This window comes from Schistocerca americana, chromosome 3, assembly GCF_021461395.2.
Source record: "Schistocerca americana isolate TAMUIC-IGC-003095 chromosome 3, iqSchAmer2.1, whole genome shotgun sequence".
Taxonomy (NCBI): domain Eukaryota; kingdom Metazoa; phylum Arthropoda; class Insecta; order Orthoptera; family Acrididae; genus Schistocerca; species Schistocerca americana.
In genome coordinates, this window is record NC_060121.1 from 100,588,658 (window position 1) to 100,732,836 (window position 144,179).

Genomic DNA, 144,179 nt, shown 5'->3' on the forward strand with positions numbered 1-144,179 from the left:
AAATTAGGTTTATGAGTTGGATGGTTAGCTAAGAGCTGCGCCCCGGTAAAGTTCGCTGCGTGAACTGTGAATTATTACACTTTTATTCCTACCATTGCCAAGCAATAGAGACCAGCCATGCCGATGTGATAAAATAAAGCACTGAACGTTGCTGTTGACGTTACGATAAAACACTTCGGGAAGAGGGGGTACCAGTCAACGGACGAGTGCAGGGAACAGCTAACTCGGTGTCCTCAAGAGTGAAGCAACCACCGACATGTTTCACTATTGGGAAACTAAACTCGGTCAGAAATGGGAAACAGCGTGAAACAAGATTTATACGACCAAATGACGTTTTTCCGTTGCTCTGTTGTCCACGTTTCATAGCTTCGGTATCACGTTTCCCTGTGACAGCCATTCGCATAATTAAAGCGTGGTTTTGGAATTCCAGATCATTCTGTAATTCAGTGCTTATGCAGGTCCCTTCGTGTTGTTTTGGCGCTGGCATTGTTCCCAAGTGCAACATTCAACTCTTCAGTGATTTCAGAAGCTGTCGTCTTCCTATTTTTCGTCACGTTTCCCTTCGATGCCTGTCTGTCACCATTGCTCAACAGACACTTTTGTCCACGTTGTGACTTTGCTGATGTTGCTTCTCTGCTTTCCCTATATGCGGTATAAATCGTCTACACGATGCCCCTTGAGACACCAAACATTTCGGCTCCCTTGGTTAGGGGAGAACACACCATAGAAGAACCAACCATTTTCCACACTCCGAATCACATAGCTCCGACTTAAAAAGCACTCACTACTCCACAGAACGCTATGCTGACCAAGACCGACACAACTTTTTGAGGACGATGGACAGGTGCCATTCGCGGTCAATTGCATCAGCCCAAATTATGTTCAAGCTTACATTTCTCGCAGTGTTTAAATATTTTTCTCAAAAAAAAAATGGTTCAAATGGCTCTGAGCACTATGGGACTCAACTGCTGAGGTCATTAGTCCCCTAGAACTTAGAACTAGTTAAACCTAACTAACCTAAGGACATCACAAACATCCATGCCCGAGGCAGGACTCGAACCTGCGACCGTAGCGGTCCTGCGGTTCCAGACTGCAGCGCCTTTAACCGCACGGCCACTTCGGCCGGCAAATATTTTTCTCCAACCCCCGTATGTTCCTTCAAGTCAGCTGCAATGCTCACTGGCACAGGCAGGCCAGTCGGGAACGACAGGGAAGAGAAGGCTGTGAGAACAAGTCAGCCAATCGCACGCTGAGTGGACCTCCCTCCAGGCCGACAACACGACAGTAGCGGCCCCTGTGTGAAGAGGACATAACCGCCGCGACCGACTGCTGACGGCTCACTTCAATAGCAGCTTCAAGATTAGCGACTTCGATAGCAATGTCAACGCTAGTCACTTCGCTTGCACTCTCTCTATGTGGCACAGATTAGGGATTGTTTATACTGAAGAAGATCGATTATTTTGTGTCGCCCTTTGCTTGCGACACATCTGTATAATTGCCAAAGTGAGGTATTGTAATTTTCTTATTTTAATGAAACTCATTAACAAAAGACGGTTCAAATGGCTCTGAGCACTATGGGACTTAACGTCTCAGGTCATCAGTCCCCCATAAATTAGAACTACTTAAACCTAACTAACGTAAGGAGATCACATACATTGCCCGAGGCAAGATTCGCATCTGCGACTGTAGCGGTCGTGCGGTTCCAGACTTAAGCGCCTAGAACCGCTAGGCCACACCAGCTGGTAAACTAATTAATACGACTTGTTTGACTGTTTGTGTAACGAACCGAGTATGCAGGTTTCCTAAACACTACAAGAACAAGAGGAGACAAGTGCAGGACGAAATATTACCGCACCCAAGGAACCTCCAAGGTATCATACATGTACAGATAGTAACTCAACAACTTTTCTAAACATTTCATTTATATCTTCCAGCGGGAAGCACAGTAATAGCCATTGCTGCGTGTTGTTGTTGTGAATATGACAATTAACGTATAAGCGCTTCTGTCACATATAAAAACCTATCATTGTCTACTACTAATCATGCAGAAACGATATAAGTTACTTTTATTACTATGTTATTTTCAGTAATTTTGTGTTGTAGTGTTACAATGCCCTGCTATCTTCGAACTGCCTGTGCCTTTAGTCACACATCCTGTGGAGTCCCCATACCCACGATTAACCAGAACGACTGGTGAACGATATACAGAAAGAGGATAAATGAATGAATTTGTGTTTAATAGATCATGAAACCTTCTTGGACCGAATGAAAAGGAATAAGGTGATGAGAATTCTAAAATTGAAGAATTAGGATTTGAAGGACTGAAGACTAACTAACTAGTAATGCACAAGACATGAAACAATCACAACCCTAAGAAATGGTGCGACAGACTGAAATCACAGGAGGTGTGAGACAGGGTTGTTGTATTTAACGAACTCTGTTTTCTCTGTATTTCGAAGACATAATAATGTGGAGGTAGCAGCGGGGAAGGAAGTGGTAAGCGCAAGAGTCTGGAAGTCAACTGAGTCATACTCGCTGATTATACCGTACTGCTTGTCAATACGACAATATCTCTTCAAAGGCATTGTCAAGTACTGAAGAAAGATTGGAAAAGTACGAAATGGAATCAACTTAGAGAAAACTGAAGAGATGAGAGTATACGATGAAAAAGATTTGATTGTGAAAACAACAGAAAGCCAGTTTTATCAATTTGAACTCTACAGACATTTGGGGGAGGTTGTTAACTGGTAACTGGACGAATGGGCAAGAATTAACATCAAAAAATGCAATCGCATACCAATACCTTCAGAAAAAATGGCTTATTATACAGGAAAATGGGTCTGGAATTGACGAAAAGGTCGGTTAAATGCTTCGTGGGGAGTGTTTTTCCTTACGGTTGTGTAATCTGCTCTTTAAGCAAGAGAGAGGGAGAGAGAGACAGAGACAGAGAGACAAATAGAACCATTAAAGATATGGGTCGGGAGAAGAATGGAGTAAAGATCTGTGAACTATTTGAAAACGTAAATGAACAAAGAACTCTTGTAAACCTGGTTAAGAAAGGGAAAGCAGACAGGGTGGGACATATGCTGCAAGGAAAACGTATTCTGACAACATCTGTCTGAGGCACAGTGGATGGACAGAAGAACGAATTAATTTAAGAATAAAAATGGTAGATAAGGTGGAAAAAGGAAAATACGAGACTACGAAGCCGTTGGTCGGGAAAAGGATAACATGAAGATAGCAGTAGTATCAGGGACCTGCCAATAGGCTTAACACATGGTGATGATGACGATAAAGGAAATAAGCATTAAGATAATACTGTAGAACGGAAAAAAGAGTAAGCCAATGTAGGATAGGATGTGTGATAATGCGAGAAGAATTTGACGGAGTGCAGAAAGACCTAAGTTACCACAAGGCTCCAGCAGCAGACGGAAATCGCTCAGAATTATGAAGATCCTTGGAGAGACTAATATGAAACTATTCCACCTAGTACGCGAGATGTATGAGACATGTAAAATACCCTCATACTTCAAAAAGAATGTAATAATTCCAAATTCAAGGAAAGCAGGTGCTGACAAACGTGAATACGACTGCACCATGCCGGTGCCGACATGTATGAATACTACTGCCTAAGTCATTCTTGGTTTCAAACTACTAACCCGAATTAGTTTAGAAGAAAGGAAAAACAGATAGAAGATACTTCGTGGGAAATGTAGGAACACTCGAGGCAATATTTAAGCTATGACTTTTCTTAGAAGATATGTTACACAAAGATAAAGTTGCATACATGCATTTGTAGATTGAGGGACAGCATTGACCATGTTGACTAGACTAAAATATCAGAAATTGAGAAGGTATCAGGGCAAAATATATGGACTGAAAGGCTGTACAGAATTTGGAATGCAGTTACAGGAGTCAAATGAAGTAAAAGGGGAGCAGTGGTGGATAAGGGGTTGAGATACAGTTGTAACCTATCTCCAGTGTTGTCTAGTCGCTACACTGAGGAGGCAATAAAGGAAATCAAGGATAAACATGCAGAAGAAATTACTATTCAGAGAGAAAAATTTAAAATTTCGAGGTTAGCCAGTGATATTGTACAAGGGGCTTTCAACAAGTAATGCAACACATTTTTATCTCCACCAATTTCGGTTTAAAAAATGCTGAATTTGTTGTGGGACATCGTGGAATACCCCTGATTCAGTCTTTACAGTATCATGAAATTCTGATACCTGGCGGCGCTATACACAGCCTTCAAAATGGCGTTTGTAACGAAGGTTCGTTCCAAGCACACATGGACGTTTGTGTTATCAGTGCTGACGCACTGGTCTTCCAGTTGGGTTGTGTGTGTGTGCTGAACCACGGACCTAGAAACGACGGAGAGGCTTAGTCCTGCCGTAGCCATCAGTGGTTCACAATTCCACAACAGGCCACAGCAGTCCACCCACCCCACCGCCGCCACACACCGAACCTACAGTTATTGTGTGCGGTTCGGCGCCCAGTGGACAGCTTCCCCCCCCCCCCCCCCCCCTGCCCTCTCGGGAACGTCTCATACCAGACGAGTTTACCCCAAATGTTTGCGTATTAGAGTAATTATGTTGTACGTGTACATGGAGATAGCGTTTGCGCAACAAATGACAACATAGTGTAATTGAGGCTGAATAACGAGAACTAGCCTGCATTCGCGGAGGCAGATGGAAATCCGCCTTGAAAACCATCCACAGGCTGGCCAGCTCATCGGACTTCGACACAAATCCACTGGGCGAATTCGTGCGGGGGACCGGCACACCTCTCCGCTTGGGAAGCACCAAGTTAGACAGTGCGGATAGCCGCGTGGGCATCAGTTGGGATACCTAGAGGTGTATGCCACTCGATTCGTAGATGCCTAACAGATCACAAACAACAGCAATGGACCATCTTTCAAAATTGCCTGCGCGTTACGAGGTTGGTTGTGACAATTTTTTTGTCCAACATCGTCACAGGCCAACATGAAGCCATCACATCGAGCCGGAAATAAAACGGCAATCCATCAAATGGCGCCACAGATGTCATGGCGACGGTCTTCTGAGACAGCGACGGTGTTCTTCTGTTTGATTTCGTCCACCATGTTGCAACTATCACCTCTGAAGTGTATTGTGCTGCCCCAGGAAACTGAAGAAACGAATCCAGCGTTTTCGTGGCCACAAAAATTGCACACGAACTTCTCCTTCTCCATGACAATGCAGGGCTTCACACAAATCTGCGCACCCGAGAGGAGATCACAAAACTGGACTTTTCTTCCTCATCCACCCTACAGTTTGGATCTCGCTCCATCCGACTTCCATCTTTTGAGCCAGTGAATAATACACTCAGCGTGAACTGGTGCTTCGATGATGGGGAGGTTACTGATGCAACAAGCCGTTGGTACCGACACCGACCAGTATGGTGGTACCCTGTGGGCATAAAGAGCCTCCCAGAAAGGTGGTGCAGGGCCGTGGCAATGGACGGAGATTATGTTGAAAAGTGGGTTTTTGTAGTCAAACATGTAGAGAATAGTACAGCGTAGTGGAATCTGGTAGGAAACCAATTTCTTTTTAGAAAAAAAGTGTTGAAATACCGGTACTTATCTGTGCTGATTAAATGGTATGCTTTGTTTCTTGACCAGTGCTACTACTCCTCCAACATTTTTTCAAACTTACATGAGGAAAACGCAGATGTTACCAAAACAGTACTCTGCAGTAGGCAGATTATGCCAAAAAATAGTCACAAACAAACTTTAAATAAATCAGAATGATAAAGAGGAGTTGTGTTAACATATTCCTTCTGACGAAGTCACACCTCAAGAGCAGTGTAATTTCTAGTAATGTAATGTGTATGTGTGTGTGTGTGTGTGTGTGTGTTTGTGTGTGTGTGTGTGTGTGAGTGAGAGGTGCAAGTGTATGTGTAAAAGGAACAAGAATTATTGTTGACGTCCATATAAGGGAGATCGCGTGAAACAAATAAGTGTATAACTACAGAACACGTATCCGAATGTCGGCTTGTATTAGAATCGCCACCCGCATCTCTCTGACCCGTTTGACAACCGTCGTCTCTAAACACTTAGGCACGGATTCGCCTAAATCAACAGTACGACAAGGCGTTAAGGACACTGCAACCTTTTTCCTACATCTGGCACCAGGAACAATTTACTATCCCCTATAGTAATTCTTGCAAGGTGGGGTGTCACCGCCAGACACCACACTTGCTAGGTGGTAGCTTTAAATCGGCCGTGGTCCATTAGTACATGTCGGACCCGCGTGTCGCCACTTTCAGTGATAGCAGACCGAGCGCCACCACACGGCAGGTCTAGAGAGACGTACTAGCACTCGCCCCCAGTTGTACGGACGACGTAGCTAGCGATGCACACTGTCGAAGCCTCGCTCATTTGCAGAGCAGATAGCTAGAATAGCCGTCAGCTAAGTCAATGGCTACGACCCAGCAAGTCGCCATTAGCCTTACATAGCTTGTATCTAAAGAGTCTCACTTGTCTCGTCAAGAGCGATGTACCACAAGGATGGATTAAAGTTAAGTATTCCAGCAGCTACGTACTTTTCTTTATAGCATTCACTACGTATCCTGTTACAGACCTATCTCTTGCCTGCGTGAGCTAAACGCGTGCCTTTTGGCTACTTCCGTGGCGTGGCTGTCTTGCTACGCCACAACAGTTGACGACGAGCCAATAGAGTTTGTATTAATTTGCTTGTGTCATGGCTTCGCCACAATCTCCAGATGTACTGTCCGAATTTTATCGCTTGCAGAATCAGCAGATGCAGGCGTTATTGGATGCCCTTGGACAGCTCGTTCAGGGTCAATGTGCACTGCAAAACGATGCAGCAGCCGCCGCTTCACCGTTACCGCAGCCACAACATGCAGTTGCACCCCCATTTCGACCGTATGATGCGGCGATGGAAACATGGGCGGAGTGGTCACGCCAATTTGGATTTCATCTCGCCGCCTACAGAATTCAAGGTAACGAGCGGCAGCCTCATGTATTGGCGTGTGTAGGGGTGCAAACGTACCGTGTGATAGTGAAATTGTTTCCCCGATGCGACGTAGCAACTCTATCCTACGAAGAAATTTTGTCAGCATTAGATGCTTATTTCAAAGAAACAGTCAATGTCGTTGCAAGAAGGTATACGTTCTTTCGTACAAAACGTACGGCCGGTCAGACTAATAGGGAGTGGGCAGTAACATTGCAAGGCCTTACTAGGGATTGTGCGTTTGAGTGTGAATGTGGACTTCCTTATTCAGATACAATGGCACGTGATGCAATTGCACAGAACGTTTCTGATGTTCGTATACGGGAACAGATTTTGAAACTAGTTAAACCCTCCCTTCAACAAGTGATAGACATATTAGATAGGCAAGACACACTTGACTTTGAACAGGAATCATTTGAAACTTCGCCAGCCGTGTGTCACATTAACCGGCCCGCCGGGCGCGCTGCACAGAACGATAAACAGTCCTCGCGCTCGTCCGCGCAGCTGCCGCCTAGCTCTCCACGTGTGCCGCGCAAGCGAGCAAATGCAGTGACATCATGCCCGCGGTGTGCGACTAGACATTCGCGTGAACATTGCCTGTCACGCCAAGCTATTTGCTTTTACTGTCATAAGAAAGGACATGTTCAAAGTGTTTGCCAGAAAAAGCTTCGAACAGACAATCACAACCATTTCAGGCCCTTTGCTTCGCGCCGGAATCGAACCATGGACAATCAGGCTCGTGAACCTCCGCCCATGGACATTCATGTAGTTAATTCCTCTCCGTCCAGTGCCCCTTTCTCTAACAGTGACTGTGTTCGTCCCACAAAACGTGTGCGTCGACGTCGACGGAAATCCCGTCAGGTCGCAAGTGCTTCTGTACCTGTATCAGTTCATATTGCACGAGAAAGTCGCTCTTGTCGTCGGCAGGACAATAAACTTTTTGTAGACTTGGCCATTGAAGGCAAAGTGATCCCATTCCAGCTCGATACCGGAGCTGCAGTTTCGTTGATCAATCACGACACGTACAAACAACTGGGCAAACCTCCGTTGCGTGCTGCAACTGTTCAGCTCACTAGTTATTCAGGGCAGCAGATCCCTGTATTAGGACAGTGCACTCTTCTTGCAACATACAAGGGACAAACAAAACTTGTGTCATTTTACGATCTTCGCTCTTCTACTGCAGTGAACTTGTTTGGTTTAGATTTATTTCAGTTGTTTAACTTGTCTATAGTAAATCAGGTCCTATCAGTGAACCAGACTGTGCCTTCAGACAGTGTTTCTCGACCATGTGAAGAATTTGCAGACATTTTTGCACTGGGCCTTGGTTGCGCTCAGAACTATGAAGCACATTTGGAACTGAAAGTAAACGCGCAACCGAAATTTTTCAGAGCGCGCAATGTTCCCCACGCATTGCGTGATGAGGTCACAAGAACATTAAACGAATTAGAATCACAAGGTGTAATTGAACGTGTGCAGGCTTCACTCTGGGCCTCACCCTTAGTCATTTTGCCAAAACCTTCCAGAAAACTGAGACTTTGTGTGGACTTCAAGGCCACTGTGAATCCACAACTAGTGATTGCAACTTTTCCCTTACCCCACCCGGAAGACCTTTTTGATAAACTGTGCCCGGGTAAATACTTTTCGAAGTTGGACCTCGCAGATGCGTACTTGCAAATACCAGTCGACGAAGAATCCCAGCGCGTCTTGGTGGTTAACACGCATCTTGGTTTTTACCCATTCAAAAGACTGCCATTCGGGTGTGCCTCCGCCCCTGCATTGTTTCAGCAATATTTACAGACTGTTTGTGTGTCGGTCCCTACTGCAGCAAACTATCTGGACGATATTGTGATCTCCGGAAAGACAGCAGACGAACATTTAGCAAACCTCCGGACATTATTTCAGGTCTTGCGACAAAATGGTCTTCGCTTGCGGAAGGACAAATGTGTGTTTTTTTCTCGGAACTTGCCATATTTGGGACATGTCATCAATGCCCAATGCATACATCCGAGTCCAGAGCACCTCCGTGCCATACAAGACTTGGCTTCGCCGCAGAATTTGAAGCAGCTACAGAATGTGCTGAGAAAAATCAACTATTATCATCGCTTTCTGCGCAATGCCTCTTCCATTTCAGCTCCGCTTCATCGCTTACGCCGTAAAGGTGTTCCGTTCGTCTGGACGACGGAATGCGAACGCGCCTTTCGCCAGTTGCAATCGGCGTTGCTTTCTAATACTTGCCTTACGCCATTTGATCCCCAGAAACCCCTTTTGTTGATGGTCGATGCATCCGATTTCGGGATCGGTGCTGTGCTTGCGGACAAAGATGGATCGCATGATCGCCCTATTGCATTTGCGTCAAAATTGCTCTCGTCAGCGCAAAGAAATTATTCACAGATAGAGAAAGAAGCTTTGGCTCTCGTGTTTGATGTTACTAAGTTCCATGATTTCTTGTATGGTCGTCACTTTACCATCATCACGGACCACATACCTTTGACATCGCATTTTCATCCGAACAAGCCTGTACCTCCACGTACAGCGCAGAAATTCATTCGCTGGTCTCTTTTCCTCTCGCAGTACCGCTACGATATCTTGTATCGGTCCACTGCTAAGCACGGCAAGGCTGATGCGCTGTCCCGTTTGCCTGTTGCTGAGGATAAAGCATTCGATTCTTCCGAACTTGCTTGCATGTTCCTTGATGCGGAAACCGATGACGTGGTCGAATCGTTTCCGATTGATTTTCGTCGTGTAGCTGCAGCCAAAGCTGCTGACCCTGTCCTTGCTACCGTTGTGCGTTTTGTTGCTACGCAATGGCCCTTGTCAAAGTCATGGATCGAGGATCCGTTGGTTCGCCGATTTTTTGCTCACAAGGAGAGACTTTTTGTACGACGTGGTGTTATGTTGTTGCGTTCTGATAATGATCAGTCCAGAGTCGTGGTCCCACGTTGGTTACAGTCCTCTGTTTTACGGCTTCTTCACCACGGACATTGGGGTATAGTGCGAACGAAACAACTTGCTCGTCAGCACTGTACTTGGTTCGGAATCGATACTGCGATTGCGAATATGTGCTCTTCTTGCATGGCGTGTGCCGAACAACAATCCGCACCACCGCGGAAATTCTTTGCATGGCCGAAAGCCACTACCCCTTGGCAACGTTTACACATCGATTTTGCTGGTCCATTCTGGAATGCTCTGTGGTTGGTTGTGGTCGATTCTTTCAGTAATTTTCCTTTTGTTGTCCGGATGTCTTCCACGACGTCATATGCCACCATCCAAGCCTTATCCGCTGTTTCTTGCATTGAAGGTCTTCCACAGACTATTGTTTCCGACAATGGCCCACAATTCATGTCCGCAGAATTTCAATCATTCTGCAAGGCCAATGGTATTCAACATCTGACATCCGCGCCGTTTTCGCCTCAGTCAAACGGTGCTGCTGAACGTTTGGTCCGGACTTTGAAGTCACAGATGTTGAAGTTGAAAGAGTCGCATTCTCGGGAGGACGCATTGTTGCTGTTTTTGTCTTCGTATCGCTCTCAGCCCCGAGATGGTCGCTCGCCGGCTGAGTTGCTCCACGGTCGTCCTCATCGAACCTTGATGTCTTTGCTGCATCCGCCGCATCAGGTTCTTGTGCAGCGGCAGACTCCTGCTTTTGCTCCAGGCGACGTTGTATTCTATCGCACCTATCGCGGTTCACAGCGTTGGCTCGCAGGGCGCATTCTTCGCTGCCTCGGCCGCGCTATGTATTTGGTTTTGGGGGCCTCTGGTGAGGTGCGTCGGCATCTCAATCAGCTGCGCCTCTGCCGTCGCGGTTCACAGCGTTGGCTCGCAGGGCGCATTCTTCGCTGCCTCGGCCGCGCTATGTATTTGGTTTTGGGGGCCTCTGGTGAGGTGCGTCGGCATCTCAATCAGCTGCGCCTCTGCCGTCGCACGGGTTCTGCCGCTCCCCGTCTGCTTTCAGCGACGGTGCCGTCTGGTCAGCGCCCTGGGGACCCATCTACTGGCTCGCCTCATCACCAGGTGTTACCGACGCTGCCTTCCATTTTGTCCCATGGCGACGCGCCGCCGCCGCCGCCTGTTCTCCCGCCCGCAGTGGACGCGCCGCCGATCGCTTCCCGTGACCAGCTGTCCTCCGCCATGGAACTCTTGCCCGCTCCGGACCAGATGTCGTCTTCGCCCGTCGGGTGCCCGGACGCAATGGAGGTCGACCCTTCGGCTCCTCCTATATCTGTAAGGGCGCATACACCTCATGTTGACGTGCACCCTGGACTAGGTTTTCAGGCGTTTCCTAGCTCCCCTCGGACCGAATGGCAGGGTGCGGGTGGCACAGCTTCGCCTGTTGTTTGGCTCCCCACCTCATCGCATATGTCAACATGGGGTCCTCCCCACGGCGGGCGGAAGCCTTATAACACGACCGTCCGCCGATTTGCGGGGGAGGAATGGGGTGTCACCGCCAGACACCACACTTGCTAGGTGGCAGCTTGAAATCGGCCGCGGTCCATTAGTACATGTCGGACCCGCGTGTCGCCACTTTCAGTGATAGCAGACCGAGCACCACCACACGGCAGGTCTAGAGAGACGTACTGGCACTCGCCCCAGTTGTACGGACGACGTAGCTAGAGATGCACACTGTCGAAGCCTCTCTCATTTGCAGAGCAGATAGAATAGCCTTCAGCTAAGTCAATGGCTACGATCTAGCAAGGCGCCATTAGCCTTACATAGCTTGTATCTAAAGAGTCTCACTTGTCTCGTCAAGAGCGATGTACCACAAGGATGGATTGAAGTTAAGTATTCCAGCAGCTACGTACTTTTCTTTATAGCATTCATTACGTATCCTGTTACAGACCTATCTCTTGCCTGCGCGAGCTAAACGCGTGCCTTTCGGCTACTTCCGTGGCGTGGCTGTCTTGCTACGCCACAACACAAGGGACGTGATTTCGTGCAAGAGTCCTTTACGATTCGACGGTAGTACGAGCACATTCTCAGAAAATTTCTCACATCATGAATGGGAAAGCATGGTCGTATGTAATACACCAAGCACTGAAATCACGTTTATTACGAATACCAACGAACAGACAGAACAGAACAGCAGTGCTGGTATTTATACCGACATCGAAAATTCCAGAATAAACAAACATGTAATAAATTTCATTCTAGAAATTTCACGTGCCTTCCGGAAACTGTAGACACCAAACAACAAATAACTGCTGGTATGCAGCACGACACACACCGCCTGTCACTGTGTGTCCTGCCTGTCTTGCATGTACATGTGCGTGAAATGTTTTCGTGACCAGTAACATTCTACTCACCCTGTATTTACTAGCGTGTGCTGACAAGTAATGCCGCGCGAATATTTTATGTTGAAACTCGGAAACCTTTTAAATAAAGCAAACTATATTAACGTTCTAAATCTTCATTCTTCATGTCCACTTCTTTATTTCTAGTCACCCTGACATGAAAAACAGTTCCCCAATGAGAGAACTGTTTGTGGATACTGTCGCTTTAGAAAGTTTGACTTTGTTGACGCAGCCATAATCTCACCCTTGTTGCACTGCTACATCACTATCAAATCAAAGTCCTTTACGTTTTGGCAACAGATGAAAATTGTAAGGGACCACGTGGGGATTGTGTGGAAGATGACTGATGACAATAAATCCAAGCCACGTTATTTACGTCGATATTAGGATCACCGTACACAGCTTCCATTCTTCTATTACTCTCAGTTTTAGGCACGTTTTCGATTACAGCATGTTGTCATAGTTACTCCATGTTATATGTCGCAATTTGAAGCGCTCTATCGGCAAAGAGTTGCAACTTACGTCAGCGAAGAGGGGAAGTTGACCAAGTAATGTGCATCACATCTGAGAACAGCATAAAAAATGTATGCCCTTGTAGATATATTTACACAAACAAGAGGACTCGACTTTCAAGTTGCTACCTTACGTCACAGTTTAAGAATTTAAAACTTGAAACTTGTTCGAAAACATAAGCATTTAATAAGATTCTGGCAAGTACAGGATCTTTTCCTCTGGAGGTGGAGATCTCAGAATATTTGTGAGACATATTAAAACTGTCGTAATTTATACTTCTTAAACTTATGATCCCCGCACCCCATGAACCATGGACCTTGACGTTGGTGTGGAGGGTTGCGTGCCTCAGGGATGAGATAGCCGCACCGCAGGGGCAACCACAACGTAGGAGTATCTGTCGAGAGGCCAGACAGACGTGTGATTCCTGAAGAGGGGCAGCAGCCTTTCAAGTTGTTGCAGGGGCAACAGTACGGATTATTGATTGAATTGGCCTTGCTGTGATAGTTCTGTAAACGGCCGAAAGCGAGGGGGGGACTACGGCCTTAATTTTTCCCGGCGGCATGCAGCTTTATTGATGGCGTCCTCTTCGGTTATATATTCCGGAAGTAAAATTGTCCCCCATTCAGATATCCGGGCGGGAACTACTTATATGATGATGATGATGAGTTTGTGGGACGCTCAACTGCGTGGTCATAAGCGCCCGTACAAACGCCCAGTTGTTAGACAGTCCATTTTTTTTTCACCATCCAACCTAACCACTGTCACAAATGATGATGATATAGATGAAATGATGAGATACCACAAACACCCAGTCCCTGGGCAGAGAGAATCCCCAGTCAGCCTGGGAATCGAACCCGGGAAGCCATGATACAGAGGCAGCAACACTAGCCACTAGACCACGAGCTGCGGACAGGGGACTACTCAGGAGGACGTCATTATCAGCAAAAACAAAACTGGCGTTCTACGGATCGCAGTGTGGAATGTCAGAATCCTTTATCAGGCAGGCAGGTTAGAAAATTTACATAGGGTAATGAATAGATTAAAGTTAGATATAGTGGAAATTAGTGAAGTTCGGCGGCAGGAGGAACAGGACTTTTGATCAGGTGAATACAGGGTTATAAATACAACATCAGATAGGAGTAATGCAGGGGTAGGTTTAATAACGAGTAAAAAAAAAAAAAAAAAAAAAAAACGAGGGCGTGTAAGCTACTATGAACAACATAGCGAACGCATTATTGTAGCCAAGATAGACATGAAGCCCACGCCTATCACAGTAGTAAAAGTTCATATGCCAACTAGCTCTGCAGATGACGAAGAGATTGAACAAATGTATCATGACGTGAGGTAAAAGATCATTCAGATAGTAAAAAAAAATGTAAATGTCTTGTGATTAGGGATTCCCGTCGGGTAGACCGTTCGCCGAGTGCACGTCTATTGATTTGACGCCACTTCGGCGACTTGAGCGTCGATGGGGATAAAATGATTATGATTAGAACTACAGAACACCCAGTCCCTGAGCGGAGAAAATGTCCGACCCAGCCGAGAATCTATCCCGGGCCCTTAGGATTAACCTTCTGTCGCGCTGACCACTTCACTATCGGGGGCGGACGTTTAGGTAGTGATGGGAGACGAAAATTTAATAGTCATGGGGGACTGGAATTCGATAGTTAAGAAATGGAAGAGAAGGAAATGTAGTAGGTGAATGTGGAATGGGGGTAAGGAGTGAAAGAGAAAGCCGCCTGGTAGAATTTTGCACATAGGTAACACTTGCTTTATGAATCGTCAGAGAAAGTTGTATACGTGGAAGAGACCTGGAGACACTGGAAGGTTTCAGATAGATTGTAAATTGTAAGACATTTCCAGGGGCAGATGTGGACTCTGGCCACAATTTATTGGTTCTGAATTGTAGACTAAAACTGAATAAATTACAGAAAGGCAGGAATTTAAGGAGATAAGACCAGGATAAACTGAAAGAACCAGAGGTTGTACAGAGTTTCAGAGAGGGCATTAAGTAACGATTGACAAGAACGGGTTAAAGAAATACAGTAGAAGAAGAATAGGTAGCTTTAAGAGATGAAACAGTGAAGGTAGCAGAGGATCAAGTAGGTAAAAAGACTAGGGCTAGTAGAAATCCTTGGGTAACAGACAGATATTGAATTTAGTTGATGAAAGGAAAAAAATATAAAAATTCAGTGAATGAAGCAGGCAAAAAGGAATACAAACGTCTCAAAAATGAGATCGACAGGAAGTGCAAAATGGCTGAGCAGGGATGTGTAGAGGACGTATGTAAGGATTTAGAGGCATATATCACTGAGGGTAACATCGATCATGCCTACAGTAAAATTAAAGAGGCTTTTGAAGAAAAGAGGACCACTTGTATGAATATCAAGAGCTTAGATCGCAAACCAGTTCCAAGCAAACAAGGGAAACCAGAAAGGAGGAAGGAGTATATTGAGGGTCTATACAAGGGCGATGTACTGGAGAGCACGATTATGAAAATAGAAGAGGACGTAGATGAAGATTAAATGGGAGATATGATGCTGCTGATCAGTTTGACAGCGTACTGAAAGACCTGAGTCCAAACAAGGCCCCGGGAGTAGAAACATTTCAATAGGACTACTCAAGGCCTTCCGAAAGCCAGCCCTGGCAGAATTCTACCGTCTTGTGAGCAAGATGTATGAGAAAGGCGAAGTACCTTCAGACTTCAAAAAGACGAACACTTCCAATCCCAAAGAAAGCAGGGGTTGGGAGGTGTGAACATTACTGAACTATCAGTTTAATAAGTCACGGTGGCAAAATACTAACACGAATTCTTTACAGACCAATGGAAAAACTGGTAGAAGCAGTACTTACCCTACGACTTATCTTAGCAGATAGATTAAGGAAATTCAAAAGTACGTTTCTAGCATTTGTAAACATAGAGATAGCCTTTGACAATGTTGACTGGAATATTCTCTTTCAAATTCTGAAGGTGGCAGGGGGGTTGAAAACAGGGGACGAAAGGCTATTTACAATTTGTACAGAAACCAGATGGCAGTTACAAAAGTCGAGGGTCATGAAAGAGAAGCAGTGGTTGAGAAGGGAGTGCGACAGGGTTGTAGTCTATCTCCGATGGTTTTCAGTAAAGGAAACAAAATTGATGGAGAAGGAATAAAAACTTTGAGGTTCGCCGATGACATTGTAATTCTGTCAGAGGCAGCAAAGGACTTGGAAGAGCAGTTGAACGGAATGGACAGTGTCTTGAAAGGAGGATATAAGATGAACTTTAACAAAAGCAAAACGAGGATAATGGAATGTAATCGAATTAAATCAGGTGACGCGTGGGAATTAGATTAGGAAATGAGACATTTAAAGTAATAGACGAGTTCTCCTATTTGGAGAGCAAAATAACTGATGACGGTCGAAGTAGAGAGGATATAAAATGTACACTGGCAGTGGCAAGGAAAGCTATTCTGAAGAAGAGAAATTTGTTAACACCGAGTATAAATTTAACTGTCAGGAAGTCTTTTCTGAAAGTATTTTTATGAAGTGTAGCCATATATGGAAGTGAAGCAAGGACGATAACTAGTTTCGACAAGAAGAGAGTAGACGCTTTCGAAATGTCGTGATACAGAAGAATGCTGAATATTTGATGGATAAATGACGCAACTAATGAGGACGTACTGAATGGAATTGGGAAGAAGAGGAATTTTTGGCACAACTTGCCTAGAATATGGGATCGGTTGGCAGGACCTGCTCTCAGGCATCAAGGAATCACCAATGTAGTGTTGGAGAGCAGCTTGGAGGGTAAAAATCATAGAGGGAGACCAAGAGATGAATATGCTAAACAGATTCATAAGGATGTGTGTTGCAGTAGGTACTTCGAGATGAAGAAGCTTGCACAGGATAGGGCAGCATGGAAAGCTGCGTTCAGCCAGTCTCTGGACTGAAGACCACAACAAGAACCAACTTACGATGCATGTCTAATCCTTTCTTACAACTTATTCGACCGATACGTCCTCCACGTTTAGATCTCTTCTGGTTCTAAGTCATTTATCTTTGCTGAGGCCACATCATTACTTTAATGGACTTCATGAGCGGGTGTTTCCAGCAGGTGTTCAGCTTATTCCGTATGGAGAGGAGACGTACCGTTCAAACTAGCACAGGAGTGTAGGACACTCCCTCCGTAAACTCTTACGTCCTGTAAGAAATAGCGTGAAATTTTGACTGAGAACAATGCAGTTTATTATCTATGTAGCCCATGAATATTTGTGAAAGGTATTCATATGAAGAAGTTTCTGTCAGTTTCATGCCATTGTAAAGTGGGATCTTATTCAACCAGTTTGCATTACCGTCTATGAAGTTTTCTCAAACCTTCCATATTATACATCGGAATGCTAAGTTTATGTCTTCATTAATAATTAGTTAGTCACGTTAACTGTTTTGTTTACTTATCCTTGTAAATCGTTGTGGAACGTGACATACTTTTCTTTTTCCATTTTCTGGAGTTCACGCTCCTATTAAGAGTACTTTAGGACACCCTAGGTAATTGTTATTATCCGTGTGCTTTGACGTGTGTCAAACTTTGCATTTTGTTTTACTATTTACCAATTACGAGGACTGCAACACTGCAAGGAACCGAAAGGAACAGAGTATGCCACTACGTATCATTACATAATGATACATCTCCTTCCTGCCTTTCAGTTTCTATTTCGTCCCTGTAGCATATGCTGTGTTAGTAACTCTTTCATTCGATAGTCCTTTAAGTTGGTGTTTATTTTTATTTGTTAAATATGAACGTCTCCAACATTTCCGAAATTCCAGATTGTTAATCTTTTCCGCGCGGTGAGAGTCGTAGTTGAGGACAGTCCAATTTTGATTCAGTAGTCAGAGGACTGAGATTTTTTTCATTAATGGTTGTTACGGCCACCTTAAACCTTACGATCCGCCGTTTCCTCTAGGAGTTGTCTCCCTCTACGAGACCACCATCCTTTTAAGACGTAGGAATTCCGTTTTCGCCCTTCTTTCTCCTAGCACCACACATGGAGGGCATTGTCTACACGAGGAGCTGGAGTAGGATTTGCTGACAGATTAGCCTAGGGGTCCCAGAGGCTTTTATGAAAGTTTAATTGTTCAGTCCCACTTTTTATGAGTTGGAACGTTTGAGACTTAATTGACATTTGGTCCTTTTTATGAAATACTAATGATAATAACTAATTCCCTGAAGCTAGAATGAAACGTAACGTGAAATTGGTGGCAGCAGCGAAAATGCTGACGCTAATATTCGGTCAGTGGAGGCGTACCATTCTTTGCTGACGACGTTTCAGAGGTTGATCGTTCTCGACACACGAATGTTCAGAATCAAGCAGTATAGCATTGGACGATAGCTGCCCATAGTATCTGTTTTTACGCTACTTGAGTGACCATGCGACATACTCAATCGTTACGGCTGCGGCCAAGATTATCCTCTTGAAATGAGCACATTTACTTAGCCTCAGCAATGAATACATTGATTTGCCAAACTTTCCGGTTCCTTGACGCTGTAAGTGGCTGCAGTCGTCATTTATTAACTGGTGCACTTGGCACTAAATATAAACATCCTACTCAAGTAGGTAAAACATTCTCGGTTTCCTTGCCTCATCACTTTGGAATAAAATCTCAAGCTTTCGACGATAGCCTCCATCGTCATCGTCAGGATCAACTTGAGATTTTATCCCGAATTGATGCGGCATGAACAACGGAGAATGTTTTACATATCTGTGCCGTTGCGACAGATTTCGATCTTATCCTGCTCAAGCTTCACTCAACATGGCACGCTAACGTGACGCTCATACAAATATTGGGCAATGAAACAATCACTTCCGCATCTACATCTCTATCTACAGCAATCCTCTGAAATTCCCACTGATGTCTTTGGCAGAGTGCTCAAGGAACCACATTTACACTACCCCTCGACCATTACATTCATGTGTAGAAAGTGCCAAAAATGAAGTAAATTTTTTGTATGAGGCCTATTTTTTCTTATTGTATCGCAATGGACTTTTCTCCCTTTATAGACGAGGGACAACAAAATATTTTTGCATTCGGAGGAGAAAACTAATGACCGAAGTGTTGTGAAAAGTTCTCGCCCCAAGGAAAACGGCATATTCTTCAGTGATTGCCACCCCCGAACACTGATCTTAAGTAGTAATACACTTTCGGTTCAGGCCGAGTTAACAATCTTATCAAACCCGATGTCATGTTACATTTTTGGTGTCAGGTTACCTATTTGGGCTACTTGGTGCTCCCTCTCCCTGTTCCCCATGGAACAACTGGGAACTGATTAATCTCGCCCAGGGAAATCATACAGGCAACTGTGTCATGTGACACAAAAATGGCGGCCAACTCCCTCTCCCCCTTCTCCTCCCCCCCTCTCACTGGTCCAATGATGATGAACACCCATTACCATATTCATCTTTTATAACTGGGACACGAATGGGAAAGGTTATTATGCACCTGGACAGCCTGGGAGCTGGAACAGGCTGTGTCTGTTTGTTAATAAAATATTGCGTTAAGTTACGTCGGTCGAGTTCTGTTTCTTAGTACCAACATTACATCAGCAGAGGCTAGACTCAACCAGATATGTAAGTACTCTCATTTTTTCATATTTTGTACCCAATTTCCTGTTTTATAACTGGACGAAGTGTGGAGCTTAGGGAGAGGTTGAATCTATATGTTTTACAACAAATACGTCACTTTAGGTCTATTTGCTAATAACAGTATTACGTGACACGCTCGGAGACGACACCCAGGCACCTGTACATACAGTCATTTCTACATATTTTTTTCATATATTTCCTGTTTTATAACTGGAGACACTCTATTTATAAAAAAATAGCCACTTGTTTTTTATTTATTAATAAAAATAATACGTGGCATCAGAGTAAATTTCACCTAGGTAGATACACAAAATTTCTCATTTTTACGTATTTTTCGTATTTTTCTCAATTCTATGTACTTTTACAGGCTTTTCCACAGTTTTATGTATTTGGTCCAATAAAGACAGTGTTTCCGACGTCGTGTCGACATCATGATGCTCTCAGACAATTACAATGCAGCATCAGATATCACTGATACTGAGGCACATCTCCCCAATTCCATCTTTTACAACTGGGGCACTCTGGAGCTGGAGAAGACACGGATAAGCTACGTCTGTTTGCTGATAACAAATTACATCACCTGAAGTCTTTTTGTTTAATATTTCGACGCATCAACAGACGGTACACCCAGAGAGGTATGCAATTACTCCGTTTTCCGTATTTTCCGCCATTCTGCGCATTTATGCGAGTTACATGTCAACATCACGTGACACACACACACACACACACACATACACACACACACACACACACACACACACACACACACACACACACATATATATATATATATATATATATATATATATATATATATATATGCTATTTTAATTGCATTTTTATCTTGTTGATTTTTAAGATTTCTTGTTTGGAGAACTGCATTTTGAAACTCGTGCATGTAAAGGTTTGGCTGTGTGCAGTTTTGGTTTAAAGGTGTTATTGAATTACAATAAATTATAATTTTGAGTGAAAGTGAGCGACACCTTAATTGGCCCTTTCCACAATCCTAATCACCCTGCCCAGTGGGTTTAGTGGGCGTCTCAAACTCCCTAGTTTTAAGTATAAATTTAATGGGGAAATTAATGAGAAATTACATCAATGAGTACATTGCACGAAAGAGAATTCCTTAAAGTTTTGTTTAATGTTATTAGATTTCAACGTGGGATCCATATGTTGCCCTGCACACTTCGAGACTATATTCCACTTCTCGCCACGTATTCACCGTTTCAGGTCTAAATGTTCCAACCGCAAAGACGATTCTTTCCCGTAAATGATTGATATCTCCGATCTTTTCACTCTACACAACGTTTCTTTATCTGGCCCCAAAAGAAAAAGTTCAGTGGGACTAAGTGCGGGCTTCGTGGTGGCCAAGGTATTGGGCCAGCCCTGCCTGTCCACCTTCCTGTAAACCGAGAGTCAAGAGCCGCACACACATGGTTACTGTAATGATGTGGGGCACCATCTTGTTGGAAAAACACAAGCCCCTTTTCCGCCTCAATATCGTCCACTTAGGGAAAGACGTACTCTGTCACCCTGTCACAGTAAACGTCGCCAATTTAAAACACTACCGGTTTCCTTGACGCATTCGGGAGGACGACGCTTCAATCCCGCGTCCGGCTATCCTGATTTAGGTTTTCCGTGATTTCCCTAAATCGCTCCAGGCAAATGCCGGGGTGGTTCCTTTGAAAGGGCACGGCCGACTTCCTTTCCCATCCTTCCCTAATCCGCAGAGACCGATGACCTCGCTGTCTGGTCTCCTTCCCCAAACAACCCCAACCCAACGGTTTCCTTGAAAGACTTTAGTCAATGACGGATAGTTTTTGCTGTAGGTAGTTCACCACTATACAGACGTCTAAAATTACGTTGCACTGTTATAACTGGCTCAGTTTTCTCAAGCCAAATAACACACAGCGCTTTCTGTTGCGGAGTAGACATTGTTGCTGAGTTGCTCTGGACTGTACAGCACGCACGCTTCGACTGAAATGACGGAACAGAGTGAAAAATGAAAAAAAAACAGCACTGGTGCCATTCTAAGATTAAGAAGACCTGCCAACTGCGGGGTGAGCCAAAACTGGAGAGTTGGTGAATCAAACACCACAAATTAGAATAGTGTATGTTACTTTGTACAGATTCTAGGACACATTAAAACTAGGGAGTTCTTTTTCAAACAGACTGTATATCATGATGGTGAACTCCCAGTCACATGATCTTATAAATGTGATAGAACTTACAGTACATTATATGGGCTGTGTCTCGGATACTCCAGAGGTGGAAGCCAGCAACTTTGGTCAACATGAATACTGCTACTCAGCACACCAAAAACACATACTTACCGATGTATATTTAGTCAAATATCAACCCAGACGACTAAAAAAATGATACGTTCAACTGTCAAGTATGACCGTAATATTGAAGAACACGGTAATGCCTCCCTAAGATCACTGTAGTATATGGATGACGTTTGAGATCGTTTTTAGTGGAACTAAGAGCTGTATTCTGATAAAATCATAGACATAAAGTATCCTTAAGTCCTCAACCCAGTGCTTACGCATCATCTGTATTAGTAGTGAAAGTCTCAGAATACTTTTTTATACAAGTACACACCAGCAGCACGATTTTGATAACTGATTTCCACGTTAAAGAATTGAAAATTATAGAGAGAGAGATACTTTTCTGCTCACATCAAACACAGTTAGTAGAGGATTCATATAATACCTCCAGGTAAGGGCTTAAAATCCTTTCAAATATACTTTCTAAATGCAGTTGTAATACACTAATTTACGTGCATACCAGGGAACCAAAGTGTAGGATATGACATTATTTTCTGTATTCCTAACGGCTTGTTAATGGAGGAATTCAACTTTATAGGCATAAAGGCCACTTCATGGCAACAGACCGTAGCCGAGGGCAGGTATGCAGTCGCAAGTGACAACATCGTAGGACACCTCTGTCTCTCTCCAGTGACCATTAATTCTCGTCCAAAGCAATTGTGTACATGTTGAAAGCAGTGAAACCCACACAACTAATATCACCGGAGACAACAATTCGAAAAATTGTGAAATGTAGGTTTAAGAATTAGACAAACGTCAAGCAGTCGGACAACCACTTCCTCAGACACACGAACACACACACACACACACACACACACACACACACACACACACACACTAGCGGGAGGATGGCAATTTCGTTATGTCTCTCTTTAGAATGCGTCATCATTCCAATAGTGAGGCAAATGCGCTTTCAATCCCTCTTCTACGAATTCTCTCGAGTTAAGGAGGAGGATGCAATGATTATTATACACTGAAGATCCGAAGAAATTAGTACATATTCACAATATCACCTAAGGCTTCTGAGAGCACGCAAAAGTGCCACAGCACAATGTGCCATGGACTCAACTAATGTCTGAAGTAGTGCTGAAGGGAACTAACACCATGAATCTCGCAGGGCTGTGCATAAATCCGTAAGAGTACGAGGGGGTGTATATCTCTTCCTAACAGCACTTTCCAAGGCATCCCAGATATTATGCTCATCGGATATTTCAGAACCGTGACTGTATATTGAATGTAAATATGTTATACAAAACTGCAACCGGTCACTTTATTGAATAATTATGCTTTATTCTGTGAACCGGTTTTCGAACCTTTTCAGGTTCATCTTCAGATGGTTTCAGAAAGTTAATTGCTAGCATAATGCTGGGTGCTGGCTCTATGACAAAAAGATGGAACACACTTTCAAAAAATGGTTCAAATGGCTCTGAGCACTATGGGACTTAACACCTATGGTCATCAGTCCCCTAGAACTTAGAACTACTTAAACCTAACTAACCTAAGGACATCACACAACACCCAGCCATCACGAGGCAGAGAAAATCCCTGACCCCGCCGGGAATCGAACACGGGAACCCGGGCGTGGGAAGCGAGAACGCTACCGCACGACCACGAGATGCGGGCGAACACACTTTAATGTATCGCCATGACTATAGCTTATCTATCGATATGCATGTAAATTTATTTTTTACTTACTGCGACAGTATAGGCGGCTTTTTTCGGTTAGTGTCCATCTGTCTGCCTCCAGTTTGATGTCCAGTAGTTGTATCACTACACACACTTCCACACAAACTATATTAATTACAATCTGACAGCGAGACTTTTCCAGCATCCGGCATGCGCTTTACAACTGTTGCTTGTAACACACATCTTGACAGAAAGGTATAGCATAGGCCTACTTTGCACAGAGATGTAATTTTTTCTTCTTTACATGTATTAAGGTCGATATAAGGGCAACTATTTTAATCAGGCTGGCTATAACATGAGAGTACAAAATAAAACTGGTACATTTTGAAACGAGACTCGTCCGACCAGGCAACATGTTTCCAGTCACCGACAATTTCGGTGTTACGTGCCCAGGCGAGGTGTAAAGCTTTGTGTCGTGTAGTCATCAAGGGTACACGAATAGGACTTCGGCTCCGAAATGCGATATCGATGATGTTTCGTTGAATGGTTCGGTCACTGACGCTTGTTGATGGCCCATCACTGAAATCTGCAGCAATCTAAGGAACGGTTACACTTCTGTCACGTTGAACGAGTCTCTTCAGACGTTGTTGGCCCCGTTCTTCCAGGATCCTTTTCCGGCCGGAGCGATGATTTACAGAATTCCTCTTATTCATGGTACACTTGTAAAATGGTCGTATCTATGAGATGCTGTATTCTATCGCTCGTGCGCCGACTGTAAAATCACGTTCAAACTCACTTAAATCTTGGAAACCTGCCAGTGTAGCAACAGTAACCGATCTAACAACTGCGCCAGACACTTGTCTTATGTAGGCATTTCCGACCTCATCGCGTTATTCTGTCTGTTTACATATCTCTGTATTGGAATACACATGCCTATACCTGTCTCTTTGGCACTTCAGTTAGACCACTCATAGCTTTCTGCGGGAATTGTCCAAAAGTTCTGGATATATATCCAGATACATATCACAAAAAATGGTTCAAATGGCTCTGAGCACTATGGGACTCAACTGCTGAGGTCATTAGTCCCCTAGAACTTAGAACTAGTTAAACCTAACTAACCTAAGGACATCACACACATCCATGCGCGAGGCAGGATTCGAACCTGCGACCGTAGCGGTCTCGCGGTTCCAGACTGCAGCGCCAGAACCGCGCGGCCACTTCGGCCGGCTACATATCACATGTGAGCATAGAGTATCCTGATTTTTCAATTTTTTTTTTGATGTTTCCAATATTTTTCAATATTTATCAGTTTCTTCCATATGTAAATGTACAAGTATAAATATGCTCTTTTCGCTTATATGGCCAGATGTGACTTACTAGTTTGTTTTATGACATCCAAATTTGATACTGAGCCCCACCCGAGCCAGGGTATATACTTGTTCCTCCAAACAGCAGCCCTAGTGCTAAAACAGATAGACTGCTGTTGTGTTGAAGTTATTCAGTTGTAAAGAGTTACTCTGTTCGCTTGTAGACTTCGCACTCCACATCTTCACCGGCGCTAGAGGCGTAATCAGAAGTGGTCGCGGGGCGGTGGTTGAGGGGTGATCCGGCGGTGGTGGCGAAGACGGCAGAAGTGGCTTTGTTGGCGGCGTTGGAGAAGCGTTAGGTGTTGGATATTGCTAAAGCTGGACCCACGACGCAGAATACCGGGATATCATTATGTGTGGCTACAGCATGTGCTATTCCCAGGTCGAATCCATCTGTTCAAATAGTTGGGACAACGGTTAGGTGGATCCATCTATACAGAAATGTTAATGGATAATGTTCTGTATGGATCCACCCACGTATGATCAGAGGTATCGTCCAAAAGTCGGATCCGCCAGCGTTACGCCTGTGAATATTGTTCAGGCTAGATCAGCCAGCGCTACAATAGGATATTGTCTGGGTTGGATCCAGTGTGTAGTATGTTCGGGGTTAGATCCAGCATTCGGTACATCTGGGGCGGATCTCCCTGTGCAAAGGCTGGAGTAATGCTTGGGATGTGTGTAGGTAGCACGGTAGATTATCGTGCATTAGTCTTCCAAACTATGTCTTGCATCATGTTATACAGGGAAAAACTACCTGCCGAACGGAGTGGATGCGCGGTTAAAGGCGCCATGTCACGGATCTCGCGGCCCCTCTCGCCGGAGGTTCGAGTCCTCCCTCGGGCATGGGTGTGTGTGTTCTTCTTAGCATCAGTTATTTTTCGTAGTGTGTAAGTCTATGGACCAATGACCTCAGCAGTTTGGCCCCTTAGAAATCCACACACAGTTGAACATTTTTGAAGAAACCACCAGTGTGCCGTAACCACTCACTGATTGCCACACATCCTGTTTTGCCGGCCGATGTGGTCAAGCGGTTCTAGGCGCTTCAGTCTGGAACCGCCCGACCGCTACGGTCGCAGGTTCGAATCCTGCCTTGGGCATGGATGTGCGTGATGTCCTTAGGTTAGTTAGGTTTAAGTAATTCTATGTTCTAGGTGACTGATGACCTCAGATGTTAATTCTCATAGTGCTCAGAGCCATTTGAACCATCCTGTTTTCCCATTCCTTCAACTACCTCGTGTTGTGGGTCCATCTCCATTTGGAGCTACAATCACTCTGACCCACAAAATTACGGTGTCCTGCTTTCTGTGCATGGTTGGAAGACCTCTGTCAACGTGCTCAGGTACTTTCATTCCTGGTACTTTCACAATAATGAAACCGCTTCCACATTCGACGTCAACATGCAATACGAACTCATAGAGGGCGCTTTAAGCTGGACGTATACATGTTGTGGATTTTTCGGTGATGATGGGATGCAACACGTTGATATTCTACTTAAAAAATAATCGTTACGTGGTGCTTATTCTCTAAGGTTGCATTCTGTACTATCATCGCGACCTCTGCCTGTCTTTGGCTTTGTGTGGAGGATGAGTTTATTTTTTCTGCAACTCTGTGGCCATATCTCAGTCTTTTTTGCGCGTGGCCATGTAGAATGTATTTGAGATTGTTTCCGCATCTGTGTACGTCTCCTTGTGACGTCGTATACTAATATTGCGAGAGTTGCATATACGGCAAGTTTATCCCACCGTCGAAGTGGTCCTAGGATTGTATTTTGTTTCTAATTTTTTGCTTTCCGAAGTACCTGATTTGTTTCACATCCAGAGGGAAGGAGGGGGAGGGGGTACTCATTATTTTCGTGGCAAATACATCAGTATGTTAACTTTCCAGTGTGTCTCTTTGGAATTCTATGGATTATTCTATATTACATACCATATATTGATTTTCCCATGGTTAATATAATAGGCTTTTATTAATGTCGCCTATACGCGCGGGGTTTGTTTTCTTACGACACCTAATACCGCCTGGGAGTGCTGCCTGGCTGAGAAAATGCATTCGGACAACTCGCTTTAAAAGCATAACTTCGTTTGGGGGTAGGAGTGGGAGTGTGTTTCTGGTTAGTCCAGAGGGAAGAGGTGGTGGTGAGGGTGGGGGAGGGGGATGGATGGGAGTGCTTAACGCTTATGTGCAAAGAAGTCGGGGAGTTTTTCCTAGGTGGTTTTCCAGAGAGATAGAAGGATTTGGGTGGGGGGTGGGAGGGTGGGGGGGAGGAGGGCGAGAGGCACGTCCTTGGCACTTAAACTATTAGCGGGGTTTATCCCCGAAAGCGTCGATAAATTACGACATGTTTTGCTGTGGCGGGACGCTCTCTCTCTGATCGATTGAGCGTAATCTGCAACTGCTACGTCGGAGGTGATTACATATGTACACACATATCGTTCAGATTTCTCTACCACGCTGGGGAGACGGCCTGGCTAGTGTTCGAATGGCTTGTATACCTCTCCCATTCGCCATCTGGTGGCCACCATCGTTCCAGGAGTTCGACACCATATCGGCATTATCTGGCGAATATAGGGGAGGAGTTCCTCGTAATCTAGGTGTGTACGACTCTTTGATATTTCCACCTATGTTTTGATACCAATTTGCCGTTATTACCGCGAGCACGAGATCCCTTGCCAGGACCGATACAGCGGCAATGTTAAGCACCACCCGCAACTTGCTCAGCAACTGCTGGGCACTCTTTCCACGATCTTCAGCGTTCGCTGCTACACACCTACACGTCTAGAGTCTGGGCGGTGATTTGCCCTCCACCAAGTGACATGAATTTCACTGGCGCTATCACAAACACTGCTTATCTCGCTTTAGGGGAGTGCTACAAATAATCTTTGGTCGGAGGCATCAGAGTTTTGCTGTGTCCTCGCATAAACTAGCAGTACACTGTGCCATTCAACATCTTTGGTTAGAAATCGACAGTTCTTACAGAATTCCCCGTAAACATCGTCGACATGACGTCACTGTTTCTACCAACATGTTCGTCTCTAACACTATGACGTCACACGACATGATGCGACACTGCGATGCGACGTCGTGTGGTGTCGTCGTCACACGATGTTGATACATAACTCGCTTTTTTGCGTACAATGCGCAAAACTGTGGCACTTACCTGAAACAGAGGGCACTTATACATTCGTTTGGCGAGGCCTCTGCTTGTGCCTCCAAATGTTGAGCAAACAGAGCTCAAATGACGTAATTTTTTATAATCAAACATACACAGCCTATTCGTATGTTGTCCACCTCCAGAGGGTCTGAGTTATAAAGGTGGCGTTGGGAGGCGTGCCTCAGTATCAGTGACATCTAATTTTCCATAGTGATTGTCTGCCAGCATTATGACGTTGAAGCGACGTCGGGAATAGTTTTGCGTAATTGGGCAAAATACGAAAAATTGTGGCAAACACGAAAATGGGTGAAAGACACACTGAACTGACGAAAATACGAAAAATACGTAGAACTGAAGGGTGCTTCGATATCTGCCTAAGTGAGGCCTCTTCTGGTGCCACGTAATATTGCTGTTAACAAATACACCTAGAGTGAAGTATTTGTTATAAACAAATAAACATAAACTCTCCCTATGCTCCACAGTGCCCCCAGTTGTCAAATAGGACAATTGTGAAAAGTGGGTGAAAAATACGTAGAACTGGGGAAACTATGAAAAATATGGGAAAATGCGTAAAAATGAGAGCACTTACACATCTGTCTGAGTGTGGTCTCCACTGGTCAGACATAATATTGTTATTAACAAATAGAACTTAAGTGGCGTGACTTAACGTAGTTCGTTACAAACAAATAGACACAGCCTCATCCCCTCCCTATGCTGTCCAGCTGCAGCGTAACCACTCCCACTCAATTGCCCCAATTACAAAAGATGCGTGTCCCCATTGCTCTATTGGCTAAGGGGAGCGGGTTGCCACCGTTTTTGTCTCAGATTACCTCCGTCATTACCCTGGGTAACTTTGAACAGTTCCAGTGGTCCACCGGGAGACACAAAGTGTGGGGCACCAAGAAGCCCAAGTACGTAACTTGTCAGTGGCTGGGTAACAAGTCACTAAATGGGATAAGACCTTTATCTCGGCTTGAACTGACAGGGTATTCCTACTACAGTATGCGTGACACACTCTGAATACTTCACTATAACCAAAAAGGAGCTGCCTTCCTCTGAAGTTTTGTACATTACTTCCATCAACCCTCCCATATTGCGCTGCATTACTCCAGAAGAGGATGGACAAGGTAGTATAAGCAATATCTCTAGTGACATGAGTTGCGTCTCCTAAGTCTTGTGCCAATAAAACGTACTTCAGTAATTTCATATCGCTATCCTGAATGTTTGTTGTCAAATATAACTTTAAATTTTTTGCCTGAACTACCGTTACATAACCAGTATCGATCCTCCATCGCAAAAGAAAGTGCACATTTAGAATTTGCTTATCATTATATTGTTGTAGACAGTTTTAATAAAGAGTAATATATCCAGCACGGACATTAGCTTATGAAGAAGCTCTGTCACACCAGCTGGACAGATAGAATCGTTCGTCTCCAAGTTAGGAATTTGTCTGCTACGAAATGTACGCCGAAACACTGTTCACTGATCTCTGTGACTGAACCATGCATTGCCCTTATGATTGATTGTTGTCGATTGTGACTAGAAGGCTACAGTCGAATAATGGGGAAATACCGTTCCATGTACTTTGACAAGGTTCCAGATACATGCACGCGCTGTTTATGCTGCGTGGATATAATTAAAGTGCAGTTTCTCACAGAGGTCCAGTGTGGGCTGTAATTATCGTATGGCAGCGAAACGTGATGGATATTCAAAGGCGTTAATCGAGAACCAATTTACTCAGGGGAAAAAATTTGTCCCAATTTTCGCCACCAGGTACTGTGAATGCAAGAAAGACGTATACAAATGTTTCCATATGTAATGGATTAGGAACGGGACGTGGGCAGAAAAGGTTAAACAAGTGTTAATTTTATTATTAACTCGCCGCTTACACGATTTGTTCAATGTCGAAGTGTTTCAGGTTGGCATGGGCTACGTGGTAGCTTTTGTACTTCACCTCAGGCACCAAACATTTAAAGAAGTTGCCACCTGAAACTTCTTTTGTATACATTATATTTCGCTCGCTGAATATTTGATCGCCTTTAAGTATTAATAATCAGGTTCCAGCTAGTTTATGCCCTGACTCCGTGAGCACTCTTTCACCAACGTGTCTTAGACTTCGCCTCCTCACTGTCTGCAGATAAGGGTGCTGAAAGTTAACTTTTCGTTCTCATTCACTGCACCACATCAGTAAGAAGACAGATTTAATTCACCTTCTTATATGATCTTCAAAATTACAACTCAGTACAAGATAAATGAGGGCAGCTACCAACTCGGGTAGTGCCTCTCTGTACTACTTCCACAACAATCTGATATTGATAATTAACAGTTACAATACATTAGTTATCATTGACACTTCGCGTTCTTAGATTTCATGGAGCTCTTTCTTCCGCACCACCCGCTCCGTGGAACTACTCTCTCTACCTCAGCAGGAAGGCCCGTCTGACTGCTTCCCACTTCCGTAAAGTCACTGGATCTTTAGCTGTGGCTTCAGCACCTACGATTTAAAACACCTTCGAACAGTGGAGTGCTCACCACTTATCGACTATTCTCAGTCACGAACATCTTTTCTCTGACATATGTATTTAAGGACGTGACACATCTCATTCAAGTAACGGGATGTATCACTACAATATGACCACCGGAGACGTCGACGACATGCCTTAAAGCGCCAGTTTTGTACCTGGTAGCCGATACTGGAACTACACTCCTGGAAATGGAAAAAAGAACACATTGACACCGGTGTGTCAGACCCACCATACTTGCTCCGGACACTGCGAGAGGGCTGTACAAGCAATGATCACACGCACGGCACAGCGGACACACCAGGAACCGCGGTGTTGGCCGTCGAATGGCGCTAGCTGCGCAGCATTTGTGCACCGCCGCCGTCAGTGTCAGCCAGTTTGCCGTGGCATACGGAGCTCCATCGCAGTCTTTAACACTGGTAGCATGCCGCGACAGCGTGGACGTGAACCGTACGTGCAGTTGACGGACTTTGAGCGAGGGCGTATAGTGGGCATGCGGGAGGCCGGGTGGACGTACCGCCGAATTGCTCAACACGTGGGGCGTGAGGTCTCCACAGTACATCGATGTTGTCGCCAGTGGTCGGCGGAAGGTGCACGTGCCCGTCGACCTGGGACCGGACCGCAGCGACGCACGGATGCACGCCAAGACCGTAGGATCCTACGCAGTAACGTAGGGGACCGCACCGCCACTTCCCAGCAAATTAGGGACACTGTTGCTCCTGGGGTATCGGCGAGGACCATTCGCAACCGTCTCCATGAAGCTGGGCTACGGTCCCGCACACCGTTAGGCCGTCTTCCGCTCACGCCCCAACATCGTGCAGCCCGCCTCCAGTGGTGTCGCGACAGGCGTGAATGGAGGGACGAATGGAGACGTGTCGTCTTCAGCGATGAGAGTCGCTTCTGCCTTGGTGCCAATGATGGTCGTATGCGTGTTTGGCGCCGTGCAGGTGAGCGCCACAATCAGGACTGCATACGACCGAGGCACACAGGGCCAACACCCGGCATCATGGTGTGGGGAGCGATCTCCTACACTGGCCGTACACCACTGGTGATCGTCGAGGGGACACTGAATAGTGCACGGTACATCCAAACCGTCATCGAACCCATCGTTCTACCATTCCTAGACCGGCAAGGGAACTTGCTGTTCCAACAGGACAATGCACGTCCGCATGTATCCCGTGCCACCCAACGTGCTCTAGAAGGTGTAAGTCAACTACCCTGGCCTGCAAGATCTCAGGATCTGTCCCCCATTGAGCATGTTTGGGACTGGATGAAGCGTCGTCTCACGCGGTCTGCACGAACGCTGGTCCAACTGAGGCGCCAGGTGGAAATGGCATAGCAAGCCGTTCCACAGGACTACATCCAGCATCTCTACGATCGTCTCCATGGGAGAATAGCAGCCTGCATTGCTGCGAAAGGTGGATATACACTGTACTAGTGCCGACATTGTGCATGCTCTGTTGCCTGTGTCTATGTGCCTGTGGTTCTGTCAGTGTGATCATGTGATGTATCTGACCCCAGGAATGTGTCAATAAAGTTTCCCCTTCCTGGGACAATGAATTCACGGTGTTCTTATTTCAATTTCCAGGAGTGTATTTTTGTCCAGTGTAAGTCGGTTGAACCGCGTTACCACATTAGCAAATCTACCAAGTTTTCCTGCCATACGGCAATTACAATACACACTGAGTCTTCGTGAGTACCTGCAACTTACTTAGAACAACCTGGTATTTACGTACTTACGAACATTTGGTGACTTGTACTTTTCATAGGTGGTATAGGATAGTATTCCGTGGCAGCGTTGTAGGTGCCTCTTTTAGACGAAAGAAGCGTAGGACTCAGTTAAGTTAACGACACCGTCGACGGTGTTACGGTTGATGCATGCAGTTAACTCCGCCTCTTCCATGTAGTACTGGTAGCAGTAGTAATGGGATCTGTGTTCCGTCCTTGTACGGAGCGCCTAACGCGCCAAGGAAACGGGCTGTTTAACATTTTGTGGAACTTAAATTGCTCTTCCAATCGGGAGATATGGTTAGTACCTGTCACCGACCAAAACTGCTGTATCACCCGGTATCGCCCAAAATATTGGGAAGGCAGCAAAAAAAAAAAAAAAAAAAAAAAAAAAAAAAAAAAAAAAAAAAATGGTTCAAATGGCTCTGAGCACTACGGGACTTACCATCTATGGTCATCACTCCCCTAGAACTTAGAACTACTTAAACCTAACTAACCTAAGGACATCACACAACACCCAGCCATCACGAGGCAGAGAAAATCCCTAACCCCGCCGGGAATCGAACCCGGGAACCCGGGCGTGGGAAGCGACGACGCTACCCCACGACCACGAGATGCGGGCAAGGGAACGCAGCAGAATAAACGAAATATAAGCCTGCAGAAGTGCTTTGATTATTATAGCGCTATTATATTGCAGGGTAACAGACGCAAATATATAAATTATTCCGACTACGGGATGAGATCGATAAGCGAAACAGATTATTAATCGTGATTCTTGAGTTTCTCCCGGCGTATTTGATAAGGCAAGGCTTGGGAACCAGCGATTGGGTTAATCAAGAGTAAATCGAGCAAACGTATAGTTGTGACGACCAGGGCGGACAGAGCCATCACACCGACGTCATCTCAGACGCCGTCGCAATCTGTTCCACCGCGCGACCATGGCGCGGGGCGCGGACGGCGGTGGGAGTGCGCCGCGGGCGTAGGGTATTTAAATCGGCCGCCGCCGCGACCGAACCCAGGTGTCCCTCAGCAGCCATAGCGAACGGATCTCCGTGCCGGCACGTTCACAGGAGCTCAGCCCGTTAGTTCACCTGATGATGGCGACATGTATGATCGCCGAAATACTGTGCCCGTTGGACACTGTAGACCGGCAGTACACCCGTGGATATTTTTATTATAGATTATTAATTGGTTATTAACACTGATGCTACACTAGCTTAAGTGCGAAATAGGCGATGGGAAGGCGTTAGTCACAGTTTATGTCGTTACTACCATAGTTTATGTCGTTACTACTAACACTGGTCCTGTATGGCGCGTTACTTTAACTGCCGCTACAATGTGCACTTCGTTTATTACTTCAAAACGAGGCAAGTTGTAGATGGTTTTCAGTTAAGTACACTGTTTATGTATGTCTGCAGGTGGGGATATTCAGCTGTCAAATAACTGTTAAAATTCATGGGGGGCCTTCAGCTGTCATTTATTTTGCACAATTCGCTACTAGTTGCGGTCAAATGACCATTATGAATCTAACCAGGCATGAACGGCAGGAAAGTTACTCCATAATTTGAACAAAAGTAATTCGCTCTTTTGAGTTAGTTGTGACACACTGATGTCTGACAGTGTGTTACTAGCTGTCGATGTTGACTTCGCTTCTTCAAGAAAACCATTGTATACAGTTATTATTGTACAAAAATTTTACGCTCTGTGCGGGGCTCAAAAGGGCTAATTACCTTTGTTCAAATTATGGTATAACTTTCCTGCCGTTTATGCCAGCTTAGCGTGAGAATGGTCATCTGACCGAAACTAATAACGAATTGTGCAAAATAAAAGACAGCGGAAGGTTCGCCATGAATTTTAGTAAGTACACTGTGACTAAACGCCAAAGGTGTGGCTCAATGATAATGTAATCAGAATCATAAACAACATGGGAGAAGAAATTAAGAGAACGTATTGCAGTAGAATTGATACAAAAATTGATGGTTATAATACTACCTTGGCTACCTGCGCAGTCTAACGTGCTGCTTCCCGAGCGGGAAGACGAGCCGGTCCCCGGCACGAATCCGCCCGGTGGATTAGTGTCGAGGTCCAATGTGCTGGACAGCCTGTGGATGGTTGTAAGGCCGTTTTCCATCTGACTCGGCGAATGCTGGATGGTTTCCCTTATTCCGCCCCAGTTACACTGTGTCATCGATTGCTGCGCAAACACTGTCTCCACGTACGAGTACACCATAATTGGGGGCCGAATCGCACAATAACCATGCGTTGAGTGTGGTGGACTTCTGTGGCCTGTTGTGGGATTGTGAATCACCGGAAGAGTCAGTTCTTACTGGTTTTTAACACACAATTCAGCAGAACCTGACGTTTTAATTTCGCAGAATGGGCATATGATCAGTGAAACTGAACAGTTTAAATTTCTGGCTGCTCAGGTACATAGTAAACTGTCGTGAAAGTCCAAGTTAAGGACCTTGTTGAAAGACTTAACGCTGCCATTTTTACTATTCGAACAGTATATTGAGTAAGTGATCGTTCGACATGAAAATTAGTCTACTTCGCTTATTTCCATTTGCTTATGTCGTATGGTATTATATTTTGGGGTAACTCTTCCCAATCTTAAAGGATATTTTTGGCTGAGAAACGTTCAGTAATGCCAATAAGTGGTGTAAGTTCGCGAACTTCTTGTCGACCCCTGTTCACTAGTCAGGGTATTTTGACATTGGCCTCTCAATATATATATTCTTTACTGTCATTTGTTTTTCACAGTATCAGCTTATTTCCAAGAATAAGCAGCTTTCACTCAGTTAATACTCGGCATAAATCCAACGTGCATTTGGATCGGACTTCCATAACTTTTGTGCAGAAAGGTGTGCAGTATACTGGTGCATTCATTTTCAATAAGCTACCACTAGAATTCAAAAACCTTAGCAGTAATCCACGCGCTTTCAAATCGGAACTGTAGAACTTCCTCATAGGTCACTCCTGTCGAGGAGTTTCTTGAAAAATTAAGCTCATCCGTATTGTATTGTCGATTGAGTTTACTTAAACTTACAGCTTGATTATTTTTGTGTTTATAAACATTTTATTTTTATATGTTATTACTTTTATGTTGTAATTTCATGTACTGACACGTTCTATGACCTTAGAGATTTGCTCCTCAATTTGATCCAATGGAACTTGACGTGTAAATAAATAAATAAAAAGTGTTATGTTAACCAGCGACCTTTACGCGGTCAAAATTAAAGCTCCCTGCGTAAAATGTCTGTTGTATTTGTGTAATATAAGAATGTTACGTTGTATGTAGAAAGTTAATGCGCAGCGTGTTCAGCATCTAACTTTGTTCAGATGGTTAACGACCGAATGACGACGCTATAAAGGTGTTGCTGGATTGTGTAGCTTTATTAATAGTGGAAGATATTTTTTCTAAACACAACCGTCTTTCAACAGTGTGAAAATCAGGGTCATTTTCACGGCAGCTCGTATTGTGTAGGTGAAACGGTTGAAGAAGTGTTTCGGGGCAAAAGACTCACGGAGTCTATTAAATTAGCGCCAACGGATCAAGTGGTACATAAAAAAAAAAAAAAATTCCACGCCCGGGTTCCCGGGTTCGATTCCCGGCGGGGTCAGGGATTTTCCCTGCCTCGTGATGGCTGGGTGTTGTGTGCTGTCCTTAGGTTAGTTAGGTTTAAGTTGTTCTAAGTTCTAGGGGACTGATGACCATAGATGTTAAGTCCCATAGTGCTCAGAGCCATTTGAACCATTTGAACCATAAAAAATTTGAGACTAACCGTCAATGTTATCCAATAACAGTGAAGAAAACGACGTGGGAGCAGCGAAAGTAATTCTTAATTTCATTTACATTAAAAAGGGAAGCAGCATATTCTCTTTTCTTAATGTGTCATTGGGGGAACGCAAAGTAACGATGAAAGTAACATATGAAATACTTTCAATTTTACACCATATGCGGCAGTGAGATTTTCGTCATTATTTTGTGTAAGGAAGTAACATTGGAAAGCGTTCGGAGTTAGTATCACAGATTTAACACTACAAGCAGTCTGTAAACAACGCTCTATCATACAATTTTTATGTCTGTAGCAATTGCATATTTGCTGTTAATACTAATAGAAGGATTTTAGTTACTGTACTCCGACTGGGTATTTGCTTGGGATGTTTTAGAATCACAAACAAGCACATCTTTATTGTTCTGTGCAGATTCCGTTTTCGGCTGTGTCTTCCTTTTGTTTTGAATATCTCAGTAATATCATCAGTTGTAACCTCCAGCCACGATAATTATGGCGTCATGTGCAACTTTGGGACATTTTGGGCTCTCAGGTTCTCTTGGAGGCACACCAATGATCAAGTGACGACTACAAACTCGAGAATGCGTTTCAGGGGTCCACTGTTTACCATCAGCTGTACTCCTCTCTAACGCCATGATGATACAAGCTTTCCGTCTAGTTGCTGTTTGCTTTTCATTAAGAAAGGAGGGCAACTTCGTTTCAGGAGAAGAGCTGCTGTATGTGAACGTACATCCAGAATAATTACAGTTGCCCATCCTAGAGCCTGGAGCTCTAAGTTCAGTCTTCTCCACAGTATCATGGTGCTTCAAGCCGAACCATTTAGGCTGGCTTCACTTGGGGCCACTTTCGAGCGCTGCTCAGAAGGGGACCGTACAAACTTCTCCTCACCTATTTTATTAAATTGACATGCGGTCTAGGGTATGACTGCGATTTCAACAAATGTAAACTTGAAGAGGAACTTTCAAAAGTTTTTTGAGAAAACCGAGTTTCATAATTACAGCCATGTTTATGCTGTAGGCTTTTGTGGAGCACAGGTGTTCATGGAATCTGCAGCCGAGCGAGTAGGAGCCTAGTTACACATGCGCCAGATGTCTGGATCTAGTCTCGCGGCCGGTACTCTATCTTCCGTTCCCACGTAATTCTAAAAAGAGATTTCTTATGACTGTTAAAAGTATCACTATGTACCTATTCATTTACTACAATCCTAATCTTTAATATTAAAAAGGTATTTTTCTTAAGGAGACTGGAAACGAAAAAAGAATACATGCCAACTTTCAGTCAAATCAATGAAATAATTTTACTTACGTTATTTTATGTACACTTGTGATGCGTGAAATGTGCGACCTATACAGCACTGCTCGAATGGAAATTACACTGACCATAGAAATAAGGAAAACAGTAATTTTCGGGGTATACGCAACATATAAGGAACGCCGAATTTTTCCACGTCCAAGTCACAATTTCGTGGCGTACCACACATATCGAAGCATAGCACCGAATACTGGTGCAGATAACACACAAAAATGTAGTACTGGCAGCGAGTTTCGATGCAAAGACCTCGCGCTTATGAAACGAAGTGCGTACCCGCTCGGCTGCAGCGACGTTGCGTCTTAGCGGCCATACAAAACATACGAGCACGTAAAAAATTTTCAAACTCGATTCTGTCGGAAACAGTTGAGAGTTGCATCTTCCTATTCATACAAGAATTTCGTGATTGGCTACTCATGCTGTCAGTACGAATCAAACCGGTGAGGGCAAGCTGGTATAGTCCCCTCGTCAGTGGTTCACAAGCAGCGCTTAAGTAGAGGTGACCCTGCTACTGGGCGTGAGTAGTGCTCCAAACGGTCGCTAGAGGCGCTGCGAGCTCTCGTCGCCTCATGTGAAATACTGAACAATAAATGCAAAATATTTCATTTACTGTTCAACAACATTTTGCGAAATCACAATACAGACTTCCTACCTTCAGCATAACATCGTCAGTTAAAGGAATGGGTCTAAGTTTGAGGACACACTGTTCTTGGACTAGATAGATGCCAGTAGACAACAGAAAAACCTGGAAACGTTACTAAATACATCCGAATACAATTTTCTGATTACTTCATGAATGAAAATTGTTGGATCACAAGAGTTTAAGATATGAAGATTCGACCCAACATGATTAACGGAATATCTGTTAAAAAGAGATTCACAGGCCTATTCACATCCTAGTAAAACTCCATTAGCTTTTATCTACGTCTGTTTCATGTACTATAGCTGCCACCTTTAGGTTTTCATGCTGATATGCTATCGAAAACTGAAAAACGTTGAATTAGGTGAAACAGAAGACCAATTTCCTAAAATTATTATATCTACTCTTATCTACCATGAAGAAGTTGTGATGATCTCTATCCCTTGGGAGCCAGTTAGCTTTGCGTCCAAAAGACTGAAGTAAACACTTGTTGAAAATAGTCAATTATAGTTCTCATTCTTGAAATTATCTCATTACCTCACAACAAACACTACCATCTGCTTTTGGTGCATTTTATTGCTCGGATTCTGAGAAAATGCGGTCAAGCCACAAAGGATATTTGTTACAAAATACCACCTTAGAATATTGTTCAAGTGTGCGGCGTCGAAGGTATCAAACACGTAAAAAGAAGTGCAGCACTAACAGTTACATGCTTTTTGATCCATGAGACAGTGTTCTAGAAATGCAGAAAAATCTGAGATAGCAGATGCTGGAAGTGGACATGAACTATTGGTCGTTAGACTACTTACAGAGTTTGAAGTACGAATATCGAGTGAGGAATCTACTAATATACTATGGCCTGCAGATGGATGCTACAGTGATCACAAGTACAAGGTTAAAATACTTACAGCTTGCATAGAAGAATTTAACCGTCATTTTTTCGTCGCTCCATACCCAAAGAAAACAAGAAAATCTTTAGCACGTAGTACATTGGTAAGAACCCTCTGCCATGAACTTTACAGTAGTTTTGCAGAGCAGTGCTTAATTTCCAAAGTTTTAGGTGAAGAAACGAACATCTTCAACCATACAACTGCACTACCCTCAAGTCAGCCATAACAATCACAAGTTTCGAGTTCTGAAAACTTGTGATGAAACTTGTAATAAGAAATCATACGTTTAAAAATTACTGTTCCAACTCCAAATTTTTTAAATTTAATTTCTTATAATAAAACAATAAAATCAGACGACTAAATACACTAATGGGGAACAGATTAATAAATAGTTTTACACATTTTCAATTCACTAATAGCTCTAAGAACTATGGGACTTAACATCTGAGGTCATCAGTCCCCTAGACTTAGAACTACTTATACCTAACTAAGGATATCACACACATCCATACCAGAGGCAGGATTCGAGTGGCCGTGCGGTTAAAGGCGCTGCAGTCTGGAACCGCAAGACCGCTACTGTCGCAGGTTCGAATCCTGCCTCGGGCATGGATGTTTGTGATGTCCTTAGGTTAGTTAGGTTTAAGTAGTTCTAAGTTCTAGGGGACTAATGACCTCAGCAGTTGAGTCCCATAGTGCTCAGGGCCATTTGAACCATTTGAACGAGAATTCGAGCCTGCGACCGTAGCGGTAACGCGGTTCCAGACTGAAGCGCGTAGAACGCTCGGCCACATCGGCCGGCTTCAATTCACTCAAGATTTATTGAGGCAACAGTGCATATGAAGTACATGAGATGATTACATTTACAGACGAGTTGCCTCATCCCATCATAAGGCACACGTGCTCGATTGGAGTTGAGTCCAGAGATCGTGGTGGCCAGCTACGTTGCTGAACGTCTTGCAGAGCACATTGTTTCACAGGCAGTGTGTGGACGAGCATTATACTGTTGGTAGAACTTGTTGCAATAGCGACAAGAGAGCGGGTGTAACAACTTTCTGCAGGTACCGAGCGGTGGTTAGCATCCGCTTGAGGAACCGCGAGAGTTGTAGCTTACTGCACCACATACCACAAAGCCGGTGTGTCTTGGACGTATGCGCTCTGCAAGACAGCTCTCACCACGCCTGTATCATAGGCACCAACGACCATCACTTGCATGTAGGCAGAATCCGCTTTCATCACTGAAGACCACGGCACATCATTCCACGTTTGAAGTGATTGTCTGATAGTATGAGTTGTACCGTGCATGTCAGTGCTGTTGCGTGAGTGGAAGATGGGCTATTGGTGAGTGTACCTGTAGTCCCACTGCTAAAACAGATTCGCATATTCGTGTTGACATGTCTGGCCTCACAAGCCCTTCTACTGGTGCTGTGGTAACTGTACGATCTCCTGCTGCTGCTGCCCTTACAATACGACGGTCCTGGCGGGCGTCTGTGCTGTGTGGACGCCCAGAACCTCGTCTGCAGGTGTGAGAATGGTCACGTGACACCTGCATTGATGCACAGCTGACGCAGCACGTTCAACTTGTGTGGCAATTCTGGCCTGCTTGCTTCACATGTTTGCACTGTACTAAGCTTTCTTTCTGTGAGCATTCGCTATTAAAAGGAAGACACAAATAGCGCTCTGGTTGCTATGCCACTCCGCTATCTGTTCGTGGGCGACGGTGGTACCATACACTGAAACGATTATTAGCACATCTACTATCCACCTGGTGGCACATGCTGTCATCAGATCAAAATTGGTGTCGGCTTTCCAGGTACACTATTTTTTCCCCTGGCTTTGTATGAACAGTACCGACGATAGTAATAGTGTTGCCGCCATTCTCCCACTCCAGCCCCGCGTTAAGGTCCAGACGCATATCAATCGTGTCCTCCCTCATCGATGGATCGGACAGGAGGGTCCAGCTGCATGGCCTGCTCATTCACTGGATCCCAACCCGTGCGATTGGTTATGGGACCATCGGAAAAGTATTGTGTGTGCTGAGCCCATTCCAGATGTGGAGACACTGGAGCAGCGTATTCATGCAACCCTTGACACAATTCAGATGCAGCCTGGCCGATGTGAAAATGTGAGACAAAACATGCTACGGCGTGTACACGCATGCATTGGGGCATGTGGAGAACATTTCCTACACATACTGTAACTTTGGCTGCACGATACAGCGCATATCACACCGCAGCCTCTGTAACAAAATGTAATTGAATAAATTGTCTCTACCATATAAATCGCGTATTTCCACACATCAGTTCATTAGACGTTTTCTGTTCTATACGGTCTCATCGATGAGTTCCTAGAGTTTGTACACGCTGGTTAAAATCAGCCTGTGTATTTGCAGCTGTTACTTAAGTACTGTAGGTGATACTTTATATGTCACCTGAAATCGATTGCAGAAGGCGTATCTTTCTCAAGATTACGAACAGAATTCTCATTGCCACTTAATTTATTTGTGTCGTGATCATGTTCGATCACGACCGGGTATGAGACATAGCAACTACGAACAGTGAAACCTAAGGGGCCAGACTGAGCCGAAAATTTTCTTTGCTATACTATACCACACATTAAAAGAAATTAGATTTAAATCACAAAAAAGGGCCGGCCGGAGTGGCCGAGCGGTTCTAGGCGCTACTGTCTGGAACCGCGCGACAGCTACGGTCGCAGCTTCGAATCCTGCCTCGGGCTTTGATGTGTGTGATGTCCTTAGGTTAGTTAGGTTTAAGTAGTTCTAAGTTCTAGGGGACTCATGACCACAGCAGTTAAGTCCCATAGTGCTCAGAGCCATTTGAACCACAAACAAGGTAAATAGCAGTGCGCTTTCTGCCTTAACTACGACGTTTGCCGACATGCAATCGGTCCCTAGTAGCTGTATGAAAACTATAAAAGCACCAATATTTTTGTTTCCATTAATAGGAGCTGGATAGCACAGAAATACTTTAAGTAATACGCAGGCACTACAGCATTTGAGAGCAGAATAACCAATTTCATTACCTTAGTTAGTAGTGCTAACAATAGGCTCCGTACATTTCGATTTTATATCCTGCTGGCTGTTTCTTTAAATAAAGTCCTCTAACATTTTCGGCATTTCATCTTAGCTGCAAACATAAATTCTTACATTTTCTTTTCTTTTCTTTTTGGTCATCAGTCTACTGACTGGTTTGATGCGGCCCGCCACGAATTCCTTTCCTGTGCTAACCGCTTCATCTCAGAGTAGCACTTGCAACCTACTTCCTCAATTATTTGCTTGACGTATTCCAATCTCTGTCTTCCTCTACAGTTTTTTCCCTCTACAGCTCCCTCTAGTACCATGGAAGTCATTCCCTCATTCCTTAGCAGATGTCCTATCATCCTGTCCCTTCTCCTTATCAGTGTTTTCCTCATATTCCTTTCCTCTCCGATTCTGCGTAGAACCTCCTCATTCCGTACCTTATCAGTCCACCTAATTTTTAACATTCGTCTATAGCACCACATCTCAAACGCTTCGATTCTCTTCTGTTCCGGTTTTCCCACAGTCCATGTTTCACTACCATAGAATGCTGTACTCCAGACGTACATCATCAGAAATTTCTTCCTCAAATTAAGGCTAGTATTTGATATCAGTAGACTTCTCTTGGCCAGAAATGCCTTTTTTGCCATATCGAGTCTGCTTTTGATGTCCTCCTTGCTCCGTCCGTCATTGGTTATTTTACTGCCTAGGTAGCAGAATTCCTTAACTTCATTGACTTCGTGGCCATCAAACCTGATGTTAAGTTTCTCACTGTTCTCATTTCTACTACTTCTCATTACCTTCGTCTTTCTCCGATTTACTCTCAAACCATACTGTGTACTCATTAGACTGTTCATTCCGTTCAGCAGATCATTTAATTCTTCTTCACTTTCACTGAGGATAGCAATGTCATCAGCGAATCGTATCACTGATATCCTTTCACCTTGTATTTTAATTCCACTCCTGAACCTTTCTTTTATTTCCATCATTGCATCCTCGGTGAACAGATTGAAGAGTAGGGCCGAAAGGCTACAGCCTTGTCTTACACCCTTCTTAATACGAGCACTTCGTTCTTGATCGTCCACTCTTATTATTCTCTCTTGGTTGTTGTACATATTGTATATGACCCGTCTCTCCCTAAAGCTTACCCCTCCTTTTTTCAGAATCTCGAACAGCTTGCACCATTTTATATTGTCGAACGCTTTTTCCAGGTCGACAAATCCTATGAAAGTGTCTTGATTTTTCTTTAGCCTTGCTTCCATTATTAGCCGTAACGTCAGAATTGCCTCTCTCGTCCCTTTACTTTTCCTAAACCCAAACCGATCGTCACCTAGCGCATTCTCAATTTTCTTTTCCATTCTTCTGTATATTATTCTTGTAAGCAGCTTCGATGCATGAGCTGCTAAGCTGATTGTGCGATAATTCTCGCACTTGTCAGCTCTTGCCGTCTTCGGAATTGTGTGGATGATGCTTTTCCGAAAGTCAGATGGTATATCGCCAGACTCATATATTCTACACACCAACGTGAATAGTCGTTTTGTTGCCACTTCCCCCAATGATTTTAGAAATTCTGATGGAATGTTATCCATCCCTTCTGCCATATTTGACCGTAAGTCCTCCAAAGCTCTTTCAAATTCCGATTCAAGTACTGGATCCCCTATCTCTTCCAAATCGACTCCTGTTTCTTCTTCTATCACATCAGACAGATCTTCACCCTCATAGAGGCTTTCAATGTATTCTTTCCACCTATCTGCTCTCTCCTCTGCATTTAACAGTGGATTTCCCGTTGCACTCTTAATGTTACCACCGTTGCTTTTAATGTCACCAAAGGTTGTTTTGACTTTCCTGTATGCTGAGTCTGTCCTTCCGACAATCATATCTTTTTCGATGTCTTCACATTTCTCCTGCAGCCATTTCGTCTTAGCTTCCATGCACTTCCTATTTATTTCATTCATCAACGACTTGTATTTCTGTATTCCTGATTTTCCCGGAACATGTTTGTACTTCCTCCTTTCATCAATCAACTGAAGTATTTCTTCTGTTACCCATGGTTTCTTCGCAGCTACCTTCTTTGTACCTATGTTTTCCCTCCCAACTTCTGTGATGGCCCATTTTAGAGATGTTCATTCCTCTTCAACCGTACTGCCTACTGCGCTATTCCTTATTGCTGCATCTACAGCGTTAGAGAACTTCAAACGTAACTCGTCATTCCTTAGTACTTCCGTATCCCACTTCTTTGCGTATTGATTCTTCCTGACTAATGTCTTGAACTTCAGCCTACTCTTCATCACTACTATATTGTGATCTGAGTCTATATCTGCTCCTGGGTACGCCTTACAGTCCAGTAGCTGATTCCGGAATCTCTGTCTGACCATGATGTAATCTAACTGAAATCTTCCCGTATCTCCCGGCCTTTTCCAAGTATACCTCCTCCTCTTGTGATTCTTGAACAGGGTATTTGCTGTTACAGAAATCAGTTAGTCTTTCTCCTCTTTCATTCCTTGCCCCAAGCCCATATTCTCCTGTAACCTTTTCTTCTACTCCTTTCCCTACAACTGCATTCCAGTCGCCCATGACTATTAGATTTTCGTCCCCCTTTACATACTGCATTACCCTTTCAATATCCTCATACACTTTCTCTATCTGTTCATCTTCAGCTTGCGACGTCGGCATGTATACCTGAACTATCGTTGTCGGTGTTGGTCTCCTGTCGATTCTGATTAGAACAACCCGGTCACTGAACTGTTCACAGTAACACATCCTCTGCCCTACCTTCCTATTCATAACGAATCCTACACCTGTTGTACCATTTTCTGCTGCTGTTGATATTACCCTATACTCAGCTGACCAGAAATCCTTGTCTTCCTTCCACTTCACTTCACTGACCCCTACTATATCTAGATTGAGCCTTTGCATTTCCCTTTTCAGATTTTCTAGTTTCCCTACCACGTTCAAGCTTCTGACATTCCACGCCCCGACTCGTAGAACGTTATCCTTTCGTTGATTATTCAATCTTTTGCTCATGGTAACCTCCCCCTTGGCAGTCCCCTCCCGGATATCCGAATGGGGTACTATTCCGGAATCTTTTGAAAATGGAGAGATCATCATGAGACTTCTTCAAATACAGGCCACATGTCCTGTGGATACACGTTACGTGTCTTTTAATGCGGTGGTTTCCATTGCCTTCTGCATCCTCATGTCGTTGATCATTACTGATTCTTCCGCCTTTAGGGGCATTTCCCACCCCTAGGACAAGAGAGTGCCCTGAACCTCTATCAGTTCCTCCGCCCTCTTTCACAAGGCCGTTGGCAGAATGAGGCTGACTTCTTATGCCGGAAGTCTTCGGCCGCCAATGCTGATTATTTATCAAAATTCAGGTAGTGGCGGAGATCGAACCCGGGACCGAAGACGTTCTGATTATGAATCAAAGACGCTACCCCTAGACCATGTGTACCCAATAACAATTCTTACATAGCAGTGAACAATAGTACCGTTTTATAATAACTAATTAGTGATTGCGGACCCCGCCACATACACGTCCGCCGACTCTAAAAAAATATATGAGGACTGTGGTAACAGAAGAGGATTACAATTCTTCAGCTGTCAAAAATTAAGAAAAACAAATTATCGCTATCGATACAATATGCTGTTCAATTCGTATTCTGCGCCGTGCCGCGTAAGATATTCTTTGAAACATCAAGTGTTCGCTGCTCAGCGACGATCTAAGAAATTTTTACTCGAATTGTATGGCTTTTATGAGCTACATTATCGAATTTAAGTTTATTTAAGCTATCGAAACAGATACTAATATTACAGTGTCTGCCCTGACTGTTCGGTAAGCACAGCTCGCGATGTGCGCACTGCTCCCCACCGCAACAAGCTGTCCCAATGGGCGATGTGTCGGCAAGCGCAGCGTCGCTTCCGAGCAGTGCGTACAGGGTCATGGGCAAGAGCACACATCTACGTATAATGGTACATGCCTCACACGAGCTGTCACGTCTCCGTATGAAGCATGTGTACAACGATTGGAATTCACGTTATCCAGTTTTTTATGGCGCTACACGATAAGTTAGTTTATTTGTATGGGGCCTAAAGATGGCAAGATGAATTGCCAAAACTGGTTGCTTTCAGAATAAAGTAAAATATCTTACAGTATACGGCTGTTGGTGTAGTTTTTTGACGTTGAAAAACAGGAGGAGGATTTTCTTCTTTATTTCTTGTGTCTTCTTTTGCAACAGCTAAAATCAAATAATTTAAATCTAAATTGTGGTTGCGATTTGTCTCACTAACTTTTGTATGTACATTTAAAGAAGTCACTAACCTTTGTGGAGGTGTACATAACAAGTAAACACACATAATAACTCACAGTCACAGTGTGCAAATAAGCAATACGAACAAGTTGGAACAATGCTGTCGGTTCAGGGCAGAAAAGAAGCGTGCAGTGCTAACGGCAGGCCTGTGGGCAGCCAATCACCTGCGTAGGCCACGATCGTGACGTCAGTGGCGCGCTAGTGATCCGTCAGCAAAGGCGTCTGGGTCTACCTCTCAGTTCAACTCGTGGCCGCCGAGGTTGGCACTGCTGCGGCACCAAGTCTCAAACGACTTAGTTCTGGCGGAGGCAGGCGCGACCCGTTCTGGAGTCCATGGCTGCTGCTGGTCACATCCGGTCAGCTCACCGTCCAGCGTGGTCGCGACGTCGCGGTACTGCCACGGACTCCAGTGATGAGAAGTGTCCCTGCTTCAGTTGGCGCATCTATTAAGTTATTTTTTTATTTCACTGAAATCTAGCATCTAGTCACGTCATCTATAACAACAGACTTTGCTTGGTGTTGTGGCATTGGTCCATCCGTTACCGTCATTACAGCTATGCGGTGCAGTTTTCCACTGAATGTGATTAGGATTGTCTCACAGTCCCCTTACATATATATTAACCTGACCTGTATGTTGCCACTCTGCAGCTACCAGCCTGTGGCTGCTAATGCAATACTTGACGGTGACTTTCTCACTTCTCCTTAATACTTTTGCTAAGAGGCCTATTACTATTGCTAAAAGACTTACTAGCCAACCCTCCACATAGACCTCTCCTTCAGGTCTTGCTTCTGCCCGATTCTCTGTTAAACTACCTTTATCTTTAATCTGTAAAACAAGCACGATTTCTAGTCAGAGAGGTCACAGTTCGTTGTAACTGAAGGAAACTCGTCGAGTAAAACAGAAGTGATTTCTGGCGTTCCCCGAGATAGTGTTACAGGTTCTTTGGTGTTTCCTATCAATATAAACGATTTAGGACACAATCTGAGTAACCGTCTTAGATGGTTTCCAGATGACGGTGTCGTTGATTGACTACTGAAGCCATCAGATAATCAAAACAAATTGCAAAATGATTTAGAAAAAATATCTGTATGGTGCCAAAATTGGCAATTGACCATAAATAATGAAAAGTGAGAGGTCATCCACGTGGGTGCTAAAAGGAAAACCTTAAACTACGCTTAATCGATAAATCAGTCAAATCTATAGGCTTTAAATTCAACTAAATTCCTAGTATTTTCAATGCCGAACAACTTAAATTGTAAGGTTGGTTTGTTGGTTTGTGGGATCAAAGGGACCATACTGCTACGGTCATCGGCCATAAATTGGAAGGAACACACAGAAAATGTTGAGGGGAAGCCTAACCAAAGACTACAGTTTAACGGCAGAACACTTTGAAAATGAAACAGATCTACTAAGTGGACTGTCTACACCACGCTTGTCCGTCCTCTTTTAGAATAATGCTGTGCGATGTGTAATCTTTACCAGATAGGATTGACGGAGTACATAGACCAAGGGCAAAGAAGTGCCACAAGTTTTGTATTATCGAGAAATATGGCAGAGAGTGTCACTAAAATGAAACCGGCTTTGGCGTGAACGTCATTGGAAGAAAGGCGTTTTTCGTTGCGGGGGAATCTTCTCATGAAGTTTCAGTCACCAACATACCCCTCTGAAAGCGAAAATATTTTGTTGACGCCGACCTACATACATCATAATAAAAAATGGGAAATCGAAGGAGGCACGAGAAGATACGGATGTCCGCTTTTTTTCGGGTTCTGTACGAGATTGGAATAACAGATAATTATTGTAAAGCCGGCCGGTGTGGCCGAGCGGCTCTAGGCGCTTCAGTCTGGAACCGCGCGACCACTACGGTCGCAGGTTCGAATCCTACCTCGGGCATGGATGTGTGTGATGTCCTTAGATTAGTTAGGTTTAAGTAGTTCTAAGTTCTAGGGGACTGATGACCTCAGATGTTAAGCCCCATAGTGCTCAGAGCCATTTGAACCATTTGAATTATTGTAAAGGTGGTTCGATGAACCCTCTGCCAGGCACTTAAATGTGATTTGGAGAGTATCCATGTAGATGTAGATGGAGATGAAACTACTTGAATGGTTATTCTTAACTATTATACAAATACTACAGGAGGCTTTAACAGCTGCATGAAATTATTTCTCGTCTCTCCCTCTCGTCTCTCCCATGTCATCTTTCTATGGTCTCTTACCCTGCTCATTAACTTAAATGCCACGAAACATATTTCACTATATGCCTCTTGCCATTCTTATGCAAAAAATTTTAAATTCATATTTCTCCCTTACGAATTAAAATTGACACCCTTTCATTAATAAATTATTCTCAACATATCAACTTCAAGGAAACATTGTCTGGTTTCATTTAACTGCTACCCTAGGCATCTCACTTGCCTATCCGGTGGCTTTTTGACCCCTTGTTTGCGAACGATTTCGGAACTTTGTCCTAGCAACAGCAGTACTCCTTACGCTTCGCAGGACAACACACTCCAGAAAATATCCTTACGGGAAAACACCTATACCACTATCATTGCAAGACTTTCATTAGCAGTCCCACTTATTCCTCTTATTAAAGTGCCCACTACAAACTGAGTTACTCTGCAAACGCTTGGTTTTCTGGTACTTCTGCTCACCCTAAGCAAAAAAAAAAAAAATGGTTCAAATGGCTCTGAGCACTATGGGACTTAACATCTATGGTCATCAGTCCCCTAGAACTTAGAACTACTTAAACCTAACTAACCTAAGGACATCACACAACACCCAGCCATCACGAGGCAGAGAAAATCCCTGACCCCGCCGGGAATCGAACCCAGGAACACGGGCGTGGGAAGCGAGAACGCTACCGCACGACCACGAGATGCGGGCTCACCCTAAGCAACTTACCGGTTCCTGGTGGCACTATAGCATGCAAATTACTGCTTAATGTATCCGTACACAGATGAACTGGTTTGTCTTGCACATTAGACAAACCTCGCAACTTCTCACACTGACAACAGGGAAAATGTGGCACGATGTTGAGTCAGAACGTTTACTTTCAGGCTTGAAATGGGTGTAGTCACCCTAAAGCGCTTTCGAAAGGCAGGGCTAGACCAGAAGGCAAGAAGGCAGCATTCACAGTTGAAAACACACATAGTCTTTTATTTAAATAAAAGTCATTACTTTATGACGTCAGAAACAAATATGAAATCAAACAACTTCTCGAATGCAACAAGAAAGTGAGAATATCAGTTTACGTCAGTAAAAGGTCTTTTAAATAATTAAGATACCAAACAGTTTGTCAAACACTGACAGTTGTCTGAAGTCAGTCAAGCTGCATATTAACAATCAAAACCTTAACATTTACATAAATCATTGCAGCATATATTAACAGTTAACAGAAGTAACACAATCAATGCGTCACGTCCGTTGGTGGCGTAACTTCGCAGCCGGGAGACGTTATACGGATACAAATCAGCCGCGCGACAGGCGGTGTAGCCCGACGGACTGGGTGGCCAGTGTGAAGAAGCCACCCACGGATGTGCTGGTGGATGGGGCCGGCCCGTACAACGTGAACTACAAAAAACTAAGAACCATCACAGAGAACTGATAACAGTGCACTGATTTACAAAGGGCGGCATATATTTCGCCATATTACGTTTTACGAACCAAACACAAATAAATACGGGATGGTTCCTTTGAAAGGGCACGGCCGACTTCCTTCCCCATTCTTCCCTAATCCGATGAGACCGATGACCTCGCTCTCTGGTCTCCTTCCCCAAACAACCAACCAACCAACCGCAAATAAATAATAACAGTGCACTGCTTTACAAAGGGCGGCATATATTTCGCTATATTACGTTTTAAGAACCAAACACAAATAAATACAGGATGGTTCCTTTGAAAGGGCACGGCCGACTTCCTTCCCCATCCTTCCCCAATCCGATGAGACCGATGACCTCGCTCTCTGGTCTCCTTCCCCAAACAACCAACCAACCAACCACAAATAAATAATAACAGTGCACTGCTTTACAAAGGGCGGCATATATTTCGCTATATTACATTTTAAGAACCAAACACAAATAAATGCGGGATGGTTCCTTTGAAAGGGCACAGCCGACTTCCTTCCCCATCCTTCCCTAATCCGATGGGACCGATGACCTCGCTCTCTGGTCTCCTTCCCCAAACAACCAACCAACCAACCACAAATAAATAATAACAATGCACTGCTTTACAAAGGGCGGCGTATATTTCGCTATATTACGTTTTAAGAACCAAACACAAATAAATATGGGATGGTTCCTTTGAAAGGGCATGGCCGACTTCCTTCCCCATCCTTCCCTAATCCGATGGGACCGATGACCTCGCTCTCTGGTCTCCTTCCCCAAACAACCAACCAGCCAACCACAAATAAATAATAACAGTACACTGCTTTACAAGGGGCGGCATATATTTCGCTACATTATGCTTTAAGAACCAAACACAATTAAATACGGGATGGTTCCTTTGAAAGGGCACGGCCGTGTTCCTTCCCCGTTCTTCCCTAATCCGATGAGACCGATGACCTCGCTCTCTGGTTTCCTTCCCCAAACAACCAACCAACCAACCACAACTAAATAAAAAACAAACATCTGTTCAATTAGCGAATATGGTGATAAGCAACGAAACAATTAATGACTGGGTAGCACTCTGATTACAAGAACGAGTAACTCAATAAGGCTTACGTACCCCAAAATTAACTGAAAAACAGTTACTTGTACTGCCAGTACCTCGTCTCCGCAATATCCTTTCTTTCAGAAGTGCTAGTTCTGCAAGGTTCGCAGGAGAGCTTCTGTAAAGTTTGGAAGGTAGGAGACGAGGTAGAAGTGGAAGTAAAGCTGTGAGGACGGGGCGTGAGTCGTGCTTCGGTAGCTTGTCCGCGGAAGGCAAAGGTCCCGAGTTCGAGTCTCGGTCCGGCAGTAATCTGCCAGTAAGTTTCAGTTACTTGTACTAACTGTGCAGCATGAACAGCCATTAAACACTATTATGAAATGGAAGAAAAGAGGAACCAGCTGACTTCTGACATGTTTTGCAGTAGCAACCTAGCCATAAGTAGCGAATCGGACAGCTCATACTAACGTAAACTCTACTATTTTAAATAGCTAAGCAACCGAATCTCGGATGTCAGACTTGGTTTCCTGGCTGCCTGTAGCAACTACAGAGGAAAAGCAAATTCTGATTTTAGTGGGTAAGCTAACAACCCCACCTAAATCTTTTACAGATACTGAACCAAAATGATTACGGTGAAAAATCACTCTGATTACATTAAACATCCTACCAAAATGTTATACAACTGCTTAACTGAAATGGTTACAATTGAAATGCACTTTAATTAAATTAGATAACCCCACTAATATGTTATTCAAATTCTTAACTAAATTGATTACAGTGAAAAGGCATTCTGATCAAATTAGTCTTCACTGTATTCAAAAAGAAGAACACCGTTCAGCCCTCAACATAGTCCACGGTAACCAACTCGAAATATAACCAGTTTAACAGGTAGTTGTGACTAAAGTGACTCCACTAAGTCTGTAACACAGACTGCACAACTTTCACATATTTCACAAACAGTTTTTTGTTTTACAACAAAAAATGTTTAAGACCTGAAGATGACAGCTAAGACTGTTATAACCGGTTGTTGGATTGATGGGTGCGAGCGGGCACAGCTCAAGGTTGTCGCGAACATCGTACTTCAGCTGTGCTGCAAACAGCTCGCTGCACACGCCACCTGCTTGCCGTGCAAGGTTTTCACCCAGCACTTCCATTCATGCTACATCCTGAGCCTCTGGCGTATGATGTTATACAGAATAAGTACTGTCTATCACCCACTCTATGATCTCGTCTCTTCCTTTTCCTCCGATCACCCTGCCTCTGAGGACATATGAGTGCTTATACAGTTTCTGCCATAAGATCTGCCACCCAACTGTCAATAATTCTTCTTTAGGATCTACTACAACAATATTGTTCGCAGTTGTACTCTGCATGATGCAAAAATTCAACAGCGCGTGCACTTCTGGCCCAGATAACGCATTTGTTGCCGTCCCCACACTCATTCACTTTTATAAAGCCCACACTTATTCCGTCTGGCACTAAAGTTACCTCTGAGTGCACCATTCCAATGGATATCGAAGCTTGTACTTCTGCGTTAATTTCCTGAACTTCACCGACGTCATTATTCCGTGTAGGAGGTGAATTCCACTAGAAGATCATCCACCCATCTGTTATGTTCTTCCATACTCTTCACGTGACCGACAGGGTCTACTACATTAATGGTAGTTGGCCGTTCTTCAGGAACATGTAAACTCTCTACAGGCCTGCTCCTCTCACTTTCAACTTTCCCTTCCTACCTTCTCTCATCTTCATCCTTTTTTCATTCTTTCCATCAGTTCCAGAATCAACATACCCCTCACATTCCGAAGCCTACCTAACTGTTAGAACAAAATCACTATTTTGATTTAGTACTGAACTGTAGACCTGAAAATGTCTTTGACTGCGTAAGTTTCTCTTTTACAGTTGAGCGGGCGACTTCGAAAATACGTACAGACTCCAGCTCATGCAGGGAGTGGCGAATGCAGTGAGTGTAGAGGCTTCGTGAGCGGGGTGATAACATCAGTAGTGTCAGGGTAAGTTGGGAATTTGCACCAGTCAGGGCTGTGTACGGACGGTGGAAGCGGTTAAGACAACTGCTCATGAGAAGCTATATATCGGGATTCGGGTCCATGTGCGGCACATATTTTCTGCTTTCCATTCTCATTTATTTCATTTTCCGCTAGCAGCTGACATACGCCCTTCCTTAGATTAAAAAGCCATCGATTTTCATGAACCATAACAAATAACGTATGTGCTCATCGACTTTTAATTAGATATTTTTGGGTTGAACAGTCTGGTACCACGCAACGCTATATAGCCCTTATGGATTACCTATCGTCGATCAAGAGAGCGTGTGGGCGGAAAACATTTTTGCTTCATATGGCTGATGAAATTTAAACGGCTGAACAAACTTCCACGGAACATAGATATGAACCATCCTAATTAAGTCAGTTTTAAAGTAAAAACAGCATTAAAATAGGATCTCTAGTTTGGTAGCAATGTATGAGCAGATAGACATACAGGCAGACTTTGGATCGAACTATAAAACACCTGCATCCTGCACCGGGGCTCATCAGCGAACTCTACTGTACAGGCTATATATTATGAACGTGCCGGCTGCTGCGGCCGTGCGGTTCTAGGCACATCAGTCTGACTGCTACGGTCGCAGGTTCGAATCCTGCCTCGGGCATGGATGTGTGTGATGTCCTTAGGTTAGTTAGGTTTAAGTAGTTCTAAGTTCTAGGGGACTGATGACCTCGTTGAATCCTATAGTGCTCAGAGCCATTTGAACCATTTTTTTTTAATTTTATTTTGAGCGTCGATCTATGTTGTAGCAAGAGCGCGGGGCAGAAAAAGGGGAAAAGATCCCCGAGTGCCACGGGTAAAGGGACGTGAGGGGAAGGCTGCTTACGTGTTGGCTCAAAAAACTGACAAGTTTTTGCCATGTGTGTGTGCACTGTGGAAGCAGTTGATGAGCAGATGTGGCGTAAATCACTACATGGGAAAGTAAGGTTTCGTGAACGTACGTGGTACAGAACCTAAGGTTCAAACATTCCTTACGTTATTTATTACTCATCGTCACACGTAACAGGAGACGTCGCCGTGCTACAAGATATCTGATGATCCTGGCAGTCATAAATAAAAGACAGTTCAAATGGTTCAAATGGCTTTGAGCACTATGGGACTCAACTGCTGAGGTCATTAGTCCCCTATAACTTAGAACTAGTTAAACCTAACTAACCTAAGGACATCACAAACATCCATGCCCGAGGCAGGATTCGAACCTGCGACCGTAGCGGTCTTGCGGTTCCAGACTGCAGCGCCTTTAACCGCACGGCCACTTCGGCCGGCTAAAAGACAGTCTACAGCGATATGTACCGATCACAACAACATCGGGACTAAAATCCAGGAGATGCTGGAACGCCGCTCCGGCGCGTCCCAGCCAAAATCAAACCCTCTTGCCGACTATGGCTGTAGATGGAGATGTAAAAGTACATTAATATGGTGCGAGGACCTGTCGAACACGGCACTGCTGCAGTCAAACAGCCAATCACGGATCAAGTTTCAGGACGTCCGGTGATAGTCGCAGAGCGGAATACGAACCAGATTGATAACAGAAATATTGTCCGTTGTAGGCTGTATTGTTTTATTAAAATTTTGATAACCCCAATATGTAGTACAAGATATGGCAAATGTGCTTCATAATGACTCATGACTGAAATTAGCTAATATTACGATTTTAATACAGCGCAATACAGCCAGCGACGGACAATGTTTTCTTTTATTAAACACTTACAGAGGCTGTCGATCTGCATGGAAGCAAAACCTACAAACACAGCGAGGCAGCGATGGCGGTTAACTGGCTCGTTTCAAGATGTAGTTCCTTACGTATGAACTGCATTTATGATATTTTTTTAAAAATAGTACAGGAAACGTAGAAAAGTAGAAATAACACATACATGAACATTACTTGACACTTACCAATATTGGATTAGTATTCTAAAGTGAATGAGCTTTATTTAAGGAATCGCTCAGCTGTGTGCAGTCAGTACAACACGAGTTACAAATTTTCTAAATTTACGGTAGCAAGTACGTCTTTATCATTGTTTGCCTGCCGAAATAATTGTGCTAAAAGGTTCATCGGAGGTTCATTACTTTCGTCTTCAAGAGAACTTTAATTTGACACGCGTATCTCTTACCTGGTGTATCATGTACTAGTTTTTCGTAACTGGTGTTTCGGATCAGCTGTTAGCCGGCATTTCTCAGTCGGTGCGCGCGCAGAGCAACAGATAGCGTGTTCTCCGTGTAACTGGGCCACCTGCTGCGCGACTGCTGCTCTGAGGACCGCTGTATCCATCGGCGAACCGTTCTGGACAGACGCCTCACGTTTCACACTGCCTGCATCAGGAGCAGCCCCCCGCCCCCCCCCCCCCCCGCCCCACCGTCTACCATCTAACGCGAGCCAAGTAGCCAGGCGGCCCTGTTTCACTCAGAATGGTGGCTGCTCAAAGGGCTGTGCTGCCTTAACTCTGCAGTAATCGCGTGAGTTTCTGTTACATTATAGGTCACGTGGGTGACAGCTGTAATCCACCAGTGTTTTCAGCGTTATATTAAGAACGATGAAACCATATAAGATGTATTTGCTAAGTATTCAACTAATTACTCAGCTCCACCTGTTTTAATGGAAACAAAGAAAACTGAACTTATACTGCAGTAAAAATGAAAGAGAAGTGTAGTTTGTGAACCATACACTGGAATAACGGTGTATGAGCATTACTAATGCAATTAAACCAATAACTCAAAAATTACTTTTTGACACAAGTATTATTACTGTCCGCATTGTCCGAACAACTGACACAAACTTCCTTCAAATGACCAGAGCAGGCCCACCGCTTCCTAATCAGTTTCTCCCACGACCTACCACACTCGTAACATCTTCCTCCTTTTCCCTCGCTCTCCTCTTGCGGCCTGTTTACAGCCTCCTCCATTCCCAGCAGTGAGTCCACACTTCCTGATGTGCCTAGGAACCTATGGTGTTTGACATCACCATTCTGTTAGGTGCTTTGAAAGTTCCCATGCAACGTTGGTTAGGAAAGTTGTCCTCTTCATTGCTTTATCTTTATTTGTAATTTGTAAGTACAAAATGAATTTATTGCAGCTAAGTTTAGTAGACTGCAGAACACGGCCCTAGACCAGCGCCTTGTATTTCTAGTCACTTTATTTTTTGAGACAGCTGGTCAATCAAGTCCACGTCAACTTTTATCATATAGTACAATGTTATGACCGCAGGCTTTTTCTCATCTCCTGTATACCTGTAAATAATATCGTCGTGGTGCATTGCAGAAGCTTTTTTTTTCCAAGGGACAGTACGACAACAAGAGTCTTGCCCTTTTGAAAGCCGAAAATTGAAGGTTTTTCTGTTCTTCGTTTATTTAGAAAAACGCGTTTATTTCGGCGAAGTGTTCCCAGGTAAGTAAGATCCTTACCTTTAAGACTTTCTGCAAGAAAATACCTCGAAAACCAATCGTCGGCGATTACGTTCTGTCAGCGCCCTCAACTGGCTGCATCATTCTTATTACTCCATCATGTGGGCTACTGTATTTTTTATTTTTTTTATTTTTGTCAATCTGGCTGAGAAATTTACTGTGTATGCAGTCTCAGGATCAACTAAAGCAAATGTTTTCAGCCTCTACTTAGCATGTTTGTTAGGTGTGAACTGCCGGAAGGAACAGTTATTCCTAAACGCTAGCAGTTGTAAGGTACTCACGTGGGGATAAGTATTTCTGGACATTATGTACTATTATTTGACATACTTCTCCTATGGGAGCAAACTTATGAATTTCCTTCCTCAAGATTCGGTCTCTCACATGATCAAATCGTAAACAGAGAAAAAAAATCTTTGTTTACTCACTGATAAGTATCGTGAATCTAGGCCATTGTATTTGGAATTTTCCCAGATTTAATGAATGGTTTTCCTAGATGATTTCATTGTGCCTGTAAGATTCGGCTAACCCAATAATGCTCTGATTTTTGTTTCATATGTATTACGGGCATCTCTGTCACTGCCAATAACTCATCTGACATTTCTATGTAAACATTTGTACAACTGGTTGTCATCCTAACGACATTATCATCAAAGAAAAGCCGAAAGGGGCCAGCCTAAGAATTTATTCCTAGCGCTCCATTTTGTGGTCCAGTTATTACATTGTGTACCTGAGTACGTGTGTTGGTTGGGGGCTTTAGTTTGATTCATTTTGTGGTTTTACATTACTTTTCATCTGCATTGTCAGTTTCCCTTCTTAATTTTCTGACAACTTTTGCTCAAAAGCTGAATGGCTGGCACTGAGCACTGCATTGTCCTTCACCTTGAGAATCATAATAGAAGACAAGATTCTCCCCCGCATCATGAAGTTCGTTAAACCAAGCCAGCAGTGTTACTCGATCTGAAGTTTTCTCAACTATCCTACTTTCATTTGGCACAGACGTTCAGATATTAACAGTAATTGTGACTGAAAAGTTTCAAATAAAAAGAAAAGCTTAGCAAATTATACAAACCTAATAATATAGACCAAACATAAAACCCAATAATACAGACATTAATCACTGAAAGGTACATACATCAAAAAAAGTTTCTCGTCACCTCGGTTCCAAGAGTTCCTTAACCTGTACAGAAAACTGGAAGAGAGATCAACATAAACATCATTTCCGTCCATTTTATTGCTCATGGAAGCCACCCATTTCATCTTATACCACCATACAGCGAGACATTCAGAGGTGTTGGTCCTGATTGCTATACACACCAGTACCTCTAATACCCAGTAGCACATCCTCTTGCATTGATGCACGCCTGTATTCGTCGTGGCATACTATCCAAAAGTTCATCAAGGCACGGTTGGTCTCACTCTTCAACGGCGGTTCGGCGTAGATCCCTTAGAGTGGTTGGTGGGTCATGTCGTCCATAAACAACGCTTTTCAATCCATCCCAGGCATATTCGAGAGGTTTCGTGTCTGGAGAACATGCTGGCCACTCTAGACTAGCGATGTCGTTATCGTGAAGGAAGTCGTTCACAAGATGTGCACGATTGGGGCGAACTGTCGTCGATGAAGACGAATGCCTCGCCAATATGCTGCTCATATGGTTGCACTATCGGTCGGAGGATGGCATTCACGTATCGCACAGCCGTTACGGCGCCTTCCAGGATCACCAGCGGCGTACGTTAGCCACACATATTACCACCCCAAAACGGCAGGAAACCTCCTCCTTGCTGCACTCGCGGGACATTGTGTCTAAGGCATTGAGCCTGAGCGCGTTGACTCCAAACACGTCTCCGACGATTGTCTGGTTGGAGGCATATGCGATACTCCTCGGTGAAGAGAACGTGATGACAATCCTAAGCGGTGCATTCGGAATGTTGCGCCCATGTGTACCGCGTTGAATGGTGTGGTGGTTGCAGAGATGGACCTCGCCATAGACGTTGGGAGTGAAGTTGCGTATCATGGTTCAGATGGCTCTGAGCACTATGGGACTTAACTACTGTGGTCATCAGTCCCCTAGAACTTAGAACTACTTAAACCTAACTAACCTAAGGACATCACACACATCCACGCCCGAGGCAGGATTCGAACCTGCGACCGTAGCAGTCGCGCGGTTCCGGACTGCGCGCCTAGAGTTGCGTATCATGCAGCCTATTGCGCACAGTTTGAGTCGTAACACGGCGTACTGTGGCTGCACTGAAAGCGTTATTCAACGTGGTAGCGTTGGTGTCAGTGTTCCTCCGAGCCATAATCCGTAGGTAGCGGTCTAGCGGTCATGCAATGCAGTAGTAGCCCATGGGCGGCCCGAGCGAGACATGTCATCGACAGTTCCTGTCTCTCTCTGTATGTACTGCATGTCCGAACAACATCACTTTGGTTCACTAAGAGACGCCTGGACACTTCCCTTGTTGAGAGCCCTTCCTGACACAAAGGAACACTGCGGACGCGATCGAACAGCGGTATTGACCGTCTAGCCACGGTTGAACTGGACAACAAGCGCCGCGTACCTCCTTCCTGGTGGAATGACTGGAACTGATTGGTTGTCGGACCCTCTCTGTCTAATAGTCGCTGGTCATGCATTGTTGTTTACATGTTTGGGCACGTATAATTACATCTCTGAACAGTCAAAGGGACTGTTTCTGTGATACAGTATCCACGGTCAACGTCTATCTTCAGGAGTTTTTGGAACCGGAGTGATGCAAAACTTTTTTTGATGTGCGTAAATAACTTTCTGCGGAAAAAGACACGGTAACACCAGCAGTCGCGTGGGTGACAATTGTCAACCGGAGGACACTATTTAGATACACTTACTTTTACACTCACGTTCAAAGAACGGTGGTGAAATACTTACCTTGAGAGTGGGACTCGAAGTTATACAAATTCACGTTTCTAGACAACCCGCATGGCCGACAGTATAACAGAAAGAAAATCGCTGTATGAACGTGTCACCCGCAGAAGTACTCGAGGGTTAAGGTATAATGCGTAAATAATAAATGCACAGTATGTCCCAGTTCCGCTGAGAGTATAGCTATAAGAAATAAGTCAATGATTAAGTTCACAAAATCACTGTATCCACATAAAACAGTCTTCCCCTGAATGAAAACACAGCTGATATCGTTTTAAAAGTTTTTGAAAGACTCACTTTTGTCCTTTTTTAGAGTTTCACTTACTGCTGCAGTACAGTTTTCTTTGGTTTCCTTCACTGAGTCACAATGGTGACCTGTAATTGGCAACTTCAGTTTGGGCAATGCAGGAGAATATGGTGGGGAATGCAGGACTGTGATCCATCTGCTGGCCAAAAACGCGTGCACACACTAGGCTTTGTGGGCTGGTGTGTCGTTATGGAGGAGCAACCAGGAACCTGCCTCTCAGTATTCGGGGCGATTTCGACGGATACTCATCTACAAATGCTGGAGGACTCAGAATACTTGTCGTTGTCGTACTGCTCCACTGCCATTTCGCGACGAGTGCCAGACACTTACTGCTACATTCGCGACCAGGATGCCTGCTGCAGCAATTCTAACGCTTTCAATCTCTACGAGTACACACAGCTGTTTCTGAAACTTCAATGAACGTAACGCCGCATCTCGGCAGGGGGTAGCGCTGCAGTATGGGATATCAAATAAGCAGTCGTAACGGAACTGGGACACGCTGTGTATTCGGCAACGCTTATCGACAGGAAGATTGCCAGCAGGGTTACGTAACACACAGTGCTGAGTATAATTAAAGACAACGAGGTGTGCATCGAAGTGAATTCTGAGAACCACAGCGAGTATTCGTCATCTTTCAAAGAAAAATGGTTCAAATGGTTCTGAGCACTATGGGACTCAACTGCTGTGGTCATTAGTCCCCTAGAACTTAGAACTAGTTAAACCTAACTATCCTAAGGACATCACACACATCCATGCCCGAGGCAGGATTCCAACCTGCGACCGTAGCGGTCTCGCGGTTCCAGACTGCAGCGCCAGAACCGCGCGCCCACTTCGGCCGGCCTTTCAAAGAACTCCACTGATCGCTGAGTCGGTGCAGAGCAATTTTTGAATGCAGCAAATAAAATGCAGCACTCACGTGCAGCAAAGATACTGATTTGTGATTTTAGGGTTTCCTGGCGGATGATTATTTTGAAATGTTCTCCGTTTCAGTCAGTGCCGTTCCCCCACCACCCCGGCAGTCTAGCCACGACTTTGTACTGCAAACTGGGAACAGTAAAGACCGACCAGATAAAACCTACGTTAGTCTTTTAGTTGTGAGTAACTGCTATTTTCGGTATTTTTTGGTCTTGGATATAACAGGTGTTTTTCTCTTTTACTGATAACCTAGTATAAAACCGATACATCAATTTCCCATAGTAGTGGTCCAACAATTTTTGGGTTAGATAGAACTTTTGTGTAGAAAACGAATTTGGTAGGGCGCTTTGTAGCTTCTGAAAGATTGAGAACGTGTTTCAGTGATATTATGCAACGCCCCCTTTGAAAAATTATACATGACTGCGCTTAAACTGACACAGAATATTTTTTTAGCGCAACGCAATCTGACTTTCAATAATCCCTACAAAAGAATGGCCCTGACTAACATTAACCTATACCTTTCACAAATCACTTACCTCACAAAAATCTTCGTTACTCGAACTGCTGCAATACAGCGAGCGCCACTACTGCCAGCTAACTAAAAGATTCAAACTACGGAAGGCACTAACTACTGATAGGCATAGTTAGCAAATGAAAAATTTTAATAGAGAACAAACAATGTATTTACCTTAATAGTGTTGAAAAATCATAATATACATAGCAGTTCATGACATCCAGTCTTACAAATTTCAAAACTCCGCCATTTCGCTCCCCACATCCACCACTGCTGGCGGCTCATCTCCAACTGCGCAACGCTACGCGCTGTTAACAGCCAACTGCCCAACGCTACAATGGCAGACAACAATGCAAACTAGCCACAGACTGCACACAGCACAGCCAGTGATTTTCATACAGAGCGCTACGTGGCGTTACCAATAAGAAAACCTAAACAGCCTACTTACATAGCCCCCATGCTCCCCACAAAAAATTTAACAAATTGTTTTGGGCACTGGCCAACACAGATTTGAAAATTTTTTTCAAAATTACAGTAAGAAAGATATCAAATGTACACACTTATTAATACAATGTTGGTCAAAAGCTAAAATTTTCTCACAGTCCATAAAGACAGTCCTGATCATTCACACAGTAAAACTGCCGTTTCTTTTCTCAAAGTCTGAGCAGCAAAAGACAATGCACAAGGAAATAGTGGATTTCCATGCAGTCTTGAAGAAGTAGTGTTGTCCTTCCAACAGAAAGACAATGCTGACTCTCGACATGCAGACAGGTAATGGGCTACAACAGAGCAAACCCACAGCAGAGTCATTCGAAGTTTTGAAGAATATTGGTAGGTAGGTCGTCACAGAGCAGACCCATTGTAGTCCTGGTAGAGAGTATGGTATTGGTGGGCCACCAGAGGTGCAGACCCACTGTAGTCCTGGTGGAGATTGTGGTATTGGTGGGCCACAAGCAGAATAACACAAGAGGATAGGGCAGGGTTTGTTTTCAGTGTAACATTTGGTACTGCAGTCCAACCCAAAACTTCATTCCACAGATCTTTCGTCTTATTTCAACATTTGTTTCCACCAAAAAAATCCAATCCAAGCATGTTGTCTGTATTTATATGTTCACATATTTCTTACCTCATTTTTTATTTTCCATTATCTTACCTCATCATTTATTTCCAAGAAAATCCTACCTAAACCTGTTGTCTCTAAACCCTACTTTTTTGTTCATATCCACTTTCAAAATACTTTTTTCTTCCAATTCATCATAGTTAGTTCCTTATATAGTCTACCCCCTCGTACGCTAACTTAAATCTACTGAGCTCAGATGCATAAACTAAGGACGAGGCAATGCAGCAGCATAAAACAATTAATATAAACATCAATGACAAAAAATTCAAATTGGCAAAGCAATTGTAATATTACAACTAATATAAGGCACTGTGCAGCAAACAGGAAAACTAAATCCGTAGTAAAACTGGCTTAACAGCGTTATACAAAGTCAAATTCTGTAACATTGTGCCTGGCAAACAGTAGCAGCAAATGCAATAACTTATATCTAAACATGACAAAGCTCAAGCAGAAAAATATTACAGTAACAATGGCCATGTTTAATACCTATGTCACATCTTTTGACACTAGGGTGGTGCATCACCATAAATTACACTACTACATAAGTTACCCAGTCATTGACAAAAATTATGTATGCAATTCCCATGAAGGGAAATGTCTTTTTGTGCTCCCTCGTCTTTTTTTTAAGTAGATTATAAAATGGTTATTTGCTGGATCTTATATTAGTACATCTATAAGATTTTATTTTAACCAATGCTGCAGTGCAGCTAGAAATTAGATATTAAACAAAATTAGTAATCTCTCAACTAGAAAGACAATAGATGTAAAATGTTTCTCATTATTTCATTAGGCATTTTAGTAAATATCATAAATTAAGAGCTCCACAGTGTAATCACATATTTTCAAGTTCGAGCGTGTGGTATTTGCGATGCTTTCTACAAAGGAATGTTAACAGCGAGGATAATGGCTTCTTTTTTTTTTACCTGTGCCTCTGAAAAGGCACACACTAATGACTTCTTCTCCAGGCGTCTGACACACCTGGCCGCTCAAGACGCATTACGTCAAGGTCACTTGGCTTTCTTAGCGAAATATTTACGACACCAGTTTGCAATACAGTGACAGTCTCATATAAAAAATTTCACAGGTCTAGAATTTGCGTTACAAATCTGTAGAAACAAAATTCTGTAAATTTAACAGTGTCCAAAAAATTTTTGTCGGCATTGTGGAACATTCATGCATTTACACACATTTCATAACTCTTAAAGTACGATTCTTGGTTTCCAACATACTTTTTCACAAGTCAGAGTCCCTAACCACTATTCATTACTCCTTACCTTATTACACATATATATATATTCGTCGACACTTCTTCAATATTTCATCATAATAGATACATAGCATACTCAAATTCCTCATATAACATCGGCTTATTGCTCATAAACATACCTCAACAGCATAATACACATCGTCGTCGTAAAAATAACACCATAACACCTCAGTCAAATCTCAAAATCGTCGTAGCTTCCTCCAATAATTTCAAAACCTAAAAAAAATTCTCTGCTCATGTCAAAAGTGTCATCTGCCTCAAACGTACTTTAAAAATCGTGATCCCATACCAAATATATCATTCAAAGCTCTCATAGTATCACAAGGGTCCAAAAAAATATGAACAGTTCACAAAGTACAGACAAAATACAATTTCGTAAGTGTGAAGTTATCCAATGGTGTAATTACGTAAACATCTGTCACTGTCGTAGTAAAAAAAAAAATGTTTGTTTCTCTCTTAAATAATCAGATAGCTGTGTAATTCTATATTAGAGAAACATGGTACCGATGTGTAAAGTTGTATAAGCAAATATCATATTAGCTAGGGCTCCTTGTGCTTGCCAAACACATTGTACACAAAGTAAGCGTGTACCCCCCTGAGGATTGATGTAATTATACCCTCAGGTGTTACAGATTACAGCAATGGAATGAAATGTATCACGGAAAACCTTTGTATCATTGTACTTCAAATATCTTTAAAAATAAATGATTTAAGTACAAAATTAATCACTCAAATACGTGTACTGTAGCGCTAAACTGTGCGTCTTGTTGTAAGATAATCTCTGTGGAAGTGTCGTATATATCGTCCTCCGAAAGCTAAGTTCTGCAAATGTCAATGCACTTATCTCATGATAAACAAAAGTGAAATGCTTTGTGTATAGATATCTTAGTTATTACGCTTATTGCCGTGATGAAGAAAGTACTGTGCTGTAATGTATTGTTGTGCTGCGGAAAAGGCAGTCTCATTGTAGCTATACCTTAAAAGTTACTACTAAAATATATTTTACTTTCCAGAATAATTCAGAAAGACTGTGCAGATATAAAACAGACACACCGCAAAAGCAACATTGTAAATTGTGTCACATATTAATGGTGTCTTGATATAATTGTGTAGCTATGAAAGAAACCAAATGCTAAGTCATCTTTAATCTCACCGAATGCACTTCAAATAAAGAGTATCTTTCCAAGTAAACCAAAATGTTGCATTAATAACTCATTAGCAGTACCAGTATATGTTCTAAGTATGTAAGCCTTATAGTCGTTACATAAATGTGCAACTAACAAGCAAGAATGTACACACACAATAACACTGTGACATCTGTTCACTATAACAATGCATTCGTAATTTCTATTTCAATAAGTTCTCTTGGTCCTTGACTGGATATTTAACTTCAAACATTGTTGCATGTTAACAGATTCGAAGTCTGACAAGCATACTAGTAATGTAACGTGAAAAGTTATATGGCAAAGACAAAGTTAAAAAGCAGATTATCTTTCAATAAACGGTTTTACATGGGAAATGTGGTGAAAGCCTTTACTCTTACTACCATGCAGAGCTCCAGCTTCAACGGAATCATCGTGTGGTATATGTCGGTAAAGAATACTGGAATTTTTCTCAAGGTTAGCATCTATGTTATTTTTCTCTGAGCCAGCTGGCGCACGCGGCTGCCTGCTGTGCGAGTCATTGCCTATTGTCTCTTTGTTGGCGCGCATCGTTATTGGGGTTTGGAGACCTAACTTCTGCAAATTCACCTTGTGGAGAGGGCGCTGCCCTGTTTGAATCCCGCCAGTTCTGATGCAATTCAGGTCTGTTGTTACGATTATATCGTCTGTCGTCATGTCGGTAATTTCTGTGATTAATTTCTTGTCGGTCGTAACTGCACTCTGAACTGTTGCGTCTGAAGATATTCTGTCTCCCTTGATAATAATTGTTTTTGTTCCCATATTGTCTGTTTCTATGGTAATCTCTGTCATATTCACTACTACAGAAATGCGATCTTTCTCTGTAACTATTATTACTCTTCCAGTGGTTGTCATATGGGTGGTGTCTGTTTTGGTCACGACTTGCGTTGTAAGAATAGACTTGTTGTGTCCAGTTATTGTTTCTGTCGTCATGGAATTGTGACGGATGTGACCTGTAGTGATTGTTTTCCTGTTTTCGCATCCCGCAACTGTCTGTGTCAATTTCTAATTCTTGTAAGAGTCCCTGACAAGCGTCAATGTCGTCTTTGCAACTTCCTGCCAAAATAATATTTCTAAATGTTCAGGTAATTTGATTAAGCAAATGCGGATGATTTCTGAGGGGCTGTATGGGTTTGAAAGATACTGATTCTTATGCAACATGTCTTCAAAATATTTCATAAGACTGGAAAATTCAGATTGTTCGAAACGTTTCATCATTATGATGCTATGTTTTACTCGGTCTTGTGTAGCTTGAGACCAATATGCTGAGAGGAAGGCATGATAACATTCTCCTTCACTGTGGCAATTGTGAATGACCGATCGCATTCTTACAGCTGGTTCATTCTCTAAATAGCCACACTTAAATAGCCACACATAAATTCTAACCTGTGCTCCAATGACCAGTTCGGAGGGAAACAATGAGAGAATTGATGAAGCCATGCTCGTGGATGAATGTTGTTGTCAGAATTCTTAAATGTTTTGAAGTTACGTGTAGTAATGAACAGCTTATAGTCAAAATCATGGTGTCGGTGAGTCGTACATCTCTCATTGTTACTTCGTTTCGGCGGTTCCATCTCAAAATTCGGTGCACCTTGCCAATTTCTTTCATAATTTCCGAAATGCGCTGTGTTATTATTTTGTGGCTGTTCCGTATTTCTATGTCCCTCTTCCCGTATTGGGGCGCGAGTGTCCTCTGAAATACGTAATTCTTGTATTACCTGTGTCAGCTGATCTTGTACTTCCCGGATTTCTCTTTGGTGTTGCGTATTAATTTGATTCTGATTTTGTTTGAATTTCCTAATTTGTTCGCACTCTTCTGTGTCATTAAAGACTACCGGTTTTGTGTCATTCAGATTATCATCTACCTTTGTGGATAAGTTAGTGAACTGATCCTAAAGTTCGGCTACTTTCTCCGATAGTGAACACATTTCCTCAGTGTGTTTTTCTGAACCAAGTTTCAGAGTGTCCATTTGTGTTGAAATCGAATTTACTGTGTCCTTTAAGTTTTCCTGAGTTTTTGCAAGTTGAGTAACCGAATCGGTAGATGCAACTGAGTCAATTTTAGCCCACATTGTCTCATGATTTTCATGAACAATGGTTTGCAGTTGTTTTATGGCTGCTTTGTGATTCTGTAATGCATTTTCATACCGCGAAAAAATAGGTTGAAAATGCTCACAAATTTGTGTTTTTACGTCATTACAGACTTTTTGACATTTCGATTCAATGTTATGTAACTCAGTAGTTAAATCTTCACGTGTTTGTTCTAGTGTGGTGTCTAACTTTTGAAGCTTTTTCTGTGTTTGTACATAGTATCATTAGCACAACTACTGGTTACAGTGAATTCACAATGGAATTGAAGCATCTACAGATATCTTACCATATATAAAAGCCTTCCACATTAGAAACATTTTTTACACTAAACATAAGGATGCATAGTACCTACTCTATGTCGTGAGCAACAGACGAGTGCAAACTAGTTCCTGGTACTGTGTTTGGTCTTAAGTGAAGTCGGCTACAAGAGGACGCTACTGTGGCAATATTTCCCTTTCTTTGACTGACCTCAAGCAGTTTCACATTTCACACAATTTTGGTAAATAGTATTTGTTGCTTAAACTGACTCAGAAGAACTTTTGTGACTTTCCACCAACTTGAACGTATTACATGTTTTAAATATTTTTGATAAATTATCAACGTTTCTTAATCACGTCATTCTTGTAATTACAGTGTTTGATTACTGTATTCTACTTTCAAGGAGAGTAATTACGCTAAAACATAAAAACGACGCACAACAAAGGAAATATCCGATTGCGATGCAAATCTTTAGATCCGGTATACTGTCATACTCAGAACTATCCGAACGAGCTGAATTTCGTTTCAAATAGTTCAAATGGCTCTGAGCACTATGGGACTTAACATCTGAGGTCATCCGTCCCCTAGAACTTAGAACTACTTAAACCTAACCAACCTAAGGACCTCACACACATCCATGCCTGAGGCAGGTTCAAAATGGTTCAAATGGCTCTGAACACTATGGTACTTAACAGCTGAGGTCATCAGTCTCCTAGGACTTAGAACTACTTAAACCTGACTAACCTAAGGACATCAGACACTTCCATGCCCGAGGCAGAATTCGAACCTGCGACCGCAGCGGTCGCGCGGTTCCAGACTGAAGCGCCTAGAACGCTCCGCCGCACTGGCCGGCGCCCGAAGCAGGATTCGAACCTGCGACCGTAGCGGTCGCGCGGTTGCAGACTAAAGTGCCTAGAACCACTCGGCCACAGCGGCCGGCTGAACTGCGTTTCGCCTGGTTTCTATGGAAGCGACATAATGTAACTGTCATGCATTCTTATCTTTTCGGAACAGTCGTTTGGCTATACATGATGGTTATTACAAAAGGCCACAAGAGATAACTACTCCGTATGGCGATCATTCCAGATTCAAATTAATATCATGATAATACAAATAGCCAAAAGCACGTAATTCGATGTGACACAACCATTTCGCTTGAAAACTTAAATTTATTACAATAAATGACATTTCAAAAAGCAAATTCCCACTTGAAATTATTTAAGGAACATTATTGTACTGGACTGGGAGCTAGCACTTCAATTCAGTAACTATTTTCCTCTTAATTAACTAACTTAAATATGGTTTCAGTCACAGGTAACAAAATGTGTGTAGATTTAAATAGGAATTGACAAGGTAAAAGGTTTTGTGTTTAACTGTGATTCGAACCCAGCACCTAATCGGATTGTTAACTGAGTAAAAGCAGGCCGGTGTGACCGTGCGGTTCTAGGCGCTTCAGTCTGGAACCGCGTGACCGTACGGTCGCAGGTTCGAATCCTGCCTCGGGCATGGATGTGTGCGATGTCCTTCGGTTAGTTAGGTTTAAGTAGTTCTAAGTTCTAGGGGACTGATGACCACAGATGTTAAGTCCCATAGTGCTCTGAGCCATTTGAACCATTTGAACTGAGTAAAATCAAATGTTAGAAACAGCAATTTTCCACCAGTATTGACCTGACTGAAACTGAAATTATGAGACAAAATGGTTTTCAACTTCAGGGACTCGAACCCAGTCCCTATACTCATAGATTTTTAGACACGAATAGACATTAAAAAACCATTTACTTCACCAGAAGCGAGCCGTGCACATTTCTGGACTGTAAATAACATGACTTGAAGTTCTGTGCTGACTGGGAGTCGGACTCTGCACTTTTCATCGTCGTTGTCTACACACGAAGAGACGTTGACTATGAAATGCGTTTTCATCAGTATCTGAAAACGCCATGTTTGAACGTGAAATGATACGCCGAAAAGTTTTCTATCTTGACTAAGGGTCGATACCAGTACCAACCACTATTGCTGAAAATGTACGGAGAGGTGCTAAAAATTATAGCTAATTGTCACGTGTACGAGTATGGTGTGGGAATACAACAATGGCATCTTCTGGGCCAAATTAGGATTCCAACCGAGACACGTGTTTCCTGGGGACCTTGAGGACCTCGGAATCTTGGGGTGTAAAGATTCAATGACATCGTTTCAAAGGCATCAAACCCCAAGAAAGGAGAGGTCTGAGTTCGAATCCCAGGCTAGCATCAATATTTTCAATATCTCAAATTCAGATACAAGAAGACGTAAGTTCCCTTTGACCTTGCATGACGATTCGATCATCAATAAAAAAAGTCGCGTAAGAAAGCGAGTTTCTTCCTGGCGTAACTACCGGTTCTGTCATGCCCCAGCCTACACCGTCTCTTCTGTAGTAGATACCGAAAGGACGTCATGTTTTATGTGAAGTTGGAACGACAGTGCATACTCTACATTGTTCAGCTTCAGGTACCAGAGGTCATGAGGATCTGTTTGTGCTTGTTAAAAACAGTTATCTGACATGAGAATCGAACCTGGACCTTAAGCAGAGGTCGCTAGAGTTATTCCAACAGACCACCAGGCTACACAGAGAATTAACTAGTTATTATGTCGTAAACAAAGTTGCTCCCAAAGAAAAGAGAATTCAGATTCTCTAAAGTTGACTGGAACCTACTCGATACAGTCATTTCCTTGTTCGCCCACTTCGATATTCACTAGCTGTCTACTCAGTGCGTGTTCTCGGCTTGATTTTTAATCCCTAAAATGAAATCACATAGCATCCAGCTGCACGAACTGGCAACACGGTAGTATGCGACAGTTTCTGCTAGAATTGTGGCCTTCCACTTGTGACCATGTGCGTTTGTATGTGTTTATGGTCTACTCATAAAATTGGCACACTGTAAACGCAAATACCAGATATCGATCACATTCTCATCTTCACATTTTTAAACCGCATTTCGCCTCATATAATTACGTAGCAAAGGAAGTAGTGGCCTTCTCTCATGCAGCGTATTATATGAAGAGTATTAACGTATGTAATCCACCAGTGCAAAGTTTACCTAACTAACTGGACAAGTGCAAGAAGATTCGCGTTTGAGGATTCTATTCATACATAGTTATGTGCTTACAGATAATAATTGTCGTTATTATTATTACTATTATTATTACTAGTTCGTGTTACTTAGTGGCCTGGTGATAGTCTTTCTATTATATATTACTTTTTTTTTCTTTGTTAGAAGTGCATGTTCCCTCCATTCCTTCATTCGAGGTCTTCCTTACGCTCGCCGAGTAAGCACCTTTGACGGATTAACTTCATCGCCATCATTATTTCTGTTTCCGTAACAGCAATGCCTTGAATAAAGTCTCTTCCTTATAGAGAACCAAACATAAGCGCCTATTGTATGAGCAAAATATTGTAGGTAACGATAAAGCCAATAAACAAATCCAATGTTTGAAATAAAAAAACGATGTTCTTCATAAAATAAAAATTAGGTCTTGAAATCGTAAATAAGTATACTTTTTCAGCATCACTCCTGCGACCTGCGTGTTCCTAACCTACCCTAGATATCTAGACGGTCAAACGGGGCCGTCAGTTTAACGTGGACTCCTCCACCGTTGAGAGGTGAAGGCTGCGTTAAAACGAAGTCTCAAAATTCGGTAATCCGACTGCGAACTGACCCCACGCGCTCTGTTTTTAACTACTCCCTTTACCGCTGGATCACCTATTCTTCATTTAGAACCTCCCATCTTCCCTTCTAGCCTGTCCTTTCTCCCTCCAAAACTGCCTTCTTTGGCTTGCCTCTCATGATACTTTCGACCGTGTGGTAAGGCATAATCTGTGGTATTTCTCTTCACTGAAGTAAATAATACGGTTCTTCTTTAATGTAAAACAAAGTGTCCTTTCATTTCATAAGAATTTTAAATAAGATGTGTATTCCGAAACGTAACAGTATTTCTCTTCCAAAGAATAAATAAATCCTCTTTTGAAACAAGAATGTGTCTTCGTTCATAATAACAAAAATGTGCTTCTAAAAGGAATAAGTGTCTTCCCCTGCAATGAAGGTTTCTCTTCTTCTAAAACTAAAATTTCTTCGCTTCTAAAAGAAACAGGGCTTCCCTTCTTCGTATTTTTCAGTGCGGGCGCCTTTTTCAGATCAGCGCAGCCGAGCAGAAGTCGTTTGCCGGAAAATAAATAACAGTTAAGAAAAGGAATGCTGAGAAGGACCAAATGGAACTCAAGCGGAATACCTGTTAATTAAAAAAAATAATAGTAAACGAGAAAGTAAAATAAAGTAATAGACAAATACCTTGTAACATTTCGGAGGTCACTCCTTCTTATGCCTCACAAAGTTAACTAGCCTGTTCAAGCACTGCATGCATTACTTTTTCAGGGTTCTGCTGAGGCCTTCACGGCTACCGTACCGGCCTTAGGGGACGACGATTCCCACGATGCTTCACCCCCACCATCAATCCCCTATTTTAGCATGCATCCATCGATTCCTAGAATCTGCCACCCGATTCCCTGCTTTTCTAAAAGCGTCTGAAGCATGTTCCCAGACTGTTCTTGATTATTATTTTTACCGCGTATTTTGTAGTACTGTTTTTGTATATACTGATTATATTCCAGGGTGTTGCAGGCATTTTATCTCTCTCTCTGTCTCGTTTTTTTTTTTTTTGTTAATGTAATAACTGCTGTGTCTTGTCCACTCGTGTAATATAGGGTGCCCATTCGCGTTTTTGGTCGTAAACATATTTATACTCTTTTCTATTTATTTTGGTTTTGTTTTTGTTATTGCTCGCGTAATAACGCATATACGAAAAGAGCCGCGAAATACCTTTTAGTAATGCTGTGCCAAGAATTTCTTTATAATCATTAATTTTCAACAAAACAGAATATATTGGGTTCTTATTGTTCTGTATCTGGCTTTCTATTAAAGGAACATTTTTGGTTACTGTAACTCACTATAAAAAAAAACAACATATCTTCCCTACTTTATAGTTATTGAAAATGAAAATTACTTTGTTATGAAATACTGATGTTAAAGTTCGCAAAGATTGTTCAACATTTTGCAGTGGATTTTTGTTAAGCGTAAAACACCAATAATTACCACGACTAGCACAAGAACATGAGACTATTGTCGGAGAAAAATACGTTTTCACTATAAGGTTTGCCAGACCAGAACTAAGCACAACAAAATTCCTATTTTGTTACGAAGGTAAATTATCTCTTTTGTACTGTTAGCAATATATTATCAGCAGCCCGCGTCAACCTGCAAAACACATCATAAAATCTGCTGCTCTGCTCTGCAAGTCCGGAAGCTGAAAGAGATGATTTTATTTCACTATTACCTTCCCGCCTCTTTACGGTATGATCGATTTCTTTTAATACAGTTTGAATGCTTTTCGATTAACCATGACAAAAGAAGACTACGTTAGCATGTACAACTGCGACACAGGCTATCTTACTCCCGTAACTCCAAGAGGAAGACAAAGAAATTAATGTTCATGCTGTATTATTTATACTAGTGATGTTTTTCATCTGTGTATGATATTTATCGTCTGTGCGGTTTCAGTACTCGCCGACACAGATATTATCTAAAATAAATAATAATAAAAAAATATATAATTCCATACAATAACAGAATACGATGCACAATATTTTCTCTGTACTACAAAATATGTCTTTTGCTAAGGGACGTTATAATGGCTCCTGGCAGCAATTGACTAACGTTAAGAATGTTCGGCAATATGCTGCCACTAACGTCCGTTTTGTCATTGTCTATCACCTTGTTTGGAATATTCACTGTTCACTTCTTTGCTCTTTTACATTATAGTTTTAATTACACTTTTTATAGTTTTTTCACACTTTGCGAGGTGACCGTAAACCTAGTCCCAGGGTCATTACAGTTTTCCGGCTCCCCCATTTGGGCTACGTGCGATCAGAAAACCTGGGAAAACTGCGCCGGAGCCTTGGTCATCTCGCCTGGTTTGTCATAACACACGGTTTTGTTCATTAAACAAGGGTGGACTTTATCCAATGTTCACAGATAACAATGATTATTTATGTCAAAATGATAAACCCTTTAGTCTCTCTATTAAAAATGTACCTTCTACACTTTTTCACATTTGTGTTCTGTGTCACAATTAAGGTCAATCATTAAACAGTTCGATAGCAATGTAATGGATTGTCTCTACACTTACTCACGACAAATGTTCTTCCGTTGTATGGCATTCGTGTCAGTTTGTTTCACTAATATGACGAAAACATATGACATACATCATCGAACAAGTGAATGTTTTGAGTTTATACTCAGCAAAAAAAATGTTTGTCACGTAATTTCGTGTTCAATAAATCATTTTCATATTAGTACATGAACAACGTAATGTTCGGTTGAACGTCAACAATGTCGTACGGAGCGGGCGGCGCGAAGCAATTGTTGCGTAGCGTCGTCTGGAGCGCGGCGTGCCCACGACCGCTGAGGTCGACTACCTGCTAGCAGCAACATCGACGGCGTGCTGCGGTGGCGCCCGAGCAGTCGCGAACCGCGCCGAACCATTCACCAATGTCGGCGTGTTGCAGTGGTTTCCTGCGACCGGCTGGCTGGCGGCACGGCACCCGTCTCTGCCTCTCCGCATGGCTCCCCGTCGTAACGCATGAAACAAATATTCCACAACGGTGTACTGTCTTTAAGGATACAACTTATTAGCTGTGGAAGAAAATGCACTTTGGTTAACAGCGTTTATTGTTCATTACGCCGTCGCTTCGCTGGTATGCACAGGATGTTTTGGCGTGATAACAGGTTTCTTGTGGCATTGTGACACTGGTATTCAGGGTTCGTCACACGCACATTGTACTACACACTTTCACTTGTTCTCACGGTTGATACACTGCCAGAGCGTCTTTCAACACGCGAAAATATTTCGGTACACACATAATAAATGTTTCCGTCGAGCGATGTTTGTTTGAATCGACTCCGAACGGATCACTAACTATCGTTTTTACTCACAGTGTACTGTTCGTTGAGCACTGCACTATGACAGTTAGTCACTCAACACTTAACTTATACCGACGTATATATTGGTGCAGATACAACAGTCATTTTCTGTCCCTACTACACACAATATTCCGTCCTTTCATAGATTGTTTATGCACAAAGTTTATTTTTAATGCATAACAACTGTTCTTAGCATAATCACTCTCATCTACATTGAGTCCATTGTGTTACCTTCTCATTACACACTTTTAATACGATTACTAGGCATATATTGCTTTTTTGTAATTATTTAAAGGTGTGTGATTTTTTTGTACATAGCTTTCTTTTCCTCTTTTAGTGTAGCTTGCCAGGTTATCACCCATCTAGCAAACAGATTTTACCATGTGCATGACAGCTTGACTTGGGCATATTGTTCAATAAATACTTCATTTAGTACTAGTATTATTTTTAACGGTCCGTCCTACAGGACTACAGTGTAGTTTCCGCGTAACTTGATTCGCGTACCGCGTAATTAATATTCAAGAACGTGTACCAAGTACACAGGCTTCAATTGAAGCATTCATACGTACAAAGCATAGGTTACACGGAACGGTTTTGTTTTTTATTGGATTCTGCTCCAGTGTCGTTCTCAGATCACTATTGGCAGTAAACATTACATCACATAATTATTTCGTACTACAAAGTCAATTTTTGTCTAGTATAGACTCTCTCTCAGGGTTCCTTAATTCTAACACAATTACATCTGCTACATATTTATATGAGATTTCATCATTAATTGTACTTACTTACTACAAAATGATTCAAGAAATTTATCATTATTTTCTCAACAAAAGATTATTCATTGCTTGAAGAGCATGATGTATTTTAATGACACTAACTGTCTGTAAACAAAGTCTTCCATTTGCATATTATTGCTCAGTTTACTGATTCTACTTCCTCCAAATTGTAACTATACATGAATTCTTTCTTAAAACTAACATACTTATACTCTAAAACACAATTGAAATCTTCTTACCACTACTATTTACATCAGACATGTCGCTGAATAAATAACTTTACATCCTTACGTGGATACAGTCCTTTTATTTTCCCCGTCTGGGGATGTGCTAACAAATAGCTACATTCGTGTGGCACCTTTATTACTTCAAAGGGCCCTGAATATACCATTTGCCACTTACTACTTCGCTTTAGGGTGGCTGAGGATTTGGGGTGGTTACGAATAAGCACCATGTCCCCTACACTGTATTTCTGTTTGTTAGTTACACCTCGGTCGTACTTCTTTTTTCTCTTTGCAGCACAGCTGGTTAGTTTGTCCCATATCTTTTTTCTCTTTTCCTCTCTTGTCTCTACCCTGGCTGGTAGTCTCGGTAAAGGCGTGAGCCATTCATTCTGTGTCTCATTAACCCCTTTCAATATCTCTACTGGTGGGTATCCTGTACTTGAGTGGGGTGTTAAATTGTGGATTTCTACAAATTTAGGTACCAACTCAGGCCATCTGGTGTGTCGGTTCCCTATGTAAATTCTAAGGAACTTATTCAATTCTCTGAACGTTCTTTCGACTAAACTTGCTTCTGGATGGAACCGGGATACTAGAATATGCTGTATACCTTGTTCCATTAGGTAATTTTTCCAAGTATGACCCGTGAAATAAGTGGTATTATCAGTCGTTATGGATTCAGGTTTCCCCCACTTGAGGCAAGTATTCTTGATTGATCCGTCTGACTATGGTTTTGGTAGTTGCTGATTTTATACAATAAATTGCCAAGTATTTGGAAAAAATATCATACATGGCCAGTATATATTTCATACCTCCTCTGGCCATGGGGTAGGGACCTGCTACATCCACAGATACTCAGCCGGCCGAAGTGGCCGTGCGGTTAAAGGCGCTGCAGTCTGGAACCGCAAGACCGCTACGGTCGCAGGTTCGAATCCTGCCTCGGGCATGGATGTTTGTGATGTCCTTAGGTTAGTTAGGTTTAACTAGTTCTAAGTTCTAGGGGACTAATGACCTCAGCAGTTGAGTCCCATAGTGCTCAGAGCCATTTGAACCATTTTCCACAGATACTAATTGAAGCGGCCGGAGTGGAACTATGGGATGAAGTTCAAATTTGGTGGACCTATTATAATGTTTTGCTTTCTGGCATATAGTACAAGTCCTAACTGTTACCTGAATTTGGTGTTTCATTCGGGGAAAGTGGCAGTATCTCGCCATGATTTCTGCACACTTCCCGATTCCTGCATGGCCCCATGCCAAGTGCGTGTGCCATATTATGACTTTGACAGACTGGTTAGGTATGCATACTGCCCAGCCGTCTTCTTTCGTGCTAAGTTTATAATACAAAATATTGTCCACAATTTTAAAACCTTGGTCGTCTCTATTGTTGACACCATTTTCAATAATGTTAATGATTTTTGCCCACATCGGATCTGACCTCTGTAGTTCAGACATATTTTGACATATATATAGAAAATCCTTCCTGTACGCATTGTCTCGTACTAAAAGCACTTTATATTCGGCGGATTGTTCTAGCATCTCGGCTAACTCCGGTAATCCTACCGGCAGTCGCGACAAAGCATCCGCTACTATGTTATCTTGTCCTTTTATGTACATAATCTTTATTCGGTATTCTTGTAATGTAAGCATCCATCTCCTTAGTCGGGTATGGAATAGCTTGCATGACATCAAAAAACTTAACGCCTGGTGGTCACTATACACTTTAATCTCCTTCCCATATAGGTAGTAATTAAACTTTTTTACAGCCCATACTACGGCGAGCGCTTCCAGTTCCGTTGCCGAGTAGGCTCTCTCACAGCTAGTTAAAGTCCTACTGGCAAAGCCGATAATCTTTATTGCTGCCGGGTCGTTGCCTTCCTCCCACTGGAACAGGCACGCTCCCAATCCATAGGAACACGAGTCCGTCGCAAGGCAAAAAGTTTTTGATAGGTCCGGGTGCTGCAAAATATTTGCATTCAGCAGGGCGGTTTTAATTGCTTCGAAAGCTTGCTGACATTTGTCAGTCCAAACCCACTGCACATTTTTTCGCAGTAGATTTAACAATGACGCGTCATTTAACAACTGGTTAGGTACGAACCTTCTGAAAAAAGACGTAAGTCCAATGAATGCTTTCAATTGCCTCTTAGTTCGGGGGCTCGGAAATTCTCGGATCGCCTCTAGTTTTTTGTTGTCTGGGCTGATACCAAGCGGCGTGATAAGGTGTCCTAGGAATTTAATTTTATTGCGTCCGAATTTTGACTTTTCTAAATTTGCTGTCACACCTGCTTGCTTAAATTTCTCTAATACTCTATGCAGCAATTCCATATGTTCGTCCCAAGTAGCAGTAGCGATTACAAGGTCATCAACATATACTGTGATTTTTTCTAACAAGTCTGGACCCAGTACCGTGTCTAGAGCCGTAATAAATGCTCCAGCACTTACATTCAATCCGAAAGGAAGTACCTTGAATTGGTAACTTCGCCCTCCGAATATAAAGGCTTGTGTACTTCCTTGATTCTGGTGTAAGTGGGATTTGCCAGTACGAACTTTTAAGATCAACCGAGGTCAAGTACTGCACTCCGTGGAATTTTTGTATCTGCTCATCTAAATTTTCTGGGCGAGTTCTGACGGGTATAATGATTTTATTGATATCCCGTGCATCTAACACTAGCCGGATTTTTCCGTTGGCTTTCGCCACTGCTACAAGAGGACTACTATATGGAGAGAGAGAGGGCTCAATGATATCCCATTCTAACATCTTCCTAATCTCTTTAGCCACTACCTCCCTCCTCGACCAAGGGATGGAGTAAGATGCGCGACAGTATGTTTTGTGAGGCATCACCTCTATGTGATAGTGGTACCCTTTGACTATTCCTGGTCGGTCGGTAAATACCATGGTATATTCCGATAACAGCTGCGTCAACTGTTGCTTTTGTATGTTGCTTAAACTTTCAGATTCCTGTACTTTGGTTCGAAATTCATCAACATTTGGTTCAAAATTTCTATCTCCTATATTCGGATAATAGAGATCCGTCACAGGTGAATAATCATTAAAGTGTAGTACCCAGGGGTTCCTACCTTTGATATTAATTCGATTGCAACATGGCACAAGTACCTCCTTCGATTTCATCATAGACAACTCAATCCTCCTACCTTTATTAACTACACTTAGTTTTCCCGAGGAGAGGTCGATCACTGCGTCCCTCTCACGGAGAAATCTACTCCCAGAATGCAGGCCACCTTTAACCCTTTAACAATGAGGAACGAGCTCACTATGGCTTCGCCCTCCTTACAAATCTCCACCTGCACCTGGTACTTAACTAACTGGCTCTGTGCACTTATAGCTCCAGACACCTTGCAATTATTAACCGGGAAAGTCGGTATACTACGTCCCTTCCCTAGCGCTTTAAACAAATCTGTACTCATTACACTCACTGAGGCACCTGTGTCAATGATTATATTCACTGCATCATCATTGATTTTCGCTTCTATTATGGCTTGCACATTTTCGTTGCTATCTTTCTTACATTCATGCGGTTCGGTCAGTAGATCTTTATCCATACTGATACCGTCGTTGTATCGCAGCATATGTATTCCAGGGATACTATTGTTATTCGTGTTGCTCTCACTCCACCCCTCGGCCAGCGATGGAGAGCATATCGAGGCCGATTCTAGTTTGTTGGATGGCTTGCTTGCGAGGTACTTGGACGGCTATTATCCGCGACCTCTACTATGTTTACGCTTTGGTTTGTGGGCCACCACGACTGCGCAATAGGCGCGTTCTGCAGTGGTGGTCTGTTGTTATCGTACCGGTCATTACCCTGCCGCTCTGGGCTTGGTCGCTGATTCTGATTCCAGTTACGATTACCGTCATTGTAATTGCTATGCCACTGACCTCTCGCATTTTTCCAGTGGTTGGTCCCTGGCAATCCGGAATCATACCGGTCGTCAAACCGACGCTTTTTATTATGAGACGGTTGCCCATACCCGTTCTGACTTCTACCATTATTACAATTTTGCGAATGCTCTTGCCGCTTGTTACCACTCCCACCATTTCCATGGTTGTGGTTTTGTGCACTATTATTTCTGTCATGTTTACACCCTGATCCATTATTCCGCGAGTGATCACACGCTGCTTTTGCGTCTTCCTGGATTAAGTCTATTGAATCTAGAACAGATAGGAAATGTTCCATGTCGCTTTCTGGTACGTGTATCAATTTCTCTTTGATATGAATGGGTAAATGTGATTTTAGGAGTCTTATTATGTCTCTTGGTGAGATCGGCTCGTCCCAGTAATGCGTTTTGTTTATGTACTTCTCGAAATACCGTCTCAGATTCCCAAGACGGGGTGAGTACGGTTCGGGATTGTATACTTCTTTTATTAGCCGCTCTTGTATACAAGGCGACCAGTATTTCAACAAAAACGCCCGTTCGAACTGTTCATATGTCATGCAGCTGTCTGCTACTTCCGTAGCCCACAATGCTGCATCACCCTGAATGTATGACATTACATATTGAATTTTCTGTGCTTCGTTCCACACACTAGGCAAGATATTTTTAAAGCTTTTTATGAATAGTACTGGGTGTACTGACTTCCGTTCAGTAGTAAACGTTTGAAATTGCCTATTTTTTATCAAACTTTCTTCAACTAATATTTTTGAACTGTACTGGTTTGTTCCTGGGACACTGGCTGTGTGCTCCGAACAGAAGCTACAGCTCTTCGCATTATCGCCTAAAGATTCACCATTGTTGCGTCGCGTATAAGTTTGTGCGTTGCCAAAAACATTGGCTGTTGGCGACATAGTTTCATGTTCAAGATGTTTGCTACTTTGTGTTAAACCCTTTTCCAAGTCGGATATCCGTTTGTTAATATTCACTTGCCACTGCGGAATATCCTCACTGAGTATTTGTTTGATGGTTTGGACGTCGTTCTGTACCTGACTATTTACTGCGGTACTGAACGATTCGGAATCTCTATCCGCTATGGCTGCTTGTACCTTAGAATTAATATTTTTGTCAATCTCACTCTCCTTCGCTTCTAGCCATGAGTTGAATTCGGTTTCAATTTTAGTCGCTTGATCGTTCCACTTCTGCTCTACAAGCTGTGTGGAATCTATTTCTAGCTTTTCTACTCGGTTGGCTAAGACACCTATTTCGTCTACCCTGTTAGTGTTTGCTACTTGCAGGTTGTTGACCTGTACAGTCAACTCCTGCACGGCCTTAGGTATCGACTCATAGTTCTGTTTCATACAGGCAATCTCTTTTTTCATATTTTCTAACGATTGCACAAGTTGCTGGTCCCGCTCAGCTTGCTGGCGATCCCTCTCAGCCTGCTGGGCAAGTAAATTTTCTGCTAACTGGCGATCTCGCTCAGCTTGCTGGCGATCTCGCTCGGCTTGCTGTTGCGCAAATTTTGCCTGGTAATCCAGCACGAGCTCTAATATCGCCTGAAGTGAATTCCCACCAGGCAGATTACCACTCTCTGGTTCCTGCTTTTCTGGAGGGGGTGTAATTTCTTTATCTACCTCTCCTTGAGCACTGGTGGGCGGTGGCGTCACTTCCTGTGCCCCTGCCCCCACATTTTCGCATGGTATATCCTCAAAGAGAGTACTTGTACTGCTTAATGCACCCGTTTCTACATTTCCTGCACTAACTAATGACTGTTCTTCAGTATCCATATTGCTCGGACGTTGACTACGGAATTTAACCATATTCATAAATTACCTACTCGAACACAAGACCTGACAGTTTCTTCACTTGCACACAAAATATGTTAGTTTATCTACAATACACTGCCCACTAAAAATTACTATCTACAATCAACTTTGTCCTGTCATAAACACTAACATCAAACTACACACCACTAGCGACATGAGATCACTTCACTGGAGTTAAGCTTCTACAAACAGGACAACTACACTGTAGTCTTACCTTTAATTTATCTGATCTCGGGGTTCGGCTGCCCCCGGATTATGTAGTCGTTACAGTTTCTCAGTACTATCAGGATCGTTTCCTCTAACTTGCTTGCAGTGGTGCGGTTTTTCATGAAAAATTTTTGTACATTCTTTAATACATAGCATTAATCATGATACACATACATACATTTATCACTATATACCTACATATATATAACAATAAACACTTAAAGAAACTACATAAAATATTCTTGTTTTCGTGGCCACTGCAAATTCGGGCCTCGCGTTTTTGGGCGACAATTTCGCGTTTTGGTCGTAAATATATATATACTCTTTTCTATTTATTTTGGTTTTGTTTTTGTTATTGCTCGCGTAATAACGCATATACGAAAAGAGCCGCGAAATACCTTTTAGTAATGCTGTGCCAAGAATTTCTTTATAATCATTAATTTTCAACAAAACAGAATATATTGGGTTCTTATTGTTCTGTATCTGGCTTTCTATTAAAGGAACATTTTTGGTTACTGTAATTCGCTATAAAAAAAACAACATATCTTCCCTACTTTATAGTTATTGTAAATGAAAATTACTTTGTTATGAAATACTGATGTTACAGTTCGCAAAGATTGTTCAACATTTTGCAGTGGATTTTTGTTAAGCGTAAAACACCAATAATTACCACGACTAGCACAAGAACATGAGACTATTGTCGGAGAAAAATACGTTTTCACTATAAGGTTTGCCAGACCAGAACTAAGCACAACAAAATTCCTATTTTGTTACGAAGGTAAATTATCTCTTTTGTACTGTTAGCAATATATTATCAGCAGCCCGCGTCAACCTGCAAAACACATCATAAAATCTGCTGCTCTGCTCTGCAAGTCCGGAAGCTGAAAGAGATGATTTTATTTCACTATTAGCTTCCCGCTTCTTTGCGGTATGATCGATTTCTTTTAATGCAGTTTGAATGCGCCGCGGCAGCGGCTTGTTCGTTCGTAGCGCAGCTCTGCACCACAGATAATATTTAAATAACTGAAAATGTCTTAAAAGGATGGGATAATAATTTAAGCAAGCTACTACAAATAATAATGCAAGGTTTCATTAAATAACTCTATTCAAAACATTCAAATATGTTAACTTATCTACAATACACACCTTTTTTAAAAATGAGTACGTAATGGCGTACATCGATTAACCATGACAAAAGAAGACTACGTTAGCATGTACAACTGCGACACAGGCTATCTTACTGCCGTAACTCCAAGAGGAAGACAAAGAAATTAATGTTCATGCTGTATTATTTATACTAGTGATGTTTTTCATCTGTGTATGATATTTATCGTCTGTGCGGTTTCAGTACTCGCCGACACAGATATTATATAAAATAAATAATAATAAAAAAAATACATAATGCCATACAACAGGGTGATTCAAAAAGAATACCACAACTTTAAAAATGTGTGTTTAATGAAAGAAACATAATATAACCTTCTGTTACACATCATTACAAAGAGTATTTAAAAAGGTTTTTTTTCACTCAAAAACAAGTTCAGAGATGTTCAATATGGCCCCCACCAGACACACGAGCAATATCAACCCGATACTCCAACTCGTTCCACACTCTCTGTAGCATATCAGGCGTAACAGTTTGGATAGCTGCTGTTATTTCTCGTTTCAAATCATCAATGGTGGCTGGGAGAGGTGGCCAAAACACCATATCCTTAACATACCCCCATAAGAAAAAATCGCAGGGGGTAAGATCAGGTCTTCTTGGAGGCCAGTGATGAAGTGCTCTGTCACGGGCTGCCTGGCGGCCAATCCATCGCCTCGGGTAGTTGACGTTCAGGTTTCATAACTGACCATTTTCGTAGGACTCTCCATACAGTTGATTGTGGAATTTGCAGCTCTCTGCTAGCTCTACGAGTTGATTTTCCTGGGCTGCGAACAAATGCTTGTTGGATGCGTGCTACATTTTCAACACTCGTTCTCGGCCGTCCAGAACTTTTCCCTTTGCACAAACACGCATTCTCTGTAAACTGTTTATACCAACGTTTCATACACCACCTATCAGGCGGTTTAACACCATGCTTCGTTCGAAATGCACGCTGAACAACTGTCGTCGATTCACTTCTGCCGTACTCAATAACACAAAAAGGTTTCTGTTGAGCGGTCGCCATCTTAGCATCAACTGACGCTGACGCCTAGACAACAGCGCCTCAAGCGAACAAATGTACAACTAAATGAAACTTTATAGCTCCCTTAATTCGCCGACAGATAGTGCTTAGCTGTGCCTTTTGTCGTCGCAGAGTTTTAAATTCCCAAAGTTGTGGTATTCTTTTTGAATCACCCTGAATAACAGAATACGATGCACAATATTTTCTCTTTACTACAAAATATGTCTTTTGCTAAGGGACGTTACAATACTGATTATATTCCAGGGTGTTGCAGGTATTTTATCTCTCTCTCTCTGTCTCTTTTTTTTTTTTTTTTTTTTGTTAATGTAATAACTGCTGTGTCTTGTCCACTCGTGTAATATAGGGTGCCCAGGAATCGTGCTTTCTCGTATCGCTAGACAACAATTCAAGCAAATCGTATTAATGAAGTTTATTACAGAAAAATATCACAATACTTAATTTTGTGAATTTAAAAAGGTGTGTCGCGAGACGTTGGCGACAAAATAATAAATCTCTTCAGTATATATAATTTCTAATAAAATTGAAATAACACAGTTCCTAAGTCACTGCTGTAGCGTACGTAGAACGGCTAGTCTTCAACTAAGACTTAGCTTTTATGGTGGCAGTTGACTATCATACAGCGTCACCGATTCAGATCCGGCCCAACTGTCTCGGTGGACAAGTGAGGGGAGACTCAAAGCAACAGCTGAATAACAGCCGAGCGTAGCGCTTTGAACGGGTGGCGGTGGAACTTAAAGTTCCGTGCCACCCTCCGAAGGTGAAAGTACAGAGGACGGGTGCAGTAATGCGCCAACTCTATGGTGAAGGAAAAAAGTGGCTGGACGAGAACAGGCCACTGCTAGTGACTGTACGAAACGGCCTATCGTCAGTCATAGGCCGAATACGACACCTCTAGGATGGTGAGTGGAACGGGGTGTCGCTGCTAGCGCTGTGGAACATTCATGCCGATTGTTTGTAGTCCAGCGACCGTCTCACGGAGGGCGTACACTTTATAGTTGGCGAGCCTTACTGCGAATGGTCGTCTTGAGAAGGGCCGTATGTGTCTCCTCATGCAAAGTGACTATCCTGGTGAGCGGAGGGGCGTGAAGACCCCACCTGAGAAATTTACTCTGTAGACGCCGGAGCGTCAGCATCCGGGACTTGCTAATCGTGGCCAACGCAGAGGAACCGTATGTTAGTGAGGGTGGGACAACGGAATGATGCAGCCGGAGCATGGTACCTAAATTCAGCTCTAGACTGGAGAAAAGCGGGTACAAGGCATTTGTCAACTTTAACCCTTTATGGGTGATCTATTCTGCGTGGGCCTCAGCCAGGCGGCGGGACGCTCATGTCCTCTTCGCCTAGAGGCCGCTGCTGTCTCGTTGTCGTCCTAGAGAGAGGTCCGTCATGGTACTATTCGCTGACGTCCTCTCACAGCCCTCTCTAACGCTCTTGCGTGTCGTGCCGGCGCTTGACTTTCTGCCGGAACAATAATGAACAAAATTTCCAAGTAGCCATAAGATAACGTTATGTTTATTTTGAAGAGACGATCCATTTTATGGCAAAGGTATAGTATTAATCGTTGTATCGCGGCTATAAGTCCTTTTCATGAACGCTGTTTCTTTCCGTACATTATGCCAGACAGACTGGTTGCCGTTACATTTCTGACACACGTTTGTGTTATTTAAATCTACAAAACAATGTCCGTAATTGGTACAAATGATGTTATTTATGTTATACCACGCTACTTCTATGTCTGTTGTGGCCGTGTGGTTGTAGGCGCTGCAGTCTGGAACCGCGAGACCGCTACGGTCGCAGGTTCGAATCCTGCCTCTGGGATGGATGTGTGTGATGTCCTTAGGTTAGTTAGGTTTAACTAGTTCTAAATTCTAGGGGACTAATGACCTCAGAAGTTGAGTCCCATAGTGCTCAGAGCCATTTGAATAATTTTTTTTTTCTATGTCTGTTGACACGACTTTGGTATGTATATTGTGCCAGTTTTGTTCCGGTTACTTGAATTCCATTATATTTCGCGTTTCGTTTGTTGAAAGAAGACCCATTATATATCGCAGGAGAGCTTCTGTAAAGTTTGGAAGGTAGGAGACGAGGTACTGGCAGAAGTAAAGCTGTGAGTACCGGGCGTGAGTCGTGCTTCGGTAGCTCAGTTGGTAGAGCACTTGCCCGCGAAAGGCAAAGGTCCCGCGTTCGAGTCTCGGTCGGGCACACAGTTTTAATCTGCCAGGAAGTTTCAAGTTCTTTTGTGTTTGTTCTCGATGATGCTATCCCGGTAACTGAGATCGAATTGAAACTGCCGGATATGCTTTAATTTATAATTTATTCTAGCAATATTTACAAGTGGTTTTAAACTTTCCGGTTTGAGTATGTTGAATAGTTTGAATATTACACTATATTGATAGTTCTGAGTCGGCTGAAGAGTTAGTTTAACAAATAGTGGCGTGTTCTTGCGACGTATGTCGGTCAAACCTAGGCTTTCCTCTTCTGGTGGTGGTGGTGGTTAGTGTTTAACGTCCCGTCGACAACGAGATCATTAGAGAGACGGAGCGCAAGCTCGGGTTAGGGAAGGATTGGGAAGGAAATCGGCCGTGCCCTTTCAAAGGAAACATCCCGGCATTTGCCTGGTGCGATTTAGGGAAATCACGGAAAACCTAAATCAGGATCGCCGGAGATGGGATTGAACCGTCGTCCTCACGAATGCGTTCCTCTTCTGGCTCTAAAGTGAGCATACTTACAGCCACTCCGAAAATCTCGCCGTGCCGGATGGATTTTCAAGTATTTGTAAGACTTTTTTTTTTTCAATGTTTCCTTAGGTATCGGTAATATTTGTCCCGAGTACATAGCTTTGGAGAGGACACCCTAGTTAATTACTCAATTTTTTTGTACCAAGTTTAAATCTCTGATGTGGTTAGGATTTAAAGCCCCTCGTAGGCCGGCCGAAGTGGCCGTGCGGTTAAAGGCGCTGCAGTCTGGAACCGCAAGACCGCTACGGTCGCAGGTTCGAATCCTGCCTCGGGCATGGATGTTTGTGATGTCCTTAGGTTAGTTAGGTTTAACTAGTTCTAAGTTCTAGGGGACTAATGACCTCAGCAGTTGAGTCCCATAGTGCTCAGAGCCAGCCAGCCCCTCGTATATTTGCTAATACCTTCCTCCAGTTAAAGGTTGTTGTTTGTAGTGGCTCTCTGTAAAATGTCACACATAACACAGTGTGTTATACCTCCGATTTCGCCCAATCTAGATCTACGTGTCGAAAGCCGTTGAAATTTAAAAACGAGCTTTTAGTATCATTTATTTTAGCTCCTGTGGCGCTGCAGTAGAGCCCAACCAGTGGTGTCAGTCTTTGTTTATCGTGGCAGCTCCTAGTAATTACTCTGACATCATCAGCATAAACGTTGGCCACTCGACTTTCACCTCATACTGTTATGCCCTGCAGCTAGTTATTCAGTCTACACAGTAACGGTTCTAAAGCTACGATGTATTCACAGTGCACTTCCTTGCGGGACGCCATTTTTAAGCTCGATGGTTCTCGCGTAGTTCTTATTTTATTCCCTGCAGGAGATTTCTTAAAATAACAATAAAATTTACATTAGAAGCCATTTGTGTCATTGCATTAAATAAATATTGGTGGTTCACTCTGTCAGAGGCTTCCGAAAAATGAATGAATGGAAGTCGAAAACAGTCCGATTGTATCCCTGTACTCACAAACCGTTTTCAAAATATTTCGCCCAGAGAGATATGTTTGATAGGAACCAATTACTTTATCCAACACTGCTCTATGTCTATCTTTCGCTATCCTCCGAATTACATTGTAATCGGAGTTCATTAAAATAATTGGTCTCTTTTTGGTTATGTGTGTTAATTCCGTTTTCCTCCCTTTAGGAATTAGAATGGTAACGCCCTCTTTGAATTCCTCATAGATATGCACTCCATTCAGTGTTTCGTTAATATCCTCTGTTAACTGATCATCAGTAATGTGCCAGTATTTTCAGTAAAATTCTGAGGGTTAACCATCAGGACCTGGTGACTTTTTTGAAGGTCAGCATTTAATTACATCTAAAACGTTTTCGCACATTATCCCACTGATGAGATCTACGTTTTGTTCTTCATCACTTGTGCAGATCTATGCTATTGCAGGGAAGGTTTATACTGATTGTCACTGTATAAAACATTACAAAATCTACAGGCTTCATTTAAAATGTCCTTTTTGATACATCAGGATGCTGCGGCCTTCAGGTCGCATTTCCTCTATAAAAGTGCTTCTTCTGTTTGTCTTTCATGTTGTACTAGATGGTAGAGTGATGCGTTTCTCCTTCAATTGCTGTTTGAACACGAGATTTTATAATTAATCCGCCTAGTTGACTCCTTCTAGGAATAAGTATTTGAGCCTTAGTTTTGTTTATATTTATTCTAACTTCGTCGGACATCGGCTGGTCATAGACTTCCCGTAAAGATCAGTTCCGGAATTGCACCGTATTTCTAAGCCGCCTCGCTCTTCCTCTTTCATAGTATAGCAAAGCTGACCGAACTTCCTTTTTTGCACACAGTGTCCACCTGTCGGTTGTGGGCCTGTGTCTCTGACATTGTTTTAGAGTAGCCTGCCACGCTTCTTCTACTTTCTCAACAATTCACTTCTTGAAATAGCGCAACAGCTCTATCGGACTGATAGATAAAGTCTTAGAGAGTGGCCGTACATCTGTATTGGACTGATAGAGGAAGTCTTTGAGAGCAACCATTTTTGTGTCACTCTGCATCTTGTTTATATTTATAGTCGTGACATTACGTGTTTGATCCACATTAACAGGCTAGTCTGACCCCAAGTTGGTATTCGAAGGGTATCTTCTGTTGGATTACACTATTCGCTTCTGTATTCTAACATACATTCGCAAAAGTATTTCTTAATATTTCGTTTCATTTGCGTTACTCAGAGGCAGATCATAATTCCCACTATGGATTTCCCAATCTAAACTTCCTTCTTGAGGACTGTAGCTTGTATGGGATCCATTTTCTTTTTTGCTTCCTGAATGAATCTGATTGTCCTTTACTGCTCGTATCATCAGCAGTGGTCTTGATGAGCCTCATCTTCAATCTTTCGTCAACTCGTTCCGCAGCACCTTTATCTTTCGCCTTTGCATCTTCTTGCATACTTCGTAAACTCCTCCCTTACAGCAGGTTCCAGGCTTTGTGCAGCCGGATGTACCAGCTTTTAATTTTTGTTACGTTTCCTGGATGTCCTGGGTGATCTCGACCTCTCTGGAGACGAATCTGGGGACTTCTTCAAAATGGTTTAAATGGTTCTGAGCACTATGCGACTTAACTTCTGAGGTCATCAGTCGCCTAGAACTTAGAACTAATTAAACCTAACTAACCGAAGGACATCACACACATCCATGCCCGAGGCAGGATTCGAACCTGCGACCGTAGCGGTCACGCGGTTCCAGACTGAAGCGCCTTTAACCGCACGGCCACACCGGCCGGCCTGGGGACTTCTCAGAAGTCTCCGATGATGGGGTCGTCAAAGGAAACTCCTTGTCTTTTTCAGCAGATTTTCCACTGTCGTTCGCCATTCCTTGCCTGAAGATTGCTCCCTGCTCGAGGACAACTGAAAATGTTTTCTTTCTCTGCTCGTCGTTCAGTCGTGGCGTCGTTCCCAGTTTTGTTTCCCTCGATGCCCTGATTGAAGAAGGTGGTTGTGACATCAATAATTGTCTGGTTCCCAGCGACTCCTTCGTCTTGCGTCCCGTCATTTGTCGTGTTTATTTGAGTACTGTCGCGTTGTTCTCTATATGGTGGTATCTGTGTGCTCTTCACACCAGATGTGGGTGGTTTTCCACCCAAAATGTTAGATGGACCTGCACTAACTATAGAATCCTCTTCATTAATGATACTTTTTATGCGTCATTGGCATTATTTAGAGACACAATTTGGCAAACTACAGCTTTCTTTATTTCCGTAGTGTTGGTACCACCTCACTGACCAAAGAAGGTTCCCCTGCTACTCCGAAATCTATTGTCGGTCGGGTATGTGACATGGAAGCCGCATCGGAAACTTCATTTGAGCATCCGGCCCTACGCTTGTACCTTCAGCACCTGATAACTGCGGGACCCTTCTTCTGCATCACTCAGCTCGAATGTGCTCTGTCGAATTATATGAAGTACAGGTCCTTGGTTGACAGTCATATTTAACCAGGGTCGATAACTGCAAACACTAACATCAGAGGGATTTCGTCTGTGAAGATCGATTTTAATCTGGTGGACACCATACTTAGGTTTCTGACCATTTTTCCTCGATAACTGGATAGAATCGTAACGTACGATATAAGAATATTGTTAATTTCATCAGCCATTATCCCAAAATGAAGTTGATACAATCTGACTGACCGTATATAGATCCCAGAAAGGGGCTGCAAGAACATCACAAACAGAGTAGTCTGATTAGTTTAACACAGTTATGCCGTTGCATTTTTTGACAATGGGTGCACACAAATGTTCACTAGCCAATTTTACGTAATCAGCATTCGTTACGAAAGACAAATGAACACCGACAGAATCAGCTTCAGTAATCTTAACTTTTTCGATAAAGTAAGCCTTAAACTCCACAGATTTCGGTCGAAGGAAATTACGATCAGATGCAAATTTAATCGCATCTTTTCTCAAATTATTAGATAGATTGATGTTTTTCTTCTAAATCGAAGCTTGTAGCAACGACTAACCTCGTTCGCAGGTAAACAGCCTTGTTGACAACGTGACTTCCTCCTGGGGACCGAACCGCACAATAACCCTGGGTTCGGTGTGGTGTGGCGGTGGGTTGAGTGGACAGCTGTAGCCTGTTGTGGGGTTGTGAACCACTGAGGGCTACAGCGGGGACGAAGCCTCTCCGTCGGTTCTAGTCCCCATTTCCATACAAAACAATGTATATATTTAGTATTGTTTGGAGTTTACAAGTCACGCTCGCCTCTCCGTTACTAGAGATTTTATGCGCACTGATTCTGTAGGTTATCCTATACTTTGTGTTGCATTATCTGCAGCCGGCCGGTGTGGCCGTGCGGTTCTAGGCGCGTCAGTCTGGAACCGCGTGACCGCTACGGTCGCAGGTTCGAATCCTGCCTCGGGCATGGATGTACACTCCTGGAAATTGAAATAAGAACACCGTGAATTTATTGTCCCAGGAAGGGGAAACTTTATTGACACATTCCTGGGGTCAGATACATCACATGATCACACTGACAGAACCACAGGCACATAGACACAGGCAACAGAGCATGCACAATGTCGGCACTAGTACAGTGTATATCCACCTTTCGCAGCAATGCAGGCTGCTATTCTCCCATGGAGACAAACGTAGAGATGCTGGATGTAGTCCTGTGGAACGGCTTGCCATGCCATTTCCACCTGGCGCCTCAGTTGGACCAGCGTTCGTGCTGGACGTGCAGACCGCGTGAGACGACGCTTCATCCAGCCAAACACGCTCAATGGGGGACAGATCCGGAGATCTTGCTGGCCAGGGTAGTTGACTTACATCTTCTAGAGCACGTTGGGTGGCACGGGATACATGCGGACGTGCATTGTCCTGTTGGAACAGCAAGTTCCCTTGCCGGTCTAGGAATGGTAGAACGATGGGTTCCATGACGGTTTGGATGTACCGTGCACTATTCAGTGTCCCCTCGACGATCACCAGTGGTGTACGGCCAGTGTAGGAGATCGCTCCCCACACCATGATGCCGGGTGTTGGCCCTGTGTGCCTCGGTCGTACGCAGTCCTGATTGTGGCGCTCACCTGCACGGCGCCAAACACGCATACGCACATCATTGGCACCAAGGCAGAAGCGACTCTCATCGCTGAAGACGACACGTCTCCATTCGCCCCACCATTCACGCCTGTCGCGACACCACTGGTGGCGGGCTGCACGATGTTGGGGCGTGAGCGGAAGACGGCCTAACGGTGTGCGGGACCGTAGCCCAGCTTCATGGAGACGGTTGCGAATGGTCCTCGCCGATACCCCAGGAGCAACAGTGTCCCTAATTTGCTGGGAAGTGGCGGTGCGGTCCCCTACGGCACTGCGTAGGATCCTACGGTCTTGGCGTGCATCCGTGCGTCGCTGCGGTCCGGTCCCAGGTCGACGGGCACGTGCACCTTCCGCCGACCACTGGCGACAACATCGATGTACTGTGGAGACCTCACGCCCCACGTGTTGAGCAATTCGGCGGTACGTCCACCCGGCCTCCCGCATGCCCACTATAAGCCCTCGCTCAAAGTCCGTCAACTGCACATACGGTTCACGTCCACGCTGTCGCGGCATGCTACCAGTGTTAAAGACAGCGATGGAGCTCCGTATGCCACGGCAAACTGGCTGACACTGACGGCGGCGGTGCACAAATGCTGCGCAGCTAGCGCCATTCGACGGCCAACACCGTGGTTCCTGGTGTGTCCGCTGTGCCGTGCGTGTGATCATTGCTTGTACAGCCCTCTCGCAGTGTCCGGAGCAAGTATGGTGGGTCTGACACACCGGTGTCAATGTGTTCTTTTTTCCATTTCCAGGAGTGTATGTGATGTCCTTAGGTTAGTTGGGTTTAAGTAGTTCTAAGTTCTAGGCGAATGATGACCACAGATGTTGAGTCACATAGTGCTCAATGCCATTTGAACCATTTTGAGCCATTATCTGCATCTACAGCCTTGCGTTCTTAACAGGGCGTATTCTGTATATGTTCAGTCTTCCATTACTTTGTTTAACTTGTTTAAAATGGCTCTGAGCACTATGGGACTTAACATCTGAGGTCATCAGTCCCCTAGAACTTAGAACTACTTAAACGTAACCAACCTAATGACATCACACACCCTAGCGGTCGCGCGGTTCCAGACTGAAGCTCCTAGAACCGCTCGGCCACAGCGGCCAGCGTTTAATTTGTATTATGTGGGTTTGACCCCCTTCGTATTTTATAATGTGGTTTTTCTAATTTTATGTTTTGTACTACAATATTATTAATTTTATTTCTCGACAATTTCATTATAGCTTTCTATTACTTTTATTTCTTGATAATTGAATCATACCTTTCATGTCATGCTCTTATTGTTTGCTATGTGGCCTGCCGCTGTCGCCGAGCGGTTCTAGGAGCTTCAGTCCGGAACCGCGCTGCTGCTACGGTCGCAGGTTCGAATCCTGCCTCGGGTATGGATGTGTGTGATGTCCTTAGGTTAGTTAGGTTTAAGTAGTTCTAGGTCTGGGGGACTGATGACCTCAGATGTTGTCCCATAGAGCTTAGAGCTGTTTCAACCACTTTTTTGCTCTATGCTAGGTCTATGTCAGCTATTCTCAAGCACAAGTAAGGTGGTTTTTGCACTATTAGTAGCCGCTTGGGTTTTGGAGGAAACGTGGGGTGCGGCCCTGTTGTTTGCTATGATTCCTTCGGTGGTCCCCCCCTGTGTTGTTGTTGTGGTGTTCACTCCAAAGACTGGTTTGATGCAGCTCTCCATGTTACTCCTTCCTGTGGAAGCTTCTTCATCTTCGAATAACTACTGCAACCTACATCCTTCTGAATCATTTGCTTAGTGTGCTCATGCCTTGGACTCCCTCTGCCATTTTTACCCTCCACGCTACCCTCCAATACCAAATTGATGATGGTTTGTTGCCTCAGAACGTGTCCTATCAACCGATTACTTCTTCAAGTTATGCAACAAATTACTCTTCTCAACAATTCTACTCAGTACCTCCTCATTAGTTACGTTCAGCATTCTTCTGTAGCAACATATTCCGAAAGCTTCTGTTATCTTCTTGCCTGGAGTCTTTATCGTCCACGTTTCACTACCATACAAATACTTTCAGAAAAGACTTCCTGACACTTAAGTCTATTACTCGATGTTAACAAATTTCTCTTCTCCATAAATGCTTTCCTTATCATCATCAGTTATTTTGCTCTCTGGATACCAAAACCCATCTACTTTTTTCAAGTGTTTCATTTCCTAATCAACTTCCCTCAACATCACCGGATTTTAATCTACTACATTCAATTATCCTCGTTTTGCTTTTGTTGACGTTCATCTTATATTTTCCTTTCAAGACACTGTCCATTCCGTTCAACTGCTCTTCCAACTCCTTTGCCGTCTCTGATAGAAGTATAATGTCAACGGCAAATGTTTTTATTTCTTGTCGATTAATTTTCATTCCTACTACAAATATTTCTTTTGTTTCCTTTACTGCTTGCTTAATATACAGATTGAATCACATCGGGGATAGGCAAGAACCGTGTCTCACTCCCTTCCTAACCACTGCTTCTCTTTCATGACCCTCGATTCTTATAACTGACCTCTGATTTCTGTACAAACTGTAAATGTCCTTGCGCTCCCTGTATTTGACCTCAGCCACCTTCAGAATTTGAAAGAGAGTATTCTAGTCAACACTGTTGAAAGCTTTCTCTGAGTCTACAAACGCTAGAAACATAGATTTGCCTTTCCTTGAACAATCTTCTAAGATAAGGTGTTGGTTCAGTTCTGCCTCCCGTGTTCAAAAGCATTTCTGCGGAATCCAAACTGAGTTTCCCCGAGGTCGGCTTCTACGAGTTTTTCCTTTCGCCTGTAAAGAATTCGAGTTAATATTTTGCAGCCATGACTTATTAAACTGAAAGTTCAGTAATTTTCTCACCTCACAACATCTGTTTTCTTTGGGATTGGAGTTACTAAATTCTTCTTGAACTCTGAGGGTATTTCGGCTGTCTCGTACATCTTGCTCACCAGACGGTAGAGATTTGTCATGGCTGGCTCTCCCGAAGCTATCAGAAGTTCTAACGGGAGTCTAATCCCGGGGCCTTGTTTCGACTTAGCACTATCATATCTCCCATTTCATTTTCATCTATGTCCTCCTCCATTTCAATAATATTGTCTTCAAGTACATCACCCGTTTATGGACCCTGTGTATACTGCTTCCACCTTTCTGCTTTCCCTTCCTTGCTTAGAACCGGTTTTCCATCTGATATTGATATTGATACAAGTGGTTCTCTTTTCTCCATTGGTCTAACTTTCCTGTAGGCTGAATCTATCTTACCTTGATCTATGCCTCTCCATCCTTACGTTTGTCCTCTAGCCATCCCTGCTTATCCATTTTGCACTTACTATCGATCTCATTTTTGAGACGTTTGTATTCCTTTTCTCCTGCTTCATTTGCTGCATTTTGTGTTTTCTCCTTTCACCAATTAAATTCAGTACTTTTCTGTTACGCAAGGATTTTTGTATTCATTATTAAATTTTTGTATTCATTATTAAACCTACTCCTGCATTACCCCTATTTGATTTTGTATTTACAACCCTGTATTCATCTGACCTGAAGTCTTGTTCCTCCTGCCACCGAACTTCACTATTTCCCACTATATCTAGCTTTAACCTATCCATTTCCCTTTCCAAATTTTCTAACGTACGTGCCCGATTAAGGAATTTGACATTCCACCGTCTGATCCGTAGAATGCCAGTTTCTTTTCGCCTGTCAACGACGTCCTTCCTCCAACATCATCTAACCATGCTGTAAAACTGCATGCCCTCGGGAAAAATTACGGCTGCAGTTTCCCCATGTTTTCAGCAGTTCGCAGTACCAGTATTGCAAAACTGTTTTGTCTGATGTTACAAGGCCAGATCAGTGAATCATCTAGACAGTTGCCCCTGCAACAACTGAGAATGCTGCTTCCCCCCTTCAGGAACCACACGTTTGTCTGGCCTCTCAACAGATACCCCTCCGTTGTGGTTGCACCTACGGTAGAGCTATCTGTATAGCTGAGGCACGCAAGCCTCCCCACGAACGGAGAGGCCCATGGTTCATGCGAGGAGTGATTCCCCCCCCCCCCCTATTATCGATATTACTGCCGGCTGCGGCCGTTCCCTGACGTACACGTGTACAAAGGAGTCGCATTACGGTTGGCGCGGCAGTCTGCGGAGCAGTTCTGCTGGGCTTCCAGCACTTATGTGGCAACCTACTTTTGACGTTCACAGATTGGTATTATACTGCTTTTATGCCTTCATTTTAATTTCTTAACCTCTAGCCACACGTCTAGTCATTTGCAGTTGGTTTGTATGTTATACTACGCTGGTAATGTGTGCTTATTTGTTGTTACATTCATCATTTTCCGATTACCCCATGTAGCTGGTGTGATGCTGGCTGACTCTGATAGCCATTTCATGCCTCACCAACAAGGGATCTCGCACGCTACTTGATAAATTTTCCTGGATTTCTTACATGATTGTGGGACTCTCTCGTACGCAATCGAGGTATAACCTTATTTACATATATTTACAACTCCTTCTAAAGGAAAATAATTTCCTGAAGAATTCCTCTTAGTTTGTATTTTAGCAAGAGTTGTGGATGTGCCGCATTGTGTGTATCCAATTAATCTTTGATTCAGTTTATAAGAGGTTTGTGGCTACGATAATCACTAATAACTGCAATGGTCCAGTCCGTTACTCTCTCAACAAATGAAGAAGTAGAAATGTAGTGTGGCAATCCGCCATAGTATTGTAGAATTGAGCTCTGATAAAAATGAGTGGCCCAAGGATCCACGTGTAATGTAGATGAAGCGTGCGATGAATATGTAGGACTGTACAACGGAAATGAACTTTAAGGTAAATTATAGAAAGAGGAAGTAAACGTGATGGGAGTTATGATATAGCGCGCAGAATTTGCCAGAGCACTGAAAGACGTGAATTGGAACAAGACCCCATGAATTGACGACATGTCTCAGAAATACTGTCAGCCTCTGTAGGACCAATCATGACAAAATTACTCCATATATGAGACACTTCAAATACTCTCAGACTTCAACAAGAAAGTAATAATTCAATTTCCAAAGAAGGAAGCTGCTGTGGTGTAAATACTATCGATCCATCAGTTTAACAAATCACAGTAGCGAAACACTAACACCAATTATTTATAGGGGAGTGGAAAAATTGGTAGAATCCGAACTCGGCAAAGGTCTTTTTGGTTTTCGGAGAAATGTATGAGCACGTGATCCTTCGACTTCACTTGGAAAATATATCGAAGAAAGGCAAACCTAAGCGTACAGATTTTGTAGATTTGGAGAATAGTTTTGACAATGCTGTCTGGGCTACACCATTTGAAATTTAGAAGGTAGCAGGGATAAACCGCAGGAAGTTACAAATTATTGAAAATTTGTATAGAAGCGAGACTGCAGTTATACGAATGTAAAAGGAAGCAGTAGTTGAAAAGGGAGCGAGACTGGTTTGTAGCTTAGCCCTGATGCTATTCAACCGCTATACTGAGTAAGCACTAAAGGAAGCCAAGTAGATATTTAAACAGGACGTTAAAGTTCAGGGAGACGAAACAAAATCTTTGATATTCCCCGATGATGCTGTAAATCTGTCAGAGTCGGCAGTGGTCTTGGAACACCATCTGAACGGAACTGGTTTATGTCTTAAGTTAAATGATGAAACCCCAAAATAATAATAAAAAGTAATGTATTTTATTCGAAATAAATCGGGCGATGTTTTAGAGGATTAAACCAGGAAATGAGACACTAAGAGTTCTCGATGGGTTTTGCTTTTTGAGCAGAGGATATAGACTGGAGATAGTCAACGGAAAGAAAATGATTTCTGAAGAAGAGGAATTTGTTAATATCTGATGTAAGTTTAAACGTTAGCAAGTCTTTTCTGATAGTATTTGTCTGGAGTGCAGCCTTGTGCGGCAGTGAAACGTGGACACCAAGTGCTTCAGGCAAGCAGTGGAATGAAGTTTTGCTCTTGGTGCCACAGAAGAGTTCCGGAGATTAGGTTGGTATACAGAATAACAAAGTGTGAGGAGGTAATGAATCCAATTGTGGAACACGGAAGTTGATGGAACGATGTAAGTACAAGCATTAAGGATCATTCATTCTGCAAAGGAGGAACGTATAGACGGGGGGAGGGGGTAAAAGCTGAAGAGGGAAAGCTGGACATGAATGCAGTAAACACGTTCAAATAGTTGTAGTTTGCACTGGTCATTCAGAAATGAAGAGGCATGCCCGGGGTAGACTAATATGGAGAGCTGCATGTCTTCGAACTGAAGACCACGACAACTTACTAGATCAGCAACACTACAGCTTGAATGGTTTATTACCCCATAATTTGTGAACAACATGATTAATGAAAGATACGGGTTCATGTTTTCGTTTTTGTTTATTTATTCACGTTGCTGTAATTCTCTGAGCCTCGCCCTTTAAAGTGAATCAACTTCTCTTGATGATCCTAACTGGACATGCTGGTCACGCAGTTAGAGCAAAAGCTGAAAGCAGTTGCACGGCTGAAGAGCTTCTGCCGCAGATGGAGGAGGTGTCTCCGACAAGAAAAGCATAGCCCCTGTGAAAAAGCGAGGGGGTCCTTACCTTACTCCACCTATGTCTCGACTCATCTGTATCCTTCCGCGCCAGTCCTTTTTCAGTGGGTGGAAGGCTGAGGAAATTTTTTGTGGTCTTTCTGGTCATTTTTCTCAGAAACAGACTATGAGCATAATACCTGCACTCCAAAAAAAATGTCGCTGTTATCATAAACATTTCTTTCTTCCTAACGATTTCTAATCTGGAAAACTCATTTACTACACTCGTATTTTTATCATAATCTTAGCATCAGATTGTAATTACTTTCGGACGTTTTCAACTGTCTGATCTCCCGTGAGAGATTGTTAAAAGAAAATAAAGTATGTTTGGAAAATGATATTAGTATTCAAAATTCAAAATTAACACGAAACTAAGCTGATTGTTTATTTGGCGGCAGTACGTCGCTAACTCCCAGCTTCATATAATTACAATAATTTATACAACATTAACGCTTGCTGCGACGACTACCTGTTCCGTGTAAACATAATTACCTGAAGCCTAAAGGAAACTAATATAGGCATGTGTATTCAAATGGAGAGATATGTAACCAGGCAGAAGACGGGACTACGGTCGGCAGCGCCCATATAAGACAACAAATGTCTTGTGCAGTTGTTAGATCGCTTTCTGCTGCTACACTGGCAGGTTATCAAGTGAGCTGGAACGTGGCGTTATTGTCGACGCACGAGCAATGGGACACAGCATCCCCGAGGCAGCGATGAAGTGGGGATTCTCCGGTAAGACCATTTCAAGAGTGTACCGTGAATATCAGGAATCCGGTAAAACATCAAATCTCCGATATCACTGCGTCCGAAATAAGATCCTGCAAGAACGGAACAGATGACGATTGAAGAGAATCGTTTAGTGTGACGGAAGTGCAACCCTACCCCAAATTGATACAGATTTCAATGCTCGGTCATCAACAAGTGTCATCCTACGAACAGTTCACCGTAACATCATCGGTATGGAGCCGAAAACCCACTAGTATACCCTTGATGACTGCACGACACGAAGGTTTACGCCTATCCTGGCCCTTCAACACTGACATTGGACTGTTGATGACTGGAAACATGTTGCTTCGGAAGAGTCTCATTTCAATTTGTATCGAACGGATGGACGTGTACTGGTATGCAGACAGTCTTATGAGTCAATGGACCCTCTGTGTCAGCAGGGGACTGTTCTAGTGGAGGCTCTGTAATGGTATGCGGGCTTTTGCAGCTGGAGTTATATGGGACGCCTGATACGTCTAGATACGATTCTGACAAGTGACACGCATGGAAGCATCCTGTCTGATCACCTGCATCCATTCACGTCCATTATTCATTACGACGGACTTCGGCAATTCCAGCAGGACAATGAAGCTCCCCACACGTCGAGAACTGCTACAGAGGGGCTCCAGAAACACTCTTCTGAGTTTAAACACTTCCGGTGGCCATGACACGCCCCAGACATTATTGAGAATATCTGGGATGGCTAGCAAAGTGCTGTTCAGAAGAGATCTTCACCCCCGCGTACTCTTACGAATGTATGGACAGCCCTGCGGGATTCATGGTGTCCACTCCTTCCAGCCCTACTTCAGACATTAGTCTGGTCCATGCCACGTCGTGTTGCGGCAGTTCTGCGTGCTCGGGGTAGGGGACCGCGGGAAGGGGGAGGCACTACACGATACTAGGCAGGTGTACCAGTTTCTTTTGCTCTTCACTGTAAGAAGAACTAAAGCATCTGGGTGAAATTCGCCTTTATTGTGTGAATATAGCTTCAGAAGTAGTTCATTAAAGTTAATGGTATCATTTAAATCCCCAGAATGATCCAAATTGAATGACCACCTAGATGTTATGATAAATTCGCTATTCTGTTTTGTCTGGTGTAAATGCTTCAACACGCACTACTGTGCGCTTTAGAATACAGTAACATACACTACACATATTTATTATTCCTAGAAACTTTTACATCTTCACCAAATATTAAGTATAAGGAGTATTCAAATGCAAATGTAAAAACGAGTACCAACCAAACCGGTAGATATTTGTATATACCGACTTGGGACAACGTTCTGAGACATATAGGTAAGGGAAGCATGCGTCATCACTTTTCCATAAAAATTTAAAGCTGTGTCTTCAGCTGGGAAAGTAATGCTCAGAAGCAGGAAAACAATAAATAGCCAAAAAAATTACCACTGTTGATGCAAAAATACGATTTTCTTAATGGAATAATGTAATATATCTCAAAATTTGAAATTTACAATGCTGAGAAGCTCATAGTAAATCTGACTAATTATGGTAGCTTCGTTACATTGACTCAGCGAACTTGTGCTCCCGAAGTAGCAAGTGGATAATATTTTTTCCTAAGTTATTCCTCACAGGTCACAATCGATCATCCGAAAGTCTGTGATTTACCCGCAAGTTTGGGACAGGATTTCCTATAAAAATTATTAAAGAAAATTATAACAGTGCCTATATTTCTCTTGTTAGTCAAATTTAGAATTAACTGGTAGGCAACCTATTAGATCAACAAGACCCTGACGTCACAATTTTAAACACGGTAAAATTTAGATAGATGAAGAAACTAATCTTCAGTCGCTCTTACATCCCACGCATACAAAATTCTCTGTGTAGTAACAGCCTGAAGTTAGTAAAAAGAGTTACTAAAAAATTCATTTGGCTGTAGAAAAAGAGGCATAATGGAAAGGCAAGCCTGTTTAATAATGTAAAGTGTAATTTTATTTCGAAAAGACTCACAATTGCGATATTTGTTTGCATGTGAAAACTTCTGATCATATGGAATGAAGAAAATTTGTGAAACCGATAGTAATTACTTATTATTAATGGGAATGAAATAACATTTTGAGAATCTTTGCCTCTGTAAAAAGCACGCGACAAAAATTTGATATGGAACATGAACAAAGATACATCTTAGAAAGTACGTTCGACAGGAGCGAATTTTTAGTTTTTGGTCTGACGTAGGACGAAGGACATGAAGTGCTCAGGGCGCTAGTGATTTCTTGAGACTAAGGAGCCTTAACTGGATCTGAAATAAGTACACAAAACAGTTTTGATTAAAAATTGATGTTCTAAGAGAACAGATAAGATATGCGTGAAGAACAATTGAATTAGTAGGTGAGTAACTCGTATTCACGAAGAACCGCCTTTTGACACAAGAAACACTAGGAATGGAGAAAAATATAGAAAAATCACAAAATCAGAACAGTTGGATGGTTGGTTGGTTGGGATAAAGATTAAAGGGACCAAACTACAAAGGTCATCGGTCCCTTAATCAGAACAGTAAAAAGAGAACTATCTTCTGCGGGATGGTTATTTCTGCATGATAAAAACCATCTCAGGAGTCTGAAGCATATTTTAAGATTACTTTCTCAGCAACGTCCGAATGGGGGAGAAAAGATGTCCGTGGAACGTCCTTACCAGATGAAACGACACAAGAATGAGACATCCGTACTCCACCCACGAATAATTAACTGTGACACAGAAGGAGAATAAGAGAGGGGTACCTCTAGACGCAGCGAAACATCACAATATGTTGAATAGTCTGTCGACAATAGAGGATAGGTTTTAGGAAAATATGAGTAACACAGCACCATGAAATGAAGTAACGATGATATCAATAATATTTTTGTATGCAATATTTCATATATTGCAGATCATTCTTTCTGGACTACCTGTTGCTGGAGACAGTGACCAATGCCTCGGTTAGTTTCTTATTTGCAAGCCCAACGTTTCACAATTGCGATCTCTCTCTACGATGTGGTGTTTATCAGTTACCTCACAAATAAGATCCGCTAAGTGAAAACCAATGCACCACGTAGACCATCTATGCAATTATCCTTTCCATTACTCTTAAGGTACACTTATCTCTAGGGCGGTTTGTGTTTGACTGTATGAGCCTAGCACACACAGGTATACATACGCTGAGGAGATAAAAGTCATGGGATAGCGATATGCACACATGAAGTTGGTTGCAGTACCGCGTAACAAGGTATAAAAGGTCAATGCATTGACGGAGCTGTAATTTGTACTCAAGTGACTCACATGAATAGGTTTCCGAAGTGATTATAGCCTCATGGTGAAAATTACGGTCTTTGGACGCCGGCGTACGAGCATGGGACATTCCATTTCGGAAATGGTTAGGGAATTCAATATTCAGAAATCCATAGTGTGCAGAGTATACCAGCTTTTAGGCATTGCCAGCCACCATATACAATGGAGTGGCAAATGGATTTTACTTAACGATTGAGAGCAGCGGCGTTTGCCTAGAATTGTCACTGCTGAAAAGAAACGAACACTGCGTGAAATAACTGCAGAAATCAATGTGGGACGTAGGATGAACGTATGTGTTGGCACAGTGCAGCCACATTTGGGGTTAATGGGCTATGGCAGGAGACGACGACGCGAGTGATTTTGCTAACTTCACCAAATTGTCTGCAGCGCCTCTCCTGGGGCCATGACCACATCCGCTGGTCTCTTGACGACTGGAAAACCAAGGGCTGGTCAAACGAGTCCCGGTTTCAGTGGGTAAGAGCTGATGGGGGTATTCGAGTATGGCACAGACCCCACGAAGCCATGGATCCAAGTTGTCATCCTGGTGGGGGCTCCATAATGGTGTGGGCTATGTTTAATATGGAATGGACTGGGTCCTCTGAGTGTCTGGCCACTTTGAGACCATTTGCTGCCATTCGTGGAGTCCCTGTTCCCAAATAATGACGGAATTGTTTCGGATGACAATGCACTATGTCACAGGGCCACAATCGTTCTCGATTGGTTCGAACAACATTCCGGACTATTCGAGCGAATGATTTGGCCACCCTGAAAGCCCGATATGAAACTCGTCGAACATTTATGGGACATAATCGAGAGGTTAGTTTGTGCACAAAATCGTGCACCGGCTACTCTTTCGCAGTTATGGAACGGCAGAAGAGGCAGAATGGCTTTTCCGCAGGGGATTTTCAACAACTTGCTGAATCTATGCCACCTCGAGTTGCTCCAGTATGCCGGACAAAAGAAGGTGCGACACGATGTTAGGAGGTATCCCTTGACCTTTGTCACCTGAGTGAATACTTCATACATACTTAGTAAGATCCATTTTTGAAACATGTATGGATTCAGAAATTCTGATGTGGAATAGTAGGGCTTGTCAGACACCGATGATTGCAGTTTGCATGTATTAAGTTCTTGTCGTACTGCATTAGTTTTCTTAAATTTCATTGCTATATACTTACCGTCTGTGACACATTAACGAAACATGTTATTACGCCAGTATTATATAGCGATTATATAGTGCTATTCATAAACACCTCCAGCGTTTCAAAGATGATAGTACAAAAATTACAAGATATACGAAAAACGATACATCAGTGGATAGAGCGTGTCTCCATGGTTTGATTCGTATTACGCTTCGTGACATGATTATACTTCCAGGGCTGGAGGGGGTCAGGTATGTTAGAACATGTAGACACATCATTTGCTCCATGCTATCACTTGAGGCCCTTCTTGGGCACTGGCGCAGCAACTCCAGTATACTGCACACATGTATTGATATTTGCTGCTTCGCTAATGGTGTACAGATTGAGCAGCTGTAATGCGGATCAAATACTTGGAGAGTTTCTGTATCCACTCATATGTCACTATATTCTTCATATCTTGTGGCCTTCACGCAATGGCCTTCTGAAACCTCGGACCTACTTGCGAATAACCCTCTATTTCTCCAACTGCTTTTTCCGCAAAGTGGTTGATTGTTGACAACTAACTGCAAAAGGTAGTGAATGTACTGTAAGGCCATTGTCAGTATTCCCAACTCTTCTGAGAAACGTCTCCAACATGTTCTACGATCAACAATGTATGTCTCTTTTACTACACGCTTTTGTGCAACGAATAGTTTCTTTGTCAGCAAATAGGTTTATTGACATTCTCATCCTCAAATTCTGCCACTACCTGCAACCATAAGTTTACAAGCTTTACAAATTTAAGAATGTCTGAAAGGCACGAGTCACAGTTAAGACCTTTGTCACACACACAATAATATAGAATATTCTGTTTCATTTATCACTTTTCACTCTTGCATTATTTTCATTTGGGTCATGAGATATTGTTGAATACATAACAACATTTATTTTTTTGATCAAAGTACATTGATAATTCATGTGCCAAGGGCCAGTAAATAATATTTTAAAAATAATTTTCAAGTGTTGACTGTCCTCTATTAAGCTTCACTATAATAGCTGAAACACTAGCAAATGAGATTTTAACTAATTTGCTATACGATGACAGACGATTTGGATATAGCAGTAGCACAAGGGGACCTTTTATTCGTATATACCGTTCTATACAGGTATTTAGAGTGGTTTAATGGTACGTAAATAACTGGTAAGAGAGTGGCTATTGATTCACCAATACAGCGAGATTTTGACTATATTGGTTAAAAACAGTCTTGGTTGCAATTTTAGTGTTTTTGTTTTTCAACGACGCGTTTCGCCTTATTTAGGCATCTTCAGGTTATCTTTTCTAAATGGAAGATAACTTGAAGATGCCTAAATAAGGTGAAACGCGTCGTTGAAAAATTAAAAAAATTAAAATTTCAACCAAGACTGTTTTTAACCAATACTGTTAAGTACTGGTTTGCTATTATGCCACATATGGACTGGAACAATTTCTATAGATTTTGACTACGTGTAGGCTCACTATTCTGGAAGAAAATTGTTGTGTACAAGTGAATTATATGATAATAATTGGGTAAATGCTATCAGTTTCGTCGAAGTTTAAGGGATGAAAAAATATTGTAAGAGTTAAAAACCTTGACACCATCATCTTTATCAAAATCGTTCATTCTTACAGCAGGTAGAATGTACGAATGGTGACCGTCAATTAATGTTGGTGTACCGAACATTATTTCAGTTCACGGCCAGCCCCATCATCATGCAGAAATGACGAGCATTTCCATGACTTATTTAGACTTCTGACCAATCCTTGCGACAACGCATACTCTAAATCATTCTTACTAAGAATGACGGTATGGAGGTTACGGCAGATTCCGTGCCATCATTAAAAATATATTTTAATCTAGGTATAGCGCTATTAACATATATTCCCAGCTATTTCCTTCAGCAAAAGCTGGACGAAGTACTGAACTTTATTAGAAATGACACTAAGACGATATTCATTTAACGCCATTCAGAAAATTGTTGTTTTGCGTTGTCTATTCGGACAAGAAAGAAATTTCTTAGATATTGTTCATATGAAAAGTGTGGACTGCGAACGAGATTAAAGACGCAAAGGAAGAAACGAAAATTCGTGCATGTATATCGTACCTACAGAAATAGCGAAAATATCATAATAAATTATGACTTTAAAATGTACATAGTGGTATGAAACAACACACTTAAAGTTAATTATATGAAAACAATTAAAAAATGTGTAGAAAATTACTCCGCACGATTGTGAACAGCAAAAATTAAAAGAAAAATTGGAGGGAACGGGTGAAAGTTTCGATACAATCACAGCGAAAATTTCAAACACGAAGTTAGAAACAGGATCGTAACCTTTTGGATACCTTCACTTAGCACGAATAAACATGGAAACATGAAGCTTCCCGGCCGAATAAAATTGTGTCATGGACGTAGACTCCAACCTGGTTCTAGTCCCTGTCCGACACAATTTTAACCTAGCAGGGAGGTTTAAATTTGAGCACACCTCACCGTAGAGTGAAAATCCATTTTGGTGGTGTAAACATGTCCAGCAAGGAATCACACATCTAAGAGAACAAACTTAAAAATTACAATAGATACGCTGGTGTCAGGCTATATTTCACAAAGTTGATATTCATCATCTACATCCACGTCTATCTACATCTACCTGATTACTCTGCTTCTCACAATAAAGTGGCTGGCAAGGGGTTCAATGAACCACCTTCAAGCTGCCTTTCTACCGTTCCACTCTCGAACGGCGCGCGGGAAAAACGAGCACTTAAAGTTTTCTGTGCGAGCCCTCATTTCTCTTATTTTATCGTGATGATCATTTCTCCCTATGTAGGTGGATGCCAACAGAATGTTTTCGAAATCGGAGGAAAAACCTTGTGACTGAAATTTCATGACAAGATGCCGCCGCAACAAGAAACGCCCTTGTTTTAATGATTGCCACTCCAATTTTGCCAATGTCTGTGGCACTATCTCCCCTATTTCGCCATCATATAAAACGAGCTGCCGTTCTTTGTAATTTTTCGATGTCATCCGTCAGTCCCACCTGATGTGGATCCCACATCGAGCAGCAATATTCCAGAATAGGGTGGACTAGGGTGATGTAAGCAGTCTATTTAGTAGACCTGTTGCACCTTCTAAGTGTTATGCCAGTGAATCGCAGTCTTCGGTTTGCTCTGCCCACAACATTACCTATGTGATCGTTCCAATTCAGGTTATTTGTAATTGTAAGCCCTAAGTACTTAGTTGAATTTATAGCCTTCAGATCTGTGTGACTTATCACGTAATCAAAATTTAGCGGATTTCTTTTAGTACTCATGCGAATAACTTCACACGTTTGTTTATTCATGTTCAATTGCCACTTCACGCACCATACAGATATCTTATCTAAATGATTTGGCAATTTGTTTTGGTCATCTGATGACTTTACAAGACGGTAAATGACAGCATCATCTGCAAACAATCAAAGACGGCTACTACTATTTTATCCCGTGTCGTTAATATAGATTAGGAACAATAGAGGGCCGCGCTGGGTAGCCGCGGGGTCTAGGGCCTCTTGTCACGGTTCACGCGGCTTCCACCGTCAGAAGTTCTCCCTCGGTCATCGGTGTGTGTTGTCCTTAGATTAAGTTAGCTTAAATTAAATTAACTAGTGGGCAAGCCTAGGGACCGATGACGTCAGCAGTTTGGTCCCACAGGAACTTACCACAAATTAAAAAAAGAAAAAAAGAGGGCCTATAATACTCCCTTGAGTAACGACGGATACAACTTCTGTTCTACTCCGTGACTTTCCGTCTGTTATTACGAACTATGACCTTTCTGACAAGAAATCACGAATCCAGTCGCACAACTGAGGCGATATTCCAAAGGCACTCAGTTTGGTTAGAAGACGCTTGTGAGGAACGGTGTCGAAAACCTTCTGGAAATCTAAAAATATTGAATCAATTTGACATCCCCTGTCGATAGCACTCATTACCTGTTGAGCATAAAGAGCTAGTTGTATTTCGCAAGAACGATATTTTCTGAATCTGTGCTAATTATGTGTCAATGAATCGTTTTCTTCGAGGTACTTCATAATCTTCGAATACAGTATATGTTCCAAATCCCTAGTGCTAATCGACATTAGTGACATGGGCCTGTGATTCAGCGGATTACTACTGCTTCCGGTTTTGTGAATTGGTGTGGCTTGAGCAATTTTCCAGTCTTTAGGTACGGAGCTTTCTGTGAGCGAGCGTTTGTATATAATTGCTAAATATGGAACAATTGTATCAGCATACTCTGAAAGGAACCTTACTGGTGTACAATTTGGACTGAAGGCCTTGCCTTTATTAAGTGATTCAAGCTGCTTCGCTACACCGGGCATATCTGCTTCTATGTTTCTCATCTTGGCAATTGTTCTTGATTGTAATTCAGCAATATTTAGATGGTCCACTTTGTTGAAGGAGTTTCGGAAAACACAGCTTTACTGGCACTGCCATCAGTGACTTCACCGTTGTTATCGCGCAGTGAAGGTATTGATTGCGTCTTGCATTATGTATGAACAGAATCTCTTTGGGTTTTCTGCCAGATTTCGAGACAGGATTTCGTTGAGGAAGTTATCAAAAGCATCTCGCACTGAAGTACGCGCTCTAACTTCTGCAAAACTTTGCCAGTTCAAAAATGGTTCAAATGGCTCTGAGCACTATGGGACTTAACTGCTGAGGTCATCAGTCCCCTAGAACTTAGAACTACTAAAACCTAACTAACCTAAGGACATCACACACATCCATGCCCGAGGCAGGATTCAAACCTGTGACCGTAGCGGTCGCGCGGTTCCACACTGTAGCGCCTAGAACCGTTCGGCCAACTTTGCCAGTATTGGGGGTTTTGTGTTCGTTTAAGTCATCACAAAATTCTAAAATTTGGAGAACGTCAGAGCGTTTACACCGGGTGGTTGTAACTACAGCGCTCTTACTCACGGAGGTCCAATGTGGGCAGCAATTATCGTATGGCAGCGAAACTTGATAGATATGCTAATGCGTTAAAGGGCATCCGGTTTCCATTGGGAAAAAATAGTTCAACTGGGCCATCAGGTGCAAATCTGGCGCTGTAAATAATTTCTCCGGTGGTTTGATATTATTGTCATTATATTTATTTTAAATCGTATGTAGTTTATAAACTATTTGATTTTCGATTTGCTACATTTTTATTCTTCTTGTTATTAATATTATTGTTATTTAGTTAGGTTGGATAGCATTATAAATTTGTAAACATACTACTGTTCCGTGTTATGTGACATATGTTTATTACTCCGGTAATAGGGAGTTGTGAAACAGGTCATGCTAACTGATGGCCTCAATGAACGTAACGAAAAATAAGTGGACAGAATAATGAGAGTGCATGACAAATCAATAACCGTAGGCCAGAAAAGCAGTCAACGGCCTCTCAGTCGAATAAAACCGCATATGTTAAGTGAAATTACCTTACAACGCTAAATAATGCTTTGCTGTCATTGACAAAAGGGAAGTAGTAACATGAAAAAAGGACAATAATTTCAGAGAAGTAATCAAAGTACGTGCATGAAAACTGAACTATTAAACGAAATCATGTAACTCCTTGACAAAGAAAAGAGGGATCTGTGATGGTATTAACTGAAAAGAAATCGTTGTCGTGTGGTTATAAAAAATTAGCAATGATGTGAAAGAGATTTTGAATGGAAGACCATCGATCAGTAGAAGCAAATACGTTTAGTAAAAATTTGGTCAGTAACTCGGGAACAGCAATTAACTGACTTTATTAAAGAACACTGTACAACTTGGGTGATGAAGCACGATTAATTAATCAGTGGTATACGAAGGTTTGGTCGTGAGAAAGAGAAGGACACGAGAGGTCACTTTGCTATTCAAGCACTCTGTCTGCAGCGCGATAGTTATTTCACAGCCGAGCGCACATAATTCTGCGAGGAAATCGAAAGGACTCTATACAAACCCTCCCGTTCAGTGGTATTTTAGTACTGACCCGGCAGCTGGGTGACCTCGTTTGCTCTGGAAAAGCTGTCGGCGATTAAGACAGCTCAGCGCCCCCTAAGGAAGCGGGGAAGGATGAAAGGGGGAGGGAGGGTGTCAGCAAAAGCCGTCGCATCGTCCCTTTTTAATACCTACTGCAACGCGGCGTATGGTTTTCAATTTTTCACAGCCTTTTCCTTTGTAGCCAGCAAAAGCTTCCGGACGTAAAGCACACAAATTCCGAGGGCTGCAAATACGGAAAATTGTTTGTGCAGAGCTCCTCTGTCAGAACACTGGATTAAAACTAAATATTTAAATGTAGCGAGGAATTATTTGACGCCCTGGGCGGCCCGCTTTCGCTGTTTCAATTTAGGTCGGGTCGGGTGCTGGAGGCAAATTGTCCAGTTACGTCATGAACGTCAAGACGGCTCGCTGCGGACGTGTAGGCCTTGAAGAGACCTGGCCGCAGGCTGTGAAGTACTGCTGAATGTTGAAACACACAGGACTACCGAATCAGGTATGTTCGTAGAATATTAGACAAAGAAAGGTACAACGAAACCAGTAAAATCTAGCTCATTTCATAAGAAGAATTTCGGAAAATTTGTGTCCATGTTCGGTCATGCAGCAGTTACACAATGCTGGGATACTACTCACGTACTTGGAAATTCTCTCTCTCTTTCTCTTTCATCATTCTCGTGACCAGTATGACATTTCCTACCATGAATTCTTCCACTGTGTCAGTCTCTCCATCTCACAGAAGCACTTACGTCCACCGTCTTCCACCACTTTCGATTCTGGAAGGATATACACGTATAACAAACTAAAACACTGCTATGTTCAAATACTTTTCATCAACATGTTATTTTCTGGTGCTACGAGCTCATTTCGTCTCCATGGTCATTACAAGCTATTTCCATGATACATTGCTAACGCTATCGCTGTCTAAGCATATATATTACTAGCTTAGTGCTAGCTACTTCGCTCCCCTAGACTGTATGGCTCGCAGAGATTTTCTTTCTTGTTTTTATTTAATCGAATTTTTATGTTGTTCACAAACTGCAGTACGCTCTAATCTTTTCACAACTAATTAAGCGCGTATAAGCATGGTATTTTCTGAATCTACTTCTGACCAAAAAAACAGTTCTGGTAGGTACTGTCCGGAGTTTTTGTGAATCATGTCTTTTGCGTTCTCGTGGATATATTTCCGTAACACATTTCATCCCCTTACAAATATTTCTTAATATCTAACGAACAAGCGAAATATCAGTGTTCATAAATATAGCTTTACTTTCTTTTAATATAACAAATATGTTCTTAAAAATTCTCATCCCCTACTGCACTCCCTTAGGGGTGGAATTTCCAGACTGAAACGCATATATAGCTATTTTTAATTTCTAATGGAAAAGTCAAATGCCAATTTTCATAGATGTTGGCTTAAAAATTCTGTAGCAGTTCTTTGTTAATTACTTATTTTTTAAGAAAAGGCTTTTACACACTGTTTTACCCCGTAGTGGTTCAATTTCCCAAAATGATGACTGGCAAACCAAATACCAATTTTATTATTTGTAGTTTCATAATTGGCTTGACCACGACATACTTTCAAAAAGACTTTCGTCCCCTATATCACCCCTTAGGAGTGGGATTTCGGACAATCCTTCTTAAACGATGCCTACGGTATGAGGTCCACACCTTCTCCAAACTGCAAGTTTCTCTCTTAGCAGTTTGTGCTGGGCATGATGGGTCATTTAGTCAGTCAGTCAGTCAAGCAGTCACTCAGGACGATGACTTTTACATATACAGTCAATATCCCGTTTTCTCAGCACATACTTCTCTTCCAGGGATGAACGGGCTACCAATAGAAAAGATTTTTAACCAGCTTTTGACACAGCATTCCGATTTTGCCCTAAAACATACTGTTTGTGAAAAATTTTAACACAAAAGACACTTTTAGCTATCATAGGCGAAAGGGCGCCTTGGATGCCCACCTTCATACCAATATTTTAGGAAGCTAAGTTATTACTCACGAATAAGAGATTGTCTTTTCATATTATCTTATAACAACTACTGTTTAATTTTTTTAAAGTACTAATTAACTGGATAATTTGTATACAGCTTATCAAAGAATAATTTTGACCACTGCTGTAGTCCATAATGCCTCCCCATCGTGCAACCTGAACTTTGATAACGAGATTCTGCGGCCCTACTGGCTGTCCATGTTCTGTGCCCCTCGCACAAGCCGGGACAAACATTCTGAATGCAAAACACATTTTTGGACACACAGAAATGTACATGCACGGATGTATTGCAAATTCATAATTGATATTTCACGTCGCTTGGACCATTTTTAAAGGTTTTTTTCTTTTCATTCTCACTAGTGGAAATGAAATGAGCGTTTGGCGTCATTGGCCGGGAGGCCCCTCGCGGGGCACGTCCGGCCGCCATATCGCAGGTCTTATTACAGTCGGCGCCACATTGGGCGACCTGCACGCCGGATGGGGATGAAATGATGATGAACACAACACAACACCCAGTCCCTGAGCGGAGAAAATCTCCGACCCAGCCGGGAATCGAACCTGGGCCCAGAGGACGGCAATCCGTCACGCTGACCACTCAGCTACTGGGGCGGACATTCTCACTAGTAACCTTATCCAAACGAGTAGACTTGAACTACTGTCATTACTTAAAACTATGAAACTGCAGAAGCTTCGCAAGGGTCCTCCGGTACCTTGTATTTATGCCAATAGTACGTGTAGCGCAGACTCCTTAGACGTTACGTATCTATAGAAAAACAACCTTGTCTGCGGTGTACCTACGATACGCAGAGATACAAAGTGTCAGGTTGCGACAGTGTTAACGATGAGTCATGGAAATAACTTGATAATAACCATAGAGACGAAATAAGTTCACAGACAAAAACTCTTTAATAAAGTATTTAAAAACAGCAGCGTTTTAGCCTACTATGCATATGACTTCAATCATTTGTGGGATGTATTCCAACTCCGTCTTTCCCTAAACTTATTATCCTCTACAGCACTGTCTAGAACCTTGGAAGATATTCCATGACGTCTTAACACACATGTACTACCATCCTGTCACTTCTTCTTGTCAGTTTTTTCCACATGTAACTCTTACCAGCGATTCTGTGAAGAGTCGCCTCTTTTCTTTAGTCCACCTAATTCTCAACACCCTGCTATAGCAGCACCTCTCAAACGCTTAGATATTCACGCTGGAATAACACGGGACAGATTAAGGAGACAGAGGGGGGGGGGGTGAATGGGGGGGGGGGGGTTGGGGGGGGGGGTGTAAGCTGCAGTGCTATGATGCCTAAGTACGGACACAGCAATTCTCCAGCGTACGATTGTGGGCCCTGTTCAGCATATTGTGATAGACTGCCCACTGAGAAAGTATCCAGGACTTCACCGATATACCAAGCCTAATCCAGAGATCAGCCGGGCTGCGGGGCGGCAGCTATCCAAGTCTGCTGGCGGTCGATGAACTGCCGATGTGCGGCCGAGCGCCGGCCTTTATAGCGCTTCGGCATATGAGTGCCTCGGAACTATTTTCCATCACGTGGTTTGACGTGTGAAAACAGTTCCGGGATCTGCAGCGACTTCTTCCTTATGTTTATGTGGACCGGTAGTGGCCCCTGGTGGCCGCTGGTGTCTTTGCTGTGGTGTTGTTGTTATGTTTGTTGCTGTGGCCGTTCATCAACATTGCCTGTCGGTTGTGTAGTGCTTCGGTGTGCCTGCGAGGCGGGCAACCCGCGCCTGTAGGCTGTCAGTTTGGTTGCTGATACTCTAGGCGACGTGATGTCTGGCGGAAAAGGCCACAGCACATTGATGTTACGCTCATTTTCACTGCGTTCAGCTTTTGTTCGTCTGCTAGGTTTTGACTTCCGTTGAATCAGTGAAGACTCTCTCTTCGTGTATATAGCAAATTTCTAACCCCGCTGTTAAACCAATGTGGATCTTGAAACATACTTGTCTAAGACATATTGAACAGTGCTTTTGAAATTTTCTTTCGTTTGTGCTCCACATTTTCGTCCTCAGCACTGCGTATGTGACGTTGACTAATCAGATACTCTGCGATTTGTATTCTTTCAGTCTTGCTAAGCAAAAATATCTTCCTAGCTTCCTTAACATTCCTCGCAACACCTGTAGTGCTATCACAGTCTAACGATCACTGATACCTTACTCTACATTAACTGATTAAAAACGTTCAGGCTTATTTGTACACTCATGCTCCTAAATTAAGGATAATGCTGATACGTGTTGAAACAACGCTCTGGTGGGTGGTTCACGGGTTTAAATCACCTCGGGGTATGACCATGCGGTGCATTTGACCTGCGGTGTGTTGGTGCATGTCAGAGTACGGTGCAGCGAGTAGGTGTGCAGACGTGCTAATGGTGACTGTGTGTTGAAAATGGCTCAAAGAACACATATTGATGACGTTGTGAGGGAAAGAATACTAGGGTGACTGGAGACTGGTCAAACACAGCAGGTCGTCACAAGGACTCTCCGTGTACCACAAAATTTGATCTCAAGATTAAGGCAACGACTGCAGCAGACAGGAAACTTGTCCAGGGGCTTCAGTACAGGATGTCAACAATGTACAACACCACAAGAAGAACGACATCTCACCATCAGTGCTCGCAGACGGCCACGGAGTACTGTAGGTAGCCTTGCTCGGCACCTTACCGCAACCACTGGAACAGTGTCTCCAGACACACAGTCTACAGACGACTGAACAGGCATGGTTTATGCGCACGGAGACCTGCAAGGAGCATTCCACTGACCCCTGGTCACAGGAGAGCCCGTAAGGCCTGGTGTCAAGAACACAGTACATGGTCATTGGAACTCTGACGTGAAACAGGAACCAGAAAAACATCCCTTAATGTCCTCGAAAGGGACCTGTAAGGAGATCGTGGTGTGATGGTGTGGGGTGGGATTATGATTGGTGCACGTACACCCCTGCATGTCTTTGACAGAGGAACTGTAACAGGCCAGATGAATCGGGACGTCATTTTCCACCAGTATGTCCGCCTTTTCAGGAGCGCAGTGGTTCACTCCTTCCTCCTACTGGATGATAACGCACGGCGCCACCGAGCTGCCATCGTGGAGGAGTACCTTGAAACAGAAGATATCACGCGAATGGGGTGGCCTGCCTGTTCTCCAGACCCGAGCCCCATCGAGCACGTCTGTGATGCTCTCGGTCGAAGTATCGCTGCACGTGTTCAAAACCCTACGACATTTCAGGAGCTTCGTCAGGCAGTAGTGGAAGAATGGGAGGCTATACCCCTGCAGCTGCTCGACCATCTGATCCAGGGTATGCCAACCCGTTGTGCGGCCTGTGTACGTGTGCGTGGTGATCATATCCCATATTAATGCCGAGGTACACGCGCAGGAAGCAGTGGCCTTATTTAGCACGTGTGTTTCGGGACAGTTTTCACAACTTATCACTAAAACCGTGTACTTACAGATGTGTGTCGTGTGAGTTCCCTATGTGCCCATGCTATTAGGGCCAGTTGTGAGTAGTGCCACGTTGTGTGGCACCACATTCTGCAATTGTCATTAATTTATGAGCATGAGTGTAGTTATCAGGTCTCAGACGTTTCCTTGTCGAGTTGGTTCTCTAATTATCTGCTCGAAGTAATTTTCGGACAAGATATTCAAATTAATGTCAAACGAATCCCTGTTTCTGGCATCATTTTTGGTACAATTAATTGCCAAATAAATTGGTATAGGCATGTGTATTCAAATACAGATATATAAAAACAGTCAGGAAACGGCGCTGCGGTCGGCAACGCCTATATAAGACAACAAGTGTCTGGCGCAGTTGTTAGATTAGCTACTGCTGCTATAATGGCGAGTTATCAACATTTAAGTGAGTTTCAACGTGATGTTACAGTCGGCGCACAAGCAATGGGACACAGCATCTCCGAGGTAGCGGTGAAGTGGAGACCTTCCCGTATAACCATATCACAAGTGTACTGTGAATATCCGTAATGTGGTAAAACATCAAATCTGCTACATGGCTAATGCCGGAAGAAGAGCCTGCAAGAACGGGACCAACGGCGACTTCAGAGAAACTGTGCGGAAGTGCAACCCTCGCGCAAACTGCTGCAGATTTCAATGCTGCGCCATCAACAAGAGTGCGAACCATTCACCGAAACATCATCGCTATGGGCTTCCGGAGCCGAAGGCCCACTTCTGTAACCTTGATGACTGCACGACACAAAGCTTTACGCTTCGTCTGGGCCCGTAAACAGCGGCATTGGACTGTTGATGATCGGAAACATATTGCCTGGTTGACGAGTCTCGTTTCAGATTTTATCTAGTGGATGGACGTGTACGCGCATGTGGACAAGATATGAATCCATAGACTCTGTAATTGTATGGGGCGTTTGCAGTTGGAGTGATATGAGACCCCTGATACGTCTATATACGACTCTGACAGGTGACACTGATCACTTGCATCCATTCATGTCCATTGTGCATCCAACGGAATGGGTCAGTTCCAGCAGAACAATGCGAATCCCCACACGTCCAGAATTGCTACACTGTGGCTCCAGGAATACTATTCTGAATTTAAAGACATCCGCTGGCCACAAAACTCCCAAGACATGAACATTATGGAGCGTATCTTGGATGACTTGCAACTTACCGTTGAGAAGAGATCTCCATCCCGTCGCACTCCTACAGATTTATGGACAGCCCTGCCGGACTAATGGTGTTAACTCCATCCAGCAGTACTTCAGATGTTAATCGAGCCCATGCCACGTCGTGTTGCAGCACTTCTGCGCGCTCGGGTTGGCCCTACACGATATTAGGCTGGTGTACCAGTTTCTTTGGCTTTTCAGTGTAGCGTGAGTCTCCGATTCTATACATGGCAAGTTAAAGCCTCACACCACTACAGCGGCATGATCAGGGAAAATTTTAACAATATGCTGCTGGTTCTCTCTGAAGCGCTTTACATCTGCTGATCCAGACGGCTTATAAAAGCATGACATTGCCATTTTTGAGCTACCTTTGATTCTTAACTACACGGAGTTCTTTACTGCAATAAATACACTGCTACCATTGGCGACTAACCTGTCCATAAGATAAATTTTCCAATTCACGCTTAAAATTTCGTTGCAATTCACTTCTGGTTTCAACCAACTCTCTATTCCTAATATTATCTTAGAATTTTAACCTTCAATAAGCGAAACTAGTCCTGTGACATTTCCTTGGATGTTCCTGTAGTTTACTTACATTAATTTTTTCTGCGTCCGATCTGCGAGGACGAGCGTTCTCTGGGAACGTTCCGGCTGGTGTGTCTTTGATTTTGAGATTCAGTTAGTTTGTGATCCTAAGGGGGATGTTTCTCGAACTTAAAAAATCGCAATGTGCACGCCGCATGCACTCCGCTACACCAGTAGCCGCTTCCTGCGTTCTTGGACGCCTGACCTGTGAAGAGCATCCCTACAGTTAACCCGACAGCAGAGGTCGAGAAATTCGCATCCGTTACAGTCGCAGAACCGTCTGATCCTTTCGTTTAGACACTGCACTCTGCTCGAAAACTGAAAACTGCTGTGGACGGTGGAGAGGCATGCAGTGTTGTAATCGATACTGGGTAGCACGTCGTACTTGTTGCTAAGGCGTACGGAGACAGTCATGCACCTTCCACCAATTGACACAAGAACCTACCACTGACTGCCACTCTCTGTCGAGTGAAAACCGGCCAGACACTGCATATCTGAAGACGCAGCGACAAACGGGTCACCAGGTGGTTCCAATGGTACAAGTGGTGTCTCAGGTCTCGCCACTGGCGCAGCTTTGAGCAGTACCCAGAAGCGTATCGACTGTGGCGAACACAGCTTCCAGCTGTTTACGAATAGCAGCCAATTCTCATTGTGTTTACTCACAAAAACCACAGTCCCTATCCGTATCGTACTGTATAGGAAAACTGAATGAGATCACAAAAAATACAATCAAGATAAACGATATGTAAGAGTTGTGTACTATACTAATAAGTAAATTCACTCAACACAAACGATTATAAAATACTCCATCTCTCGCGCCAAAAATTAATACCCTTACTATAAACAGCTAAATAATCAACTAATGTTCTACTCAGAAGTATGTTGAGATACCACTAAACTAAACCATGTACACAAGCTGCTGCCGATCTCCTCTCTATTCTGCGTGATCTGAAGCCTCTTGACACATCACCTGGTCATTATAAGATCCATTATAGTGTGTTATGGTATCTAAAAATGGTTCAAATGGCTCTGTGAACTATGGGACTTAACATCTATGGTCATCAGTCCCGTAGAACTTAGAACTATTTAAACCTAACTAACCTAAGGACAGCACACAACACCCAGTCATCATGAGGCAGAGAAAATCCCTGACTCCGCCGGGAATCGAACCCGGGAACCCGGGCGTGGGAAGCGGGAACGCTACCGCACGACCACGAGCTGCGGACTTATGGTCATGATCCATAACAAAGAAAACTTCCTCGCCCTTTTTTTCTCGTTTGGTTGTCATGTCACTTCCCTATCTACAGCAAGATGCCATTTTCACTTCACTTTTGAATCCTGGGAAGAACCAGTTATCCCCGAGTAGTTATCATAGTACTGCCCTCAGTAGCTGCTTAAGGAAAACCTCGGGGCAGATGGCCAACCGCCGCTTAGTCTGGATCTTAGAATCCAGACAGCTGCTTAGTCGCTATCAGTGGAGGTACAGGACGTATCGTACCTTGGCCATTGTAAGCATCTATACTATGGGCATTGCTGCGCAAGCATCACCTCCTGGAAGACGTGAACAAGGCCTACTGCACTTTCTGGAGGGATGTTATCCTGAGGAAACTTCATGAATGGAGTTTCCGAGGATGTTTCCCATCTTTATTCCGTCCTTCCTCTTGGACAACTGTTTTAGATAGTGAGCTGGCGACGTCCCATCTGACTGCTTTGAGCGAGGGAACGGTGTCCCTCAAAATAGTATTTTAAGTGCGACTGTCTTCGCCATGGCTATTCACAGTATTAAGTCCATTGTTAAACCTCCTATCCAGTTCTCACTGCCTGTTGATGATTTGTCTGACTTCCGTTCCTCTTTGAGTCTTGCAACAGCTCGTCGTTTGGCTCTTAAACGGATGGATGAATAGGCGGAGAATAGGCATTTTAAATTTTCAACCGCGAAGTCTATGTCCGTTTTCCGTAAACGTTTACGTGCAGTTTTAAATTTTTATGAGTTAGGTATGAAGGACGCTGCCGTAAATTTTAAAGACACAACGAAATTTGTGGGCCTCACACTGAATCGGAACATACATATTTGCCGGATCTTAGGGACATGAAAAGACGGTCCCTAAAAGCACTAAGTACTTCGAAATGTCTTAGACACAATTCATGGGAAGCGTACCAGATCTGTCTGTTCCTCCTTTACAGGGCCTTCCTGAGACCTTGTCTGGATCATGGGCTCAGGGTGTATGGGTCTGCACCATGAAGGAATTCCGTAGCTACTACTGGGGCGTTTCGAATCATCCCCACACCGAACCTTTGCACGGATGGTAGAGGGCCGCCGCTTCACATCAGGTGACGACTCTTCATGGTGCGCCAGGCCTATAAACACTGTCCACGCCATGGACACACACATACCATACCACTGCTCGGCCACCAGTGGAAGGGCTTTTTCATAACACCGAACGACGAGGCTCTATGTGTTTCGTGTTAAGGTCATTTGGAAGCGGGTGTGGTTGGTTTTAAAGTGTTACACTAAGGTGGGATAGATCTCCATCTCATCTCCTAAAGTGGGATATAAATATTTAAGACTTCACAAATTTTAAGAAAGAATGTACTATACATCTTAGATTTTCTAACATTTTTAGATAGATAAGGTTCAGTGTTTTGTACATTGCTGGCCTCGAACAAGGGGATTCCCCTGAGTGTTCAGTCGTCCACCCTGACTCTGTCCTCAGGAGTCCCCTTCCCTGTCGTGGGCTGTATTTTCTGCAGAGCACCATGTAATACCAAAAGGCAATGGACAAGATGAACTAACGGCTTTGCCGCAGTGGTAACACTGTTTCCTGTCAGATCACCGAGGGTGCGCGCTGTCGGGCTGAGGTAGCACTTGGATGGGTGACCATCTAGTCTACCGAGTGCTGTTGGCAACCGGGGTGCACTCAGCCCTTGTGAGGGAAACTGAGGACCTACTTCATTGAGAAATAGCGGCTCCGGTCTCGTAAACTGACATACGGCCGGCAGAGCGGTGTACTGAGAACATGCCCCTCCGTATCCGCATCCAGTGACGTCTGTGATCTGAGGATGACACGGCAAACGGTCGGTACCGTTGGATCTTCCAAGGCCTGTTCGGACGGAGTTTAGTTTAGTTTTAATGGACTAGATAAGACGTCTTCAGGGCAAACAGTTTGTCATCCATTCCGATTCCCTTTTGTTGTTGTTGTGGTCCTTAGACTGGTTTGATGCAGCTCTCCATGCTACTCTATCCTGCGCAAGCTTCTTCATCTCCCAGTACTTACTGCAACCTACATCCTTCTGAATCTGCTTAGTGTATTTATCTCCTGGTCTCCCTCTACAATTTTTGCCCTCCACGCTGCCCTCCAATACTAAATTTGTGATCCCCTGATGCCTCAGAACATGTCCTACCAACCGGTCCCTTCTTCTTGTCAAGTTGTTCCACAAACTCCTCTTCTCCCCAATTCTATTCAATACCTCCTCATTAGTTATGTGATCTACCCACCTAATCTTCAGCATTCTTCTGTAGCACCACATTTCGAAAGCTTCTATTCTCTTCTTGTCCAAACTATTTATCGCCCATGTTTCACTTCCATACATGGCTACACTCCACACAAATACTTTCAGAAACGACTTCCTGACACTTAAATCTATACTTGATGTTAACAAATTCCTCTTCTTCAGAAATGCTTTCCTTGTCATTGCCAGTCTACATTTTATATCCTCTCTACTTCGACCATCATCAGTTATTTTTCTCCCCAAATAGCAAAACTCCTTTACTACTTTAAGTGTCTCATTTCCTAATCTAATTCCCTCAGCATCACCCGACTTAATTCGACTACATTCCATTATCCTCGTTTTGCTTTTGTTGATGCTCATCATATATCCTCCTTTCAAGACACTGTCCATTCCGTTCAACTGCTCTTCCAAGTCCTTTGGTGTCTCTGACAGAATTACAATGTCATCGGCAAACTTCAAAGTCTATATTTTTCTTCTCCATGGATTTTAATACCTACCCCAAATTTTTCTTTTGTTTCCTTTACCGATTCCCTTAGTGACCTATAATCGTTTCAGCAGATGCATCCAGCACGGAAAACGGCCAGGTTCATTCACGATTAACTGTACGTCGTACAGAGGCAGGGTACGTAGGAATTTAGGAAAGTTAACTGGCCGAGAAATCTACCAAGTAATCCCGCAGGGAACATACTCGTACACTCTGCAGCCTGTCATCTTGCTGGTACGTCGTAGAGGTAATCCATCGTGGGAGAAGGAGTGGCTGACAGTGCAGGGCAGTTATTTGCGGTTGTTGAAGTCCACTGTACGGCTGTGGTGTCCGTGATACCGATTACTCTGCCAGAATGAAGTGGCTCTGACCCGCCTCCAAATTGGGTACTATCTTCCAACGCCTGGCTTTTTACTCCGGTGAGAGGACACCCCAGTGTCTCATGCCAGTCGTGTGCACATTTTGACAGAGTGCATCTTATTATGTGATAAGTGAGCAGCAGCTAATTTAGATAGGAATGAGATCTCTATGTTAGCTGAAGACGAGGCGAGTGTGGTCAAGTTCTAAAATTTTGTGGCGTGTCTGGACCCTGGGCTGAGCTTACAGGCTGGAGATTTTAGTGTGCTCCAGAGCAGCTGGCCGATTCCTCCTATTCCAGTCACTAGCCAGCCGCACGTATCTGATATCTTCCTTAATTTTTTTCCGTTTGCTTTTTCCTTATTACTGTCTATTATATTTTATAATGTAATATTCGTTGTTTTGTATGTGCATGTACCTATATATATATATAGCTTTTCACGACTTTCTTCGCATTTTTATTTACAGTTCCCATTTTAATAACTTTTGCAACTTCTGTTCACACTCATCTTCTTACATCATACTACGGAGGCAAAATAGGAGGGACGTCAAATAAGTAATGCAATACACTTTTAAGCAGGTTAGTGTTATTCAGGATTCCAGAACACCATATTATTCCCCACCCTTAAAACAACTCTGTTTTTCAACGTAATCTCCGTTGAGTGCGAATCCCTTGCGCCACGTTATTGCGACGACCTGCATGACCGCAAACTATCACTCTACTGGTCGGCGTCGGAACCAACGTCCTGCTGCACGAGGAACCTTCCCACCATTCACATACTGCTTCTTGCGCGGTGCTTCCTTCATTGTGTCAAACAAGTGGAAGCAGGAAGGTGCAAAATCCGGGCTGTAGGGTGGGTTAGGAAGAACAGCCCAATAAAATTTTGTGAGCTCCCCTGAGACGCGCAGACTTGTGTGAGGCCTTGCTTTGTCATGGACAAGGAAAGGTTAGTTTGCATTTTTGCGGCAACAAACATACTGAAGTCGTTTCTTCAGTTTCCTGAGGCTAGCAGAAGTAACTTCGGAGTTGATCGTTGCATCATGACGGAGAACGTCTAGCAGAATAACCATTTCAGAGCCTTAGAAGTCAGTCGCCATGACTACACTGACTGAGGGTGCGGCCTCAAACCTTTTCTCCGGAGGAGTGGTGTGTGGCGCCACTCCATAGACTGTCGTTTGGTTTCTGATTGGAAGGGATGAACCTATCTTTCATCGTCTGTGGCGATGTCCGAGAAAAAACTGTCGTGATCAGCCTTATAACGCTCAAGCTACTCAGCACAGATGGTCTTCGTAGCTCTTTATGGTTTTCTGTTAGATGGGGAGGAAACTAGTGGGAAAAAAAATAAAGATGGCTCAACTGGCTCTGAGCAGTATGGGGCTTAATATCTGAGGTCATCAGTCCCCTAGAAATTAGAACTACTTAAACCTATGTAACCTAAGAACAACACATACATCCATGCCCGAGGCAGGATTCGAACATGCGACCGTAGCGGTCGCGCGGTTCCAGGCTGTAGTGCCTAGAAACGCTCGGTCACACAGGCCACAGTGGACACTTATGTTTGATCTTCGTATATCCATAATTAAAACGGACGACTGGAATAATATATGTTAAAAATGGCGTAATTCCTCCAGCTGTATTAAGGTGTTGGTTTTATTGGCAACTAGTTTCGATGTTGTTACAACATCATCTTCAGACCCATCCTTGTTGACAGTAACCGTATGACTACTAGTGTTAGACACATATAGTTACTGTCAACAAGTATGGGCCTGAAGATGAACAACATCGAAACTAGTTGCCAATAAAGCCAACACCTTAATACAGCTGGAGGATTTATGTCATTTTTTAACATACGCTTCAGTACCCCAACTGGTGTAACAGCACTACCAACATAAACGTCCAGTTGAGCAGCGACATGTTCACTCTACTCAGAGTGTCCGCGCGTTCCAACATTGCAGGAGTGACAGCTCTGTGAAGCCGGTCGGCACTTGGGGCATCAGACAGGTTCGCGTGACCTAGTTGTGATGATCACATACGCTTCACCCATCGACTCGAAGCGGTTTTGTTCAGCGCCATCTCTGTAGACATTCTGCATGTGCCCTTAATATCTGCGATGCTCTGGCGTTCCGAAGAAAAAAACTCAATGACAGCTCTTCCTTCTTGGAAGGGTGCGTATGGCTCCGCCATCTGTACGAACTTCATGAAACAATAGCAGCTGAAGGCGGAATATTCCACGACGTCCCAAAACAAATTACATTCATTTCAACGGAAATTTTCCGCGAAAAAAATTGTAGCATTACTTATTGAATGCCCCTAGTACCTTGCTGTCGTGCTCCCTCACACCCTCATCATCATCACCATCATCATCATCGTAGGGAACACTTGCTGAGCTGAAAAAAATACGCACCTACAGGAAAGCAGTTCATGTTAGTTCGGGTAGAGGAGATGAGCACACAGTGTAGAGAGGGGACGACTAGTTTAGGTATCGCGCAGTACAGCGCAGCACAGCACTCCCGTTCCCTCGGTATCTTCAGCAGGCGGGCTTCGGAGCGCACCGTGTCATGGGCTGCCGGGGAAACACTGACCGTCCACGGCTGATAATGGAAGAGCAACAACTCCGCACCGAGAGCTTCGAGGCGTGGGCGGACGCGAGCGGCGGACGCTGACGCGGATCCACTGCCGCCGCGGGTTTATTTGCTCCTTCCGCCATGCAGTTATTTCCTGGGTATTGCAGTACTCTATGTGAGCAGTCGACTGCAAAATGTGCGACATACACTACATGTAGTACTGATTTACGCGTTTCTTTCAGTTTTATTTCTGGCACGTGCTGCTGGCGACTCTTTGTCGTTGCGAGCTACATTTATTACCACATATCAGTATTGGTGCCCACTGGTCCCGAAAAACTAGTTGTATACTCAATTGAGTTCTCATCCATCGCAATTATTACAGACAATGTACGGTGCCTCATGAATCAGGCAGTTTTACGATCTGTCCACTGGAACATTAAATTACTTTCATTTCTTGTACAACCATCATGCAGTAGATATTTTCATTTCATATAACGACTAATGAAGACTGACACAGAAAAAGCACTTAATACTCAGAGATGGGAAAAAGTAGTCTGTGTACGTTTCCTCGGCACACCAAGGAAGTAGACTCAGTCGTAGTGAATGATGGGTGTAAATGGATACAATAATCGACAAATTTTTTGTAGAACCGCTGAAACAGTACAACGCATTTCACAGTCTTTTATTGTCTCGTAAAGTTGTAAACTGATGCTAATAATCTCCACATAATAATCAAAAAATATCAGTGTTACTCATAATCTACTATTCATTCTGCTTTACAAGTTACGAAGTGTGATCAAAACATACAGTCAATATTTTTCGTAAAAAAAAAAGGACACTTAGGTGGCAAAAGTCCTAAAATAGTGTCACATCTTCCTTTTCCCGGGCCGACCTGAGTGGCCGAGCGGTTCTAGGCGCTACAGTCCGGAACCACGCGACCGCTTCGGTCGCAGGTTCGAATCCTGCCTCGGGCATGGATGGGTGTGTTGTCCTTAGGTTAGTTAGGTATAAGTAGTTCTAAGTACTAGGGGACTGATGACCTGAGTCCCATAGCGCTCAGGGCCATTTGAACCATCTGAGCCTTTTCCTGGTCCCTGCAGAAACAATGAGCCATGCTGTCTCTACAGCGGTTTTGTGTACGAACTGATCTCTCGATTATGTCCCATAAATGTTTGATGGGATTCATGTCGGGCCATCTGGGCGGCCAAATCATTCACTGGAATTGTCCGGAATGCTCATCAAACCAGTCGCTAACAATTGTGGCCCGGTGACATGGCGCAATCTCATCAATAAAAATTCCATCGTAGTTTGGGAACATCACATCCATGAATGACTGCAGATGTTCTCCAAGTAGCCGAACATGACCATTTCAAGTCAACTACCGGACCATCTGGAACAGAGAATAAAGTCCGCTCCATGTCAACACGGCCCACACCAGTATGGAGCCATCACCAACTTGCACAGGGCCTTCTTGACGACTCGGGTTCGTGGATTCATGAAGTCTCCGTCGCACTCGAACCCGACCGTCAGCTCTTATCAAGTCAAATCTAGACTCATCTGAGCAGACCATAGTTTTCCAATCGTCTACGGAACAACCGATACGCTCAAGGGCCCAGAAGAGGCGCTGCAGGCGATGTCGCACCGTTAGAAGAAGCACTCGCGTCAGTCGTCTTCTGCCATAGCTCATTAATGGCAATTATATCCGCACTGTCCTAAGGCGTACTTCACCATACGTTCCACATTGATCTCTGCGGTTATTTCACGCAGTGTTGCTTCTCTGTTAGCAATGATAGCTCTGCACAAATGCCGTTGCCCTCTGTCGTTAAGTGAACGCTGTCGGGCACTGTTCGTGGTGAGAGGTAATACCTGAAATTTCGTGTTCTCGGCAAACTCTTGAAATTATGGAACTCGGAATAATAAATTCCCTAATGATTTCTAAAATGAAATGTCTAGCTGCAACTACCATTCCGCGTTCAAAGCCTGTATATTCATGTCGTGTGGCCATAATAAAGTCGGAAACATTTTCACACGAATCACCTGAACGTATAAGACAGCTCTGCGAATGCACTGAGTCTATATAACTTGCGTACATGATACTACCGCTATCTACCGTATTTAAGATCACATACCTACCCCATGATTATTGTAACCTCAGTGTAATAAACTAACATGGAATTTAATTTAATCTCCTTCGAAGTACTGTCTTTGGATAGCGATGTACTTACCCCAACACCGAATCCACGACTGGAAATATTTATGGTAGAGTTCTTTTGGAAAGGTGTTCTACTGTTGTGTAGGGGCCATCTCAGTGTCAGGAAAAGTGTCAAACGGTTTTAATTTTTGGGAAGAGCCAGAAGTCACGTACTTCTGAATTTAGGAAAAAGTGGTTCAAATGGCTGTGAGCACTATGGGACTTAGCTTCTGAGGTCATCAGTCCCCTAGAACTTAGAACTACTTAAACCTAACTAACCTAAGGACATCACACACATCCATGCCCGAAGCAGGATTCGAACCTGCGACCGTAGCGGTCTAGCGTTTCCAGACTGTAGAGCCTTGAACCGCTCGGCCACTCCGGCCGGAGCTAAATTTAGATCGTAAGACTTATGTGGTAGGACAGGAGAACTTCCGGCCAAAAATTCATGAATCAAAAGCTAGGTTTGGTATAGCGCGTTGTCGTGTTGAAAAAGGAAGCCACTGGCTCATTACGCTGATCTCTTTCTTCGTACATCGTTTCTCAGACGTTACAGTACGCCCCTGTACAATTTGGCTTTTACAGTTGTTTCCTTAGAACGGATTCTGATCACACTATGTCTTGAATATCTAAAAATATTGTAACCTTGACTCTGATATTAGATTTTGACTGACGTGCGTTTATAGGGGGAGGAGGTTTAGCACAACATTAATCTGTGGTCTCTACACGCTGACTGATAACTCGGAACGAGTTCCAATTTGACGCTGCCTGTCTCAGCGGGTCAGGATGGACTACAACTTAGATAAAATGCTTGTAGCGTCAGCACTTATTGCTAAAAAATTCATTCACTGTATTTTTTTTATCACACCTTGTACTTATATTTCACTTGAATTACTTTAAATGATAATTCAAGCAATAGGAAATTAAGTGTTGTTAGTTCTTCTTATTCAGTTCCCGGCTCGCAGATTTAAGTGATTTCATGACAAAATATCAACGTAGGAAAACCTGCCTTCACTGAAGCTAACTTGCTTAAACATGCAGTTCTGTACCCTTCGTTCTAGCCAATCGCCGAGTAAGAAATTATCCAATGCATGATCGGTACGCAAAACGAGTCTACAGTAATTTTTCGCCCTTTAGAAGCGAAGTCCATAGCGGCGACAGATATCCATCTGTTTACTGGGCTCGCCCAAATTGCAGGTGGGAATGAGGCAATGGGTCGGCCATCACTGGAGATAGGGAGTCACATGGGCCACTACTCCTAGGTCAGACAACGATGACCCAACAAAAAGTCCAACTGGGGAACTATTGCGTGTAATCGTAGATATTTCTACCGTGGTTGGACTAGCTGCCACAACATACTAAAAATCCTGACCTGTGGGTTGTGAGCGTGGGGGTGGGAGAGAGTTTCCTTAGAATACCTCAAACCACGGCTTTTAACGAAAGTATTTCCCAGCACAAAAATTGATGTACATCAAATACCCTACAACAAGGGTACAGCTCATTGTTAGTTCCCACATTGCAGGAGATGGAAAAATCGCAGAATATCTATATACTCAAAAATGTGAATGTTCGTTTGTTCGAAATCGTGGATCTCCGAAGGTTCTTCACCGTTTCCTTTGAAACTTTGACACAGCGTTGCGTTCGAATACGCGCACCTTTTTATGTACCTACTTTTCATACATATAACATACAAATAATTATGTAATGGAAGGGGAAACATTATTACCTAACATCTCTGAACTTCTTGAGCGATTTACTTCAGTAGTTTTCACAATGCTCTACTGAACATTCCTACGAACATAGGCTACATATTATGAATGTATATGTTACCTTCCAAACCCGATTTTCGGATCAACTAGTTTTGCCTAGGTCAAACTCGTTCGATATGTTACCGGTAGGGTAAAACAGTTTCGCCTAGGTGGAATCGGTTTATCCTAGTTACAATTTACATACCTTAGGATAAACTGTTACATACTAGTCTGAACTAATTTCATCAAGTTTGTATCTTCTATAAGCATTTCAAAGGAAACTGAATAAAAAAATGGAAATAAAATAGTCAGTATGATTCATTAAAGTTATTTATTAAGTAACCAGTAATTTCACGTCTGTCACTACATGAACTTACATATACCCACCCACAGAAATCACCTTATCTGCAGGTTGCTTATTTACTTCTTTTTGCAAGGTTTCCCTTGATGGCACTTTGTTTTTCTTACAATTCCATTTGTTTGTTGTACAGTGTTTCATGCAACTGCATTTCACGACGCCTTGCCCTGATCCAACAGAATGTTTTGTGGCTGCAATACTTAAAGATATTTCAATATCCTGCTTAATATCTCGCACATCTAAAAGCTTCTGAATGTAGACGTCAATATCAGTTCTAAAAAACTAAAAAAGAAGTTAAAACAAATATTTTTAAATATTTTATTACAAAAAATTATGGAACATTTTAATAAAATTGTACCTTAAAAAATGTTTTTGAAGTACACAATGTCTGGTGCCAACTTTGTAGAGGCCTTCATTACTCTTTTGAAGTATTACAACAATTATGTTTAGAAAATCACCTCTGGCTTTATCTACACCTGGAATAGGTATGGTTACGTTGTCTCCATTGTCAGCTGGTGGATGGCATTTGTCAGAGGAAGCTCTCATTGTTTTAGCTTGCTTTTTTTATTTTCTGTTGCAAATTTTCTAGAATTTTGTATGTTCTTTGTGTCAATTTTCACAATGCTATCAACATCACTGTCTTCGTAATGTTCAGTATTGCTGTAATCTTCGATTGCTTTACTTGAGTCATCTTCATCCTGAATATCATGATTTCTTGAGGCAACGAGGAGGTGGAAAGTCCTACCCTACGTTCGATTCGGAATAATGCTTTGAGAGATGAGTGTTTTACGCCAAAGTGGTAAGCTCGATTTTTCATGAATTGGACATACCTTAATCCTTCCCGACGACTTCGTCGGATTGTTGTCCTTTAACAAAGAACTTATCGTATTTTCAATGTCTTGGTTGGCACGTTCAACAGAACCCTGACTCTGATAAGCCGGCCGTTGCGACCGAGCGGTTCTAGGCGCTTCAGTCCGGAACCGCGCGCCTGCTACGGTGGCAGGTTCGAATCCTGCCTCGGGCATGGATGTGTGTGATGTCCTTAGGTTAGTTAGATTTAAATAGTTCTAAGTTCTAGGGGACTGATGACCTCAGAAATTAAGTCCCATAGTGCTCAGAGCCATTTTGAACACTATTAAGGTAAATACATTGTTTGTTCTCTATCAAAATGTTTCATTTGCTTACTGCGCCTATCATTAGTCAGTGCTTTCAGTAGCTAGAATCTTTTATTTAGCTGGCAGTATTGGTGCTCGCTGTATTGCAGTAGTTCGAGTAACGAAGATTTTTGTGAAGTAATTGATTCATGAACGATATAAGTTACTGTTAGTCAGGGCCATTCTTTTGTAGGGATTATTGAAAGTCAGACTGCGTTGCGCTAAAAATATTGTGTCAGGTTAGTGATGATCAGAATAAGTAAAGAGAGGTCTGGGTACATTCAGTTTTACTCAGCTGTTTCAGTATCAAATACCGAAGAATTTTGCCAACACAGTCATTCTTTACTTTCAAAGGGGAAGTTTCAACATTTGTGCCTTCTTACTTTTCTGCGTTCTGTTCCCGTGTCCTTTACCAATTTCATTTGGGTACCCTAAGATCTATTGTCATGCGTTCTCTGTGTGCGGTTATACATATGGTTTTCCACCGTTTTTTACACTTCGTCTCACAGTGCAGAGCGCACTATGATACGTGTTCCGAGCCTCGTTGTCGTAGATAAAAGCAACTGTGGTTTGAAAAGCACGGGTCAGTGGACTCTGCTGTCTGCCATTCCTTGAGGCTATAACCAACTGCTCATATGACGCCAATCTTCTGATTCTGTCTACCCACATTGCCATGCTCCGTGCCCAGTTTGTGAATACTTAAGTCGAATTCGCTCAATATCAGCACTCAACGTGTCAGTCTGCTCGTAGGTCATTTATACGTAAGAACCATTTTAATGCTGTGCAGTCCATCAATATTCTCATTCTCTTGCCACACTAGTAACCCCCTGATGTACTTCACGCCGTTTATTAATCTGAACATTTCCTTTTCTATGGAAAAGTAAAACTTCTCAGTCTAAATCAACTGCATTAATACGTAAGTCTCTGGGTGGTCCTCGAACTGTTCTTTTTGACTTAGAAAATACAGTATCGTCAGGTTGGAAGCATCGCGTAACAAAATAAACTCCTTTTCATAATCCAGGTACGAGGGCAGTTCAAAAAGTAATGCAACACATTGTTTTTATCGGCCAATTTTGATTGAAAAAACCGGAAACATCTTGTGGAATATTTTCAAACATTCCCGCTTCGTCTCGTATAGTTTCATTGACTTCCGACAGGTGACAGCGCTGTACAGAGCTGTTAAAATGGCGTCTGTAACGGATGTGCGTTGCAAACAACGGGCAGTGATCGAGTTTCTTTTGCTGAAAACCAGGGCATCTCAGATATTCGTAGGCGCTTGCAGAATGTCTACGGTGATCTGGCAGTGGACAAAAGCACGGTGAGTCGTTGGGCAAAGCGTGTGTCATCATCGCCGCAAGGTCAAGCAAGACTGTCTGATCTCCCGCGTGCGGGCCGGCCGTGCACAGCTGTGACTCCTGCAATGGCGGAGCGTGCGAACACACTCGTTCGAGATGATCGACGGATCACCATCAAACAACTCAGTGTTCAACTTGACATCTCTGTTGGTAGTGCTGTCACAATTGTTCACCAGTTGGGATATTCAAAGGTTTGTTCCCGCTGGGTCCCTCGTTGTCTAACCGAACACCATAAAGAGCAAAGGAGAACCATCTGTGCGGAATTGCTTGCTCGTCATGTGGCTGAGGGTGACAATTTCTTGTCAAAGATTGTTACAGGCGATGAAACATGGGTTCATCACTTCGAACCTGAAACAAAACGGCAATCAATGGAGTGGCGCCACACCCACTCCCCTACCAAGAAAAAGTTTAAAGCCATACCCTCAGCCGGTAAAGTCATGGTTACAATCTTCTGGGATGCTGAAGGGGTCCTTCCCCATGGTCAAACGATCAACTCTGAAGTGTATTGTGCTACTCTTCAGAAATTGAAGAAACGACTTCAGCGTGTTCGTAGGCACAAAAATCTGAACGAACTTCTCCTTCTTCATGACAACGCAAGACCTCACACAAGTCTTCGCACCCGAGAGGAGCTCACAAAACTTCAGTGGACTGTTCTTCCTCATGCACCCTACAGCCCCGATCTCGCACCGTCGGATTTCCATATGTTTGGCCCAATGAAGGACGCAATCCGTGGGAGGCACTACGCGGATGATGAAGAAGTTATTGATGCAGTACGACGTTGGCTCAGACATCGACAGGCCCTCATTTCAAGGTGGCGTAAGGCCGTAGCATTGAATGGAGATTACGTTGAAAAATAGTGTTGTCTAGCTAAAAGATTGGGGAATAACCTGGTGTATTTCAATGCTGAATAAAACAACCCCTGTTTCAGAAAAAAAATGTGTTGCATTACTTATTGAACTGCCCTCGTATGAGGTTTGTCTCTGATGGGCTCTATGAAGCGGATGGCTTGCTGTACACGATGGCAGAGCCAAAGATACTGCATCGGGACTGCGATTGCTGTGTTGGGGCAAGAGAGATCTTGGCGTAGGGCAGTGGGTATCAATCGGCGTGTGTAAGAGGATACAGTAGGCTGTGCTTTCGGTGTGCTCTGTGAAGCCACCAAGTGTTAGATTGTAATGTCGGAATTACGAGTGCCTGTATATTGGAATTATAAATGTGGAAGCAAAAGTCTTCTCGCAAGTAAGGTAAAGAAGTTAAATTTTTACGACTTTCGTTTTTCCAGCGCATTAGTGTAAATGAGTTGGCTGATAATCGGTAACAGTGAGTTCTACGCTAAGTAACCCCAGAACGTATATAAATAGATTTGAAGTAGAGGCTAGTTAGATATTTCCCTCACCTAATGTTTCTAAGATTTGTTAACACAGGTATATGTAATTTTAATATGATGATCTGGCTTTACGCTTTTTTAGTAAGATGAGATAATACTTGCTACATAGATCTCATTGCTTGTGACTCAATTAAGAAAAAACATGAGTAATGTAATTTGTTTGTCAGATGTTTTGAAAAGCCGAAAGACATTGAACTTTTCTTCAATGTTTTCATTTATCAGCGAAAAGAATTTCATGTACATTTCAAAGTACGAGCATTACGGACAGCATTGCTCGCCGATGAGCCTAGAGCTAGTATATCTTATTTTTCTTCGTAAGAGACCAGAATATACACTACGTGATCAAAAGTATCAGGACAACCCCAAAAGTATAGGTTTCTCATAGTAGTTGCATCGTGCTGCCACCTACTGCCAGGTACTCCATGTCAGAGACCTCAGAAGTCATTACACATCGTGAGAGAGCAGAATGGGGCGCTCTGCGAAACTTACGGATTTCGAGCTTGGTCAATTGATTGGGTGTCACTTTTGTCATACGTCTGCAAATGAGAATTCCACACTCCTAAACAACCCTAGGTCCACTGTTTCCGATATGATAGTGATGTGGAAACGTGAAGGGGCACGTACAGCACAAAACCGTACAGGCCGACCTTGTCTGTAAACTGACAGAGACTGCCGACAGTAGAAGAGGGTCGTAATGTGTAATAGGCAGACATCTATCCTGACCATCACACAGGAAGTCCAAACTGCATCGATCCGCTGCAAGTACTACGACAGTTAGGCGGGAGGTGAGAAAACTAAGATTTCATGGTCAAATAGCTGCTCGTAAGCCACACATCACGCCGGTAAATGCCAAACGACGCCTTGTTTGGTGTTAGGAGCGTAAATATTGGACGACTGAACAGTGGAAACCAGTGTGCGGAGTGACGAATGACGGTACACAATGTGGCGATCCGATGGCAGGATGTCGGAATGACGAATGCCCGATTAACGTCCTCTGCATTCGTGTGTAGTGCCAACAGTAAAATTCGGAGGCGGTGGTGTTACGATTCTTGTTTTGCGTGCCACTATCACAGCACTGGCCAACTCGATTGATGTTTTAAGCACCTTCTTGTTTCCCACTGTTAAAGAGCAATTCGGGGATGGCGATTGCATCTTTCAACACGATCGAGCACCTGCTCATAAATGATTCAAATGGCTCTGAGCACTATGGGACTTAACAGCTGTGGTCAGCAGTCCCCTAGAACTTAGATCTACTTAGACCTAACTAACCTAAGAACATCACACACATCCATGCCCGAGGCAGGGTTCGAACCTGCGGCCGTAGCGGTCACGCGGTTCCAGACTGAAGCGCCTAGAACCACACGGTCACGCCGGCCGGCCACCTGCTCATAATTCACGGCCAGTGGCGGGGTGGTTACACTACAATAACATCCCTGCAATGGACTGGCCTATACGGAATCCTGACCTGAATCCTATGGAACACCTTTGGGGTGTTTTGGAAAGCCCACTCCCTCGCCGACCGCAATCGATAACTCTCCTCAGTGCAGCACTCCGTGAAGAATGGGCTGCCATTCCCAAAGAAACCTTCCAGCACCTGATTGAACGTATGCCTGTGAGAGTGGAAGCTTTCGTCAAGGCTAAGGGTGGGCCAACACCATGTAGAATTCGATCATTGCCGATGGAGGGGGCCCACGAACTTTTAACTCATTTTCAGGCAGGTGTTCGGATACTTTTGATCACATAGTGTATCACGATCCTCCGTTGCTGCTTTAGAGGTAAGACAATTTAATTTATTTCTTATGTGTACAGGGACCAAAGTTACCAGTTTTGAACAGGGCCAGACGATTCACTGCCTAAGGGGCTGAAGGTATTTTGCAGCGAATGTATTTCTATATTGGTATTGGGAGTTGAATTGCCCAATCGTTTCGTATAAAGTTTTTGCTAATAATAAAACATAGTAAGCACACTACTTGCAATTTCAACACGCTACACAATAACTCCACATTTGTATGCATTCCCAGTACAGGCATTCGTTCAAAGAAAGCCAAAGACAACAACAACAAAACAGAAAATTACCTCCTTAATGAGGGTTTGAAGCGTGAGGGAGATGTCAGCAGTATGAGAGATTCTCAAGAACGCCTTCCTGTTTCTCGTTGCCTTGCAAACTGTATTTTTGACCGTAAAGTGTGTGGCAATCTACGTCTGAAGCAAAAGGGTGTTTTGATTGGCTTCCTTTATGCTTCCCCTCCCCCCCCCCCCCCACCCAATGCCTTTTCTTGCACATTTTGAGCGCCGGTATGTATGAAACGTTTCCCTCGGCCATATATCAAAGCTGGGAGCCCCGGTCATGACTTCCATCACAGAGGCGTCAAAAGGGAGGTGATATGTGGGTAAGATGATCCTTCACGACATTCCCATCCTTTGATACCTACACGATGGCGTTGGGCAGAGCTGCGGTGAAATTTGGTGCCAATGTGACATCACTGACTCAGTTTGCACACCACGTGAACTTCTAAGCTCTGTCCTGTATTGTTGCATGTGTCGGCACCTTTCTGTTCGCAGTATTGGCGAGCACAAGAGTGACGTCGCAGCGTTCCACGCTTTTCCACTTTCAGAGAGGAAGGTTGCAGGGACATTGAACCAAATTCCAAATTTATGCCTAGCAGTGGGAGAAAATTACAGGGCTTCAAAGGTGTTATGCAATGTATTACAGAGATCTTGGACAATTAGGGTCACTTCAAATACTTTTCCGCGATAGACATTACGAGTGGTCACCATCGTTTCTGAAGAACGGTGTCTAATCCCAGTGGATGGCTCAATGCCAAGCCATCTTTGAGAAGCTGGGGATGCGCTAACAACTATGTAGCGAACGGAATCTTTATGATGTACACAGTTCAATTCTACTCTAATGGCCGGAGAACCTTCAAACAGTGCGTCATTGACGCCAGTCTCCTACAGCCGATACAATGTTCCATTGAGGTCCACGGGGTGCTGCGAATGATACGTTTTTACTTGATGTCTATTTAAGAAATCGATCCGTAATATCGCTTCCCTTCACCTAAATGGGCCAAGACTTTCATACACTCTGGAACTGTTTTACTGTAACGCTAAAACTTAATACTGCTGAACCTTGCTATGCCACAATTACTACACCACTTAAGCAACACGCAGCCTGGCTGGGAACCCCGCTGAAGGATTTACAGTACAGTTCGTTCTTGTCCATCCCCCTTTTTATTTTAACGATCCTGTTCGCGGTGCCCAATCTCCCGACACCTGACACAATGTGTTTGGTAGCACGGCTTCCGAATGTGGCCTGTGTACCTACACCAGTGGCACCTGAGGTCTGAAGAGTAGATAAGTGTTTTCTCTCCCTTCCCAGTCACCAAACAGCCTCACCGAACTCCATGTCAACCCCGATGGAGGCAGCTAAGTGCTTCGGGTTTTCCCAACACAATGGGCTGGAAGCCATTTCAAAAAAGCATTCAATGATCTATGCTATGTTCTGAATAACTGCTTTGCCATTCTCCATAAACACATTATTCTGAGCAACTACCTTCCTTATGCTATCAAGGAAACGTTCAACTGACTCATTCCGCCTCTGAGGTGCTCCACTCAGCTGTTCACGAAAGAGCTTCGAGACAGGAAAGTCGTTGAAATTGCAGTTGCAGCTGACGCGCGCTGTGGCCGAGCGGTTTTAGGCGATTCGGTCCGGAACCGTGCTGCGGCGAATCCTGCCTCGGATATGGAAGTGTGTGATGTCCTTAGGTTAGTTAGGTTTAAGTAGTTCTGAGTCTAGGGGACTGATGACCTCAGACGTTAAGTTCCATTGTGCCTAGAGCCATTTGAACCATTTGCTGTTGGAGCTGGTGATAACGTCCACAATCCATCAGATGGTAGCAGTCGAGAATTTCTGACACTACCTCTAGAGGTTAGACTGTGCGACCTCTATGGAGGCCGGTGTAGCTGTCTGCGATGTCAGGGTGTACAGTAATTCACCTCTCATGGCATGCCTGTAGTGGAGCGGTGGCCTTTATACCATAACAATTACAGCAGTCGAGATGACCACAGCTGGTGAAATATGCCAGTGCCTGCGGTAGCCACTGGACTCGCATTCGGGAGGACGAGGGTTCAATCCCGCATCAGACCATCCTGATTTAGGTTTTCCGTGATTTCCCTAAATCGCTCGAGGCAAATGCCGGGATGGTTCCTTTGAAAGGGCACGGCCGACTTCCTTCCCCGTCCTTCCCTAATCTGATGAGACCGATGACCTTGCAGTTTGGTCTCTTCCCCCAAACAACCCAACCCAACCCCCAACCCCTGTGTTAGCCCACCAGCAGGACGCCATGATGAGTATTCCCTTAGGTGATTGTGACAGCTGGCAAGGCGCTGCTGTCAGCACAGCGGCACCGCCACTGACTCAGGTGCAGTGTCCTGTGCTGCACAGCGGATGGACAGCATGTGATCTGAAGCGGCTACCTCGCCCTTGATGCTCAATGCAATGCATACCAGATCAGCTGGGATCAAACTGCGACCCCCAGCTTGTGTGATGTCAGTGACTTGTGCCTGCCCGGGCCGATAGCAGTCAGTGACAGCTTATGCCCATACAGGGCGTTGTACAATGACAGTGTTTCCCCACTTGAGTGCTGACAGCTGGGCAGCTAGATGGCCAACAATCGAATGTATGCCGACCACGAAGAGGACAGGCAGCAGATGGTAGTCACCCAGTGGGTGATCTGACAGTGTTAAGACACCAAGTTAGCAGCACTCGCACTCACAGGCCTGCAGCTGTTGATGGCAAAGTCTGACTGTGGCAGATTGCTGGTTCAACTCAGATGGTAGACGGATATATACCAGGGGTGGGCAACTGTTTTGGCGAGCAGGCATTGTCAAAGCGGAGAGCAGAGAGCCACACATTTTAAAATGATTGCATTCATCAGTTAATGTTGCGTTTAAGAGAAAGTAAAAAATTCACCATAAAAACCAATAAACATAAGTTAAATAAAATAGTGGCAGTTTAAACAAGTTTATTTACTGTGCTAATTTCATATCATCTATAACGGCAAGCACAAGTAATTTTATAAGAAATTTAATGAGCCAAATGTATCCTATCATCCTTTTTAACTTTTTTTAATCAACAGTGAGATTGCTTTTTGAGATTCTTATCACAGAGTGCAAGTTAATGTCGGTCAAGGAGCATCTGGGTGCCCACACTTACTGTTGTTGTTCTCCAAGTAAGAAAAACTTTGCACACAAATGTATACACACCCAAATGTAGAGAACATTTTCCCTGATTTATAGGATTTATAAAACTCCACTAATGTCACAGCACTAAATACACCATTCACAGTGTGGTCCGACTGCACGCCAGTAAGTAAATGGAACATGCCTTTATAGTCGTTCTCAGAGCCACCATGCCGAGTGTCAACTTTGTTTGTGTAGTTAGTATCAACACTATGTATTGCCACATGTGTACCGATGTGGCTCTCCTAGTAGAAATCCTCAGCTGTGCGTGGTGTCAAAATTTTAGTTCAAGGCTGATTTTTTTCGCTCTTTTGGAGGGCTACGCAAAGACACCTAGGATCCACAGATGGCCCATGGGACTCTATTTGCCCAACTCTCGTGTATACCTCTCCTCGTGACTAGCGGCTGCTGCTGACACTGTAGCTAAGAATGTCTATCTGAAATTTGGCAGTATGTATGCAAGACAGGTTGTCTATAATTTCTGAGAGAGCAGCGGTCCTGGGCATTGAGACATAACAGGTCTTGTTCACCAGGCGCTGACGATGGGCAAATAATAACACACTCCCCTATAATTCATGTCATGTCAACCCCTCTAGAAGCCCTATCAGTGCAGCAATGTGTAGCAAGACCACCTTTCAGAAGCGACAGGTTGCACCTTCTGCATTGTCTGCTCCCTGAACACTTGTTCTTGCATACTGAAAAGGTGTTCTTTCACCAGGATGCCTAGTTACTTAGATGTCTCATGATGTCCTCATTATGATGTCGTTTCACTGATACAATGAGGTGTTCTCTATATCAGGCTGTACCACAGTGCAACAACACATTAACTCCATTGCAAACATACGTTTGGAGCTGTTTCATACATTAGATACATTAAAGAATCAGGTGGTCTGGGGTGAGGTAATATTTAATTGTCCGTGACGATCATCCCATCTGTAACAATTACAAAGCGATGACACTGTATAGACACTCTTCTCCTCCCTAGAAGATGTCCCAGAAGAGAAATCACAAGTACATTTCTGCAGATTGTATCCCTGTATAGGGGAACGTTTGGAAAACTATTCTGTATGCGTCCTTATTTTCTCAGACAACCCTGATGTACTGTATACCGAAAAATTATATAAACCACTAAAAGCCTCCATTTTGCCTACTAAAATGGTACTGTCCACAAGGACAGAAGTATACATTTCTAAATTACCTCATATTTTAATTAATATGTTTGACAACTTAACATATTAAAGATCTGATTGATTGAAATTAATAGTTATAGAATAATAAAATATGTACATCTTTTGCAGTTGTGTCTCAGTTTGTTTATTGTTTCTTAACTTCAGAACTAAACGGCAGCCTTCTTTATTGGGCTTCAGCGTGCCACATGCAATTCACTTGTACATTAACAGAAGATTAGTGTAGAAATGACTGCCTACCGGAGTGGTGCATCCCTGTAAACACGAAACGGGAGATACCTCTTTTGTGAATGCAATAGCTTTGACCGGTGCCGCCCAATCAGAGGTTCTGGGGACGTATTTTTCGGATGAACAGCTCATATAGTTTTTAGCACAAAGGCTTCCTCTTGTAAGCTCTCACCGTGTAATTGTAAGAGATCTGAGTGTGATTCTAATGACTAGCTATCTGACTGTAAGGTGAGAGACTTGCTTTAGCCACGATCGCATAGAAAACTAAAATTTAACCTTACTATACTTGACGTAATTGTAACAAACATAAGAAAAATTATCATAAGACCTTGTCAGGTTCCTCGTAAATAAAAGACGGCATTCTTTAACTTGATTACCTAATTCTCAAACAATGGGAAAAACCCCTAGCTCCATCACATTCACGCACTCCAAAAAAGAGCCACTGACGATTAATATTCCTATTCCAAAGAAATATTTCTCTAGCTTCCCAGCGAGACACTTTATAATTCATCTTGGCGTATATCTGGCTTAGAACTCGATCACTACATGTTCACATGATCGAATCTGCCCCACTATTGCTCTCGTACATTCGTTACCAACTCGCATTGTCGCAACACGACAATGCTCTGTTCCCCCGTAAAAAGGCAGGAGACCACAGGAAGGTCTAGAAGCTAAGGCTCGCTAGCTAGCGAGCGCCTGATTCTACGTAGCTTTCTGGCAAGGATGTCGATCACCGTATCCTTACATCTCTCTATCGTCCTGGTCACCTGGGCAGCACACCGAGCACAAGTGGTTCAAACTTTTGTCTTGTGTATTTCGTATGGGAGCATTCGATCTGTAATTTTCACCATGGCTGTGAGATTGCAAAAATCTGTTAGCATTTTAGACCGAAAATCATGAGAGTATTGGAGTTACGTATAGTCTTCGCAGTGCATCTTGCGTTCGAACTTCCTGTGCGAATCTTATGCCTTTGTTTTTGCTTTTGATCTTCGATCTTTAAAGTCAAATGTGCTACAAATTCTCTAATTGGCAACGCTAAGGTGACCAGACGTCCGGATTTATCCGGACATGTCCTCCTTTTTAGCTCCTTGTCCGGGGTCCGGGCGGATTTTTACAGTGTCCGGCTTCTTCGCAAAGTTGAGCGTAATACAGTTAAATTTACAATTCGTCCCGTTCTATTGCTCTTTTCTTAAATACTTTAACTATTGGCACAGCCTTCGTGGTAAACACGCACGAAGGCGGTGTTAGTGGGTGGCACCAGGATCGTCGATGTTATCGTTGATCGACCTATAAGCGAATACAAACATCGATTATTTAAAATTTTCGTTTCGTATCTTCGCTTTGTATTGGCTAGGCTTCCTGTAGTGCACGTGTGATTTGTGAGTGTAATTTTTAACCGAGTGAGTTACGTAAAACATTTGGCTATGCCTAAACGAAAGTGTACATTTCCTGATGTCATTTTCTGCAAATATCCGGCTTTCAAGAAAGGGAGAAATTAATTTGAAGCGGAACGTAAGATATGTGAAGCTGGAAAGAACGTCTCAGTGGCCAGTAAAGGTAAGAAATAACTCGACAGATTAACTGTCATGGTTTTATTTCATTGTTTCATAGTCATTCAATTTATTTTTATTCGGAAGGTTAAAGTGCAGTTTACATGTTGTCATCTGCTGCTTGAATTGTAGATGTTGGTAGCGGTGCGTCGAATGAATGGAAGTGAATGGCCTTATGTATTTCGCTTTGTAAACAATTCCGTTGTTGACGTAACAGGAGAAAAGCAGGAGAAATGTGAAGCCTATGAAATTGAAGATGAAATGTTTTGATCTTTTCTGCAATTTCAGGCAATTTCTAAAAAGGAATAATGATGTTCCAGAATTTAGAACTTTATCTTGTAGAAAAAAATTGGCAAAGTTTCTCTTGTGACAGTAAGTCAGTTGACTGTCACTCAGAGTTGCTGGAACTTGCTGAATACTTTTTCAGTATTTATGGGCATAATGCTAATGCCGAAGGAATATTTCCGCTAATTACCACACAGTGGACTTACGAGAGGAATAGGTTAAACCTTGAATCAGTGAAAGGTCTGTTGATGGTCCAATATAATTTAAAAGAATTTTCATGTGTGTCATTTTCTAATTATCTGTTAAGTAAGCCTAAACTTCTGCAAAAAATTGGCTCCTCCGAGAAGTATTGAAACAGCCCCTTTGGAAAATTATGAAATACTGTGCTGGTAAACCTCTATGTTATTTGATTTTCAAACAGCTGAGCAAAACTGAACGTACTCAGACATTCTTTCTTTGCTTATTCTGATCAGCACTAAACTGACACACAAAATTTTTTTTCGCAACCTGTCTTTCAATAATCACTACAAAAGAATGGCCCTGACTAAGAATAACCTATACCTTTCACGAATCACTTACCTCACAAAAATCTTCGTTATTCGAACTACTGCAATACAGTGAGCGCCAATACTGCCAGCTAAGTAATAGATTCTAACTACTGAAGGCAGTAACTGCTGATAGGCATAATTAGCAAATGAAACATTTTGGTAGAGAACAAACAATGTATTTACCTTAATAGTGTTCAAAAGTCATATATATATATATATATATATATATATATATATATATATATATATATATATATATATATATATATATATCAGTTCATGACATCCAGTCTTACAAAATTCGTTTTTCTGACGGACACATGTCCAGGTCGTCCGCTCTCAAAATTCTGCCATCTCTCTCCCCACATCCACCACTGCTGGCGGCTCACCTCCAACTGCGCAACGCTACGCGCTGTTCACATCCAACTGCCCAACACTACAATAGCGAATATTTCAACAATGCCAACCAGCCACAGACTGCACACAGCACAGTCAGTGATTTTCATACAGAGCACTACGTGGCGTTAGCAACATAAAAACCTAAAGAGCCTACTTACAGTATCAATAATTGTTAAGGAATGTATATATGTTATGTCTATAAACAATAAACTCATTTATTAAAATTGAACGTATGTTTGATGGGGAATACTGCAGGTGAGGGTACCACCTGTCAACTTTGGACAAGTCACATGAAAGTAGCCAATCAGGAGTGGTGTTCAGGTAGCTGTCTTTGTTAAATTTTAAAACTACACGTAAATATAAAAACAATTGATCCCACACTGTCACCACAATCAATGTTTTTAATTTAAAATAAAAAAAAAATATTGCTCTGGGAATCACCATCTGACCACCAGTAACAATTAACTACTAGTTTAACCGCTAATTCCCGGCAGTCACGTGACTTGTCCAAAGGTGACAGGTGGTATCGTCATCTGCAGTTGACCCGTTTTATGTGTCCTCTTTTTTCTTCCTTTGTCCTCCTTTTTGAAGCTGTTTGTCCTCCTTTTTGAACAATTTCATCTGGTCACCCTAGTCCAGGCTGCTTTCAACAGTTTGTAAATTTATTTTTTATGAACCCTAGGGCTATAATGTTCCGAGGGGATGTTAAATGTTCTGATATGGAGTTTCTCTTCATCCGCAACGGTAGACTTCGTCTACCTGATTTAATCGTACATTATACTGGGTTTATCATACATTGGTATGAATTATCAGATACCTTTCCTCTGTCCGTAAATTACGTCAAATGTGCTACCTTAACTCCGTGTGTAAATATTTAACATCTGTTGCAACAAAAGGATCGCTTATATTGTAGTTTGCTCAGAGGCTATGCTATCTATGTTATAAACGTTTGCATTTATTTTCCGTAAGAGCTTTCTACTAACTCAGGTAATGCATCGAAAATGCATTTCTTCGAAATACACAGCGGCAGATACATCATAGTAAATTATTTTTTCCACCACACAAGCTCTATTTTTCAAAGTTATAAGATAGTGTAGGCAACAGATGACAAACATATTTGTACCACACAGACTGAGGCTACAAAACTCAGTTTTAACATTTTGAGGCAGTATAGTATAAGGTATGCGATCAGTGTTCTAACTCATAACTGTGGCCTGTTAATTACCGGAAATACACTTTTGAGTTGCGATTTGTCTATGTTTGTCCCACTCCGAAATTTGAACGTTTAATTCGAACTGCGTTGTTACTGAGTCGTGTTCAATGTGTGAGGGTGTATTTAACGGTGCACACTCAAGTAAGTTTCAAAAGAAGTGGTAGACCTTCGAGTATGCATTTTTCCTCAAGAATTGATTTATTTTTCTCTGTGCCATGTGAAAAGAAGTGAACCTGAGGCGAATATAAACGTAAATAATTGGCAGTATTTTGTCAAGAAACCTTCCACAAAAAGTTATTTTGACTATTTCAGTGAATAATTTGGTCCTGGTATAAATGCCGCTCTGTTGTCAGCATTCACGGCAGTACCCGCACAGTTATTCGTGGGCTGATGCATTTACGACTTCCGGTGGCTGCTTTGCGTCGTCATACGTCACGTGCTATGACACCCGAAACGACCGGACACAGGCGCGTGCGTCATTTATGAAATGCGAGATTTTCATTCATTATTCTCCTTGGAGTTCTTGCTTTGTACCATGCTGCCCCCTTTGTGGGTAAGCATTAGTACCTCATTGTGTCAGAAATGAGAGACCGATGGAGCACCAACAACGTATGGAATTCTTTCACCGGAGTGATATCAATAGCGAGTGGAATGTAAACATAATAATAAATATACGAAGGGAGAAAGGGAATAGAGAAGGAACGTTATTTTTCTTTGTTTCTTAAGGAGGAACCAATTTAATATGAGGCAACGCACTGTAATAAGCAATAAGAAGCAATATTTCGGTTTATGAATACATCTCCATTTCATAGTTCTCACATTCCAACCGAAAAAGTACAGAGGAATGTTCGTGATCTGACCTATTGCTGCATCAGTCTTTTCAGGCAAGTAGTGGACCAGCTGATTAATGGGGCATCGAACGTCCCAGATGGGAATATTTCTGGTAGAGGATCTCCAGTCTCGCCATTTGCCTTTATATCAAACAAAATCTTGCTCAGAACTTGAGGATAGAAACTACTTCTAATTGAATTCCAGGAAAATATGTCGACAAAAAATATTGATCCCTATAGAATTTTATGCGTATTATGTATGTATACAGTAGGGTAAAGTGCTTGAGTTCCTCAGCATATGCTGTATAGGCCCGGCACACCGTTTTAATCAGCAGGTAAGTTACATATCAGCGGGCATTCCACTGCCGAGTGAAAACATCATTCTGAGAGGAAAGAATAATATGTTGTATAGTTTGGAGGTAGGTCTCCAGCCCCACTTCATGCTTTATTTTATAAATTTGTCTATTACACATTTTAGTTAAAGGCAACTGGAATTAATTATGGTGGGAGGGAAGAGCTTACACATCGGTAAACCCAGGAAGCATAATAACTCTGACAGGCTACGTAGTACGCATCTCATATCCCTGTTGCGATTTGAATATAGTTTGATTACATTAGTCGACAGCCATTCTGTCATCTGCTGTGTGATGTAGATATAGACAAGGATGTCAGAAGGAGTGTCCTGGGGAAGTGTGATAGGACCGCTATTATACTCTTTATGCATAAATTATTTGGCGGACAGGGTGGCAGCAGTCTGTGGTTGTTTGCAGATGATGCTGTGGTGTACGTTAAGGGGAAGAAGTTGAGTGGCTGTAGGAGAATACCAGATGACTTAGACAAAATTTCTGTTTGGTGTTATTAACGGCTAAATGTAGAAAAATGTTAATCCATAATGGTCGAAAGCAGCATTAGTAGTGTCGTGCTTGTCACAGCTACGTCGTTTAAATAGCTGAGCGTAACGTTGCAGAGCGGTATGGAATGGAACGAGCATGTCAGGACTGTGGTAGGAAAGGTGAAGGGTCGAATTCGGTTTATTGGGAGAATTTAGGAAAGTGTGGTTCTCTGTAAGTGAGACTGCATATAGGACGCTGATGCGACGTGACGTTGAGTACAGCTAAAGTGTTTGGGGTTCGTACCAGGTCGGATTGAAGGAAGACATCGAAACAATTCAAAGGCGGGCTGTTACGTTTGTTACTAAGAAGTGTTACGGAGATGCTTCGGGAACTGAAATGGGAATCGCTAGAGGGAAGGCCGTGTTCTTTTCGAGGAACACAATTGAGAAAAATTTAGGGAACCGGCATACGAAGCTGACTACCAACCGATTCTGCTACATCCGACACACATTCCGCGTAAGGACCACGAAGATAAGATACGTGAAATTACGGCTCAGTCGGAGACACATACAGTCGTTCTTCCCTCGGTATATTTGCGAGTGCACATGGATAGGAAATGACCAGTAGTGGTACACGATACTCTCTGCCATGAGCCGTACGCAGATGTAGATGTAGATGTAGATGATACATCAGTCATCGTGTATTTTGGTGTCTAGAATTCAAATCCACCTCTGGAAATGTTCTACCATAAGAGATTTTTGAGTTCTTAAGTGCTTTTATGGTTTATTGTCTATTTTCTGTGCTGTTCTGTTGGTGTTCTATTGTTTAGACGTCTAGTTTTTAATTCTTTTTATACAAGAGTGCTAAGACATCTACAAATAGTCATTAGACTGCAGGTGTGGTAAAGATTCTAAAAGTTACTAACCTGATGGCAATGTAATCGATAGTGTGAAAGAGATTTTATGATGCAGTGCATGTTGAAACACGAATTTTCTTCATACGTACGTCGGCTCAGCGCCGTATTGCGAGTTTTTGTTACCTCAGTGAGTGTTTTTTGTCGGAGATGGGACGCCACGGTGTTTAAAACAGCAATTTAGTAAAAACGATAACTGGC